Source organism: Stenella coeruleoalba, assembly GCF_951394435.1.
Source record: "Stenella coeruleoalba genome assembly, chromosome: 2".
Lineage (NCBI taxonomy): Eukaryota > Metazoa > Chordata > Mammalia > Artiodactyla > Delphinidae > Stenella > Stenella coeruleoalba.
In genome coordinates this window covers 40,315,059-40,459,237 of record NC_137147.1, presented here as the reverse complement: position 1 = coordinate 40,459,237, position 144,179 = coordinate 40,315,059, and the positions used below count along the sequence as shown (strand labels likewise).

Sequence of the window (144,179 nt, the reverse complement as noted above, 5' to 3'; positions counted from 1 at the left end):
CCTCCAAACAAAAGTTCTGGACCAAACAACTTCATTGGGGAATTCTACCAAACATACAAAGAAGGACTTATACCTATCCTTCTCAAACTATTACCAAAAATTCAAGAGGAGGGAACACTCCCAAATCCATTTTATGAAGCCACCATCACCCTGATAGCAAAACCAGATAAAGACACTACAAAAAATGAAAATTACAGGCCAGTATCTTCGATGAATATAAAAACAAAAGTCCTCAACAAAATATAAGCAACCAAATATAACAATACATTAAAGGAATCATACACCATGGTCAAGTGGGATTTATTACAGGGATGCAAGAATTTTTCAGTATTCACAAAATCAATATGACACACTACATTAACAAATTGAAGAATAAAAACTATATGATCATCTCAATAGATGTAGAAAAATCTTTTTACAAAATTCAACATCCACTTATGATAAAAACTCTCCAGAAAGTGTGCATAGAAGTAACTTACCTCAACATAATAAAGGCCACATATGACAAACCTGTGGCTTTGGACTTCCAAAACTATGTTAAATAAAAGTGGCGAGAGTGGACATCCTTGTCTTGTTCTTGATCTTAGAGGAAATGCTTTCAGCTTTTTACCTTTGAATATGATGTTAGCTGTGGGTTTGTCATATATGGCCTTTATTATGTTGAAGTAGGTTCTCTCTATGCCCAGTTTTTGGAGAGTTTTTATCATAAATTGCTGTTGAATTTTGTCAAAAGCTTTTTCTGCATCTACTGAGATGATCGTATGGTTTTTATTCTTCAGTTTGTTAATATGGTGTATCACATTGGTTGATTTGCAGATGTTGAAAATCCTTGCACTCCTGGGATAAATCCCACTTGATCATGGTGTATGATCCTTTTAATGTATTGTTGAATTTGGTCTGTTAGTATTTTGTTGAGATTTTGTGCATCTATGCTCATCATTGATATTGGTTGATGAAAAGAAAAGTGTAATTTTCTTTTTTTGTGGTACCTTTGTCTGGTTTTGTTATCAGGGTGATGGTGGCCTTGCAGAATGAGCTTGGGAGTGTTCCTTCCTCTGAAATTTTTTGGAAGCGTTTCAGAAGGAGAGGTGTTAACTCTTCTCTAAATGTTTGATAGATTTCACCTGTGAAGCCATCTGGTCCTGAACTTTTGTTTGTTGGAAGTTTTTAAATCACAGTTTCAATTTCAGTACTTGTGATCAGTCTGTTCATCTTTTTGATTTCTTCCTGGTTCAATCTTGGAAGGTTGCACCTTTGTAAGAATTTGTCCATTTCCTCCAGGTTGTCCATTTTATTGGCATATAGTTGCTTGTAGTAGTCTCTTATGATACTTTGTATTTCTGTGATGTCCACTGTAACTTCTTTTTCATTTCTAATTTTATTGATTTGAGCCCTCTCCCTCTTTTTCTTGATGAGTCTGGCTAAAGGTTAATCAATTTTATCTTCTCAAAGAACCAGCTTTTAGTTTTATTGATCTTTGCTATTGTTTTCTTTGTTTCTATTTCATTTATTTCTGCTCTGATCTTTATGATTTCCTTCCTTCTACTAAATTTGTGTTTTGTTTTTTCTGCTTTCTCTAGTTCCTTTAGGTGTAAGGTTAGTTTGTTTATTTGAGGTTTTTCTTGTTTCTTGAGGTAGGATTGCTTTTGGTATAAACTTCCCTCTTAGAACTGTTTTTGCTGCATCCCATAGGTTTTGGATCATCATGATTTTGTTGTCATCTGTCTCTAGGTATTTTTTTATTTCCTCTTTGATTTCTTCAGTGATCTCTTGCTTATTTAGTAATGTATTGTTTAGCCTTCATGTGTTTGTGTTTTTTACTTTTTTCCCTGTAACTGATTTTTAATCTCAGAGTATTGTGGTCAGAAAAGATGCTTGATAGTGATTTCAATTTTCTTAAACTTACTGAGGTTTGATTTATGACCCAAGATGTGATCTACCCTGGAGAATGTTCCATGTGCACATGAGAAGAAAGTGTAATCTGTTGCTTCAGATGGAATGTCCGATAAATAGCAATTAAATCTATCTGGTTTATTGTGTCATTTAAAGCTTTTGTTTCCTTATTAATTTTCTGTCTGGATGATCTGTCCTTTGGTGTAAGTGAGCTGTTAAAGTCCCCCACTATTATTGTGCTACCGTTGATTTCCTCTTTTATAGTTGTTAGCATTTGCCTTATGTATTGAGGTGCTCCTATGTTGGGGGCATATATATTTATAACTGTTATACCTTCTTCTTGGATTGATTCCTTGGTCATTATGTAGTGTCTTTCCTTGTCTCTTGTAACATTCTTTATTTTAAATTCTATTTTATCTGATATGACTATTGCTACTCCAGCTTTCTTTTGAATTCTTTTGATTTATTTCAGTCCGTATGTGTCCCAAGGTCTGAAGGGGGTCTCTTGTAGACAGCGTATATATGGGTCTTGTTTTTGTATCCATTCAGCAAGCCTGTGTATTTATTTATTTGCGGTACGCGGGCCTCTCACTGCTGCGGCCCCTCCCGTTGCGGAGCACAGGCTCCGGACGCACAGGCTCAGCGGCCATGGCCCACAGGCCCAGCCGCTCCACGGCATGTGGGATCCTCCCGGACCGGGGCACGAACCCGCGTACCCTGCATCAGCAGGTGGACCCCCAGCAACTGTGCCACCAGGGAAGCCCAAGCCTGTGTATTTTGGTTGGAGCGTTTAATCCATTCACATTTAAAGTAATTATCGATATGTATGTTCCTATTACCATTTTCTTAATTGTTTTGGGTTTGTTTTTGTAGGTCCTTTTCTTCTCTTGTATTTCCCACTTAAAGAAGTTCCTTTACCATTTGTTGTAGAGCTGGTCTGGTGGTGCTGAATTCTCTTAGCTTTTGCTTGTCTGTAAAGCTTTTGATTTCTCTGTCGAATTTGGATGAGATCCTTGCCAAGTAGAGTAATCTTGGTTGCAGGCTCTTCCCTTTCATCACTTTAAATATATCGTGCCACTCCCTTCTGGCTTGTAGAGTTTCTGCTGAGAAATCAGCTGTTAACCTTATGGGAGTTCTCTTGTATGTTATTTGTGGTTTTTCCCTTGCTTTTAATAATTTTTCTTTGTCTTGAAGTTTTTCAATTTGATCACTATGTGTCTTGGTGTGTTTCTCCTTGGGTTTATCCTACCTGGGACTCTCTGTGCTTCATGGACTTGGATGGCTATTTCCTTTCCCATGTTAGGGAAATTTTCGACTATAATCGCTTCAAATATTTTCTCAGGTCCTTTCTCTCTCTTTTCTCCTTCTGGGACCCCTATAATGTGAATGTTAGTGCATTTAATGTTTTCCCAGAGGTCTCTTAGGCTGTCTTCATTTCTTTTCATTCTTTTTTCTTTATTCTGTTCCACAGCAGTGATTTCCACCATTTTGTCTTCCAGGTCACTTATCCATTCTTCTGCCTCAGTTATTCTGCTATTGATTCCTTCTAGTGTATTTTTCATCTCAGTTATTGTATTGTTCATCTCTGTTTGTTCTTTAATTCTTCTAGGTCTTTGTTAAACATTTCTTGCATCTTCTTGATCTTTGCCTCCATTCTTTTTCCGAAGTCCTGGATCATTTTCACTACCATTATTCTGAATTCTTTTTCTGAAATGTTGCCTATCTCCACTTCATTTATTTGATTTTCTGGGGTTTTATCTTGTTCCTTCATCTGGTTCTTGTTCCTACATAGTCATCTGTCTTTTCATTTTGTTTATCTTTCTGCGAATGTGGTTTTCGTTCCACAGGCTGCAGGGTTGTAGTTCTTCTTGCTTCTGCTGTCTCTATGATTTCCTTCCTTCTACTAACTTTGGGTTTTGTTTGTTCTTCCTTCTCTAGTTCCTTTAAGTGTAAGGTTAGATTGTCTATTAGAGATTTTTCTTGTTTCTTGAGGGAGGATTGTATTGCTATAAACTTCCGTCTTAGAACTGCTTTTGCTGCCTCCCATAGGTTTTGGATCACCATGCTTTCATTGTCATTTGTCTCTAGGTATTTTTTAATTTCCACTGATTTCTTCAGTGATCCATCACTTGTTTAGTAGCATATTGTTAAGCCTCCACGTGTTTGTGTTTTCCACAGTTTTTTCCCTTGTAGTTGATTTCTAATCTCACAGCATTGTGGTTGGAAAAGATGCTTGATATGATTTCAATTTTCTTAAATTTACTGAGGTTTGCTTTGTGGCCCAGCATGTGATCTATCCTGGAGAATGTTCCATGTGCACTTAAGAAGAATGTGTATTCTGCTACTTTTGGATGGAATGTTCTATAAATATCAATTAAGTGCATCTGGTCTAATGTGTCATTGAAGGCCTGTGTTTCCTTATTGATTTTCTGTCTGGATGATCTGTCCATTGATGTAAGTGGGGGTGTTAAAGTCCCCCAGTATTATTGTGTTACTATCGATTTCTTCTTTTATGGTTGTTAGCATTTGCCTTACATATTGAGACACTCCTATATTGGGTGCATATATATTTATGATTCTTATAACTTCTTAGACTGATCCCTTGATCATTATGTACTGTCCTTATTTGTGTTTTGTAACAGTCTTTATTTTAAAGTCTATTTTGTCTGATATGAGTATTGCTACTCCAGCTTTCTTTTGATTTCCATTTGCATGAAATACCTTTTTCAATCCCCTCACTTTCAGTCTGTAATGTGTCTGTAGATCTGAAATGGGTCTCTTGTAGACAGCATATATATGGGTCTTCTTTTTTAATCCACTCAGCCAGTGTAGATCTTTTGGCTGGAGCATTTAATCCATTTACGTTTAAGGTAATTGTCAATATGTATGTTTAATGACTTACTGCCATTTTGTTAATTGTTTAGAATTTGTTTTTGTAGGTCTTTTTTCTTCTCTTCCTCTTTTGTTCTTTTCTCTTGTGATTTGATAACTATCTTTAGAGTTGTGTTTGGATTGCTTTTTCTTTTTTGTGTGTGTATCTATTGTAGGGTTTTGGTTTGTAGTTACCATGAAGTTTTGATACAGCCGTCTACACATAACAAGATTGTTTTAAGTTGCTGGTCTCTTAATTTCAAATGTATTTCCAATATCCTGCATTTGTAGTCTCCTCTTCTCATGATTGCTGGTTTTGATATGATACTTGTGTGCAGATGATTTCCTACCTTTGCTTTATGTTTGCCTTTACTGGTGAGTTTTTCCATTTGTAATATTTTGTTTCTAGTAGTGGCCTTTTCTTTTCTGCTTAGAGAAGTTCCTTTAGCATTTGTTGCAAAGCTGGTCTGGTGGTGCTGAATTCTCTTAACTTTTGCTCGTCTGTAAAGCTTTTGATTTCTCTGTCAAATCTGAACAAGAGCCTTGGTGGGTAGAGTATTCTTGGTTGTAGGTTTTCCGCTTTCATCACTTTGAACACATCATGCCACTCCCTTCTGGGCTGCAGAGTTTCTGCTGAAAATTCAGCTGATAACTGTATGGGGATTCCCCTGTATGTTATTTGTTGCTTTTCCCTTGTTGCTTTTAATATTTTCTCTTTGTCTTTAATTTTTGTCAACTTGATTAATATGTGTCTCGGTGTGTTCCTCCTTGGGTTTATCCTGTATGGTACTCAGTGCTTCCTGGACTTAAGTGTGTTTTTCCTTTCCCATTTTAGGGATGTTTTCAGCTATTATCTCTCCAAATGTTTTGTCAGGTCCTTTCTCTCTTCTCCTTCTGGGACCCCCTATAATGTGAATGTTGGTGCGTTTCCAGCTCACTTATTCGTTCTTCTGCCTCATTTATTCTGCTATTGATTCCTTCTGGTGTATTTTTCATCTCAGTTATTGTATTGTTCATCTGTTTGTTCTTTAATTCTTCTAGCTCTTTGTTAAACATTTCTTGTATCTTCTCGGTCTGTGCCTCCATTCTTTTTCCAAAATTTTGGATCATCTTTACTATCATTACTCTGAATTCTTCTTCAGGCAGATTGCCTATCTGCACTTCACTTAGTTGTTCTTCTGGGGTTTTATCTTGTTCCTTCATCTGGAACATATTTCTCTGCCATCTCATTTTGTCTAACTTTCTGTGTTGGTAAGGCTGCAGGTTTGTAGTTCCTCTTGCTTCTGGTGTCTGCCCCTTGTGGGTGAGTTTGGTCCAGGGGCTTGTACATGCTTCCTGGTGGCAGGGTCTGGTGCCTGCCCTCTGGTGGGTGGAGCTGGATCTTGTCCCTCTGGTGGTAGGGCCATATCAAGGGGTGTGTTTAGAGGCAACTGTGTGCTCATTATGACTTTAGGCAGCCTGTCTGCTGATGGCTGGGGCTGCGTTCCCACCCTGTTGGTTGTTGGCCTGAGGTGTCCCAGTACTGGATCCTGCAAGCTGTTGGGTGGGGTCAGGTCTTGGTGCCATAATGGCGAGTTCCAGGAGACCTCACGCCAATGAACTCTGTCACCAGTTCCTTGACCCCCACAGTGAGCCACAGTCGATCCCCGCCTTCTTCAGGAGGCCCTTCAAGAAACACAGGTAGGTCTGGCCCAGGCTCCTATGAAGTCACTGCTTTGCCCTGGGTCCTAATGAATATGAAAACTTGTGTGTGCCCTCTGAGAGTGGAGTCTCTGTTTCCCTCAGCCCTGTGGAGCTCTTGCACTGAAGCCCCTCTGGCCTTCAAAGCCAAATGCTCTTGGGGCTCCTTTTCCCAATGCAAGACCCCCAGGCTGGGGAGCCTGACGTGTGGCTCAGAACTCTCCCTCCTGTGAGAGAACCTGTGATATAATTATTTTCCAGTTTGTGGGTCACCCACCTGGCAGTTATGGGATTTGATTATATCGTGAATGTGCCCCTCCTATCATCTAGTTGTGTCTTCTTCTTTGTCTTTGGAGGTAGAATATCTTTTTTGGTAGATTCCAGTTTTTTGTTTGTTTTTTTGTCAATGGTTTTTCAGCAGTTAGTTGTGATTTTGGTGTTTTCATGAGAGGAGTTGAGCTCAAGTCCTACTCCAGCATCTTGTCTCCACCAGTCTCCACCTCCCTGTATCTCAGCTACTATATTTAGGAGCTGTTCCCTGCTCCTGCTCACCTTGGTGTGGCACAGCTGGACCATAACCTACAGGTTTCCCACTTCCACTGCAAACACCTGGGTATGTATCTCCCCACCCAGCACCCCTCCTCCAGATGATACTTTTTAAATTCCCCAAACTGAAATCACATAAAGTGTGCTACTGAATATTCAGTGCTGGGTGGTTTCTGTCCCTGACCTCCCATAGTTTCCTAACAGGTATGTGCTGCTGATTTGAACTCAGCTAGAGACTTGCAGGAACCTCTGCAGATCTCTAGAGCTCTCTTCCTCTTCAGTTTTCTCAGAGACTTTCTCCTGAGAATTCTAGTGACCTTGGTTTCCCTGGACTCCCAACTCTGTCTGCTCAACACAGCGGGGGTCACCAGGCACCATCTCGTTCCCCTTCCCTGCACCATAGTCCCTCCCCAGGCAGGAAGCTGGAGAATTCACAGGGCTCATGTTTTACATTTCCCTTCTCTCAGGGATCCCTGTGCTTTGCTGCCTGATTGTCCAATGTCCCAAACACCATCACTGCTTCATGTAGAAGGAAAACTCTGTTCCCTGATACTCCATCTTGACTGGACTCTGAAATCCCTTGCTTCTTGACAACCCCACACTTTTAAGTCCTACCCAGATGCACCAACCACTGATCAGAATTTTCAGGAACCACTGTATCTTCTGGGCAACATTTATATAAAAATATCCTAACAGAAACTCCACGACATCTTATTTCTTCTAACTGTATCCAGGTTGGATATCCTCAAATCCACAATTATTTAGGGAAAAAGATTTTGTATAACTACAAAAATCATGTTATGTTGTTAGCTGGTCATGTTACTAGCTGAACCCAAGCCTTTATTTTCTAGAATATAGTCATTGTTGGTTATCATGTCACATTTTTTGACATTGCCTATCATGTAAACATGTTTGCATTTTATATGGATATATGTAGATTTACTGATCATACTCAATTTCCAATTATCTGAAAACAAGTAAACTATAATGATACCAAAAAATGCACATTTGGAAAAAATTAAATACTTAGGAAGTGACAAAAGCATTTACACATTAGACGGCATCTATTGTTTGGCACAACAGGGAAACAGTAGACCCCATGCTGTATCTACTGCAACCTGGGAATGCTCCTCCTTGGCCAGACACACAACTTATCCAAATAGCTTGGTTTCTCAACCCACAGCCCCTCTGGCGAACAAGGTAGTGGCCTCTGGTCTAGGTGTAGCAGCCTGCATGGCCAGAGATCCCACTCCGGTCAACCACATAAGACCATGGAATTGGGTGAGGAAGGGAAGGGAGATGAAAGGTGCAGGCATTGGAGTGTTTGGCTTTGTCCCGAATTTCAAAACAATGGGCTCAGCAAAGAGACTATCTCTTTAAAGAGACTATCTGTTAGGCTGTTTTTCATTTTAGTTTATGTTCCCAAACTCTTAAGAGTATTTATATATTTGGATGATGGTTACAGAAGAGTAAACATGCTCCTAACTATAGCATGTAATTTACGGTAGACAAATAAAGCCTCAGGGTTACATCACTCAAGAAAAGAAGAGCTCTAGCCTCTTACTCACAGGCAGTCACCGCTGTTTACTTTCAAGATTCCACCACATTTGTGATTCTACTTGTTTCTACAACTTTGCTGCTACCAACTGATGAACTCCCTCCACATACCTGTAATCCAAATTCCCCAAGAGAGAGAACCTGATTGGCTGGCCATTCTCAAGAGTCTTGTTGGGCTGTGGGATAGCTGCCTTAGATTCAGGTGCCAACCTCTGACCTAGGGTGGCAAGGTCATGTGGGTAAGTCAAGATCATCTGCAAGTGTGGCAGGGACTCAGATCATATCCAGCATGTTAGTGGAGGATTTTACTTAACATTTTCAACAGTATAAGCAAGCCCCTGAGCTAATCTGTGTAGGAGATAAGGATGTGGAAAAGACTTGATTCCTGACATTCTGATGTTGCACATGGTTATGAGAGGTAGGGGAGTGAAGAGTGACAGTGTCCACCTGATGCTGAATTTTAGTTCTGCCCTCAGTCAAGCATGCAGGTCAATTGCTTAATTAGGGTCTTCTCCCTAATGAGAGCTCAGTAAGTGATAGTTGTTACTATGGAAACAGCAGATAAAGCCCTATACTGGAGCCTCCCAGGCATATTCTTATGTCCCACCCAGTTCTGCTGGACCAAGAAAGGTTGGGGAGCAGGCACAGCCAGTCTGTGGAGGTGCAGCTGCTTTTGCAAATGGAAGAGAGAAGGGCAGGGGCAGCGTCCAGAGGCTGCCACTGTCTTCAAACAGCTGCTAACTCTTCCCCCAGGGCTGCCCTGACCCCAGGTGAGTACTTTGGCTGGCCTAACGGGAGTCTCACCTGGGACTTGAGGAAGCTGTGAGTGCTCTCAGCTCTCCAATCACCTCATCATCCCTGGCTTGTTAGCAAGTCAGCTGACACCACCCTTTCATGGGCCTATCTCCAATGTCTGTCTTGGAATGTGTAGATTCAGATGAACTTCTCTTACTATGTTCTTTGTGGCACCTTCAACTTCTTCAAAGCCATAAACCACAGTGGTTAGCTGGAGGTTCCTCCTGAACAGCAAGTGGCTGTTTCCCTGGGTGTCCCCAGCCTTAACAGCCAGCCTCATGGTCCCCATGGCAGGAGGAAGGTTCACATGGGGGCTCCTACCCACTGCTATGCAGGCAGGGTGAGCCCTCAGCCTCAGGTGTATGCTTCCCAGGTCAGCGTGAGCCGAGTTGAATGGATAACAAGGAATAGTTTATGTACCATTTAAAAGCAGACACTGCTTGGAAAGTCCATTCAGGTTTTAAGTTCAAATTGGCCAAATAATATTTCCACCACAGAACCTCAAGATCACCACATAAGCAAGACTTCTGAAAAATCACCTTTGAAGTGTATTCCGTCAGGCTCTCAGCCTTTGGGAGCACAAAAGCCAGCACTGTGGTCTCACCCGGATGGAACTAGGAGCAAGGGAAGAGGGGCAAAGGCCGTCCGCAGTGACTGCCCCTCCCTGCCAGGGGAACTTTTCAAGGGCTATGAATGGGTTGTATCTGTATGACTAAATTTGGTCTAATTTCTAATTTGTAGACCGTGATTGTTGCTTTTTTAAGTGGAGGGTAGGTAGTGCTTTCATCTGTCGCCAGGGGCTTAGGTGAAGTCTCACAGGCTAGTTAGGGAAGATGGGTTGTGGCTGACCATCACCCTTTTCACCTGAGGGTAGGTGTCTGATGCTCCCTCTCATCCTCTTCTCCCAGAGGCCCACACCACCACTCCATTTTAGTCCTGAGTCCTTGACTAGCTAAATCCTTCCTAAGTCCCTCTCAGAAGAAGGAACATGGCCAGGGAACTGGCATTCCCACAAACTCCTCAAAGTCAACATAGGCCACAGAGGGGTGGGTGGGGTTGGGTGGCAGGGAGACCTGAGTTCTCAAATAGGATTATTAAGACTCACAGCCATAGAAAACAAGCTCATGGTTACCAAAGGGGAGAGAGAAGGGGGAAGAGCAAATTAGAGGCCTGGGAATAACAGATCCAAACTACTCTGTATAAAATAGATAAGCAACAAGGATATATTGTATAGCACAGGGAATTAGAGCCATTATTTTGTAATGACTTATTATTTTTTTCTTTTTTTTTTTTTTTTTGCGGTACGCGGGTCTCTCCCTGTTGTGGCCACTCCCGTTGTGGAGCACAGGCTCTGGACGCGCAGGCTCAGCGGCCATGGCTCACGGGCCCAGCAGCTCCGTGGCATGTGGGATCTTCCCGGACCGGGGCATGAACCCGTGTCCCCTGTATCGGCAGGTGGACTCTCAACCACTGCGCCACCAGGGAAGCCCTATAGTAACTTTTAATTGAGTATAAGCTGTAAAAATACTGAATCACTATGCTGTACACCTGAAACTAATATTGTAAATCAACTATTCTTCAATAAAAATAAATGAATAAAATGGGATTGTTGAATCCTCCAGAATTGACTCTTTGGAAAATGCATTGGTCTTGAAAAGACCAGAGAACCCGCCAGGGACCCTTGGGATTTGTACCTCATTATCCCAGCCCTGTGACCATGTGAAGATGTGAAAGGAGGGAGTAGTCTTTTTCAGCCACCTTCCTAAGGAAAGAGACTTGTATGGAGGCCCACAGAAACAAGAGATGCATAAAACCAGCTTCAGATGCATCATTCCCTCCTTCAAGATACAGAACAGGACAGTTTTAGAAGGATATGCCCCGGAGAACATGGCTACTCTCTCCCACAACAATTTCACAGAGGGCCAGGCAAAGCCAATCAGACCAGCACCACCTAACGGTTGACACTGTATGCCTGCCCTGAGCCAGGTAGTACCCTAAGTGCTTCCCCTGCAGCATCTCACTTAAATCCTGAAAATAATACCATCACATAAGCATGGCAATCGTCCTATTGCTCAGATGAAAAACTGAGGCTTAGAGAAGGAGCCTGCCCTGTGCAGGTGCCCTACTACTAACTGGTTAAGCCAGAGAATGAACCCAGGAAGTCTGCCTTCAAGGCTCCTAACCACTCTGTGGTCCCCACGGGCAATCTGCTGAGTGCACGAACCACAGCCTTTTCTTTCCTTGCCTTAATCTCAGTTTCGCACTGGAGCAAATGCCCCACTTGGGGCTACCAACCCCACAAACTTCTGCAACAAGACACTTCCCCCTTCTGGGCACAGCCTTTGTACCCCAAAGCCCTGCAGTCAATTCCACATGGCTATCTAGGGCTAAAGAAAAGTGAGCTGCAGACTCCTTTGTTCCCTGGGTAAATTCCATTTCCTTTTCTATTGTCCAAGGATTCTTAGTGATGTAACATTACACCCAGCGTATCCTGCTTTTAAAAGGAAGCTTCCATGGAGGTTGGCAAATTACCCCTCATAGCTCCGTGAATGATGCAGTCACAGGAGATGAGTGGAAGCCGTGCACCCGGTGTCAGTAATTACAGGCTCGGACTCGGAGGAAAGAAGGGATGAGGGCAGACGAGTACAGCTGGGTGTGGGAGGCTGATCAGGACGGGTCTGCGAGGGCCAGGGAGTGGGAAGCCAGGCAGCTGGGGAGGTTATATCACCTCCCGCCCCAACCATGTCCTTCCACCCTTTGCTCCTTACCTTGGGTTTCTTTTTTGATGTGTGTTTTTCCTCATCTCAGATCTCTTTGTTCATCTTCCTATACCAGCACCAGATGGCCTGTGAGGATCAAAATAAAAGCTCTTAGGGCACCCTCATGTCAAACAATCTGTGTTTTGCTTCTTCATTTGGGTTCTCTGATCTGTATTACGTGGGAGAATCTGCCAGGAACACTCCAGGAATTTACTCCAGAGAAAAGATGGAAGGGACTAGAAAACAGAGGTCACCATGTCCACTAACCCTCAAACTGGGCTTCTTCAGTTACTCCTTTTAATTTTAAAGTGGTATTAATACATTTGATACCTGGAAATAATTTAATCTCTTAGACCTGTACTGTGGCTATTTAAATTATAACTTTAATAAAGGTGAAATAAAATTAAAAGTTCAATTCTTCAGTTGCACAGCCATAGTTCAAGTGCATGTGGTGAGTAGCAACCACGCCTGACAGTGCAGATATAGAACATTTCCATTACAGCAGTATTGGGCTGTGCCTCACAGACCTGCAAGCCTTGTAATTGCCCAGCTGAGAGACTGAAGAAAGTGCCTGGAGATGGTGACAGAGACATCAATGGTTTATTGGATAGGGAATCTTACAAGTGTGAAGCGAAGTCCTGGAACGACACCCCACTGAGTATGGCGGACAGCATGCAGGACGTGGCATTCCTGGTGAGGGGAGAGTAGTGGAGTAGAAGCTTACCATTTATAGGGGGAATTGACATCAGGTTGGCTCATCAGTTACCAGGGAAACCAGCAGAGCACGTCCCTCACAGCAACTTGGGTTAATGATTCTCACTGGGGCAGATGTTTCCCTTTGGTAATCTAGCATGGTGGAGCCTTTCTCCTCTAACACTTAGAACAATTACTAGCTGGGGCCAGGGGCAAACACACAGGCAGTTACTGATTAGGCTCTATAATTAAGAGGGAAGGTCAGTCAGGTGAGTAGGATATAAGTGAAGCAGGGACTAGTCAAGCAGGGGATGTACTGAGAGCAAGAGAACTACCATCCTGATGCCCTGACCATACACTCCACCCATATATACCCTCCACAACCCTCACAATCTTGATCTGCCCCTCCCCCAAGATATCCCTGGGGTCATGTATGTAGAGATGTACTGCAACCAAATACCACAAGTGCAATACAGACAACAGCAGCTAAAGAGTGTCAAGAGTGAGATGAGTTAGTATTATTGCCCTGCTGATGACACTTCACTGGGTCAGAACTTCTGAAGGATGAGCTAAAAGATACTGTTAGCAATGAGGTAAATATAAACCCTCCAGACAGCCCACTCAGCACTTTTTGGAAACCACTTAGTCAAAGACTCCATTCTCTATCTCCTCTCCAGGAGTAGTTTGAGTTCCAAGGTTGAAATAGGGGCCCCCAAAATTATCCTGGCATTCAGAGTGGGGCATCCAGGACATGTGACAGCCTCTGACCTTGATGGCATTTGGATATTGGCTCTGTCTCTGCTGATGCCTTTGTCCTGCTGGGGTCTCCAACATGTATGTTCCATTTGTTGACAGCATTCCCACATCAAAGCTGAGAGGCTTCATCCAGGCTACCAGCCCTCTCAGTCACCTCCAGCCCTTTTTGGGACATGTAGGAAACTTCCAGATGCTTCTGTAGACCACTCTGTGTTGAGGCTGCCCCAAGACCCCTCATGTGGTCACCCGCAGGCAAAGGTTCCCAGATCTCCAATTTCCTCCAAGTTGATCTGTGGTTTTTCTCTCTCCCCCTTTTGGACTTGGCTTAGGATGGTGGTCTCTGTGTCCATTCTCCAGAGCTCAGAAGGCTCTAAGCTCTAGTCACCCATCCTTAAATTTCTTCCTTCCTCCTGCAAGTCAAACCCTTATCTCTTTTTGGGGGAGAAGACACCACTTCTTCTTGTGTTCTTCCTCTTTTCCATCGTTTATGCAGAGGTCAGCAAACTTTCCAAAAAGGGCCAGAGAGTGAGTATTTTAGGCTTAGCAGTCCATACAGTCTCTGTTGCAAACATTCACCTCTGCTATTCTAGTGCAAAAGTACCTATGGACAATACATAAACAAATGGGAGTGACTGTGTTCCAATAAAACTTTATTTACAAAAGCTTTACCCCTGCAGGCTGTAACTTGCTGACTCTGTTTATAAAGTCTGGACTCTAGGTCCTCTTGTCTTTGGCCCTTAGTATTGAGAAACAAGCTTTTAGAATTAAAAAAAGAAAAATTATTCAAGTGCCTGGCTCTTACATTTAAAAGTCAGATAAATCTACTATAGATTTAAAAAATCTACCATTGAACTCAAATACCAAGAATTTCCCTATTTCTTCTAGGATACTGATCCCACCCTAGGGGGAAGGCATTTAGAAAGTCCCCATGAATACCTGAATGGTAAGAGAAAGGATATGGGTAAAAGATTAGAAAATAGTTAAAATCATATTTCTCAGCTACATTACAAAATGGACTAGCAGTTCTTATCTGTGATTGTGAGGATTAATGAAAAAGGGTATTCTGCAAAATGTGCCTCACACATTGTCAGGCACATTCCATAAATGCCATCCCTTTCCATTACTAAACCTCTAGGGTCAACACTGATGTCATGGGAGCAACAGCTGGAAGGCTTGCTCTCTCCTAAAGTACCTACAGTCATCAGCTTATTGAGCTGAAATGCATCCCTTTTTCCATTCTTAAAAAGAAAATGCAGATTTCCCCCAAAGGAGAAATGTTGAAACTCTCCTTTTTCTTAAAGCCACATGGCAGAAAGCTGGGGGCCAGATCCTTGGGGAAGGAGCCGTCAGCCTGCTGGTTTTGGAATGGAAAAAAAACCCAGTATCCCCTGCAGGAAGGAACTGCTTGTCCATTTTAGAGGAGAGGACACTGAAAATGAAGAGGAGGGCTAACATCACATTTCACACACTTCCCCGGCATGAGTCAGGACTTTCTTGGTGGCAAGTGATAGAAACTTAACCAAACTAGGTTAGGCAACTATGGTTGAACAATTAAATTGTGGCTGGTTAGGAAGGTAGCTGGGCCACAGGAGCACTCTCCCCACCTCTCCCTGGCCTTTCTTATCCTCTGTGCTGGACAGACCAGATTCCTCCCTGTGGGAGGCAAAGCGGCTGCTGACAGTTCCTAAGTCTCAATCCCTCCTCGTCACTGGGAGGGCAGAGATTCCTTTCTCTGCATCCACTTTTAAAAATTCCAGGGAATGGGACTTCCCTGGTGGTGCAGTGGTTAAGAATCCGCCTGCCAAAGCAGGGGATGCAGGTTCGAGCCCTGGTCCAGGCAGATCTCACACGCCATGCAGAACAACTAAGCCCGTGCGCCACAACTACTGATCCCGTGTGCTACAACTGCTGAAGCCCGTGTGCCTAGAGCCAGTGCTCTGCAACAAGAGAAGCCACCATAACAAGAAGCCTGCGCACCACAATGAAGAGTAGCCCCCCGCTCGTCGAAACTAGAGAAAGCCCACGTGCAGCAATGAAGACCCAGTGCAGACAAAAATAAATAAATTTAAAAAAAAATTCCACGGGGGCTTCCCTGGTGGTGCAGTGGTTGAGAACCTGCCTGCCAACGCAGGGGAAAACGGGTTCGAGCCCTGGTCCGGGAGGATCCCACATGCCGCGTTGTGACTGGGCCCGTGTGCCACAACTACAGAGCCTGTGCTCTAGAGCCCACGTGCCACAGCTGCTGAGGCCTGCGCGTCTGTAGTCCTTGCTCTGCGGCGGGGGTGGGGTGGGGGGGTAGGCCGCTGCAATGAGAAGCCGGCGCACCACAATCAAGAGTGGCCCCCGCTCGCCGCAGCTAGAGGGGGCCCACGAGCAGTGGCGAAGACCCAATGCAGCCAAAAATAAATTAATTAATTAAAAAAAAATTCCAGGGAAGGATTCTGATTGGCCCAGCTGGGGCCACACATCCACTCAGCTGACCATGGTCATCGCTGTCCCCATTCCAGCCATGTGGGGGAGGTGGCAGGCCCAGGGGTGGGCCAACAGGCCCCCATCTTTGTCTTGGCCCAGGCCCAGGACAGTAATACTTTGTTGTGTTGGTCATGTATAAAGTTGTTTGCTACCATGTTGACGCAAAGCTGACAGATTTTTGTTCTCCTCAGGCAAAATCTGCATTTTAGGTTGATATCTTGGAAACTCTGACTGTCCTTAGGAAAGTGTCATCTGAACTGTGGGCCTTTACTGACTTTGTCCTTGGTGAGGCTCTGTGGTGGAGGCAGGCCAGTGAGCGTGTGACGAGCCCGCCCTTTCTGGCGATGTCACGCTCCATTTCCTCTCATGGTCATTGAGTCTGCCTAACGCAGCCCCCCAGCGGCCAGCCCGGTGTTCCCCAGGGCTGAGGATCTAATGTCAGTAGGACACGATTCGATTCACATTGAAGATGGATATTAAGTCTTTTTACTCAGGGTCTTGTCAAGAAAAACAAATCTGCCTGCTATCAAAGGCAAAGAAAACGCCCCTTCCCGTAACAGCGGTTGTCTGTGCTCACTGATATCGAAGAGCCTGTCTGTCTCCAGGCCTCTGAGGTAGTTTTTGTCAAGGTCAATTGGACTGATCTTTTTCAGCAATAACCCAGAGAGGATTAAATTAATATCTGACCTTTAAAGAGCTTTATCTTTGGGGAACCAGGCTAATTAAAAAATTAAAAGGCTGCTTTTAAAAAATATTTAGTCCACAGCCTAGGGAAAATATGAACACACTGCTTATAGTGGCAGAAATATCCAATAGAAAATTTCAAACAGCAAGCTAGATCTGTTATCGTGGATGAACTCAATGTGGAGGGTTCTGGAGTCAAGCAGAAGTGGGTTCCAATACTGTCTCTGCTGCTTTTGAGTCGTGTGGCCTCAGGCAAGTGTCTGCTCTTCTCCAAGCTCTGTTGTCTTATTTGTAAATAGGGGTTGTTGAGAGGACTAAATGAGATAGTACATGTAAAGCCCTGTCATTTAGGTTAGCTATTAATATCACTTGGACGTGTTTACATTTTTTAAATTTAAAATTTAGCTCTACTTACTGGCCCTATCATGTTGACAGTTGAATAGGATCTCTTTCTTTTTTTTTTTTTGCGGTACGCGGGCCTCTCACTGTTATGGCCTCTCCCGTTGAGGAGCACAGGCTCCGGATGCGCAGGCTCAGCGGCCATGGCTCATGGGCCTAGCCGCTCCGCGGCATGTGGGATCTTCCCGGAATGGGGCGCAAACCTGTGTCCCCTGCATCGGCAGGCAGACTCTCAACCACTGCCATTTAACAAAATGGCTGGGTATCTTATGCCCAGAACTCAGAGAAACCTCTAAGTTCTGAGATGGCTCTACTTTGGACCAGATGTTACCAGCACAGATACAGCAAAGCCAGCACCCCAGCTGCCCCTGTACTCAACCAGATACCATTATGACAACTCTGCTACTACCAAAGCCATCTTGAGGAAATCGTAACATGAGAAGAGGGATGGTGGTGCTGTCCAGGAAAGCTAGGAACATTTCCATCCTTTAAGTTCTGTCGTTAGTTTTCCATTCAAGGAGATACTGATCATTGTTAAAGATTTTCATCCAAAGCAGTGTTCTTGATACTGGTTTTCTTTTCATCAGTTTATATACTACTTGAACTTATCGCTTTTGCATGTTGACAAATATCATAAAGCCATAGGGACTCTGAGATGGCCTAAAAATAAGAGCATGGACTCTTCCTGGGAGAGAGTTTAGTCTAATTTCAAAGGCCTCTAGCCTCTTGCTACTCAAAGCCTGGCACATGGACCAAGCTTGGACATTACCTGAGCACTGGCTAGAATTGCAGAAGAGCTGGGCTGACCCCAGACCTATTGAATCAGAATCTGCAGTTTAACAAGATCCCCAGATGGTGCCAATGCACACTACAGCTGGAGGAGCACTGTTTTCATCCTCGGCTGCACATCAGAATCACCTGGGGAGCTTTAATAAATACTGATGCCTGGGTCCCGCCCAAAGGATCCCAACATAATTGGCTTTGGGATTTTTTAAACCTCCCCAGCTGATTGCAATGTGTAACCAAGGTTGAGAACTTGCGGTCCAGAGACATTCTTTTCTCTAACGCATTCCTACAATATTTATTTCTCTAAAACTGAAAAATCTCGCAAGCTGCAGTGAAGGCTCATTTCATGTTGTTTATGTCAATGGACAGATGGCCATTTTCTAGATAATGCCGCACAATTTGAAGATTCACTTTGAATTGTAAAAATAACCTTTAGGAATTTCTTCTGAAACTTTGCCAAGGTCTCCACATCCCTCTTTTATTGTGAAGTCCAGAACTAGACCTAGTCCTCTAACACAGCCCTAAACAGTGCTGAGCATCAGCATAAAGGACTTTTGTGTTCTTCTGAATGAAAGGTACTGTTATATATAAAGTCAGACCATTTGAATAGGGGGTGGGGGAAGGGAGCAGCTTTAATGGCCAAGCAAAAGATTCTCTCATGACTACACTCAGTCTGGGAGTGAATGAGCCAGTTATACTAGGAGAAAATCCACCTTCCCAGTTTTGAGCTTCCCTAATGGAGCAATAAATGTGTTGTTATTTAACCAAATAATTCATAAACCTTCTTGTATCTGTAATTCACGGACAACCAAACAGATAAACTCACCTGTATCAAACTTTTAAACAGTTTTACTGATTCAAAAATTTGGCTGATGTCACAAGCATAAAAGTCACCTGAACCTTAGGCCTTAGAGACCAGTGCCCTCCAAACCTAACTACTCAACTTATAAGAATCACCTCTGCTGCTTACTAAACACATATAGACGTTTGGGCAAAGGTATTTGTGGTTTTAAAAAAGAACAGTTCTTCTCAAACTTTAATGCGGAGGTCTTGATAAAAATTTAGATTCCCATTCCATAGGTCTGCGGTGGGGCCTGAGATTCTGCATTTCTAAGTGATCTTGAAAGTGATGCTGTGCAGTTGCTTCCCAGACCACACTTTGAGTGACAATGCCCTAGTAAATTCTAACAATCAGTCAGTTGGGGGACCGGAACTTTAGGCATCTCAGATATGCCTGAAATATGAAAAAGCTCATCTCCAATGTTTATCAGCAGCTCAGGATGTGTCAACGAGAGTGGGACATAGGCTGATATAAAGTGTCAGTGGGCAAATTCAATTTCAGTTGGTGGAAGAAACTTGGTTGAGAATGTTTAATTACATTCATGCTTTGACAACACAAGAAGAGACTGGAATCTTAGTTCCTTTATTTCTCCAGGATATATTCTTTAAGAGTTCACCAGCAAACACAAGGGCAAGAGGAACCGTTACTTTAAATTCATATTATTTTAGCTGATGTATCTGGAGCACGGTGATAAATTAATTATGACGGCTGGTCTGATTCACAATCATATTCTAACCCAATTTACACTTCGCATTTGCAGAACTGAAATGTGATGCATTAAAATGGTGCACACATCACAGATTTTTCTCTTCACTGAACCCATGGAGCGAGGAGCTCTCTCAGCTTTTTTACTGAAGCACCTGCCGATACGCCCAGGCCAGCAGTGAATCCAGCCTCCTGCTCCCAGCAGGGAGGCAGGGAGAAAGGAGGATTCGACGCTGAAGCCTCAGCCGCTGCGTAAGGGGCAAAGCCTGCTTGAGAGAGGGAGTGGGAGTCCTTCAAAAAATAACTTCCTGGCTTAATGACCGAGGCAGGCTTATTCACCGGAAGAGGGAGCGGCGCGGGGTTGTTACTAAACATAACAGATGGCAGCTGTCTGCGGCTATATAGGGCGCGATGACAAATCCCCCGGGTGGCCCCTGGCGCTCGGGGGTGCGCGAGAGAGGCGGCGAGCGTGGGCGCAGCTGCCCGCCCGGCTCGAGGACGGGGAGGAGGCTGCCCGCCCGCGAGGCCCGGGGAGTGCGGGGTTCGCCGCCTGCCCGCGCCCAGGCCCCGCGGCGAGCAGGGCTCCGGACGCCTGGCGGGCCGCGGCTGATCCAACTCCCGGCCGGGCAGGCGGGCTCTCGGTGGCTTCACCTGACCCCGCACCTGCTGGCACCCAGCCCCCCGTGACGCTCGGGGAGGACGTGGATCCCGCGCCGCCGGCTCCCAGGGGCTTGTTAACGACCGCGCAAGTACTTATCCCGGCCTGCGATGCTCCGCGCCCAGTAGGTGTGCGCTGATGAGTTAAGACGCGCTCTCCCGTCATCAACCTTAAAAAGTTCCTGTGTGGCTAGAGAAGTGGTTGGCACACACACACTAAGGATGACACCGAACTACGTCTGCGGGTTAATTTTGTGTGAAATGGGTCCCGGCCATGATTTCTATGCGGTAAACCTATTTAATAAACCCTAAATCAATCGTCCACACACTACCTTTTGATATCTGTCAAAGGACTTTTTTCCTATGATTTAGAAATTTTTTCAAATGGGGAAAATCTTACAGGGCTAGAAAAGTTAAGTCGCTCTTAGAGATACATTTTAAAAATTACTTTAATTGAAATACTAAAATGAAATTGGACAGCACTACCAGTGGGGTACTCTTCCTGAAAGACAGGGTGACGGAGTTAGGTTTCTGAGCTGTGGCTGCTCCTGGGGCAAAAGGGAGAGGATCTGGAAGTCTGAGCACTGAATAGCCAGGCATCACTATAATTTTCAAACTGCAAAGACCATTTAAGATTGAAGGCCAGACAAACTGTATACATCAGACAGTTTATCTCTAAATCAGTGGGAACTGCCGGACCAGGGGCAGAGGAACTGCGTCTGCAGTCTCGGGCTAAGGTTCTAGGTCTCTGAAACGGGCTGCAAGAATGGCCACAGGGGGTCGTGGTGCATATCATGGGGTTCACTCTGGCCTGTGTGGCAGAGTCCACGAAAAAGCCTCTTGACCCCACCCCTCATGGGCTTCTAGCCTCTCCATCAACAAATGTCAGGGACCCAGCCTTCCTTATCCTCAGTTGTCTTGCAGCACTTTTCACTGAAGCTGGGAAAGGCTAAGGTTCATTCATTCATTCAACAAATGCTTATTAAGAACCTTCTATGTGCTAAACCCTGGTGCTCAAACTCTGAGCAAAGCAGGTGAGAATCTCCGTCCCCTTGGCGCTTGCAAGAAGCAAGAGAAATCGATAAACTCTATGGACAGTGTCAACCTGAAGATGAGCTGGCACTAGTTTCCTGTAAATTGGATCCTTCCTTTTGACGTAAGGAGAATTCTGACTCACTGAGGGTCCTCCCAACATGTGAAGCTATTATTGTATTCAGTAATGAAGAAGAAGGCATAGCTGATGGAGGAACCCATATGTTTGAAAGAATAGAAGAAAGGTCTAAGTTCTTCTTATGACTTTATCTGGTGGAGGGGTCTTTGGCCACATGCGAACCTCTCCTCGGTAATGTGGGTCTGTGGATAGAATAGGAGTTTGACTGTGAGGCTTAAAGGACCTTGGACTTCATGTCTCCATTCCTGGAAACAATTAGGTCAGACAGAAAAGGCAGGGCCTCTGGTACTCACCTTCACTGGGATCACAATCTATTAACCCTGTTTAACTGTCCTCACTCCCCTCATGTCCTCACTTCTCTCCTTCCTCACCTTCAAGTCCATGGCCAAGCATTATAATTATTCCCTTGTCTCTGTCACAGGATCTGTTTCAGTGGTTTCCACAGCCTAAAAGAAATCGTATATCCACCCTAGAAAAGCCAGAATAAATAACTCACATGTCAAATTTCTTTGCTTTTGGCCATAGCAAAAGTAATTCATTGCAGTGATGCTGGCTGAGTATTTCACCACTTATTGAGAAGTATTTGGAAGTTAATACCAGAATGTCACATCAGGCCACAATGAATATTAGATGTAATTGACTGCGCACTCACAGACACACACACATACACACACACACACACACATTCATGCTTAAGTCAACTCTGTCATAAACTTATACATACCCATTTTACAAACACGGGTTTATTTATTCTCTTTTAATCCCTATGTTTTCCATATAGAATCTGGATTTTAAAAACTCCTCTTTATTATTGCTATAGGTTATGGTTATGGTTACACTTATTCAAGATGATTTAAGGTAATATATGGATGAATTTTAAAATTTTTTAATAGTTATGCATATAGTTTAAAGTATATTTGAAAAATGTAAATCAGCTATCAAACCATCATTTCACAGAAAATACTTAGGAGGCAAACAAGATTTAAAAAAGTGAGTTGATGAAAAATATTAAGATAATTATAATGCACATGGTAATCCACATGGTACCCAGATATGACAAAAATAACATAGGCAATAAGGAACACCTAACAGTTAAGTCATAGGTTCACAGATGATCCAGGAAGACCAAAAAAGGCAACTGCAGCTGGCCCTGCAGAAAGGGCCCTGAACGTAGTCTGCTGCAGTCAGAGTCTGCCAAACATTCCATCCGTCTTCACTAGCAGATAAATAAAATCAGGTACCCATGGCTTGAGAAAAAAACTTTTTCCCACAGCTCAAGAAAACTATGCCATACAGTTTTATCAGCAGAACACTTTCCGGCTCACAGGACATCTGTGTTTAATGTGATCGTGGTTTTAGATCTTTAGAGCTTGAAGGCATTAGAAACATGCCAGAAATCCTCCAGTCACAGAAAAGCTGTTTCCTTTAGAAATCACCCAGGATTTAAATTCCCCTTTGGAAAGTTCTGTATAAATCACGAGCTATTTTTCCCTTCCCTTGAACATTTTAACCTTCAACTCTAAAGAAGCTAATTTAACAGAACTTCAAAACTTAAAATGGATTTACTTACATTTTTATAAGAAGAAACAATCATATAGACTCTGAATCATGCCGTGTTCCTCAGGGGTACTAACGGCCTTAGCAGGATGTTTAGCATGGCTGGTTCCTGGTGCTAAATGCCAGTGAACTCCCTCTAAGTCTTTGTGACAATCAACCTGCCCCCTTCCCTGCACATATGCACATTCCAACTGCCCTCAGTGGGGCAGTAGCACACTGGCTTGAAAACACAACTGCCTTACTTACTGAAGAGAAACCTGAGACCCAGAAGGAAGTGATTTGCCCAAGGACCTACACCAAACTGGTCTGGTATTGTGTCGGGTTTCCAGATTGAAAAGAAGAGAGCTGGGACTTCCCTGGTGGCGCAGTGGTTAAGAATCTGCCTGCCAATGCAGTACACCCGGGTTCGAGCCCTGGTCCAGGAGGATCCCACATGCCACGGAGCAACTAAGCCCCTGCGCCACAACTACTGAGCCTGCACTCTAGAGCCCGCGAGCCACAACTACTGAGACTGCGTGCCACAACTACTGAAGCCAGCACGTCCACGCACCTAGAGCCCGTGCTCCGCAACAAAGAGAAGCCACCGCAATGAGAAGCCCGTGCACCGCAACGAAGAGTAGCCCCCGCTCACCGCAACTAGAGAAAGCCCGTGTGCACAGTGATGAAGACCCAACACAGCCAAAAATAAATAAATGAATAAATAAATAAATGTTAAAAAAAGAAAAAAGGACGAGAGCCTCAGATAACCTCGCATGCTGAGAGATGACTGAACAGGAGGTGAGGAAACCTAGGAGACGTATCAGGGGTGGCCCAGCCAGGTCTAACAGAGAAGCAGAGCACGTTGCTACAGTTGTAGATTGAGCACTCAAGGGACTAGGCCACCAGGTCATCTCTCCTAGGGGCTCACGGGCATTGGGGACACTTCTGACCGCATCACCCCCTGCCTCTTTTTTCCTGCTTTGCTTCCCCTCAAACTGTTTCCTCATTGCCTCTGCCTCTTCTACCCTATTTCTGACTGTATTACATTCACACTTTCCGCAAGAAAATACTAGTGGGATCACTGGACATCGCCAGTATAAAGCATGCCATTAAGGCTGAGTTTTTTTGCCCGCTACCGCAATGGTGCAGTCCAAAGCTGATTGCTTTGGCTTAGAACCAACAGCCTATTTCCCCAGCAGGGGGCAGCAGAGCTCGTCGGCATCTTAAGGTCCTATTGCTCAATGTGGAGTCTGAAGCCAGACTGCAGGGATTTGAGTCAGCCCCATCCCAAAGTCCTTATGTAACTTCAGCTGTTTGTGCATCAGTGTCCCATTGGTAAATGGATAAAATGACACATTGATAGTATACACCTCAAAAGATGTACGTGTGTGTGTAGAACTGGAGCTTAAAAGTATTTAGCACTTAGTAAGCATTTGATGAAACTAGCTGTTGTTTTTGTTGCTGCTACTATTCTTATTAATAAGGAGAAGATGGATGATAATGACGATTAAAGTAGAAAGTTAGAACTTGTATCTCCTGACCTCTCTTCCCTGCTCCACCAGTGCTTTTTCAGACTTTTCCACTCAAGCATCTCTATTGGCCAAAGGCAGTGAAGATGCAGACCCCAGGAGGAGGGAGGGGAGACGAAGGTTCTAAGTGTCCTAGTGTAAGTCTTATATTTGAAATCACTTGTTTTATCTTTTTTCACTTGTTTTACCTTTTTTTTATATTTAGTTTCACATATCACTTACACAGTATGAATAGATTCAGTGTGCTTTTTAATATGCTATTCCTTAATACAGTCATGCCTGTTCTAATCAAAATGTTTTAAATTACTTACCAGATCACTTCAAATGTTTAGTTTTTGTCCAAAAAATATTTAAGAGAAATTCATGCCCCAGGGAGTTTCCCTCCAAACACATGCCCAGGGGTACGCATACCTCATTCTGTGTCACCATAATTCTCATGCCTTCGTGGTTCAAGGTTTTCCTTCCAGAAAGATCAAAGAGAAAGACATGCAGTCAGTCATTAAATTGTCAAATATTTATAAAACTTAATTTTGTGGAAGACATGTAATAATTACTACAGAGGATTCAACCACACACCACCTCTAATCTCCAAGAGTTTATCATGTTTAGCTATGCTGGTGGTGGCTTCTGGATGTGACTCACATCTCCGCCTTCCCCAGCTGGTGAGGAGGGATGTAAACCCATTTGTGCCCAAATTTCAGTGGCTCCAAGACCCTTTCTCCCTACTTGGTCATAGAAAACCCTTCTTTGACATAGTCCCCTCTAAGAATCCCAGGGTCCTTACAGGTATCCACAAAGTAGTCCCATTGGTCCCTTGCTGCTGCTGGTAGTCAAATACAACTCAGTCTTAGGATCCAACAAATCCATGGAGGTTTCCCTCTAGGCTGGCATCTACCCACGGTGCCACTGCTAGCAACAGGGTGCCAGCAGGGCTGAAGACGTGCTATGCCCCTATTCCATTATTCTCATAAAGAGAGGAGAATCTACTTTTACTTTTGCCCATTTGGGGGTCTCACAGCAAGCTCTTGAGCTCCCAAATAACATGAACGGAGTGATACCATCTTCCTCTTGCCACCTGAGCCAGGACTCTGTTGCCTCCAGCCTCTAGATTTCCACAGAAGTGCTGCCTGAGTGTTACCTTATTCTCACTCCAATCACTGCTGTCACCACTGCCCTGATATGCACAGAGCAGGAAACCCTCCTTGGCCGGCAGACGAGGCTGTGGCCGCTCTGAGACTGCCAGAGGCTGCACCTAAGGCAAGAGATGCTAGTCACCACTCAGGGAGAGCGAGAAGAATGTGTCTAAGCTGCACTCAGCTGGAGGTTGCTTGAGCCCTAAAGTGTTATGGTCCTTCCTGTGCACACAGAGCCCCACCTCTCACAGAACGTGATACAAACAGAGGGGACTCCTACCACATTTCCTGCAAGCGTTTCCTGTAACTTGGTTTTGATTATGGCTGTATATTTCCAAACCCCAGCTGGACAAAGATAAAATCTTTTTCATGTAAATCAGTGAATACAGATAGCTCTGGGGACCCCTTCCAGGTCCATGGGGGTGCCGTACTCTCTCTCACCTCAGAGCCTTCCCCATGCTATTCCCTCTACCTGTCTTACCTTTCTCTCTCCTTCCTTATGCCGTTCACTCTGAGTAATTCTTATTCTTCCTTCAGGTCTCAGGTCTTTCCTCAGAGAAGACTTCGTCGACCCCTGGCCCCCACTTCTGAATTGGATGCCCTTCCTCAGGTCTCACATAAACCCTTCAACTTTCCTTTCTTATGATTACACTTTATAGTACTTGCTGGTTTGATTGTTTCTCTCCCCTGGAAGATTTAATCCTGTGAAAGTGGGGATCATAACGGTCAAAAGCCAGTCCTTGCCTAATGTTCAACAGAGATGTCATCAGCACTTGTTAACTGAATGCAGGAATGGAGGGTGGCTTAGCTCCACTCTCCAGAAACTTTTTGTGTCACATGGTAAAGAGGAGAGAAATAGCTATTGGGCAGGATATATTCTTTTGGTCTAAGCCATGTTCAGATGAACAAAATGACCAAATTGTGGTACAGCCAATCAGATGCTTTAGACCATCTTAGGAAACTATTTGACTCATCTTAAATGCAATAATACCCAGGACAGAGAAACTGATGATGCAATCTTACTCTCCAAAACAGAAGGTCTGGCAGCCGCTTAGTCATGTTGCGATGATCCTGCTGTGATAACTAATGCCTGACATAGGGGACTTGAACTTAGGAAACCCTTAGTTTGCAACTTTGACTTAATAGTAAAGCTCCCCTTCCATTAGCTTTGCCAAAACCACAGCTGTGAGAGTAGCTGCCAATAAAATCAGCACATTTGTAAAAAGCAGGGAGAAGTACGGCGTAGAGCAAAGAGTGGCCGAGAGGAAAGCAGGAGATGGAGCCCCAGCTCCTTCACTCCACCTTTCTGAGTCCCACGTGTCTAGAAAGAGTGCTCTGCCACCACTGACATTGGTTACCACTCTGGGCAAAGGTCCACTCCAGGCCAGCATTTGGCAGTAACATTGGTCACTGTACCTGAGCTTTCTGGGATGTGGGGCTGCACAGTAGTTAGCAGTTTGGGTCTCAGAGAATTGTGACCTGGAACACTTGTCTTGCATACGCCTCAGTTTCCTTGTCTGTAAAATGGAGATGATGATAATAGTACCAACTTCATCAGGTTGTTATGATTAAATGAGAGAAGTTCTTATACATGAAGTACTCAGAACAGTGCCAGGCACACGGCAAGCCCTCAATAAATATTCCCCATTGTTGTTCAGTGACTGTACATGGTTTATAACACTTCCATATTCTTGTACTCTGCGTGTGTGTTTTTAAGTTAGAGCAACAAATAGGTCTTCTATCATTAATAGAGCATTGGGAATCCTGCCTCAGTAGGAAATGTGATCAACTCCCATTATTTCCATTTCAAAGGAGCATTTGTGGAAGTCAGGTAATTGCATTGCATTTTGAACTATCTCATAAGCTGTGGCATTTGATGGTGAAAATTGAAATACCTATACATTATTTCTTTTAAAGAAAGGAAACCATGGTGATTATTTATTTATTTATTTATTTATTTTTGTAGCATCACAGTGCATTGTAAAAGAACTCTTTTTGAAAGTCATTTTTAAGAAGGGATATTTTTCTTTGTCATACCTTATATGATTGCAAACTTCCTGGCATATTCTCTAGCATTTACTGGTAGGTTACAAATATTTCTTTGTACATTCTCTGGGTAACACCCAGGAAATGGAAATAAGCAAGATCTGTACTTAGCAAAATTCAGTCTTTCAGATTTTCAAAACAAATTTACAGTTGAGCCATATAAGCAGATTTATTTTTAGTAGTCCACAGAAGTAGAATGCAAGAAAAACATTGGCTTTCTTATGGGAAGATTTACTCTCTTATGATTAATTTTTAAGTGGGTTATATCATAATGAATAATTCAATCCATTTTCTAAGTTTATTGACTTGTGAATTCAGTGAGTGAGACTTAACTATAATTTTGAGAATTCTTGGGAGCAAAAGTCAGGTATTTAGAAAAGGGGAGGAAAGGCTTCTTATTTCTTAGTTATGAAAGAGAAATCTTCCAATTTCGTTGTCTATATTCATGGCATAGAGAATCTGTCAGTCACAGAATCTGCCACCCATCTCATCTAAACTCTAGAGGACTCCGTGTTAATTGCCAGAAAAATCACAAAGAGAACAAATTTCATAATATTTATTTTATCTTATTTTTATTTTTGGCAGGGTCACAAAGAGACTCAAAGGCCCAGAGTAAAGTACATGGGATGGAAGAAGATCCTTTTTCTACTTCTTTGACTGATAAAGCTAAGAGGCTCTTTCAGGTGTTTTCTAGTCCAGCATGGGCACTGAAGTGGATTGGGTGAGCATTACAGTTTTCAAAGATGTTGCAAAGACTATGAAGCAAGTCAATGTGCCTATGTTTCTATTAGATGATAACTATAACTTGTTACATGATTACTATTTGCCATGATAATTTAAAAATAAAACCAAGAAAGCATTTCCAATTCAAAGTAGCATGGTAAGTCCTTGTTTTAAACATCCACCAGCCCCCTGCCTACCTCCCAGAATAGAGAAGAAAGTCAGGGAAATGCTAACCAGGTCTGTCACTGACAGCACTGAGTCACCCTCACAGCTTCCTAGGTGATAAAATTTTCTAATATTTGCTTATACAGTTTTGGCAATAAAAATGATTATCAACATTATTGGAAGTTTTGACTACTAATGGAATTAGTTAGATAGCAGTTAATGCTATAGAGTATAAGTCTATATCAATTTTTATTTACTTTTTTATGTTTCTATAGAAGCAAAATATAAACATAATATTATTACAATTTTCAATGATTAAGGGCATTATTATTTTTGTACTACAGCCAAAACAGTACAATTTTCAATGGTTTTAATCAGATTCCCAGCTTCTACTCTCTCTCCACAGGGCCTTCTTAGAGCCAAGCATGGTCCTGTTGGTCACCTTGCCCAATACCCTCTTCCACAGGATTAAGTACACACTTGTCAGATGCAGCCTCTTTCTCCACAGCAGATCCAGCCACTCCCCTTCCCCAATCTCCTCTTGCCTGAACTCTGTGCTCCAGCAAACTGGACTATTCAAGGGAGGCGACTTTCCCTGCCTACACCATCTCCACATGTTAAAATCCTAGCTGTCTTCACTGCTACTAAGCACAGAGTAAGCATAGGTTTGCCCCTATGCTTACTATGTGCCAGACAGTGCCCTCAGCACACGATCCTGCAGCATCTGGTGTAGTCCCCACCACAACCCACGAAGTGGGTAGTACCACCATACCTTTACAGATAGGGAATTTAAGCATAGAAAAGTAAAATGACTTGGCCCAGGTCACACCGCTGGTGTGTGGGATGGACCCAGGACTAGAAGTCAGGTCTGCGAATTCCAAACCACTTCACCACCTACTGCTTTACGTCTATTTCAAGAGCAGCCACAAAGCTTTGCCTAATTTCCCACCCGGTTTTGATAGCTTACTGTTTAGAACTGGAGGCTGGGAACTATTTCATGTTCATCTCTGCGCCTTTGCAGCACCTCCCACAGGCTCGCTCACATAAGGAGAGCTCACTATGTACCTGCTAGATGAAATTTACCTGGAGAACGATTCATTACAAAACATCACGGTCCTGACAGTAAATTCCGTGGACGTTCCGAGGAGACACGTGGGGCAGCCACAAATGGCTTCCTGTGGGGTTGGATTTCTGGCGGGGCTTGGGAGACCTTGGCTGGTTCCTTGAGTCTGAAGAGCAGCGTCTACTCCGGGAGAGGTGACGATCCCAGGGAAGTCAAGGGAAGAGGACAAATCGGTACATAGGAGCAACTATGAAAAAGGCAGTGCCTAGCAGATTCGATGACTGTGGTGTGAGGAAGGATATGAGCCTGGGTAGATTAAACAGGCCTTATGGATTATGGACCGCTATGATGAGTGCCAGGCACAGGAGTGTGTATAAAGTTTCCTGCTGCTTTATATTCCTCTGTGACATTGTGTTCCTGACACTCATCTATGTTGTTGTGTCCATTCATTTTCAATATTGTATAATATTCCGCTGTATGACTAATGTCACAATATCTTTCTCTATGGATGAACATTTGGATTATTTCCAGGTTTTTTACCATTATGGATTTTGCTGCTATGAATTTTCTTGTACATGTTTCCTGGTACATATGTACCATTTTCCTTGGTGCATATATCTAATGGCTGGGTCATATGGCATGCATGTCTTCAATTTTTTAAGATAAGGCTAAATTGTTTTCCCAAGTGGTTCTAACGATCTACACTGCCACAAGCAGTATATAGAAGTTTCTGTTCCTCCACATTCTTGCAAGCACTTGGTTTGGTCAAACTTTTAAATTTTTGCCAACTTGGGGAGTGTGAAATGTTATCTCAAATTTTCTCCTTATGGTGTTTTGACTTTTTTTGCCCATCTTTTCCTCCACAGTTTGTGCAGTTAGTGTCTTGTTTAAAAAATAGTTCCTCATGCCATAAAGATGTCCATCTTCTAAAAGCTTTATAGATTTGCCTTTCACACTGAAGTCTCTAATCCACCTGGAATTTCCATCTAGATATGTGTTTGGGAGTGTCCTCTTTTTTTTCTGTACTCCTTTCATGTTTGGTAAACTGTTAAAATTGAAGGAGTCTGGTGTATAATCTTTGTGGAACTTTTTAACTACTAAATTCAATTTCTTTAATGCTTGTAGAACCTTTCAGGTTTTCTATTTTTTCTTGAGTCAGTTTTATGATATATATGCTTTTTAAAGAATCTGTCCATTTCTCCTAGGTTTTCAAATGTATTTGTAACAGTTCATAATATCCTCATAATTAAAAAATAACTCTCTGCAGCATCATTGGTTGTACTTCCTTTTCAGTCCTGATTTTGCTTATATTGATATGTATCCTGTATCTTTTACTTGATCAGTCTTTATTGAAATTTGTAATTTACATCTTTTCAAATAGCCAGTTTGGGACTTTGTTGATTCTCTTTGTTTTCTATTTCACAAAGTTATGCTCTTTATTATTGTTTATTATTATTTTCTTTCTCAATTTATCCTGTTATTCTTTTTCTGACGTCTAATGTTCAGCCTTTCATCTGTTCTAACATAAGTATTAAAAGCTGAATTTTTCTATAACTCTCGATTTAGCTTTATCCCACAAGTTCTGATATGTAGTATTTTGTTTTCATTCCATTCTTAATATTTTCCCATTTTCATTATAATTTTTGTTTGCTCTATGAATTATTTAAGTATGTTTCTTTTCTGTCTAGTTCTTTGACTAATATTTAATTAAAATTTAAAGATCAAATTCCCCTAAAGTTTTATGCCACTTACATAGTTATTCAAATTCCCTCTGCTGCTTCAAACTACAGCTATAAATTCAGCATGTCTGATTCTCTCAAACACTTCAGACATCTAAAATGCAGACTTATACATCGAAGTCAACAAGAACTTCCTAAGCATGTGAGTTAGACTTACCAATTTTGCAGTTCACATTCTCTCAGCTAGTGCACATTCAAAAAATACAAGTCAAGCCACACAATGTTAGCAGAACACATTGGTATACAAAAGTGTAATTAATATTTTTTTAAATCCTTCCCTAAGACTTCCCTAAATTTATTCATTAAAAGTAGAAGAGAATTGTCTCCTTAAATCAGCTGAATTTACTCTATCACCTTGCTACTCAAAGTAAGATCAATAGACCAGCAGCATCAACATCACCTAAGAATTGCTTAGAAATGCAGACTCTCAGGCCCCCCTGAAACATCCTACATCAGAATCTTTAACAACATCCCCAGATGGCTTGTGTGTACTTCTGAAGTTTGAGAAGCGCTGCTATCCAATACTCAGTACTATAGATAATACAAGTGTGGGGAAAGGTAATTAGGTGACAACTCTGTCTTGTGATAAGGACTATTGATCCAAGAAACTCAAAATACCTGGATGGACCTTCCAAGACTAACCCGGGAGCTGTTGGGATGAGATTTTCTATGCTCAAATTTTGTTATGCACCAAGCTTCTACATACCTAACCTTCACCTGAGATACAACCAATCACATAACTTTCCTTTCCCTGCAACATAGGGCTTTCTCTGAAATTTCCCATTTAACCTGTATTATAACCTCCTGCTTTAAGACCTAGTGTGTCCCAAAGGAATCTTGGACACATTACCCATGCTGCAGTTGTGCACCCCTCCCTTTTCATAATTCTAAAATGGCTTATTGACCTCCATTCCAAGGTGACTTTATTGTCATAAAGGAGACTGGGAACAGGCTGCAAGGAGGGAAATGGTGGTAGAGCCAGGCCTAATGTAAGGCTGGGATCCGTCAGGAGGAAGAGGGAAGTTCCAGGCAGTTTCCAGTGGGGAATCCCCCCTTTCCTATTTCCATACCCTCACACCCTGAAAATACAGGTGAAAATGGGCAGGCAGAAAGGAAAATGGAAGCAAGAACTAAGATTCCCTTGTCTGAGGCCAGAATGTTTACTTGCCAGAGTCAGCCGGTGTTGACACCTGATTTTCTGTGTCAAGTGAGCATGTGTTAGCTGCTGCCTGATGAGAATCATCACGTCAGTAACAGATTGTATTTCCATTTCAGTGCCCTTTTCACCAATACACAAGAAGTCAGTCATATGGCAAGGTCATTAAATTGTTGGCCTAATTGATTAGTCTAATTATCCTCATCTAAGGAAGAAAAATTGGTTACTGGGGGTGAAAAGGCACTGGCTGTGAAGCAGTATTTCTGGATTGTAATCTTGCACCTGACTCTGACCCCACTGTGAAAGTTTGACCAAATCTCCCTTAATTTCTCTGGACCACAGATTACTTATTCATTGAGCAGGGGGATTAGTTCCAAAATAATTGGTTTTCCAAGTCAGAATTGCAATTAAGATTTCCTGGCTCCAGGCCTGGTACACCCTGGAGTCCTATGCTTTTCTTAGAATCTTTCCAAATCAATTTTAAAATAATATTGTGCATGACCCAGGGTTGTTCTCACAACTCAGGACTAGAAAACAGAACTCTTGGGGCTTTTTGCTCAGCACTGAAATTCTAATCCCTGTCTTATCTTTACCACCCTCAGAAATCAACAGGAAATGTTCCTGGAGAACCAACTATTCAGTGTAGGGAGACTGACTTCTAGTGAATGAATGATACGAATGGGAGTCATAGACTCTAGGCCTTGCTGCGTAAGTAGGAATCCCTACAAACCCCTGGCCTTGGATAAATTAATTAGTCTCCTTATGCTTCAGCTTCTTCACATGTAAAAGGAGGCTCACAATAGGAAATATCTCACAGGGTTGGAGTGAGGATTAAATGAGAAGATATATAAGGTACGCCTGGCATTCAATTATTACAAGTTATGTTTATGAAAACACTTAAGCTGAAAATAAAACACCACATTAAATACTCATTTTGGTACACAGGTTATCGCAACATCTTTTAAAAGCATATTTTTCCATGCACTCTGCTGAAAAGAAAATTTACTTTTTGGAATTGTGGTAGATATGTCACACAACATGAAGAATTCCAGAATCATTGATCTGGGTTTTCTTTACCTGAACTGTTGGTGTGAGAAGATAACAACTAGAACATGGCTGACAATTGACTCTGCCTTTTTCTTTTAACAACAGTAGGGCTTTTAATCCTTGCATTCAGAGTAATACCTGTCAATCACTTTTTTCCTAATTAAATTTACCTGGAGTTCATTTTAAAGAAAATAATTTGTTCAACCCAAAGTGGTTGCATATTTATGCTACAATTAGTTAAGAACTCCACAAATGAACCCCTCCCCCGAGCCTCTGTAAAGAAAGGAGAATGCAGTTGAGAGCCTACAAGATTTCAGAGCAATTAAGCCTAGAAATGCAGGTGTTTGAAACACCTGTTCCCCCTCCCACCCATGCGGACTGCCCTGGCCACCCCTCATCAGTAGGTTAAAATAATTAACTTACCCTTTTGGGAGAAAATCCCAAGAACTGCTAAGGGCAAGGAGTCTCCTTTTCTCCCCTTTCTCAGATTAAAAGAGAAAAATAAAAAGGTTCATGGGTGGTCTGCAAATAGGAGGGGAAAAAAAAACTTTCCTCTTCTAAAAAAAGGCAAAATCAATGACAAGGAAGACATTGTCTCCCCGAAGCAGACTTAGTGGCTTGCTTAGGTTCAGAATTCTATGTTTGTTTTGTGAGAGTGATTGCAGGGCTGCTCAGGAGCATGAAAAAGCCTATTTTAAGGGATATTTCTGTGAAGAAATAAAGCAATTGGGGAGGATGTGATTTTGCCTGACCTGCCTTTTGTGAATACCTGCGAATTTATATTAAATTTCAATGAGAGTCCCTCATGAGGGTGAATGGTGGAAATTTTATTGGGGTTTTTAAAAACAGAATAATAGTCCATAGAGAGGAAATCATGAAATTGTTAGAAAAAAAGAGTTCAGTGTGGCAATTTTAATCAATTCAGTTTTGGCTGTTATGCTTTGTGTATTTCCGTTTTTTCCCCCTGAGCTCCATTAAGGCTAACTTTGAATACTATTCAGCAAAAGTAGAAAAGGTCGTGAAGGTAATTTTGTTTTTATGATTACTGGTACTTTCTCTGTTCAAAGCACAAATTATGGAATGTTTCAGCATTTTTAATTGGAATAGGTATTTTTGGAAGATGGAAGGATGATACAGGTCGGGGATCTGCTGAAGTTGGAAACTGGTTCAGTATACATGCAAATATGTACATGCATTTATATTTTTCCATCTTTCTTGAGGTGACTTAAGGTGACTCCAGTTAGATTTTGGACTTTGAAAGCTTTGTGACGATGCCCACATGAAATAGATGGCAGGCAGTATGATATTAATTCAACGCCTAATTCTGACCAATATATTTGATTATATAATGCCTTACGGTTTTAAAAGCATTTACCCATTTGAGATATGTAAGGCAGGACTTACAACACCTATTCTAGGGAGGAGGAAATTAAGGGTTTGGTAGAGCCGTCCACAGTGAGGGAAGGAGAGCTACTCTGTTTATGGAAGGAGCTTGAGTAGCTGGATATAGAAGAAATGATAAAACTGCGACTTCTGCCCCAGGCTTTCTGATGCCAGATCCAGTGCTATTTCCACCACCACCCAGGCCAGGTGAATTCTTCTCCCGTACAGCGTGGCATTTGCACAAACCAGGGCTGAGGCTCGCTGTTCTAGCCGCGAGCTCCTGAGAGCAGCTGTATTTTTAAATGACCAGCAGGTGGCGGAGTAAACCCTGTTCCCAAATCTATCCCAGTGATGTTTGTTATTTGAACATTAACGGCTGGAAAAAAAAAATCAGTAGCAGCTCAAATAAACTTAGCATTCAAGGTTTCATTAAAATGTCAGCAACAACACATATATATGGAATCTAAAAAAAAAAAGTTCTGAAGAACCTAGGGACAGAACAGGAATAAAGATGCAGACGTAGAGAATGGACTTGAGGACATGAGGAGGGGGTAGGGTAAGCTGGGACGAAGTGAGAGAGTTGTATGGACATATATACACTACCAAATGTAAAATAGATAGCTAGTGGGAAGCAGCCGCATAGCACAGGGAGATCAGCTTGGTGCTTTGTGACCACCTAGAGGGGTGGGATAGGGAGGGTGGGAGGGAGACACAAGAGGGAGGAGATATGGGGATATATGTATACATATAGCTGATTCATTTTGTTATAAAGCAGAAACTAACACACCATTGTAAAGCAATTATACTCCAATAAAGATGTTAAAAAATATCAGCAACAATAATATTTAATAGAAAGACTTGAGTCCACTGTCAAGCTAAATGCTTACTATAAGGTGTGCTGGCCTTTCTTTCTTTCTTTCTTTGCATTGTAACGTAAGCAAAGCCGTTTTTAAAATTTTCAGTTCTCTCTTTTTCTCTTACTCTGCTACTGAGTCACAGAGAAGTGCTGGCTTAATACTCGTTTGAGTTTGTTTTCTCTGTAAGGAAATCTTTGTAAAACAGTACAGCTCTATCTAGGTCCAGGAATGCCTTCATTAAGTGTTCACTGTAGAGCCCTGGTCTCCCAACTGCTCCTAGCCTGGCGCTCTGGGAGGCTAGCCTACAGGAACTTCTGGAATGACATTACAGTCCTGGTTGCGTCCTGAGGTGTACCACGGAGGCGAACCATAGAAGCCCCACTCCTCACCAGAGTCTTTCTCTCCTTCACAGTGTCTTACTTCATAGTGCTATGATTTAAAAGATTTGTAAAAGGAGTTTTCCCCAAACTCCTTTGTTAAATGCTTTCTTCAGATGTTTTCATGCATTCTTGGCATGCACCAATAATAATGCACCAATAAAAGGGGTTTCTATCCAAACATTTCCAGCAATTTTTACTTTAAACACAATCATATGTAAGTATTGTACCCATCCACATTCTCAGTTCCATACATACACACGTTTGTCTTTGCATGTGTGTAGGTTTTTGCATACCTTTGTAAAAGTATCAAATTTCATTACAGTGAATTTCACTGGATTATCCAACTCCCCATACTGTCTTGGATTTTGATACCTCAAATACATTTTAACTAAATGAAAGGAACGAGGTTATAAATAATAGGAATTAAGTGATACCGTCTACTTCCTATTACTTATAACTTAGAAACCTGAAGATATTTTATCTGCAGTTTACTTTTTGATGTGAGATTTGCTATATGAACATAGGCATCCATTAGTGAATAAAGAAAAACATTGAAAATATGTTTTAATATCTATTTTTGTGTGCTTTCTCTTTTTCCAGAAAAAGATTTCAAAAAGACAGAGTTACAAGAGAGTTCGTACAGAATCACTAGGGACTTTAAACATTTTATTTTAAGGATGAAACGATCGAGGCCCAGAATGGTTATGGGCTTTGCTCAAAGGGATAAATCGAACTAGAGATTGACGAGGGACTGGAATAGGAGGTGTTCATCAAATGTTTGTGAATTAAATAAGATGGAGAATAATTCAGTGAAACTTTTAAGCTGTGTTAATGAATAGGTGAGCAGCTGTGAAAGGGATCAAGAAAGTAGAATGGTTATGGGGAAAGGTGGAAATGTATATGTTTATGTGGAGTGGCGTTCTACAGCTGGCATGCATAATTACTGAGAGTGGCGGTTGTTTCTGGATATTTTAAAGAAATCATTCTCTTTGGGAACTTGAGAGCAATGCCTTCCTCCCAAATCCAGGACATTTTGGAGAGTGGAATAGAGTTCAATGAGAGATGAGAAAAGAACCCAGGAATCCCTGCATTTCATCTCCTTTGTGTACCAAGGAGACAATTCTAGGGGAGGACTAAAGTCCAATAATAATTTCATTTATATTACAAATATTTTAACACATTTAACTTCTGAGATTTAATAAAATGTATTAATAACTGACCCTTCTAGAATTACATAATATCTTTTGTGCGTTGATATGCATTTCAGCTGACCAAAAAAGGGTAAATGTTAATAATGTGTTAGCTGTCTACTTGCTCTCTCCCTAAGTCACCCTAGTCACCAAGTAAAGAATGGGACTAATTTAGCATATCTCAAATCCTGTCATAACACTGTTCCTTTTAAAATGAATTCAAGGGAATCAAGCAGCACAAAAGAATCCACCAGGAGTGGGACAAGTGTGTTGACGGTGATTTCAGAAGTCATTTTGTCGTTCCCCGAAATTGAAAATTCCATTTCACAGCCATGTTAAACAACTCCTGTGCCCAATTCCCCCACTGACAAGTACATACATAAACACACACACACACACACACACACACAATTTTACAAGGACCCTGAACTGTCCTATCCAGGATTATTTTTTATTTTTGGAACAATGTTAAACCTACATAAAATTTGCTTTAAAAATGTGCACTTTTTGTTTGCTTTTCCAACATCATGTGTTTCTTTATTTTATAGATTGGATTGAGAGCTGGAAGATTTTTTTCCCTGCTTCATCCTAAAAGCCTAAGGATCAATGCCAATTGCATACTTATATATCAAAGCAACTTTTCCAGCTGTGCTCCAACTGTTTTCTATTGTGCTCACTACCGTGTCCTTGGTGTCATTTTTCTGATTTGAGTGAAACCTATGCAAGACATTAATTGTGTCTCATTACTGGTCCTGCTCTTCTCTTCAGTCCTGCTATGTATGAATGCTCCAAGAGAAATACAACTGATAAACAAAACAGCAGTGTATTCCTCTGTACACTGTCCACAAGGCAAAGAGTATACAAAAAATTCATATTTGCCAGTGTATTTCAGAGCATTTTGTGGGGCTCTTTTAAAAAGGGTATTGCTCTATTTCTACCACGATACACTTCAGACCTGAATATTGGGGTATTTTAACCAGAAGGGTAATAATTATGAATTCTTTCCATTAAAATATTGCAGGATTTTGTGCCACATTATCCAAAACTAACAATAAAAACTGCTGCTATTGAAAAACTGGGGAAAATGTAAAACAGAAAAATACAAATGTTGCTAGGATAGTTTCTGAATAATTTGTTAATAAAACAACATTTTGGCCTGTGTTATGTACAATTTGGATTCAAAGCAGCCAAAGGAGTGAGCAGTAGAACCTACATTTAAGTCGCATTTAAGTATTTTCTAAATCTATGGCATAAAAATGCTAATTTTGATTTAAAATTTGATAAATGTCACTTTAATATGGAGGTCATGAGAGTGATTACTAAATAACGTAAAAATCATTTCTTCAGAGAAGCCTTATAATCTCCAGAGGCAAACCAAGAATACCCCTTTGGTACCAAGGGTACCAAACCCTTCAGCCATTCATTATCTAGAGCTACTTTAAAAGTTACTTTCTCTTTCGTTCAGCCAGAGGGTATCAGAGATTATAAGAATGTGAAGTCCATCAGCTATCAATTTCAGGTCTGACTAAAATAAGAGCGAATATAATTAGAACACTTTTATCCGAGGGCAATTTCTGGAATAAGACACCATTATATAGCAGAGAAAAGTTTTAAGAATTACAGAGAACATTAAATCAAAGTGATGAAATTTTTGGATTTCAATATAATCTTTTAAAATTTACACATATGTCCACATGATCGATAATCTCACAATGTTGATTATTCAGTGGCAAAATGTAATATTTATTTGACATTTTTGTGCACCAACATGAACTTATTTTAACACTACGTTTATTGTAGGTATAAGTGTGTTTCCTGCAGTTTTGCTCGCTAAGAAAATAGAATACTTTAAGTGGAAATAAAAATCCATCCTCAAAGATTACATCGTTAAGGGAAAAAAAAAAATCTCTTGACAATTACTAATTAATTTTCGTTAACACATTTATAGTACAAGAAAAAGTGAATATTTTGGGAGGCCAATGGCCTGAAATTATACTTTCTTGTATTGAAAAAGGTTAATTAGGAATTGAGCTCAAAGTTAATTTTTTGAAGGTCAGCTGCTATGCTATTGGGTCCTGTGACCCTGTCTCAAGTAATCACAGCATTAACATACAAGTTATAGCTTTCCTTTCACTTGATGACATAATCTCTTTAATTGGTGTCGGGAAGCCTACATGTGAAAGAACCGTGGAAAACACCTAGAGACTATAATTTTACTCTCTCCATTCACAGGGCAAAAGAAACAAGCCTTAAGAATGTACTGGAGACTCATTACAACCCCTAGGCTGTCAACACAAAGCCCTCACATTTCAACCAAGAGTTTTAGGAATGATCAATTCTGTTTAGCTCTAACTTCGGCTGGTGAACTATTAACCTTTTCAGAAAAACTGGTGAATGCTAAATGTCAGATAATCTTCTATGAGAAAGCTAAGAGGGAGGATAATGTGGTTTAACTGATTAGACATAAATGTGCAAAGTTATTAAGCATACTCTCTGAAAGAAACTATTGGAGTAAGCCTTCCTAACTCTTACATTTCCACAGACCCTGACATAATTCTATTTCATAAATCCTCTGTGGCTCATCATGTGGACTTGATATGACCCATTTTCATTTGAGAGTTTAAATTCACCTTTTATAGGGAACTGATGGGCATTGCTGAGACCCTGTTTTCCCAATGGATTCTTCCTGGTAAAGAAGAAAGCTACTGTGGAGCTTTCTTCACAAATTACCCACTAGGAAATTTTTGCAAGGATATGCTTTGGGTAGAGGAAGAAGGGACTGCTGAAGTTTGCTAAGCCCATCAGCACTGGTTTAACCACTGCTCACTGCAACAAAGGGTAAAAATTAACTCTTCCCATTCAAGAAACTAGTCCTAGTTTTAATGAGTGAGTAGATATTCAAAACTACTTATTTCTACTGAAACAATGGAATATATATAGTACCAATGGGAAAACTGTTTAATCTCAGAAGGCTCTCTGCTGAAATATAATAGTGGAAGGGCCAATTAAAAAGTCTGGGTCAATTATACCACAGAATATACCAAAAATCCCCTCAAGGAAAAGTTACAACTTTGCTTATGGAAGGGCCTGGGGTCTGCTGTTAATGTGGCTCCTGTCCTTATAGCACTGAGTATTTCAATTTTGTCACCCTTCATGATCTTTTACCTCTTGAGTTCTGACGTGCCTTTTAAAAATTTAGCTAACCATCCAAGCAAGGAATGCTGTGCCTGGACTGCTTGGTGCTGGGCCTTGTACTGGGTGCCATCAGCAGTGTGGCAAATATGGGGATGTGCCACCTAGCAGAGATATGAAAGCATCATTTAGAACTGGTTCATCTTTGGTCCTGATATGGATACTGGACTCGCCCTCTTGTGCCTAGTCTATGCAGAACTGTATCCTGACAGTGTGGGAAGAGAGAATGGGAGGGTGGTAGAAAGGGCAGGCAGATGCTCATGATTACACACAGTACAGTACTGCCTTCCTATGACAACTAACTACTAGACAATTGCTGTGCTGTGTATTGACATGTTTTTAATCATGTCTCCATATAGATAATAAACTGTTCTCTTGGGATTTGTTTTGTGTTTTACATGATCTTCCACTTTTCAGCCCAGGTGCGTAGTGCACACATCCCATCAATTCAGTCCACTTACTAAGTAAGACAGCAGAAAATACCACTTGATTTTTTTACCATAGGGCATGACAGCTTTCACTTTCAAGGATAGAAAGTCAGAAAATTACCTATTTTGTTACTCTAATTTAGTCCCTGATGCAGTTGTATTAGTCAGTATAATAATGATGCACAGGGGCTTCTCTGGTGGCGCAGTGGTTAAGAATCTGCCTGCCAATGCAGGGGACACTGGTTCAAGCCCTGGTCCGGGAAGATCCTACATGCCACAGAGCAACTAAGCTCGTGCACCACAACTACTGAGCCTGTGCTCTTGAGCCCGCAAGCCACAACTACTGAGCCCGCATGCCACAAGTACTGAAGCCCGCGTGCCTACAGCCGGTGCTCCGCAACAAAAGAAGCCACCACAATGAGAAGCCTGCACACCGCAATGAAGAGTAGCCCCGTTCACCACAACTAGAGGAAGCCCGCACGTAACAACGAAGACCCAACACAGCCAAAAATAAATAAATAAATGTATAAAAAGAAAAAATAATGATGCACAAATGTCTGTTTCACTCTGTGCCAACTTGGTGCAGCCTCAGTAACATCAAGGACTCACTACCTCACTATTCCCTGAAAACTGAAGTATTATTTTTCTCTTTCAACCATTCAATAAAACCAACAATCCTCTTTTCCCATCAGAGTTTTCAGCAAAATCTGAACTCCATCATCTAACCTAAATGGTAACTTAAAATGGGGAATTTGCATTCCTTTATTATCTGAGAGCTTTCCTCAGGAAGAAGAAATAAAAATCACCTGTGTAATAACCTACACTGGAAAAGAATAAAAAAAGAATATATATATACATACACACAGACACATATATGTATACACACACGCATATATCTGAATCACTTTGCTGTACACCTAAAACTAACACAATATTGTAAATCAACTATTCTTCAAAAAAAAATTACCTGTGAATGTCACTGCAAATCTAATCACCCCTGAGTAAGATCTATCAACATTTCCTCACTCCTTTCAAGAAAAGTCCTTAGCCTGGCTCACGAGGCTACATGTGATCTTGTCCTTGAATACCTCTCCACCTCCAGCCTCCCCCATATTGAACTTCTCTCAGTTACTCAAAACACCATGCTCTTTCTCTTTTTAGGATCTTTGTACAAGGTTCTCTCTGCCAAGAACTTCTCTTTCACTTGGACAATCTCTAACCACACATCCCCCTACATTTCACTCCCCCTACATTCTGGGCCATATAACACTCTAGGTGCTCCCTTACACCCTGTGCCAAACTCTATCCCAATGCCCTTCACACCATGCTGTAGTTGTGTGATATTCCTCAGTTTCTGTTGAGTGCTGGGATTCTGTATGTTTCATCTTTGGATCCCCAGCATCTAGAACAGTGCCTGGCACAGGTAGGTGCCTTGTAAATGTTTGTTGAATGCATGTTCCAGTAAGAGAATTTTAATAATGTGTAGGAAAATCATTTGTTTTTTGTGAAAGTCATTTATTTTGTATAATAAAGTCTTTGAACCCAGACATGTAAATTAATGTTTGCTAATCATTTAAAAATAATTTCAGTATTATTTCAAAATTAATAGATTTAATGATCTAGTTTTAAAACAGTTGATTTTGCTGGATCAGTCTTCACAAAGATCCCAACATAATCTTTTTACAGGAAATCAACTTAAGCCATACACAGGTCACTTTAATGGTGTCCTCTAGATTAAGGAAATGAGCTATTCTGCCCTCTCCTTGTCTCTGTCTCTCCCTCTGAGCCAGGTTAAGAATTTAATAGGTGCTTCAACCCACATATTTGCAATGGTGACTGAGTTTTGACCAGCAATTTATGGTCTTTTCATAGAGGGCACAATCAAGAAATCAAAATTCTATCTACCATTTTTGTCTAGTTGCGCAAATGAATGAGCATGCATCGCCTCTGTGCCTTCAGCAAAGCGAGCATTTGTGACAGAAACTCTGAAAAGAAGTTTTCCTGTTTACCTTCTTATCACTTGTTTAAGTCCTAAGGAGAGAGACCTGGCCATTTCGTTATAGAATGGGTGTTTTCAATGCAAAGAAAAAAAATCACAGTTTTGAGTTTTTACAATGTTTGCCCCTTTTCCCAGCGGGGATGTGTTTTGAGTGCCAGGAGACAAAAAGTGTGGCCTCAACAAGCAGAATTTTAAAAAGAACATCATTTTCATTATGTAGTCAATCTCAATTACAAGCAAATGTTTTCTCTGTGGAGACTCTTCTCCTTTCAGGGCATTATGTGAGCCTCTTTTGTGGATTGAGAGAAAGGATCAGTGGTCAATAGGGAGCACAGTGCTGTGTACAGTGGATTTTTGTATCCCTCCGTCTCCTACATAATGCGTTTTGTCAGGAGAACAGCCTGCCATCCTGAGCAGATTTGCTGAATTAAAGAGCACAGCGGGGATAGGAAACTTGTTGCTAGGTGACTGACCGCTGCTGCTTGGCGGGTCTGGGCCGAAGGTGACTCTCTGCTTTTCTTCCACTACTTAATCTTGCCTTTTAATCTGCATCTATAATTAACTCTGTTAATGCCACACATCCATTTGTTTCTTTTTTTTTACCACACTTCAGGCAACCAATTTATCATTATTTAGTCTTTACACTTAAACAAAAAACTATTTTTTCTCCATTAGCGTCATATGAAGGGAAACAGTGCAAAGAAAGATGTAGACTCAGTAGATATTGCCTGTGATTACTCACTTCCTCTGAGGATTTTCAGATATACTTTTTGCTGATCTGAATGGAAAATACATTCTCGAAGAAACACTCCTGTTTTCCATTATCTCTACAGCTTGATTGTGCCTAATTAATGGAGATGTTCTTGGTGACTTTAAATTCCTCTCGGCGGTGACACATAATCAACCATCAAAAATTGCTTTCTTTCTCAAAGGTTTACATGATTGCTTCACCTGAAACAAATGCATTGCCTGTAATGTCTTTGCAGGATGTATTTTCTGTAATCATTATCAGCCACAAAGGCTGGACTTGGATGCAGGCTAGGGATGCAAAAAAGTAGGGACTTGGCAGAATCAATTCTGGTGAGGTGGTGGCTACATCCAGTGTCTGGGGGATGCCATAGTAGATTCAAACAGCAGCATGCATTCAGCTTGGCTGATGTTGGTAGTTCAAGTGTGATGTTCTGCCCTGAGGGAGAACAAATAGGCTTTACAGAACCAGGTCTGTGGCATGATGTTCAACGCTGTTCCTGACTGGATGGCCCCGCACCTGGCTCTCTGACCCCCATGGACATTCTGTGAGCTAAGATACAGTCTAAGAACCTTATTGGTACAATAGGCTTTGACTTGCATTTCTACCCCCATAGGGGCAGTTAGTACAGTAGTTAAAAAATATGACCTGAAGACAGACTGCCTTGGTTCAAATCCCAGGTCTACCACTTACATGTTGTATGGCCTGAGACAATTTACTCGACTTCTCTATGCTTTGGTTTCATCATCTCTAAAATAGTGATAATAATAGTATCTTCTGATTAGAGTTGTTACAGGATGAAATGAGTTAACTCAGGTAAAGCAATTAATGCTTATTAGCTATTGTTATTATTATACTGATAATATACTGAAACAACTATCTGACCATTTTTTTCCAAGTCTTAATAAGACAAAACTGCACATCCATGGTGAATAAAAATATTAAGACGTGGAAATTAATAATACCTTTTACTTAGAGTTTTCATACAGTTTAATCACATTTTCTCATTAATCTTCAAACTCCTCTAGTTTCACAAATTCTGATCTGTATACAGAGATAGGTTACCATACCAAAAACAGTTTAAACGCACATTTTCCTTAAGAATGTATATTTTGTGTGTACTATAAGCTTACGCCATAGTTCAGATTTTTAAAAGTGCTCAATCTGACCCATGAAAATTAAGGAAAGTTAAGTTATGCAGGCTTTTATGCCAGACATATTTGGAGAGCATTAGGCTGTAATTAGAATAACTGGGGCTAGTTGAAGGTTGTGATGGCTCTACTTCAGTGGTGCATAAAAGCATCTAGTGCACAGAGAATTAGGAAGCCAGAATGAGGACCATTAGGCTGTCATTTACTACATTTTCATTTGATCAATTTATACTCTTTAATGTGATGGCCTGGTTTGCATCCTTTATGCAGGTGTTAATTCTTTGCTTTTGGCTGTCTCTAATACATGTCTATGAAATATGGCTGCCTGAAAGTCTGTGCATGTGTGATAATGGAGATGTGATTCCATTGTTGGGGAAAGTGGGCTCAGATCAGTGCCCCCTATCACCACCAAACACAATGGGGCAGCTAGAAAACTTTTATTTCTGATATTCTGAGAGTGAGCTAAAAGTCCCAGTCTCTTATGAAGAACACCAGAACCTACACAACACATTGAACTTGACTTTATTTCAGGATATTGTTTCCTTATCTTTCCTACTGACCATCAATGATAAACTAATGTACAATAATGGTGTGAAATAAGTGGCTCATCTGAACATTCCTATGTTATCTCACCTATCTTAAAAGTCTTCATAGATAATTCCATTTTATAAGTGAGAAAATGTAAGCCTGATTGTCGACTTAGCTGCCAAAGGTGATTCAGTGAGTCAATAGCAGGAATGCAATGAAGCACATGTATATTTTCCTGTAGCCCATGCTCCATGCTGCCTCTCTGTTGCTTATTGTTGACTCAAGTATGGTGTAGATAGAACAATAAGTTGTTTCTCTTCTTGTTTTTCAGAAAGGCAAAGTGATGATCTTAACTGAACTTCTTTCACATTTTGACACTAAGATTTTTCCTCCAAAAACAAATAATAAAATGCTCTTTAAAACTGCAGTCAATTTGTGAGGCTCCATTGCATGTTTCTTAGTTTGCCAGATAAAGCATCCCTGGAGGCTGAAGCTCCATGAGGGCAGGGATCATATCTTCTGGTTCACCACTACATTCCCAGCATTTAGCACAGTGATCAGTACATAGTAGGTCTTCATATTGTATCTTATTGAACAATAAGTTGGTGAGCAAATGAATTAATAAATTAATATAATTAAAAGGAGAAGCTGGTGTCTACCATTAGTTCCCTAGAAGTCTTTCTTCTCTAGTAGTTTTCTTCAAGTGATTAAAATCTAACTCTTTAAAGTGAATTTGAACGATTACTTTAAACTTGACTTTTAATTTTCTCATTTTCATTCCTGTACTTCTCCTTTTAATAAATTCTTGGCTTTTCAGCGAACTGTGTTAAAGATTTGATTGGTTGTTGGTTTATAATCATGGAGTAAAGTAAGTCCAGCAATGATAACCTGTCGGTTTAATTTCCCTATATCCATAATGAGATGGAACAAAACAAAAATAATTTTAGAGTCTTTCTATCCATTGCCTTTTCCTCAAGAGAAGTGGCTAAAACTTTGAAATATTTAAAATAAAAAAATTTAGTCTTTCTAATATTTAGGTGGTTGTAACAATTAAAAATGGATAAAAAGCTCAAATTTTAAATTTAAGCTTGAAAGTATGAAAAGTATATTTTTTCCTTTTGGTTAAATGAATTTTTAAATAAATGTAACAAATAGTTATATTTATGTACGGGGAGCCATTATTATATTAGTTTGTCATGCTTATATAATTAGAGAAAATTATCATCAAATAAAGTTCATTAATAAATTTTGATATTTGGTGGCTGATTATCTTTGATTTTGCAGCAAACATAGAGAGTCTGTTTTTCATTTGGTGCTAAAAATTTACCTTTCAGTTAATAATACCAGGAGGCAGCATCCTTGTGAACTACCTGTCACAGTGCCATAGGACACCTTCATTTGGTGCTGTGGACTCTGGACTTACACTTTTCTGTCACACTGCTGGCTGGGCAGGCACAGTGGGCCACAGGAGCATATTGAAAGCCATTCCAACACCATTCTGATACCTAACAATGCCTTAGCTAGACACACAAGTAACTGCAAGCTACCTAAATATATGCCATTAAACTCAAAGGAAATGTGCCCCCAACTCACTTGTCCCTCATCTGGATCCTAAAAGTGCCACTGGCTACTCCAAACCACCTCACAAAAGTGGCCTTAACTGATTACAGTTAAAATGCCTCAATCTTACAAATTTTACAAAAGCATAACTATGTGAACACATCAGAAGCGGTCAAAGAATGCTTAAGCTTCAGTAGTTTCTCCATAAATTTACCTCTGGACTGAAGCCATCATAAATGACCAGGTTGATCCAGAAAAATGATATAAAGGAGGTAAAATTTAGAAATTATCTTTAAGACCAGGTTCCACTGCTGTATTTAAGGCCCTGAAAAATCACTGTGACTTTAACTTAAGCAAGGCAATCTCTTTCAAAAAGCTACAGAAGAGTGGAGGGAAATGTTTCTAAGATGTTTCTGTTTTTTAATACTTTAATAGATTATATATGGTTTCATATTATGTTAATAATATGATTCCTAACTGGCCAGTTTAAACATCAAACTTTGACAAAACTGAAAGAAGAAATAGACAGCAACACAATAACAGTAGGAGACTTCAATACCCCATTTTCAATAAAGGATAGAACAACCAGATTGAAGATAAATAAAGAAATATAGGCCTTGAACAATACTACAGACCAACTGGACCTAACAGACACATATAGAACACTTTGCCCAACAATAGCAGAATACATATTTTTCTCAAGTACACATGGAACATTCTCTAGCATAGACCATATTTTAGGCCACAAAACATGTCTTAACAATTCAAAAAGACTGAAATCAAACAAAGTATCTTCTGATCACAATGGAATAAAACCAGAAATTGATAGCAGAAGGAAAACAGAAAAATCCAGAAATATGTGGAAATTAAACAACATACTCTTAAAAAACCAATGAGTCAAAAAAGAAGTCACAAGAGAAATTAGAAAAAACCTTGAGACAAATGAAAACAAAAACACACAACATACAAAACTTATGAAATTCAGCAAAGGCAGTGCTAAGATGGAAATTTATAGCTGTAAATGCCTACTTTAGAAAAGAATAAAAATCCTCAAAAAGCTAAAAATAGAACTACCACAAAATCCAGCAATTCCACCTCTGGATATTCATCCAAAGAAAATGAAAACACTAATTTGGAAAGATATATGTACTCCTATGTTCATTGTAGCACTATTTACAATAGCCAAGATATGGAAGCAACCCAAGTGTCCATGAATCTATGATGAAGATGTGGTATAGATAGATAGATAGATGATGGTAGATAGATAGATAGCTACACACATACACAGGAATATTATTCAGCCATGAAAAAGAACGGAATCTTGACATTTGTGGCAACATGGATGAACCTGGAGGATATTATGCTTAGTGAAATAAGTCAGACAGAGAAAAAAAATACTGTATGATTTCACTTATATGTGGAAGCTAAAAAAAATAAACAAACAAAACAAACCAGAAACAGACTCATAGATCCAAACTGGTGGCTGTCAGAAGGGAGGGGGTAAAGGAAATGAACAAAATAGGCAAAGGGGATTAAGAAGTACAAACTTCCACCTATAAAATAAATAAGTCACAGGGATATAATGTACACATAGGAAATATAGTCAATAATACTGTAACAACTTTGTATGGTGGCAGATGGTAACTGGTCTTATTGTGGTGATCATTTCAAAATATATAAACATATCAAATAACTATGTTGTGCAACTCAAACTAATATAATATTGTATGTTAATTATAACTCAATAAAAAATAAATAATAAAAAAGAAGAAAGGTCTCAAATGAACAACCCAATATTACAAGTCAAGAAACTAGAAAAAGAACAAACTAAACCCAAGCAAGCAGAAAGAAGGAAATATTGAAGATTAGAGCAGAGAGCAATGAAACAGAGAACAGAAAAACAATAGGAAAAAAGTCAATGAAACTAATAATTGTTTTTTTGAAAAGTTAAACAAAATTGATAAGCCCTTAGTTAGATTAAGAAAAAAATTCTGCCAAGACATAGAAAATCTGAACAGACTAATAACTAGTAAGGAGATTGAATCAGTAGTCAAAAACCTCTCAACAAAGAAAATTCCAGGACCTGATGACTTCCCTGTAGAATTTTACCAAACATTTAAAGAAAAATTAACACCAATACTGAAACTCTTCCAAAAAATTGAAGAAGAGGAAATATTTTCAGACTCATTTTATAAGGCCAGCATTAACCTGGTACCTTTCCACTTCAAGAAAAGAAAACTACATACCAATTCCCTGCTGACTATTTATGCAAAAATCCTCAATAAAATACTAACAATCTGAATTTAACAGCACATTAGAAGGATTCTATACCACGACCAAGTGGAATTTATTTGTGAAATGCAAGGATGGTTCAACACCCACATTCTATTCATGTGACACAGCACATGAATAGAATGAAGGATAAAAAGCACATGATTATTTCAAGTGATGCAGAAAAAGTATTTGACAAAATTCAACACCCTTTTATGATAAAAACACTCACCAAAACTAGGAATACAGGGAAATTACTTCAACATAAGAAAAGCTGTATATGAAAAGCCCACAACTAACATCAAATGCAATGGTGAAAAACTGAAATCTTTTCCTCTAAAATCAGCAATAAGGAGAACTGCTCTTGCCACTTTTATTCAGTATAGCATTGGAAGTCCCAGCCAGAGAAATTAGGCAAGAGAAAGAAGTAAAAGACATTCAAATTGGAAAGGAAGCAGCAAAATTATCTCTGTTCATATAGGACATGAATTTACATGTAGAAAAACCTATAGAAGCCACAGAAACTTTTAGAATAAAGGAATGCAGGATAGAAAATAAATATGCAAAAGTCAGTTGTTTTGTAATCGAGAATGAATAATACAAAAGGGAAATTTAAAAAATAATTCCATTTATAATAGCATCAAAATGAATAAAATACTTAGGAATAAACCTAACCAAAGAGTCAAAAGACTTGTATACTGAAAACTACAAATTATTGATGAAAGAAATTAAAGACATAAATAAATGGAAAGATACCCCATGTTCATGGATTGGAAGACAATATTATTAAAATACCCATAATACCCAAAGCAGTCTACAGATTCAACTCACTCCCCATCAAAATCCTAATTGTTGTAGAAATAGAAAAATTCATCCTAAAACTCATATGGAATCGCAAGGGACCCTGAATAGCCAAAACAATTTTGAAAAAGAACAATATTGGAGGACTCACACTTTCAGATTTCAAAACATATTACAAAACTACAGTATTCAAAAGTGTGATACTGACATAAAGATACACAAATAGACCTATGGAATAGAATAGCCCCAATATAAACTCTCGTGAATATGGTCAAATAATCCTTGACAAGAGTGCCAAGACTACTCAATGAGTAAAGGACAGTCTCTTCAAAAAATGGTGTCAGGAAAACTGGATATTCATTGAAAAACATAAAGCTGGACCTTTATCTTATATCATATACAAATATTAACTCAAAACAAATTAAAGACCTAAATGTAAGACTCAAAACTATAAAACTCCTAGAAGAAAACCTAGCAGAAAAGATTTATGACAATGGATTTCTTGGAAATGACACCAAAAGCAGAAAACAAAAGCAAAATTAGACAAATGGGAGTACATCAAACTTAATACCTTTTATATAAAAGAACACAATCAACATTGGAGTGGGAGAAAATATTTTCAAATCACGTATCTGATAAATGGTTAATATAAAGAATTCCTACAACTCAACAACAACAAAAATCAAGTAATCTAATTTAAAAATGGGAAAAGGACTTGAATAGACATTTCTTCAAAGATGATATACAAATGGCCAACAAATACACGAAAAGATGCTCAACATCACAAATCATCAGAGAAATGCGAACCAAAACCACAATGAGATATCACCTCACATCCATCAGGATGGCTACTGTTGGAAAAGACAGTCTTGTGCATGTAGTCTTTTGACTCCCACTCAGCCATATAAGAATGAGCCATGGGCCCAGAACACTTTTTCTTATCACCATAAATATTTATTCATATTCACCGATTGATGAACTTAGAAGGTGAAAGGAGGATAAATGAGTAGCAACGTACTTAGTGAATGGAGAGACTGAAGCCTAATTTCCAGTGTGGGGTGGGAATGTAATATGAAGCAAGCTGATTCATAATGCAACACTCAGGCAAGGTCAAGGCATAGAGGTGCCGGGTACCTCTGATGGCCGGGGGGTGGGGGGTGGCTGGAAGCAGATTGACTGTAAATATGTATCAGGAGCAGTTAGTCTCCAGATCTTCTTTCCTACCCTGCACATCCAGCTGATTTTTTTCTACTACTCTTTCCCCATCCCAGCAGAAGGCAGGAGGTTTACTCTCGAGAAACACTGAATCAGAGACATCCTGTGCTCAGAAACAATAGGTATGGTTGAGAGCAGGGGGAAGAACTATACCTTAAAGATAAATCACATGAAAATTTCTATTCTGAACACTGGAATTCCTCCATTTCCTTCCCTGTGTAAAGGTTTCTAAATGCTGGCAGCCAGGATTGGACCCCCGGGGAGGAGATTGGAGGAATCCTCTTGGCGGAAACTGACTGACCCAAGCAAAACATTCATGAATGCTGACATTTGAGTGCTCCAGTGAAACCATCAGTCTCCTTCAATCACACTATGCGGAGGCCCAACAGCTGACACTTAAACCTTCTAATTAGCTTTTCAGTACCTCGCTATTAACTAGGAAAAGACAGCTAAGTGTTGCTAGACATTTGAGGGAGACTTTTTTAAATCAATTTTTATCTATTTCTGGGCTTTCTGTTATTTATTTTTAAAGACTTATTATTATTTATTTATTTTGTTTATTTTTGGCTGCATCAGGGCTTAGTTGAGGTACGTGGGATCTTCACTGAGACATGCTGGATCTTCCGTTGTGGCGCACAGGCTACTCTCTAGCTGTGGCGGCGTGCGGGTTTTTTTTTTTTCCCCTTCTCTAGTTGTGGCACACAGGCTGCAGGGCACGTGGGCTCTGTAGTTTGTGGTACGCAGGCTCTACTTGAGGCGCACGAGCTCAGTAGTTGTGGCGCGCGGGCTTAGTTGCCCTGCGGCATGTGGGATCTTAGTTCCCTGACCAGGGATTGAACCCAAATCCCTTGCATTGTAACGCGGATTCTTTACCACTGGACCACCAGGGAAGTCCCTGAGGAAGACTTCTAACATGGAAGACAAAGACCAAAGCAAACAGAAAAGAAATTCAGAAAAAATAGAGATAAGCAACCAGGAGTAGAATAAAATGTTTCTAAAAATTCATTTATGACATCAGAGAGATGGAGAGTTTCTAGACAGGTATGCAAGCAAAAGAAAATTGACAGATTACCTTACATTACTGAGAAAAATTTAAGAATCACGTCAGGAAGTTTGTGGATGAATTATGACAGGTATATAGAAAACTGAGCAAAGTTTAAAATGAGGCAATTAAATTTCAGGGAAAAATAAAGTTGAGCAAGAAAAGAAGTGAAATCACAGTACAGTGTAAGGCTCAAATGTGAGTAATATTTACATAGGGTAATAATGTGAACTCTTAATCACCAGTTGTGCTATAACTATATGGGAAGGATGGGGGAGAAGTGAGCATGTGTGTGTCGGGGGGTGTTGTAGTAAATCTAAATCCTTTCTCTCCATAGTGGAAAGTCAGTAGAAAATGTTCAGAACTGTAAACCCAAGAAATATTAGTATTAAGTTGAACCATCTGAAATTGTTGATGTTAACCACTTTTCACCTACAAAAATCTCAATTTCTTATGATTCAGCCTAATATAAGCATTATTTAGAAATATGGAAGTAAATACTAGAACTATGTGGAAGAGTTGAAGGGGATTACCTGGACCCAGAACACTTTTTAACCAAGAGATGAAGAGCCCACACAGCCTGTGCTGGGCTTATCACCTTGTGCGAGAATATCTTTCTGTGTTTCGTACTCAGTCAAGTATGCTTTTGTTTTGCTTAATTGTATGTCAAAGGCCCTCAGGCTCACCCCCAGCTTTTATATAGTATTTCAGACTTCACATGGGAAGGGTCAGGGTCCTTTCTGCCAACATGAGAGGGGTCCATGTAGGCAAACTGCCTTGTGTGGGTTGCCAGGAAAGACCTGCTGGCCATGGGGGACCAATGTCCACTACTGAAGCTGGTCTTGCTCCATCTCTCCTCTATGTAAGTAAAGTGTTGTTCCATCCATTTCTTTACTGTGTTGTTTTCTGTGGTGTCTCTGATACCTAGATGCAATAGGGAGAAGTGTTTAGAGTCCTCACCTGGGATTGGTAACCAGTACATGGTACTCTGCTGGACAGCTACTATCAAAAAAACCCAAAAAACAAAACCAACAACCCAGAAAATTAACAAGTGTTAGTGAGGATATGGAAAAATTGGAACCCTTGTGCACTATTGGTGGGAATATAGAATAGCACAACCACTATAGTACTTCAAAAAATTAAGAATAGAACTATCTTATGATTGAAAAAGCACACTTCTGGGTTTATATCCAAAAGAACTGAAAGCAGGGCTTTGAAGAGATATTTGCACACCCATGTTCATAGCACCATTCACAATAGCCAAGAGGTGGAATCAACCTCAGTGGATAAACAAAATGTGATACATATATACAATGGGATATTATTCATCTTGAAAAATGAAGGAAATCCTGTCATATGCTACAACATGCATGAACCTTGAAGACATCATGCTAAGCGAAATAAACCAGTCACAAAAAGAAATACTGTATGATTCCACTTATATATGGTGTCTAAAGAAGTCAAAATCATAGAAACAAAAAGTAGAATTATGGTTACCAGGGGCTGGGTGGGGTGGGGAAGGGTAGCTGTTGTTTAATGGGTATAGAGTTTCATATTTGCAAGATGAGAAAGTTCTGGAGACCTGTTTCACAAAAATGTGAATATACTTGACACTACTGAACTGTGCACTTAAAAATATTTAAGACATTAAATTTTGTTATATGTTTTTTATCACAATAAAAAAAAGAAATATGAAGCTGAAGAATTATTTCACTCTTCTCCATTGTAGAATTAGATTATTCAGAAATCCAAGAAACCCTTTTGGATTATAAAACAATACCTTTAGGACACAAGGAATGTAAATTGAGAGAAACTGTCTGGAAACGACTAACTAAACAACTTAGTATAACATTTTCCAGAATGTGTTTTGTAGAACACTAGCTCCTTGGGATGTTAATATGAGCTAAATTATGTAGTCTAAATTGTTTGAGAAGTGCTAGATTAAACTTATATTTTAAATTATAAGTTCCTTACTCTGGGACATCTTAAAATCTCTTATAGTCTAATATGCATTTTTAATCTCTGAGGAAAGATATACGTTTCCCAAGCTTATCTGACCACAGAAGTCTTTTTTTTTTCATGGAACATCTCTGAGGGGTAATCTTATAAAAAACACATTTTGAGAAACAATGATAGAATATAGAGAAATAAAAAAATATTTAACTGGTTTAAGCAAAATTTTAATTAGACTGGTGAGCTAAAACCGTTTCAAATAAGTGCTGAAAATAAGAGGCAATACTGCTAACAACAACAAGTTAAAAAAAATACCAGAGGAACAATCTCTAGCTGGTGTCCTTTACTGTGCATTGAATGTCCTCAGAGTGCTTAGCAGAGGACTAACCTTGCATATAGTTAGTGTAAATATTTTTAAATAACTGAGTGAACTACATAAGTTAGTAACAAACAAATTTTAACCTTCAAATATTTCACCAAGTAAATTCTTCAGAATTTGGAAACCTAAATATTTCTTTAGATGTATCTCAAAGAAGTTACGACATTGCCTTCTAAATTTCAAAATTCTCATATCTAGTTCAAATGTGAGACTTGAAAATTATATAATGGCCTGTGGTCATCAGCAAAACTGTGGCTGCACTACTGAATCTTTACAGTCATTTTGTTAATGGCAGGCAGGCTAACTTTTTCAAGACATACATCAGATCATGTCATTCTGATATTCACCATTCCAATCCTCCAATTCAAAATTCTAATGACATAGTATTGTACTCTCAATAAAATCCAAACTCCTTACCTAGGCCCCTGAGGGTCTACATGATATAGTCCTTGCTTACCTTACTGACTTCATCGCCTACCTCTCCTTCCTCACTCAGTCCTTCCTTGAAAACACCTAACTTTTTTTTTTTTTTTCTTTTCGGTACGCGGGCCTCTTACCGCTGCGGCCTCTCCCGTTGCAGAGCACAGGCTCCGGACGCGCAGGCTCAGCGGCCACGGCCCACAGGCCCAGCCACTCCGCGGCATGCGGGATCCTCCCGGACCGGGGCACGAACCCGCGTCCCCTGCATCGGCAGGCGGACTCCCAACCACTGCGCCACCAGGGAAGCCCCACCTAACTTATTTTTGATTCTAGAACTTTGCCTTCTACCTGAAGGCCTTTTCTCTTATTACCCTTCATATTGTAAACATCCTCCCTTTTATGCCCTTCATATTGTTGGATCTTTCACTTCATTTTTGTTATTACTCAAGTGTCACCTCCTCAGAGTAAGATCTTCCTAGGTCACCTTATCTAAATAGTACCTCTGTTACTCTCTAGCTTCTTACCCTACTTCCTCAGTTTTCTTCATATAATTTATTACTTCCTGACATATTATTTTTACCGACTTTCTCTCACCCACTGAATGTAAGCTCTATAGGGGAGGGACACTGTTTTGTTATCTCCAATATTCCATGTCTAGGACTCAGGAACTGGGAATGTTCAATAAATTTTTGTTGAAACAATAGAATACGATACTTTCTGATATTAATACCAAATGAGTGAAATATAAATAGCTTGTAGCTTTTTAACTTTATCCTTCATAATGCTAATGGACATTCAATGATCTACTTGGTTTTTTTGTTGGGGAGGGTGATTATTTTTGTCACTACTCAAAAGTCAGTCAACAAATATTTATTGAAAACCTACTGAGAGTCAGTCACTATTCTAGTAATCATGCTTAAGAAAAAATTATGGCTTAGGAAAAAAACAGTGACTAACCTTAGGATATCTGTTGTTAGATTGGATTAGTTTTTAGGTCTAATTCTACTCTGAGAGATTTAAGAATATACAAAGGATGACTGACAGAAGAGAATGATTAGCTTGCCATTCTTTGTTTAGAATTCTTCAAAGTATAATAGGAATCTAACAAGTAGATGATGAACTTTAAACAATCGTTCATTGTTTAAACATTTAAATGGTTATTGGTCCTGAAGTGAAAAGGAAATATTAATCAATTAATTATATTATGAAAAAAACTGGAAAATATCACCTGCTTCTCCAGTTCTATTCTGTTGTTGGTCCCTGTGGATTAAAAAAAAAAATCTGTGTTAAAATACCCAGTGAATAGCAGTGATCTTAAAGTTAATTTTATGAACTAATGAATGTATACACCCATGTAACCACCACCCTAATCTAGATATAGACCATTTCATTACTCCACAAAGTTCCATTATGCTCCTTTCTCAGTCAGTTCCCACCCACCATAGACAAACACTAATTAAACTTTTATCCCCATAGATTGAATTTGCCTGTTCTTAAGCATTATATAAACAAACTATGCAGTATGTGTTCTTTTGTGTAAGGCTTGTTTCACCCAACATAATGTTTTTAAGATTCATCATGTTGTTGATTACATCCATAGTTCATTCTTTTGCATTGCTGAGTAGTGGTCCACTATATGGCTACACTATAATTTGTTTATCCATTCACATTTGAGTTGTTTCTAGTTTGCAGCTATTATGAATAAAATTGCTGTGAACGGGGGGCTTCCCTGGTGGCACAGTGCTTGAGAGTCTGCCTGCCAATGCAGGGGACGAGGGTTCGTGCACCGGTCCGGGAAGATCCCACATGCCGCGGAGCGGCTGGGCCCGTGAGCCATGGCTGCTGAGCCTGCACGTCCGGAGACTGTGCTCCGCAACGGGAGAAGCCACAACAGTGAGAGGCCCGCATACCTCAAAAAAAAAAAAAAAATTGCTGTGAACGTTATTGCTCAAGTCTTTGTGTGGAGATGTTTTCATCTCCCTTGGACAAATAGCTATGAGTGGAATTGCTGAGTCATAGGGTAGATATATGCTTGATTAACATTATGGGAAACTGCTGAACAGTTTTCCAAAGTTATTCATCATTTTGCACTCCTACCAGCAATGTATGAGAGCTCCTGTTTCTCTACATTCTCACCAACATTTGGCGCTGTCAATCCAATAAATCTTTGCCTATCATAAGTTCTCAACGATGTCCTCATATGTTTCTTCTAGAAGTTTATAGCTTTAGTTTTTATATTTAGGTCAATGATATATCTCAAATTATTTTTTGTGAAGTGTATGAGGTGGGGATTGAGGTTCATTTTTTTCATATATTTACCCCATTGCTGTAATACCGTTAGCTGAAAAAACTTTTCCCTGTTGCATAGCCTTGGTGCCTTTGCAAAAATCAAGTGACTTACACATGAGGGTCTATTTCAGGACTTTGTGTTCTGGTCTATTAATCTATTTGTCTGTTCTTACCATACTACCACATTGTTTTGATTATTGTAACTTTATAGTTAATTTATTTTTGGCTGCGTTGGGTCTTCGTTGATTGCATGTGGGCTTTCTCTAGTTGCGGCGAGTGGGGGCTACTCTTTTTAGCAGTGCATGGGCTTCTCATTGCAGTGGCTTCTCTTGTTGCGGAGCGCAGGCCGTAGAGTGTGCGGGATTCAGTAGCTGTGGTGCGTGGGCTCTGTAGTTGTGGCTCACGGGCTCTAGAGTGCAGTCTCAGTAGTTGTGGCACACAGGCTTAGTTGCTCTGCAGCATGTGGGATCTTTCCAGACCCATGTCCCCTGCATTGGCAGGCGGATTCTTAACCACTGCATCACCAGGAAAGTCCCTATAGTAAAATTTTGAAATTAGGTAGTGTAAGTCCATCAGCTTTGTTTTATTTTTTTGCAAGATTGGGTTTTGTTTTTCCATATAAATTTTAATATCAACTTGTCAACTTCTAAAAACAGCCTGTTGAGATTTTGATTGTGGTTGAATTGAATCTATGTTTATAAACTTTGAGAGAATTGAGTTTTTAAATCTATAAACATGGTACATATCTCTCCACTTATTTTGGTCTTTTAAAATTTCCCTGTGAAATATTTCTTAGTTTTCAATGTAAAGGTCTTATAGTAAGTACTAAAGTAATGTTATTTTTTTTTTTTTTGCGGTATGTGGGCCTCTCCCGTTGTGGAGCACAGGCTCCGGATGCACAGGCTCAGCGGCCATGGCTCACGGGCCCAGCCGCTCCGCAGCACATGGTATCTTCCCGGACCAGGGCACGAACCCATGTCCCCTGCATCGGCAGGCGGACTCTCAACCACTGCGCCACCAGGGAAGCCCTAAAGTAATGTTATTGAATTAAAGTCTCTTCTTTCATTTACTACCAAAATGTGGTTTAAACCCTTTGAGCATTCCTCAGCACCTAGCCATCATCCTATAATTCCACCTCCATTACTCTGTTGAAACACATATCCATAGCCATCAGTGGTCTCATTATTTCTAAATCCTTATTTTTCCTTACCTCTCTGTAGCTGTTAAAGCCATTTACAACCTCCTCTTTGAAACTCCCTGTGCACTTGGCTTTCATTCTCCTTTAACTTCTCGTACTACCTATTCTGACTCTTCTTTCCGTGTTTACCCCCAACCATGAGTATTCCATAAGACTCAGCACTCAACTGTTTGTCTTCTGTTCTGCTTGCTGCTTCTGCCTTATAGAACCAGTGATTCATAACCTAAATATAAATTCAACCATCTTCCAAGTGCAGGATTTCAAAATTTATGTATATCCCCATCCATCTATCTTTTGTGAAATGAGTGAGAAATTTTAAAATACTCTCAGCCCTAACCCTTTCTCTAAACATAAGTCATATAACTTCAAATGCCTTCTACACTCATGAGTCATCAATTGCCATCTCAATCTTAATATACGAAAATCTAAACTTACTCTCTTCTCTCCTCCCTATTATCTTCAGCTCCTCCTCCTAACCCCTAATTTTTTCCAGTAACACTGGCTCAAAATCTAGAAATCATAATTGAGGCCTTTTTCATTTGTCATAGCCAATTAGTGAGGAAGTTTTTTCAGGGCTTTCCATTTAATAGTCTTCACCTGTCTTTTCTTTTCCATCTCCAGTCACCCCTTTGAACTTTGCATAGAAACACGTCAAAAATTACTTCAAGCATCTTTTCTCATCACAATGGCATGAAACTAGAAATCAATCACAGAAAAAGAAATGACAAAAAGCCAATTACATGAAGACTAAACAACATGCTACTTAAAAAAAACCAGTGGGTCAGTGAGTAAATCAAATGGGAAATTAAAAAATACCTTGAGCCAAATGACAATGAAAACACAACCATACAAAATCTATGGGATGTAGCAAAATTAATCCTTAAAGGAAGTTCATAGTGATACAGCCCTTCCTCAAGAAAACAAGAAAAATCTCAAATAAACAACTTGACCTACCACTTAGAAGAAACAGAAAAAGAAGAACAAACAAAACGTAAAGTCAACAGAAGGGAGGAAATAATAAAGATCAGAGAGGAAATAAATAAAAATAGAGATTAAAAAACAATAGAGGGCGAGAGGGGGAAGATGGCGGAAGAGTAAGACGCGGAGATCACCTTCCTCCCCACAGATACATCCGAAATACATCTACACGTGGAACAACTCCTACAGAACACCCACTGAATGCTGGCAGAAGACCTCAGACCTCCCAAAAGGCAAGAAACTCCCCATGTACCTGGGTAGGGCAAAAGAAAAAACAGAGACAAAAGAATAGGGACGGGACCTGCACCAGTGGGAGGGAGCTGTGAAGAAGGAAAGGTTTCCACAAACTAGGAAGTCCCTTTGCGGGCGGAGACTGCAGGTGGCAGAAGGGGGAAGCTTTGGAGCTACGGAGGAGAGTGCAGCAAAGGGGTGCAGAGAGCACAGCGGAGAGATTCCTGCACAGAGGATAGGTGCCGACCAGCACTCACCAGTCCGAGAGGCTTGTCTGCTCACCCGCCGGGGCGGGCGGGGGCTGGGAGCTGAGGCTCGGGCTTCGGAAGTCGCATCCCAGGGAGAGGAGTGGGGTTGGCGGAGTGAACACAGCCTGAAGGGGTTAGTGCGCCACGGCTGGCCGGGATGGAGTCCGGGGAAAAGTCTAGACCTGCCGAAGAAGCAAGAGAATTTTTCTTCCCTCTTTGTTTCCTGGTGCGTGAGGAGGGGGGATTAAGAGCGCTGCTTAAAGGAGCTCCAGAGACGGGCGCAAGCAGCGGCTAAAAGCAGGGACCACAGAGACGGGCATGAGACGCTAAGGCAGCTGCTGCTGCCACCAAGAAGCCTGTGTGCGAGCACAGGTCACTCTCCACACCTCCCCTCCCTGGAGCCTGTGCAGCCCAACACTGCCAGGGTCGCGTGATCCAGGGACAACTTCCCCGGGAGAACACAAGGTGCACCTCAGGCTGCTGCAACGTCATGCCAGCCTCTGCCGCCACAGGTTCGCCCCACATCCGTGCCCCTCCCTCCCCCCAGCCTGAGTGAGCCAGAGCCCCTGAATCAGCTGCCCCTTTAACCCCGTCCTGTCTGAGCGAAGAACAGACGCCCTCTGGCGACTTACACGCAGAGGCGGGGCCAAATCCAAAGCTGAGTCCCGGGAGCTGTGCTAACAAAGAACACAAAGGGAAATTTCTCCCAGCAGCCTCAGGAGCGGCGGATTAAATCTCCACAATCAACTTGATGTACCCTGCATCTGTGGAATACCTAAACAGACAAAGAATCATGTCAAATTGAGGAGGTGGACTTTGAGAGCAAAATATATTTTTTCCCCTTTTCCTCTTTTTGTGAGTGTGTATGTGTATGCATCTGTGTAAGATTTTGTCTGTATAGCTTTGCTTTCACCATTTGTCCTAGGGTTCTGTCTGTCCGTTTTTTTTATTGTTGTTTTTACTTAAAAAATTTTTTTCTTAATAATTATTTGTTATTTTAATAACTTTATTTTATTTTATCTTACTCTATTTTATTTTACCCTCTTTCTTTCTTTCTACTTTTCATCCCTTTTGTTCTGAGCTGTGTGGATGAAAGGCTCTTAGTGCTACAGCCAGGAGTCAGTGCTGTGCCTCTGAGATGGGAGAGCCAACTTCAGGACATTGGTCCACAAGAGACCTCCAGCTCCACGTAATATCAAACGGCGAAAACTTCCCAGAGATCTCCATCTCAACACCAACACCCAGCTTCACTCAACGACCAGCAAGCTACAGTGCTGGACACACTATGCCAAACAATTAACAAGACAGGAAAACAACCCCACCCATTACCAGAGAGGCTGCCTAAAATCATAATAACGCCACAGACACCCCGAAACACACGACCAGACGTGGACCTGCCCACCAGAAAGACAAGATCCAGCCTCACCCACCAGAACACAGGCAGTAGGCCCCTCCAACAGGAAGCCTATACAACCCACTGAAACAAATTTAGCCACTGGGGACAGACACCAAAAACAAGGGGAAGTACGAACCTGCAGCCTGCAAAAAGGAGACCCCAAACACAGTAAGATTATCAAAATGAGAAGACAGAAAAACACATAGCAGATAAAGGAGCAAGATAAAAACCCATCAGACCTAACAAATGAAGAGGAAATAGGCAGTCTACCTGAAAAAGAATTCAAAATAATGATAATAAAGATGATCCAAAATCTTGGAAATAGAATAGAGAAAATGCAAGAAACATTTAACAAGGACCAGGAAGAACTAAAGAGGAAACAAGCAACGAAGAACAACACAATAAATGAAATTAAAAATACTCTAGAAGGGATCAACAGCAGAATAACTGAGGCAGAAGAACGGATAAGTGACCTGGAAGATAAAATAGTGGAAATAACTATTGCAGAGAAGAATAAATAAAAAAGAATGAAAAGAACTGAGGACAGTCTCAGAGACCTCTGGGACAACATTAAACACACCAACATTCGAGTTAGAGGGGTCCCAGAAGAAGAAGAGAAAAAGAAAGGGACTGAGAAAATATTTGAAGAGATTATAGTTCAAAAATTCCTTAATATGGGAAAGGAAATAGTTAATCAAGTCCAGGAAGCAAAGAGAGTCCCATACAGAATAAATCCAAGGAGAAACATGCCAAAACACAAATTAATCAAACTGTCAAAAGTTAAATTCTAAGAAAACATATTAAAAGAAGCAAGGGAAAAACAATAAATAACGCACAAAGGAATCCCCATAACGTTAACAGCTGATCTTTCAGCAGAAACTCTGCAAGCCAGAAGGGACTGGCAGGACATATTTATTTATTTATTTATTTATTTTTTTTTATTATTTCTGTGTGAAGAAACTATGAGTGTTTTTTCCTTACTCTTTTTTTTTTTTTTTTTTTTTAACATCTTTATTGGGGTGTAATTACTTTACAATGGTGTGTTAGTTTCTGCTTTATAACAAAGTGAATCAGTTATACATATACATATGTTCCCATATCTCTTCCCTCTTGCGTCTCCCTCCCTCCCACCCTCCCTATCCCACCCCTCCAGGCTGTCACAGAGCACCGAGCCAATATCCCCGTGCCATGCGGCTGCTTCCCTCTAGCTATCTACCTTACTACGTTTGTTAGTGTGTATATGTCCATGACTCTCTCTCGCCCCGTCACAGCTCACCCTTCCCCCTCCCCATAACCTCAAGTCCGTTCTCTAGGAGGTCTGCGTCTTTATTCCTGGCAGGACATATTTAAAGTGATGAAGGAGAAAAACCTACAACCAAGATTACTCTACCCAGCAAGGATCTCATTCAGATTTGATGGAGAAATTAAAACCTTTACAGACAAGCAAAAGCTGAGAGAGTTCAGCACCACCAAACAAGCTTTACAACAAAGGCTAAAGGAACTTCTCTAGGCAAGAAACACAACAGAAGGAAAAGACCTACAATAACGAACCCAAAACAATTAAGAAAATGGGAATAGGAACGTACATATCGATAATTACCTTAAATGTAAATGGATTAAATGCTCCCACCAAAAGACACAGACTGGCTGAACAGATACAAAAACAAGACCCATATATATGCTGACTACGAGTGACCCACTTCAGACCTAGGGACACATACAGACTGAAAGTGAGGGGATGGAAAAAGATATTCCATGCAAATGGAAACCAAAAGAAAGCTGGAGTAGCAATTCTCATATCAGACAAAATAGACTTTAAAATAAAGACTATTAGAAGAGACAAAGAAGGACACTACATAATGATCAAGGGATCAATCCAAGAAGAAGATATAACAATTGTAAATATTTATGCACCCAACATAGGAGCACCTCAATACATAAGGCAAATACTAACAGCCATAAAAGGGGAAATCGATAGTAACACATTCATAGTAGGGGACTTTAACACACCACTTTCACCAATGCACAGATCATCCAAAATGAAAATAAATAAGGAAACACAAGCTTTAAATGATACATTAAACAAGACGGACTTAATTGAAATTTATAGGACATTCCATCCAAAAACAAAAGAATACACAATTTTCTCAAGTGCTCACGGAACATTCTCCAGGATAGATCATATCTTGGGTCACAAGTCAAGCCTTGGTAAATTTAAGAAAATTGAAATTGTTTCAAGTATCTTTTCCGACCACAATGCTATGAGACTAGATATCAATTACAGGAAAAGGTCTGTAAAAAATACAAAAACATGGAGGCTAAACAATACACTACTTAATAACTAAGTGACCACTGAAGAAATCAAAGAGGAAATTAAAAAATACCTAGAAACAAATGACGATGGAGACACGACGACCCAAAATCTATGGGATGCAGCAAAAGCAGTTCTAAGAGGGAAGTTTATAGCAATACAATCCTACTTTAAAAAACAGGAAACATCTCAAATAAACAAGCTAACCTTGCACCTAAAGCAATTAGAGAAAGAAGAACAAAAAAAAAAACCACAAAGTTAGCAGAAGGAAAGAAATCATAAAAATCAGATCAGAAATAAATGAAAAAGAAATGAAGGAAATGATAGCAAAGATCAATAAAACTAAAGGCTGGTTCTTTGAGAAGATAAAAAAAATTGATAAACCATTAGCCAGACTCATCAAGAAAAGAAGGGAAAAGACTCAAATCAACAGAATTTGAAATGAAAAAGGAGAAGTAACAAGTGACACTGCAGATACAAAAGATCATGAGAGATTACTACAAGCAACTCTATGCCAATAAAATAGACAACCTGGAAGAAATGGAGAAATTATTAGAAATGCACAACCTGCCATGACTAAATCAGGAAGAAACATCAAATATGAACAGACCAATCAAAAGCACTGAAATTGAAACTGTGACTAAAAATCTTCCAACAAACAAAAGCCCAGGACCAGACGGCTTCACAGGCGAATTCTATTAAACATTTAGAGAAGAGCTAACACCTATCCTTCTCAAACTCTTCCAAAATATAGCAGAGGGAGGAACACTCCAAACTCATTCTACAAGGCCACCATCACCCTGATACCAAAACCAGACAAGGATGTCACAAAGAAAGAAAACTACAGGCCAATATCACTGATGAACATAGATGCAAAAATCCTCAACAAAATACTCAGAAACAGAATCCAACAGCACATTAAAAGGATCATGCACCATGAAAAAGTGGAGTTTATTCCAGGAATGCAAGGATTCTTCAATATATGCAAATCAATCAACATAATACACCATATTAACAAATTGAAGGAGAAAAACCATATGATCATGTCAATAGATGCAGAGAAAGCTTTTGACACAATTCAACACCCATTTATAATAAAAACCCTGCAGAAAGTAGGCATAGAGGGAACTTTTCTCAACATAATAAAAGCCATATATGACAAACCCACAGCCAACATCATCCTCAATGGTGAAAATCTGAAAGCATTTCCACTAAGATCAGGAACAAGACAAGGTTGCCCACTTTCACCACTCTTATTCAACATAGTTTTGGAAGTTTTAGCTACAGCAATCAGAGAAGAAAAGGAAATAAAAGGAATCCAAATCGGAAAAGAAGAAGTAAAGCTGTCACTGTTCGCAGATGACATGATACTATACATAGAGAATCCTAAAGATGCTACCAGAAAACTACTAGAGCTAATCAATGAATTTGGTAAAGTAGCAGGATACAAAATTAATGCACAGAAATCTCTGGCATTCCTATACACGAATGATGAAAAATCTGAAAGATAAATTAAGAAAACACTCCCACTTACCATTGCAACAAAAAGAATAAAATATCCAGGAATAAACATACCTAAGGAAACAAAAGACCTGTGTGCAGAAAATTATAAGACACTGATGAAAGAAATTAAAGATGATACAAATAGATGGAGAGATATACCATGTTCTTGGATTGGAAGAATCAACATTGTGAAAATGACCCTACTACCCAAAGCAACTACAGATTCAATGCAATCCCTATCAGACTACCACTGGCATTTTTCACAGAACTAGAACAAAAAATTTCATAATTTGTATGGAAACACAAAAGACCCCGAATAGCCAAAGCAATCTTGAGAACGAAAAATGGAGCTGGAGGAAGCAGGCTCCCTGACTTCAGACTATACTACAAAGCTACAGTAATCAAGACAGTATGGTACTGGCACAAAAACAGAAAGATAGATCAATGGAACAGGATAGAAAGCCCAGAGATAAACCCACGCACATATGGTCACCTTATCTTTGATTAAGGAGGCAGGAATATATAGTGGAGAAAGGACAGCCTCTTCAATAAGTGGTTCTGGGAAAACTGGACAGCTACATGTAAAAGTATGAGATTAGATCACTCCCTAACACCATACAAAATAATAAGCTCAAAATGGATTAAAGACCTAAATATAAGGCCAGAAACTATCAAACTCTTAGAGGAAAACATAGGCCGAACACTCTATGACATAAATCACAGCAAGATCCTTTTTGACCCACCTCCTAGAGAAATGGAAATAAAAATAAACAAATGGGACCTGACGAAACTTAAAAGCTTTTGCACAGCAAAGGAAACCATAAACAAGACCAAAAGACAACCCTCTGAATGGGAGAAAATATTTGCAAATGAAGCAACTGACAAAGGATTAATCTCCAAAATTTATAAGCAGCTCATGCAGCTCAATAACAAAAAAACAAACAACCCAATCCAAAAATGGGCAGAAGACCTAAATAGACATTTCTCTAAAGAAGATATACAGATTGCCAACAAACACATGAAAGTATGGTCAACATCATTAATCATTAGAGAAATGAAAATCAATACTACAATGAGATACCATCTCACACCAGTCAGAATGGCCATCATCAAAAAATCTAGAAACAATAAATGCTGGAAAGGGTGTGGAGAAAAGGGAACACTCTTGCACTGCTGGTGGGAATGTGAATTGGTTCAGCCACTATGGAGAACAGTATGGAGGTTCCTTAAAAAACTACAAATAGAACTACCACATGACCCAGCAATCCCACTACTGGGCATACACCCTGAGAAAACCAAAATTCAAAAAGAGTCATGTACCAAAATGTTCATTGCAGCTCTATTTACAATAGCCCGGAGATGGAAATAACCTAAGTGCCCATCACCGGATGAATGGATAAAGAAGATGTGGCACATATATACAATGGAATATTACTCAGACATAAAAAGAAACGAAATTGAGTTATTTGTAATGAGGTGGATAGACCTAGAGTCTGTCATACAGAGTAAGTCAGAAAGAGAAAGACAAATACCGTATGCTAACACATATATATGGCATTGAAGAAAAAAAAATGTCATGAAGAACCTAGGGGTAAGACGGGAATAAAGACACAGACCTACTAGAGAATGGACTTGAGGATACGGGGAGTGGGAAGGGTAAGCTGTGACAAAGCGAGAGAGAGGCATGGACATTTATATACTACCAAACGTAAGGTAGATAGCTAGTGGGAAGCAGCCACATAGCACAGGGAGATCAGCTCGGTGCTTTGTGACCTCCTTGAGCGGTGGGATAGGGAGGGTGGGAGGGAGCGAGACGCAAGAGGGAAGAGATATGGGAACATATGTATATGTATAACTGATTCACTTTGTTATAAAGCAGAAACTAACACACCATTGTAAAGCAATTATACTCCAATAAAGATGTAAAAAAAAAAAAAAAAAGACCACAAAAACCAAATGTTGGCGAGGATGTGGAGAAGAGAACACTTGTACACTGTTGGTGGGAATGTAAACTGGTGCAGTCACTATGGAAAACAGTATGAAGGTCCCTAAAATAACTAAAAATAGAACTACCATATGACCCAGCAATTCCACTCCTGGGTATATATATGAAAAGAAAAACGTGAACTTGAAAAGACATATGCACCCCAATGTCCATAGCAGCATTATTTACAATATCCAAGATATGGAAGCAACCTAAGGGTCCATCAACAGATGAATGGATAAAGAAAATATGAGATATATATATATATATATATATATATATATATATATATATATATATGTAATGGAGTACAACTTAGCCATAAAAAAGAATGAATTTTTGCCAATTGCAACGACATGGATGGACTTGGAGGTTATTATGCTTAGTGAAGAAAGTCAGACAAAGACAAATACTGTGTGATATCACTTATATGTGGAATCTAAAAAATACAACAAACTAGTGAATATAACAAAAAAAAAGAAGCAAACACAGATACAGAGAACAGTAGTGGTTACCTGTGTGGAGAGGGAAGAGGGGAGAGACAAGATAGGAGTAGGGAGTTAAGAGGAACGAACTACTATATATAAAATAAATAATTTGCAAGGATATATTGTATAGCATATGGAATACAGCTAGTATTTTAGAATAGCTATAAATGGAGTATAATCTTTAAAAACGGTGAATCACTATGTTATACATCTGAAACTTATATAATATTGTAAATCAACTATACCTCAACTTAAAAAAAAAGAAAAAGAGCATTTTAGAAAAGAAAAAAAAGTAAAAAGGACAAGGTTAGAGGACTTGCACCACCCAATCTCAAGATTCATTATAAATCTACAGTAATCAAAACAATGTGGTATTGGTAAAAGGACAGACATACAAATCAATAGAAAAGAATAGAGAGTCCAGGAATAGACCCATACAAACATGGTCGATTGATTATTGCCAGGGAGCTCCCTGGTTGCCTAGTGGTTAGGATTCCAGGCTTTCACTGTCATGGCCCAGGTTCAATCTCTGGTTGGGGAACTGAGACCCTGTAAGCTGCATGGCGCAGCCAAAGGAAAAAAAATTGATTACTGCCAAAGGTACAAATGCAGTTCAATGGAGAAAGGGTAGTCTTTTCAGCAAATGATGCAAAAAAAAATGTATCTTGATACATACCTCACATCTTATATAAAAACTTAAAATGTACCACAGACATAAATATAAATACAAAACTCTAAAACTTTTAAAAGAAAACATAGGAGAAAAATTTATGACCTTGGGTTTGGCAAAGAGCTTTTAAATATGACACCAAAAGCATGTTCCAATTATAGATTGGACTTTATCAAAATTAAAAATTTTTATTCTGTGAAAGACACTCTTAAGAGAATAAAAAGATAAGCCACAGATTGGGAGAAAATATTTGCAAATAAAGGACCTGTGTCCAGAATACATAAAGAATTTGTATAATTCAACAATAAGAAAACAAACAACCCAGATTTTTAATGAAAACAGATATTCAGATGGAAAATGAATATGGAAAATGATATTTCAGATGGAAAAAGCATATGAAAAGATGTTCAACATCATTAGACTTTCGGGAAATACAAATTAAAACTACAGCAATATACCACTTTATACCTATTAGAATGGCTAAAATCTTAAAAACTGATAATACCAAGTACTGAAAAAAATGTGAAGCAACTGGAACCCTCATGCACTGCTGGTGGGAATGCAAAATAGTACAGTCGCTTTGGAAAAAGTTTGGCAGTTTCTTATAAAGTTAAACATATACTTATTGTGCAACCCAAGAATGCCACTCCCAGGTACTGACTCAGGTGAAATAAATTTATATTCACATAAAATCCCATACATAAATGTTTATAGCAGCTTTATTCATAATCACTAAAACGTACCAAAATGCCTCTCAACAGGTATATGAATAAACAAACTGTAACTACATCCATACAATGTAATACTTAGCAATAAAAAGGAACAATCTATTGACTTATGCAACTACATGGATGAAGCTTAAATACATTTTGCTAAGTGAAAGAAGCCAGACCCCAAAGGCTACAAAGAATATATTTACACTTATATGACATTTTGGAAAAGACAAAACTATAGAAGCAGAAAACAGGTCCACTGTTTCCAGGCTTTGGAAGTAGAGAGAGGGGTTGACTACAAAGGGTCAACACTAGGGAACTCTAGGGGTGATGGAACTGTTCTGTATGGTTCTGTAATGCTGGATATATGAAACTCTATTTGTTAAAACCTGCACATCACTGCACACCACAAAGAAGTTTTACTTCTTAAAAATCAATCAGGAATTCAGATAAACTCAAGATGAAATGCAGATGACCACAAATGAATCTAACTGCTTTATAAATGAGTGACATAATCACAATCAAGGGGGTAGGGAAGACAGGAGCTATTCTAAGTAACTTTGGAAAACAGTGTTTTGACTGGATACTCTAATACTATATACTATATAATAGGCTAGAAAATATCTCCCCAAAGATACGCAGGTCCTATCCCCTGGAACCTCTGAATGTTACTTTATATGACAAGAAAAAGGGGGAGGGTCTTTCAGATGTTATTAAGATTTTGAAATGAGAAGATTATCTGAATTATCCAGGTGGACTCTAATGCAACGACGTGTTCTTATAAAAGAAAGGCAGAGGGAGATTTCACACACACAGAGAAAGCCTTGTGAAGGCAGAGCAGAGAGAGATTTGAAGATGCTGGCTGTGATGGTTAATTGCATGTGTCAACTTGGCTAGGATTTAGTATCCAGTTGTTAGGTCAAACACCATTCTAGATATTGTTGTGAAGGTATTTTTTAATGTGATTAACATTTAAATCAGTAGACTTTTCAGCAAAGCAGATTACTCTGGCTATGGCTTTATCCAATCAGCTGAAGGCCTTAGGAGCAATGACAGGTTTCCCAAAGAAGTTTTGGCCTCAAGACTGTAACATCGAAACCCTGCCTGAGTTTCTAGCCAGCCAGGTCTCCCTGCAGATTTCAGACCCAAATTGCAAAATCAACCCTTACCTAAATTTCCAGCCTGCCAACTTGTCCTACAGATTTCAGAAGTGCAACCTGAATAATCATGAAAACCAGTTCCTTAAAATAAATCAAGATGATAGATGAGAGACAGAAAAGGGAGGAAGGGAGGAAGGAAGAGGGGGAGGGAGGAAAAAGGATGGTGCTATTGGTTCTGTTTCTCTGAAAACCTAACATAATGACCTTGGAAAATTGGAGTGATGTGGACACAAGCCAAGGAATATCAGTAGCCACCAGAAGCTGAAATATGCAAGGAATGGATTCTCCCATAGCCTCAGGAGAAAGCATGGTCTTGCCTCGATTGTGGCCCAGTAAAACCGATTTTGGACTTCCAACTGTAAGAGAATAAATTCCTGTTGTTTCAAATCCACCAAGTTTGTGGTAATTTGCTACAGCAGCCATAGAAAACTATTATGACCTATAATAAATTTCTCACAAGGTCTGAGTTCACAATCCTGAAACTACATGTATCCTAGGGTTGAACAGAAAATAAATAAGTTGTAGATAATAAAAGCCAGATTTCTCACTGCCAGAGAAAGGAGTTATACAAATAAGCAAAAGGGTAATACTAAAATGAGCCTCATGTTGCTGAAGTTATCCGTATAAGCTCATGTTTGTTTTGTTTTGTTCTGAGCATTTAGTCAGTTAGATAGACACATGTATGTACAGATAGATTAGTAAACATTCATCTGTTTCCTAGCTCTGTCTACTGAGAGATCCTGGCTTTGTCCACTGAGTAGTGATACCCCAGTAATTATTGTGTGCTCCTTTGAGGATAAATCAGAGTCTTGACTGATTTTGGAATATTCCTCTCATCTACTGAGAATACCTTTCATAATTGTAGAGAAAAAATTATTCTAAACATATTAAAATAGCTTTTTTCTTAAACATGATAAGATATGCAGTGTTAGTTGTTAACTAAATGAGAGAGGGTTCTGGAACTGGACCTCATATTTCTGAAATCTTGTTGAGTAGAAGTAGAGACAAATTGCTGTTCTGAAGATTACAGCAGATTTCATCTATCTTTAGGAGAATACCGCTCTTTAAAAAATTACCTTTAGGGCTTCCCTGGTGGCGCAGTGGTTGAGAGTCCGCCTGCTGTTGCAGGGGACACGGGTTCGCGCCCCGGTCCGGGAAGATCCCACATGCCACGGAGCGGCTGGGCCCGTGAGCCATGGCCGCTGAGCCTGTGCATCCGGAGCCTGTGCTCCGCAACGGGAGAGGCCACAACAGTGAGAGGCCCGCGTACCGCAAAAAAAAAAAAAAAAAAAAAAATTACCTTTAGAAGGCTATTTGATCATACAAAGTTATTTTTGTGATCTGTATTAGAAACACTGCACTTGCCTTCACCAGTTGGAGGACCTGTGACATTCAAACACAACCAAATAACTGATTCCTTCCTCTTCTTACCTTATACCTAGATGGTATTCAATCAAATGTACTTAAGGTATACTTTTCCAATTTTAGGTGTTAGGAGTATCAAACAACAAGACAATGTTATTATCACCTGGAACTTAACACTGCATAATGCCTCCTAATTGGTTTAACTCTAATTTCTCCCAACTCTAACTGTATTGTCTGTTTAATCTTTCTTAGCCATTTCTTTTTTCTTGCAACTCTGGCATTTAAGATTAAGTTCCTTATTGGCCTCAGAAATCAAGTCAAAACACTTGAAGATCCTCTACAAATCAGTACCATATCTATTAAACTCAATTTCCTACTACGTATTATTCTCCACTCCAATTAGGCCTATTCTTGAATTTCTTCCACATACATTAAATTTGTGATTGCATTTTTCTTCTGCTCATCATATTGTCTCCGTTACGTAGAAAGTGCTCCCTGCCTCCTTTACCAATTCAGTTCAACTCTATAAATTCAACAAGCATTTAATGAAATCCTACTAAACACTAGCCAGTGAAGTTAAGCAATAAAAAATGTAAACTAGAAAAGGCATCAACCTTATACGCAAGACTTTTATCATCTACATACTTTTAAAGTCCTAATTCAAGTCCTACCTCTTCAATGAATCCTTCCTAGGCTTTCCAGTCCATGATGGACTTTCTTTTCTAATTCTTAAAGCACTCAATCTCTTCTCTAGCAGAAACCAAGTTATAAGCTGTAGAATCTGATTATCAACTATTTTATTCGCATGTGCTTTTGTTTCCTAAGTTTTGTCTCCTCAACTAAATTATAAGTTCCTTGGGTATAAGACTGTATCTTTTGGCTCTTTTATATGCCCTCAAAATGTCACACACACTATAGATACTTTAAAAGCACTTATTTTATTTTACTTCTTTTATTGATACATGATAAATCTAACCATACTGGTTTGCTAGACATTTCTCTAAGGTAAAAATAAACCATGGAATCAGTGGGTTTTCCAAGGCTAAAACCAGTTTTGAACCTCTTACTAAATAATAAGCCAGTTACAACATTTTTATCCTTTCTCATATATAGTAAATGTCTTTATTACATCAAAACTACCAATTAATTAAACCATAGGAACAATAAAATTAATAGTTGGTATAAAAAGAAAAATTCCAGGTTTTTAACTGAAATTTTCATCTTTCAACCAGCTGTTGAAGGTTTTTTAAAACACAATCCAAAGTTTCCTTAAATTCTTTCTATCATTAGTTACATTGACTTCTAAAAAGTTTGGGAAGGTTTACTTTAATACAATTGTGATATGTTATGGATACCCTGAAGAAGCAAGATTGATTCTCACCCAAAATTTGGTTTGAATATTGAGACTGATGACACCACACATTCCAATAGGGTATGAAAAAGTTATTACTCATATAATAACATTTTCTGGGGAGAGCAGACCAGGCCTCACAAGCTGGTCTGAAAATGGCTTGATAGAGCAGAGAAGGGAGACTGGCTTTGGGTTTTTATGGTGGTTAGGGGTGAGCCATGGCAAAAGTTCCTATACATGGTTTGAACTTCCCACTGATGCCAAAGAAGGAAACACCTGTGCTTTCTTACCAGCTTGACCAGATGTGGGGCAGAAGGGGAAGAAAACAGGGTGAGGCTCAAAATCTTTCAGCAGTCACACATCAAGATATGGATCAGACTCTTTATTTCTTGATAACTCAATACAACTAATTTTAAAAAGCACAAATACAAAGATATTGAGCAATTATGTTTATATAATTTCATCAAATTTTAATTATCTTCATTTAAGCTATATAATTGACAAGCAAATACTACATATAAAACATAAAGGTGAATTTTTTGTTGAAGACAGGAAACAAAATTTTAAATGTTCTTCAAAAAAGTTTAAGCAAAAATATTAATGGTATCACAATTAATGCAACCAACCAATTTTCAGAAATTACTCTAGCCTTTCACATTTAATTTCCTTCTACTAAAGCTATTAGAATAAATGATAATATTTTAATTTTTGTTGTATTAGAAGAAAATAACACAATTTATTCACTATCAATAACATAAATTCTTTGAGATCATTATTAAAGTACCACTCTTTTACTGCAGCAGTGAAGCATAGGTTCTGTATGAATATAACTTGCAAAATCAAAACCAAAATAAATAATGATAGTTAATGCTGCAAATAAAAACAAAAGTAGATGACACAGTCTTAATTTCCTTCAATATTTAAATAAATATAATCAAATAATGTTACTATGGTAACCATTTCTTTAATCAACAAAAGAAAGTGGTCTTCATAGTTTAAGTAATAATGTAAATTTCTGCCCTAGATGATTACAGAGTAGTAAAATAATTCAATAAATTAGTAACTAGTTCAAAATAAAGTAAATTGTGTGGTATTTTGTGAGGAGGATGAAAACTCTTTTTCAGAAGAAGGTGTTGAGTTTTGATCCTGTTCAAATGGAAACGCAAAACTAAAATCATCTCTTCCAGCTCCCAATGTATGAGTTGAAGAGTCCAATGGAAAAGAAAAAGTAAAGGTATCTTCTCCTTCTGGTTTCCCAAATAAGTTTCCTGAGGAAGATAAATATTACAATATCATGCTATTCATGTTACATAATATGATTAATTTGGTTATAATCTACCAAATTACAGTATACTGCACACAATAAATAGGGTAACATTGAATCACATACTTAACTGTTTTTCTCTTATGTGTAAAGCATTGTCCTTTGTACTGTGGAAGGTTAAACAGGTCCAAACTTAAACCCCACTTACATGCAATTTGAATTCAAGTATATAAAGAACTAGTATATAAGGTAGAAAGAGGAGTAATAAATGTCAAAAGGAGAGAATAACACAGAGGAACAGAAATAGGTGTACATAGGAAATATAAGGGTAACAGAAGTCAATTCAGCTTATCAGAACCATTGAGAAATAACAAAGAGTTATTAAAATGGAATTAATAAAGATGAGCTTGTAAAGACTGCTGAACTTCCAGCTATAGGATCTGGACTTTATTTGATAGATAAGATGAACTCATTAAAAGTTTAAAAGCAGAAGGGCTTCCCTGGCGGCGCAGTGGTTGAGAGTCCACCTGCCGATGCAGGGGACACGGGTTCGTGCCCTGGTCCGGGAAGATCCCACATGCCGTGGAGCGGCTGGGCCCGTGAGCCATGGCCGCTGAGCCTGCGCGTCCAGAGCCTGTGCTCCGCACGGAAGAGGCCAACAGTGAAAGGCCCGCGTACCGCAAAAAAAAAAAAAAAAGTTTACAAGCAGAGATCTGACAAGATTTGAACTGCTTTATAAGGATTACTCAGGAGAGAATGTGTAGAAAGCCTGGAACAGGAAAATGTTTAGAAATGGGGCTAACAGGAAAGAGGTGATGAAAGCTTGGCATTACCTACAATCATAGAAAAGGGAATGGAGAAAGAAATGCTAGATTTGAGACATACTGTATAAGTCAAATTTATTCAACTATTACTTATTGCATAACTACAACATACTGTTTATGGCATTGTTCAAGGAAATTGACAGAACAGTGAAAAGGATTTCACAGTTTTAAAAGGAATTTTTGAAATCAACTTTACATAAAGAATTACTTGGTTAATGATCCCCAGAATTGCCTTTAAGGAAAAATATTGTTTTTCATTCATTATATTATTTAAGACTACAATTATAAAAATATATTTTCAACATCTTAATTAGAATTTTTAATTACTATTAAACAATTTCAAATGTATGGTAATCCAAAGACTTACTTGAAATAAGTCTTTTAAAGCATCTATATTTTTTCCACAGAGAACCAATTCAATTAATATGTTAAGCAAAACAATTTACTTTGTGCCACTTTGAAATTTCATATATTTTCAAATATCTCAGTTATTTTACCCTAAATAAAGCTGAGCCAACCAGCAATAGGGTGGGTGGGTAGATGGATGGCTGGAGGGATGGACAGATCAGGATGGACTGATCCTTGGGTTCTTCCTCTCTCCCTTTCTCACTTCAGTACATATCCATAAGACTTAAACAAAGGAAAACAGCTATAACATAGCTATAGATCCAGAAAGAACTAAAAATCTTGAATCTCCCTTTGAAAAATGAATTTGACATTATTTTAATTTCAGAACAAAAGAAGTTCATATGAAGTCTTCATAAAACTCCTGTGATCACCTTAAATAAAATAATAGATTACTGTACAAGATTACTGTGTAGTCTAGGTGCTGTGGAGAATTCAAAGGTAAACAAAACAAGAGTCCCTGTCCTCAAAGAACCTATGATTAGAAAAGATTTTATATATATTCATAAATAATGACAGTATAATAATGGTATAGATACAAAAAAGTATTTTAAAAAAGACATTCAGGAAAGTGAAAGAGCTTTTTTTTTCAAAATAGAAAATAAATTTTATTTCTATGATAACGATGACTAAAAATTCAGAAAAATATCTTAAAAATTTATAATTTGTGATAGTATGTGCAGAAGTCATATACCTAGAAATAACCTAATTAAATATGGCTACTTTACTTTTACCATGTTTTAAAAATGACTAATGGAAAGTCAATTCCAATTGCTGTCTGTCTGTTGTTGATCTGGGAAGTTTTCATAGACTCAGTTACTTAGTCTTCAGATAATATCCTCTTTACTTTCTGTTAGGCAACCAGAGCCCCAAGTTGTACAGCCTGGGGAATAGTCTTCATCTAGGCCCTTTTAGGGAGAGACCTTTTTGGAATGGAATGTCAAAGGGGAAAAATAAAAGGTTCTGTGGAAGAGAACTTGGTCTTGAAAAGATGGTTAGAAAGTGATAGAAGTTGAGGATTTCAGGAAGAAAAAGTGGGTAAGAAAGTGTGGGCAGATTTGGGATGCAGTGAGTTCTTCAGTATGGCTAAAGCACAGATTATTTTTATAGGAGAAAAGGTTTAGGAGCTAGGTGAGAAAACTGGGAGCATAATTTGCTACTCCAGGGGAGCCACTAAAGGTATTTATTTAACCAGGGCAATGAGATGGCCAACATTATGCATAAGGAGAGTAACTGGGGTATGATCTATAAGTAAGCTAAAAGGATGAAAAGACCAATCACAATGTTACTGCAATAGCCCAGGTGAATGGTAATAAGACTTTGAAATATAATGATTTCCATATAATGAAAATAGAAAAGAAAATAAATATTTCAGAGAGAGAACTGATAAAACTTAATGACTAGCTGAATGTAGTCACAGGCACAGAAAGAAGTTAAAATTAACCCTGATGTTCTGAGTCTTGGCAACTAGAATAATGGAGAGACCATTAGGTATATCAGAAAGAGAACAAGTTTGATTTCAGATATACTGAGTTTTTAATGTCAACAGATGCCTTAGATATAAAGAGATATCAATTATACAATTATAAATAAGGTCCTACCAGACGACTTCACTGGTGAATTTTACCAAACATTTAAAGAAGAATTAATTGTCAATCTTTCTCAAGCTCTTCAAAGAAATCAAAGAGGGAACATTTCCAAACTCATTTTATGAGGCCAGCATTACCTTCGTACCAAAGCCAGAAAAGGACACCACCAGAAAAAAAACTACAGACCAATATCTCTGATGAATATAGATGCAAAAATTCTCACTAAAATACTTGCAAACTGAATTAAGCAGCATGTTAAAAGGATCATTCATCATGCTCAAGTGGGATTTATACCTGGGATGCAAGGATGGTTTGATGTATGCAAATCAATCAACATGATACATCACATTAATAGAATGAAAGAAAAAATCATATGATCATCTCAATAGTTGCAGAGACAGCATTTGACAAATTCAACTCATTCATGATAAAACTCTTAAAAAATTACGTATAGAAGAAACTCACCTCAACATAATAAGCATAATAAAGGCTATATGCGATAAGCCCATAGCTAACATGATACACAATAATAAAAGACTGAAAGCTTTTCCTCTAAGATCAGGAGCAAGACAAGAGTGTCCACTCCCATTCAACATAGTATTGAGAGTCCATGTCAGAGCATTCAGGCAAGAAAAAGAAATAAATAGCCTCAAAACTGGAAAGTATGAGGTAAAATTATTTCTATTTGCAGATGGCATGATTTTATATATAGAAAATCCTAAAGACTCCACCAAAAACTTGTTACATCTAAACAACAAATTCACTAAAGTTGCAAGATACATAATAAACATCCAAAAATCAGCAGCATTTCTGTACGCTAAAAAGGAATAAAGGAAATGATCCCATTTACACCAAAACAATTAAATACTTAGGAATAAACTTAACCAGAGAGGTAAAAGACCTCTACTCAGAAAACTACAAGACACTGGTGAAAAAAACTGAAGACAGAAATAAATGGAAAGGTATCCCATGTTCACAGAAAAAAATTGAAGACAGAAATAAATGGAAAGGTATCCCATGTTTACAGATTGGAAGAATTAATATTGCTAAAATGCCAATACTACCAAAAGCCATCTATAGATTCAGGATGATCTCTATCAAGATTCTAATGACATTTTTTACAGAAGTAGAAAAAAATCCAAAAATTTATATGGAACCACAAAAGAAAAGCCAAAGCAATCCTGAGAAAGAACAAGGAGGGAGGCATCACACTCCTGATTTCAAGCTATAGTAATCAAAACAGAATGGTACTGATATAAAAACAGACAAATAGATCAATGGACCAGAACTGAGAGCCCAGAAATAAACCCAAGCACACACAATTAACTGATATTTGACAGGGGAGCCAAGAATACTCAATGGAGAAAAGATAGTCTCTTCAATAAATGGTGCTGGGAAAATAGGATATTCATATGTAAAAGAACGAAACTAGACCCACTACCTTACATCACTCACAAAAATTAACTCAAAACAGAGTAAAGACTTAAATGTAAGACCTGACACCATGAAACTCCTAGAAGAAACTATAGGAAAAAAGATCCTTGATATGAGAGTCTTGGCAACAATATTGGATATGACACCTAAAGCACAAGCAACAGAATGAAAAATAAATGGGATTGCATCAAACTAAGAAGCTTCTGCACAACAAAAGAAGCAATCAACAATGTGAAAAGACAACTTACAAAATGGGAAAATATATTTGTAAACCATATATCCAATAAAGGGTTAACATCCAAAATATATAAAGAACTTATACAACACAACAGCAAACAAACAAGTAATTCAATTAAAAAATGGGCAGGGCTTCCCTGGTGGCACAGTGGTTGAGAGTCCGCCTGCCGATGCAGGGGACACGGGTTCGTGCCCCGGTCCGGGAAGATCCCACATGCCACGGAGCGGCTGGGCCTGTGAGCCATGGCCGCTGAGCCTGTGTGTCTGGAGCCTGTTGCTCCGCAACGGGAGAGGCCACAACAGTGAGAGGCTCGAGTACCGCAAAAAAAAAAAAAAAAAAAAAAAAAAGGGCAAACAATCTGAATGGGCATTTTTCCAAAGAAGATATACAAATGGCCAACAGGTACATGAAAAGATGCTCAATGTCACTAGTCACTAGGAAAATGCAAATTAAAAACACAATGAGGGACTTCCCTGGTGGTCCAGTGGTTAAGAATCCGCCTGTCAATGCAGGGGACATGGGTTCGATCCCTTGTCCAGGAAGATCTCACATGCTGTGGGGCAACTAAGCCTGTTCACCACAACTACCGAAGCCCGTGCACTCTAGAGCCCACGCACCACAACTACTGAGCCCATGGGCCACAACTACTGAAGCCCGCGCACCTAGAGCCCATGTTCCACAACAAGAAAAGCCACTGCAATGAGAAGCCCGCACACCGCAACAAATAGCCCCCGCTTGCCACAACTAGAGAAAGCCTGTGTGCTTTCTCTGCGGTCTTTCTTCAACGAAGACCTAGTGCAGCCAAAAAGAAAAAAACAACAACAGAAACACAATGAGATATCTTCTCATACCTGTTAGAATGACCATCATCAAAAAGACAAGAAATAAAAAATGTTGGAGAGGATGTACAGAAAAAGGAACTCTTGGGCTTCCCTGGTGGCACAGTGGTTGCGAGTCTGCCTGCAGGTGTGGGGGACACGGGTTCAAGCCCTGGTCTGGGAAGGTCCCACATGTTGCGGAGCAACTATGCCCATGAGTCACAACTACTGAGCCTGCGCATCTGGAGCTTGTGCTCTGCAACAAGAGAGGCCGCGACAGTGAGAGGCCCACGCACTGCGATAAAGAGTGGCCCCCACTTGCCGCAACTAGAGAAAGCCCTCGCACAGAAACGAAGACCCAACACAGCCAAAAATAAATAAATAAATAAATAAAATTTAAAAAAAGAAAAAGAAAAAGGAACTCTTGTGCACTATTGGTGGGATTATAGACTGCTAAAGCCACTATGGAAAACAGTATGGAAGTTCCTCAAAAAATTAAAAATAGAACCACTATATGATCCAGCAATTCCACTTCTGGGAATATATCCAAAAGAAATGAAACACTAACTTGAAAAGATATCTGCGCCCCTATGTTCACAGCAGCATTATTTATAATAACCAAGATATGGAAATAACCTGTGTGTGAAATGATGGATGAATGGATAAAGAAGTTGTGAGATATCTAAATATGTATACATGCATATACAAATATTATTCAGCCATAAAAAAGGAGAAAATCCTGTCATTTACAACCACATGGATGGACCTTGAGGGCATTATGCTAAGTGAAATAAGTCAGACCTGTATGATCTCACTTATAAGTAGAAACTAAAAAATTAGAAAAGAAAGAAACCAAACTCCCAGAAAAAGAGATCAGATTTGTGGTTACCAGAGGTGAGGGTATGGAGAGGGGAAATTGGGAGAAGGTGGTCAAAAGGTACAAACTTCCAGTTATAAGATAAACAAGTACTAGGGATGTAATGTAAAACATGATGCCATAGTTAACATTACTGTGTTATACATATGAAAATTGTTAAGGGATTAAATCCTAAAAGTTCTCATAACAAAGAAGAAAAAAATTTTTTAATTGTATCTATATTTGATGATAGATGCTAACTAAACTTACTGCAGGAATCATTTCACAATGTAAGTACTTCAAACCATTATGTAACACACCTTAAATTTATACAGTGGTGTATGACAATTTTATCTCAGTAAAACGTGGGGGGAGACTAAGAAAAGTAAGGTCCAGGAGTTTAAGAGAGTTAGGAGAAGTCAGGGAGGGAAGATATGTATTATAATATTTGAAAATGCTGAAGTGAATGAGTGTCAAATGAGAGTGTCAAAGGGGAGAATGTAAATAGATTTAATATTTTAGATAGTGCATTTAAAGAATGTCTACAATTGCTGGATTCATTCTGGTCTTCTGGCATTTAATAACCATTTATGACAATTCCAAAATTTATGTCTCACCCCAATGAATTCCAGGTTCATATATAAAATTTCCTACTTACTTTCACTCAGATATCTAATATAGGCTTTTCAGTGATAACACTTCTAAAATTAAACTCCTGTCAATCTCAAATCAACTTCTACAGCCTTCTATATTTCAACAGATGTTAATTCCATTCTTAAAATTATTCAGGTCAAAATCTTGGCATCATCCTTCTTTCTCTTAATCCTTACATCCAGTCCATAAGCAGATCCTTACAACTCTACCTTCAGAAAACTTAATAACCAAAATCTGATCTTTCTCACCACTTCCACTGACATCATCCGCACTATTATCAGTTCTCACCTGTACTATTTCAATAGCTCCCTGATCAATCTCCCTGATCTCCCCCACGTTTCCATATGGTCTGTTCTCCGTATAGGAGCCAAACAATTCTTTTAAAACCTGTCAGATCATTTCAGTCCTTGCTGAAAACTCTCCAATAGCTTCCCATCTCAAACAGAGAAAAAAACACCCCAAAGTCCTTAAATGGTCTAAGTGTCCCCTATAGTTTGCTCTCCCTCCAACTTCTCTGATTTAATTTCTTACCAGTTTTTCCTTCCTTATTTTATTCCAATCATATCAATTAAGCTGCTGTTCAATGAACACGCTGAGCACACTCCCATCTCAAGGCCTTTGAACCCTCTGCCTAGAACAGTTATCCCAGTAGCTTGTACCTGCACCTCCTTCAGGTCTCTGCTCAAATGCTGCCTTTTAGTGATGCCTTCTCTGATTCCCTTGGAACACAGCAACTATCTTCCCAATCCAAATACTCCCTATTTCCCTTACTCTGCTTTAGTTTTCTTCATAATATTTAACCCCACAAGTGAGTAGAGTTAACATCAGGCCTGTGCTGATCCAGGCCCACCTGGAAGAATGACCTTGGAGTCTGACTCCTCACAGCACTGTTTTCTTAGAAAATAAGAATTAAGGTAAATGTATAATGATGTATTTGACTAGTCTACTGGGTGGGACTACACCTGAATTAGAGGACCTGTGACTCGGTATATAGTCCTTCCTAGCTTTCAGGTGGGAAACCAAGCCTGCAGCTTTTGTGTGACAAGGTGATTTACCTGCATCATGCCTTTTGTCCTAGCAGCTTTACATATCCCATGTAGACGAGGTAGCAAAAGAAAGCTTATTATTTGGGTTGCTGGTGGGCCTCTCAATAAGATAAAGACGCTGTACATGCTGTTATCTCCTATCCTGTATCTTTCTATAAAGTTAAGTAAATCTAAGACTAGAAATTGTGACAGTGAGTCTGACTGCCAATTCAAATCCATATCAACTGTTTTTTAGTGCATTACCTTACATATAATCATTGTCTATTTTCAGTTTATCCCACTAGAACATAAACCCTATGAGAATTTTGCATTCTTGTCCACTATTCTATCACCAGAGCCAGAAGTGGTACCTGATATAAAATATACTATATATAAATACCTTTATTTTTATATGTTGAATAAATGAACTAATCAACGGATAAATGAAGAAAGAAGGTCCAATAAAAAGTAAGCCCCAGTGAGACAAGACAAAATCCAAAAACTCCAGAAGGGACATGGGAATAGTCAACAATATCAAATGCTGCAAAGTGACCGAATATGATAATAAAAATAAAATACTCATAATGTTTGATAATTAGTAAGTCATTAGTAATATTGGAAAAAGCAAGTTTTGGTAGAGTAGTGAGAGAAGAAGCTAAATTGCTAAAAAATAATAATAATAATTAGTGAATGGTGCAGAAGTAACGGATATTTTTAAAGAATAAACTGAGTGCCTAAGAAAATCAGAGACAAACTAAACACAAATGGTGAAAGTTAACATGGTTTTATATATAGCAAACTTCAAATCACTTACCAATTTCTTGTTGTGATGAGAGAAGATTTAAATTTCCTGCAGAATAATGTTCATGAAACTGAAAAAAAATTTCCATTAAATATTACTCATGAAATCAGTAGAACAGTAGGTATAGCATTTATATTAGACTCTAAAGCCTAGTTTGTCTAATAAGCATAATTAGAGTAGACAAAATTGCAACATTCTTTATAGCGCATTATTGTAATTAAAAAGAGATCTATCTTCAAAACTATCATTGACTTATATTAAAATAAGGTTTATTGATTTGACTCTGGCAATAGATAAAATATTAATAGGCTATATATATATATATTATACCAAGGATACTTCCTACTTTGGAATATTAATATAACCTAAAATTCTAATTAACTTTGTTTTATTCTGAAGGCCTTTTACAAATCAGGTTGTTGTTACTGCTTTCCTGACTATAAAAATAATACAAAGTATTACAGCTTCATGTCAGTTCAAATAAAGTTTTGCTGCCAAAAGAGTCCATTTTCTCTGTAAAACAGTGTTTTCAAAAAATGGGATCATGAAACATAGTTTTCTGTCCTCTTTTTTTTCCTCTTAACATTGCATTATGAGCATTTTTCCACATAACTATTCTTCCAAAACCTTATTTTATGGCATTTTATTATTCCTCTAATATGGACATACAATATAGTTTCAATCATGCTTTTGTTTAAAACATTTAGGTTGTTTCTATTTTTTTCTAATATAAATCACACTTGAATATATACTATTATGCACAGATTTATACTTCTTTGACAATTAATAAGGAAAGCTGATTTTCCCAGAGATTTTATAAGGCACTTGAATTTCTTTTTCGGTGAATTATCTATTCACCAAATAGACTCTGTCCATAACTCTATTGAGGCAGTAATTTTCTTGCTGGTACATATAAGCTCTTTATACAATAAAGACCTTAACTGTTTGTGATATTATTGCAAATATTTTATAACACATTATCATTTTGCCTTTAAATTTTTTTAACATATAAAATTTTGTATGTAACCAAACCAAAACCCTCTTTATTTTCTTTTGGCTCTTCTTCCACTGTTTTCATGCTTAGAGAATACTTCCTTCTCTTAAGATCTGGTAAATATTCATGTATATTTCTTCTGAAATATTTTATGGTTAACATTTTAAAATGTAATACATCTATAGTATCTATTGGTGTACAGTGTAAGACAAATGCCTAATTTATCCCCACTAATTTGTGGTCCTATCTATATTGCATTCTAAATTCTTTTGTTTCAAGACATTTCCCATGCCATTGATCAATCAATCAATCCTTGTACCTTTACCACACTATTTTGATTGCTCTAGGCTTATAGGATATTTTAATATGTAAAAGTGAAGTTCCCCCTTATCAGTCTTCTATTTCATACTATTCTCTTATTATTAAAATCAGTAGGAGCCATAATAATATCCTCTCTTTCATTCCTAATACAGGTAAATCTTATCTTTTTATTTGTCAATCTAGTAAGTTTATAAATTTTGTCAATTTTTTTCAACCAACCAACTCTGGCTTTGCTAATTTTCTCTATTGTTTGTTTTCTATTTCATTGACTTCTTATTCTTCGTAGTTTTTCATTCTACTTACTTTGGGTTTACTTTCTTCTTTTTTTAGCTTTTCAAGGTGGAACTTTAGGTCACCGATTACAGACCTTTCTTCTTTTCTATTAATTTAATTATTTAAATGGTTAATTAAATTATTTAAAGTTATTTTGCTCTCGTTTTGGCAGCAACCTACAGTTTCTGATATGCTGAATTTTCATAACCATTCATTTCAAAATCTTTTCTAATTTCTTCTTTGATCCATGGCCTAAATATTTAGGACTTTCCTAATATCTTATTGATTTCTAATTTAATTCCATTATGATCAGATAACATACTCCGTATAATTTCTATCCTTTTAAATTTATTAGGAACCATTTAATGGCCCAGAATATGGTCTATCTTGGTGAAAGTACCATCAGTGCTTGAAAAGAATAAATATGCTGCAGTTGTTAGATGTGGTATTCTATAAATGTCTGTTAGGTCAAGGGGGTCGATGGGGTTGTTCAGATTTTATATGAGATCTTTCTTGATTGTGTTGCCTAATTCTATCAATTGCTGATAAAGGAGTATTAAAAACTTCCAACTAAGTTTGTGTTTTTGTCTATTTCTCCCTTTAATCCTGTCAATTTTTGTTTCTACATACACATGTAGTTGAAAAGACCAACTACCTACCTGAAAATTTTTTCACACTGAGAATATATGAAGTTTGTTTAGAATTACAAAGCCAAATTAATTTTTAAACTGCCTTTAACTGCAATTTAAATCATTGCTATCCTGAGATTCTGTTTTATGAACTGATGTCAATTTGAGCCACCTGAGGTTGAAAACATAAAGATAATGGGGGAACGTTGTTATGCTATCAATACTCAGAATCTTTTAAAAACTGCCTCTGCAAGTGGTATTGGGAAAGTTGGAGAACTACATGTAAATCAACGAAGTTAGAACACACCTTCATGCCATACACAAAAATAAACTCAAAATGGCTTAAAGACTTAAATATAAAACAAAACACCATAAAACTCCTAGAAGAGAACATAGGCAAAACATTCTCTGACATAAATCATACCAATGTTTTCTTAGGTCAGTCTCCCAATGTAATAGAAATAAAAGCAAAAATAAACAAATAGAACCTAATCAAACTTACAAGCTTTTGCACAGCAAAAGAAACCTTAAACAAAACGAAAAGACAACCTACAGACTGGGAGAAAATATTTGCAAATGATGTGACCAACAGGGCTTAATTTCCAAAACATACAAACAGCTCATACAACTCAACAACAACAACAAAACAAACAAGCCAATCAAAAAATGGGCAGAAGAATTAAACAGACATTTCTCCAAAGAAGACATACAGATGGCCAATAGGCACACGAAAAGATGCTTAATATCGCTAATCATTAGAGAAATGCAAATCAAAAGTACAATGAGATACCACCTCACACCAGTCAGAGTGGCCATAATTTAAAAGTTGACAAATTACAAATGCTGGAGAGGCTGTGGAGAAAAGGGAACCCTCCTACACTGTTGGTGGGAATGTAAATTGGTGCAGCCACAATGGAAAACAGTATGGAGGTTCCTCAAAAAACTAAAAATAGAGTTGTCATACGATCCAGCAATCCCGGTCCTGGACATATATCCAGACAAAATTATAATTCTAAAAAATACATACACCCCTGTGTTCACAGCAGCACTACTTATAATAGCCAAGATGTGGAAACAACCTAAATGTCTATCAACAGATGAATGGATAAAGAAGATGCGGCATATATATATATACAATGGAATACTACTCAGTCATTAAAAAGAATGAAATGATGCCATGTTGCAGCAACATGGATGAACCTAGAAATTATCATACTAAGCGAAGTAAGTCAGAAAGAGAAATACAAATACCATATGGTATCACTTACATGTGGAATCTAAAATATGACACAAGTCAACATACCCACAAAACAAAAACAGACTCACAGATATAGAGAACGGACTTGTGGTTGCCAAGGAGGCGGGAGGGGAGGGAAGGATTGGGAGTCTAGGATTAGCAAAGGCAGACTTTGTATATAGGATGGATAAACAACAAGTTCTGACTGTCCAGCACAGGGAACTATATTCAATATCCTGTGGCGAACCATAATGGAAAAGAATATGAAAAAGAATATATATATATATATACAAAAATATATATATAACTGACTCACTTTGCTGTACAGCAGAAATAAACACAACACTGTGAATCAAATATACATCAATAAAAAATTTTTTAAATAAAATAAATTGCCTCTGTTTTGTACTGTGCTCCAAGGAAGTTTAGTATTAAAGAATTAAACTTTTTGAGGTTTCAGCATACAATTTTTTTAGAAATAAAACTTTAGCTTCTCATATTACCTGATGTGATGAGATTTCTGAATCAAATACAGAAGAATCAAATAAATTCAATCCAGGAGATCTAGAAGTATAACTCATAAGAAAAGAAAATCCAGGGGATTCCTTTTGTGTTTGACATTCAGTAGCTGTATTTCTATTTCTGATACAGAGAAATAAATCATCAAAATGTTAAATACATATTATTAAATATTGCAGACTGGTAAGCACCATAGGCAATGGCATAGAGGTAAGAATTAGCATAGCAGGAAAAGGGAGGAAGTAGTTATTGAAGTGACAAACCTATGGAGAAAAAAACAAACCTATGGTTTTGGGTGGAGAATAATATTAACTAAAGTAGAATAATCAATTATGAAATGATAATAAAGAATTCCTACTAAGAATATACTGTCAGGCTCTATTCTATGTATTTTCATTATCATTAATTTACTTATTCCTCACAATAACCCTATGAGATATCTACCATTATTATCATCTCCATTTCAGAGAAGAGGATTTTGAAGCATAGGAAGATTAAATGATTTGCTCAAAAGAATGTAAGTGCCAGAGTTGGGATTTGAATGTAGCAACAAAGATTCAAAGTCTAAGCTCTTAAGCCTGATGCTACACTGTCCCCAAGATCTTGAAAGCAGTCACAAAATTTTAGTCTTAATGAGAAGCCAGCCATGACAGATTGCTTCATAAGGGAGTTAAGTTATAAAATGATTTGGGAAAAATAATTAGACAAGACAGTATATAACACGTGGTTAAAACATGAATTCTGGAGGCAGAACTGCCTCGGTTTAAATCTCAACTCTGCCACCAATGAGTTGTATCACCTGTGATTCTATTTCCTCATCTATAAAATAAGGATAATAATGTACTTGCATCTCATAAAGCCGTTGTGAATATGAAAGGAGCAATATTTATTAAATGCTTACACATAGTGTTATTAAGTGCGTGTTAAATAATAGAAGTCTGAAGATACTTCTATAACTCTCTCCATGACCATTAATGAGTCACTTTACAGATTGGTTTTCTCATCCATAAAGAGAGGTTTTAGTATACGATTGCCACATACTTTTACAGTTCTCAGATTTGATGATGAGTTCCACTTTGAACATGCTGTGTTTGAGTCAACAGCATGACATTCATATATAAAAATCTTAGTAGCAATTTAAAAAACAGAGTAGAACACAGGTGAGAGATTCCTGATGAAGTGAAATCTGTTTAACATACATTTTAGAAGAATCTCAGGGTTCAGATTTAAGAAAAGATTGAACTAAACAGAGAGCTTGAATGCAGCACTATTTTCTTGGCTGTAAACTACAAATCTGTATTTTCCAAAGTTAAATAATGATGTTACAGATATTTATGCCTACTAAGGTTACTTAAAAGAATGGTAACTCTTGTTTTAGACACTATAACATTAAGGAAAAATGACTGCTGGAACATTATTCAATGATGTACACAACCTACCAAATGTGATAGTAACTTTTTAGCTCGACGTTTAAAATTTTTCCATACATTTTTTATTCTTCCGAAAATCTTAAATCTTATACTATTGAACTTGATAAGTACTCATGATCTAGTCCACCTTCAGCTAAATGTTTCAGGGAAAATGGGGAAGAGGATCTATGAAACGAGATGGCAGAATGTTTATAACTGTTCCAACAGAGTGATAGGTACATGAGAGTTCATTATACTTACTCTCTCTCTCTCCTTTGTATATTTGAAATATTCCATAATAAAAACTTTTAAAAGTTACAGGTATTAGGCATTTTACTATTCCTATCAATTACTTACATAACTCAATATGTAGATTCTTTCATTATAATTACTAATTAAAATCTTACATTTCAAATGAGGGGGTTTTAGGTAATTTCTCCACAGAGTCAGGTGTTCTCACAGCTTCAGGAGTCCTTAAAAATAAAGGAATTTCAGGAGTTCGTGGAAAAATCTCAGCCCTTTCTTCTACTTCATCACTATTACTTTCAATTGGCTTTCCCAAATGTTTGGCATATGTAACCTGCAAATTCAAAGTAACAGAAAACTATAAAAATGAATGTTATTGCATTAATAAACTCATATATGTAAAAATATGAGGTTAAAAACATCCTATTAACATATGATGTTATCATTTCATAGACAAAATAAGTAAAATAATAATAATTGGTGAAAGTGATATCAAAATATATCTGTTCAAAAAACAGGAAAATAATTATTTTTGATTTTCCAATTTTTCTTTTCTTCCCAGCTCTATCTCACCTACCCCTACCTGAAAAAGTAACTCATAACCAGGACATACTCAGATTGATGAAGAAAAATGGTTAGGAATGATTTTTCTTTTAAAATTTCCACATCATGCTCTGGGTCAAGATTTGTATACGATATCCCCTTGAAAGAAAAGAGCAATCTTGCTCTCACTTCTTATGTTCTTTGCACTTTTTGCCCTAATAAATTCATTATACTACTTTCCCTGCAAAGATTGAGAACTTGAATACTAATTTTCCTTTATATCATTTTGTAGGCTTAGGAATATGATTTCTCAAATGTTTTGTTAACAAATCCCATTACGGAAACAGTTTGGGTCCCTCCAGCAAAAAAATGAAAATGTGCTTTTTACCTGTATTTCTTTACAGCAGAATACCACTCTTGTTTCTCCTGTCTTATCCCTTAGTAGCTACGGTACATTGCCTACACCTATCATCACTAAAGCTTTCCACTATTAAAAAATATTTTGAAGATACTTTTGTGGCAGCCTGGGCAAATAATTCAATCTTACCGAACAAAATTGTTTTCTTCAGTTATGATTTAGTTGTTGTGGTATCAATTATATATAGTCAATTATTAATGACAATTTTTTGTGTAAATTTTCATGTAAACTTTTTGTGGCTTCATTTTTAAATCTATAACTCCTCCAAGGGATAGAATCTGTAACATCACAGCAACTTGATTACCAAACTAATAAGATCTAGACCTCACATAAATAATCTTCATTATACCAAATTGAAATTAAAATGGAAACAGAATACTTTAAATTGTAATATTTTGCTTAGAAATTAGAAACCAAACATTTGACTTACTTGTGAAGTACATTTTGATTCTCTCAATTGTTTTACCGTCTCTTTATCTCCACACTCAGCATCTGTTTGTTATATGAGAACAAAATATATTTTCTGTTTGTAATTTAATTGTAAATAAAACATATTAGCCAAACCATATGAAATTGCCAATATTTAACTATTCTGGGTCTATAAAAATGGAAATTTTAGGGCTTCCCTGGTGGCGCAGTGGTTGAGACTCTGCCTGCCAATGCAGGGGACACGGGTTTGAGCCCTGGTCTGGGAAGGTCCCACATGCCGCGGAGCAACTAGGCCCGTGAGCCACAACTATTGAGCCTGCGCATCTGGAGCTTGTGCTCCGCAACAAGAGAGGCCGCGACAGTGAGAGGCCCGTGCACCGCGATGAAGAGTGGCCCCCGCTCGCCACAACTAGAGAAAGCCCTCGCACAGAAACGAAGACCCAACACAGCCAAAAATAAAATAAATAAAATTTTTTTTAAAAATGGAGATTTTAGATAGTTCAACCCAATACATAAAGAGAATAAAACCTATATGAACAGTTTAACGAACGAAATTATAAAGAGAACACCCCATGTAACCACCACCTAGGTAAAGAAATAGAACATTATGAGTTCTCCATAAGGCCCCATATTCCACATATCTTCCTCCTCATCGGTAAACACTAACCTGACTTCTGTAATAATCAATACTCTGATTTGCTTTATACAGTTTTATCACCTAAGCAATATAGTTTTTTTTCCTGTTTTAAAATGTTATATGATGAAATAATAATACATTTGTCGTGCTTTTTTGTTTAGTATACACTTATGAGATTCGTTATGTATTGTTGCATATAGACATAGTTTGCTTCCTTTTACGGATGTATTCCATTGTACAAACACAATATATCTATCTATCCATTCTATTGCAAATGGACATTTGGGGTGTTTCTGCTTTGAGGCTATTACAAACAATGTTGTTAACATTCTTCTATATATATACTTGTATATATGTACTTGTATTTCTCTAGGTATATACCTAGGAATGGAATTACAAAATATAGGGTAGTGTATCTGTCATTTTACCAGATGTCAAACTATTTTCCAAACTTTAGTTTTGAAACTATTCACCAATTTTTGTTGTGGCAGCTAGCCATCCTGAGCTATCCTAGGAAATCATTCGATTTCACCAGACAAAATTACTAGTTCCAATTATAATTTAGTTATATGACAATATATTTCATTTATAAATGACAGTCCCTACCAATAGTTATGAGAGTTCTAACTGTCCTACATTCTCATCAACATCTACTATTGTCAGACTTTCCGAATTTTGCTCATCTGATGGGTGTATAATATTTCACTGTGGGTTTATTTTTCAGTTTCCTGATTTGTTGAACATCTTTTCATGTTTATCTGCCACAAAAGTTTCTCTATTTGAAGTGCCTATTCATTTATTTTGCACATATTTCTTACTGGGTTGTCCATATTTTTATTCTTGGTTTGTAGAAGTTTTTTATACATTTTTGGAAACTAGTCCTTTGACAGTTTTATGTATTGGAAATATATTCTCTTGCCTCCCATTCTTTTCATAGTGTCTTTTGATGAACAGAAATTCTTAATTTTAATATAGCCAAATTTATCAATTTTTCTTTTATGATTTGGCTTTTTAATTCTTTTTAAGAAATTCTTTCCTATCTTGAATAAATGTTTCCCTATTTGGTCATCTGAATGTTTTATAGTTTTGTCTCTTGAGTTCAGTCACAGTACTATTTTCACAACATATTAACTTCTTCAAAAGATAGGGTTGGAGATTGTTGAAGAGTCTTTTCTTCTTGGAAGATAATTATATGCCTTCTTGGGTGTGAAGCCTCACCATACCTGCTCAATGGCAACTAGGACTATGCCAGATACATGCATTTCCCCATATATCTGTATTAGGGGTATATTGTTCCTAGAGATTATCTGTTCCTCCCTTGTCTAACACTCTGTCAGCTTAGCATATATAGAGGATTATAAACAGGTGAAATATATCACCTGGGCAGATAAGATATAATTCTTTTCTCCAGAAGAAAGCAGGAAGACTATCCATCTGCATTAAATAAGCATATTGTCTTGGTTGAATCCTATATTGAGAGTGAGAGGAATAGACTCATAGTATATTATATGACCATTCTGAATGTGCATATATTTGCAGAAAACTACACTGTCAGAATGAGCCATTTTTTAAATTTCAAAATAAGTCAGTAATCCACATGCTATAGACAAGAAGAGGTAAAGACTTTTATATAGCCTAATGAATAGAATAATTACTATGCGTTATTGGGCTACCAAAAAAATATATATATATACATATCTATGTGTCTCTATGATATATATTTTATATATACATATACATACATGTATACATATACATATACATATATACATAGAGACAGAGAATGAGTCTCTGTCTCTCAAGGGTGCATCAAAGTTCCAATAGCTAGTTGATTCTAGGATAAAAAACTCATACATATATATTCTGTGACCTTTCTATGATTTTATTCAAAGAAAATAATCCAAGATAATAAAATATTTATATAAAAGAATATAGTAGTGTTATTTATAACAGCAAAAAACCTGGAAATAACAAAATATTCACTGTGAGAGAATGGCTAAATAAATTACAGCATACCGATGCAAAGACCTATTATAAGTCATCACAAATAAAATCTATTTAATGGCATGGAAAAATATCCTTAACAGTACATCAAGTGGAAAGAAAAGGATACACAATAATATACATAGTATGCTTCAAATTTGGAGGAATAAACTAAAAGAACAAAACACAGATATGCATAGAAAAAAATATAAGAATATACAACAGTATTATGTAGTGTCAGTTATATCTGGGTGGTCATATTTTTGTTTCTTTTATATTTTTCTCCATTTTCCAAATTTTCTACAATAAAATGTATTTGTTTTATATTTAAGAAAAATGTATTTAAAAACCAGGCATGCATGGTCAGTTAACCAGAGATGCAACCAATACAAATAATTTATTTGACTAGTATAAAAACCTGATATAACTTGTTACTACCATTTCTTAGGAAAAATATAAACAGCAAATACCTGTATCTCCCTTTTCCAACCATTGATTGCAATCTGATTGTTTCGGTGGAGTTAATCTAAAATACAATAAACAAAATTTTTATATTAATTACTGAGCGATAAATTATTTCAGAAATTAAAGCATTTTCTTATTTTTAAAGGTTACCTGAACTGCATAAAATTTTGTGAACTTTTAGAAGCCGTAACATGTGAACACTTTGAATGGTTATTCACAGCAGAGTCATTCAATACCTGAACAAAAGAAATTAAGCATTAGAATTGACTACACAAAACAACAGAATGTTTTGCTTGCCATGGATACTCAGGGCTCTCCAAGAACACTGTCATCTTCCTCATCCTCACTGTTATTATCAACATCAACAACAACTACAAACAAAACATTAAATTAAATGAAACAACTACATACAAAACATTAAGTCAAACACTGGGAAACAAAAAAGGTTTAACTCTCAAGGAATTTGATGTTTTTGAAAAGTATAATAACTATGCCTGATAGTATTTCTTCATTTAAGGTAAACTTTAAAATTTTTCTTCCTTATTCATGATTAATCAAGTGAATCTTACCATTTTCTCAACTAATAACCTGATGTCTGTGTCTCTCCATCCCCTATAATCTCACAAATTGACTATAGGAAAGGAAAGCAGTAGGTTAAAAGATTAAAGCCTGAAACTTTCTTTTTAAAATATGCATGACAAAGCTAATATTTCATTTTTAACTTTATTTAATACTAACATTATTTATTTATTTTAACATCTTTACTGCAGTATAATTGCTTTACAATGGTGTGTTAGTTTCTGCTTTATAACAAAGTGAATCAGTTATACATATGTTCCCATATCTCTTCCCTCTTGTGTCTCCCTCCCTCCCACCCTTCCTATCCCACCCCTCTAGGTAGTCACAAAGCACTAATACTAATATTTAAATCACTACTTTACTAATGTTTGTATTGTCTGCTTCAAGTCTTTCATTCTCCCTGAGTCACTCATTTTGAAGAGTCACTGATTTTTCTTATTTGACCTGAAATTAAAATACCTTTAATAGGAAAGTTTATCCATTTATATTTGTTATAACAGCCACTGGTCTTAATTCTGTCATCTTATGTGCCTTTAGATCATAAGAAAAAGACCTTGTCCCTCAAAGAACACTTGGCCCTTAAAGAACAAGTGTTGTTACAGTTTTGATGTATGTTTTTTTGTTTGGTTTTTTTTTTTTTGCTGTACGCGGGCCTCTTGTGGCCTCTTCCGTTGTGGAGCACAGGCTCCGGACACGCAGGCTCAGCGGCCCTGGCTCTCGGGTCCAGCCGCTCCGCGACATGTGGGATCTTCCTGGACCGGGGCACAAACCCATGTCCCCTGCATCGGCAGGCGGACTCTCAACCACTGCGTCACCAGGGAAGCCCTTGATGTATGTTTTAAACAATATACATGTTTGTATATTCCTCCTGGTACAAGTATTTGTACAAGTATTTCAAGTAATTGTTTAGAGTAGGTGCCAAGAAGTGAAATTGCTGAGTATGTGCATTTTTATTTTTAATGAGTACTGTGAACCAGTCCTCTAAAGCAGTTGTCCCAAATTATACTCCCACTGGTGTTGACTTCACTAGACATTATCAAATGTTTTAATGTGTGCAAATCTGACAGGTGAAACCAGGTATCTCATTGGTTTAATTTGCATTTCCCTGTTCTCCTGAGGTCAGGCATCTTGTTATGTTTAGTGACCCTTAGTCTTTCCTTTTATGTAAGCTGACTTATCCTCTGACCATTTTTATAGTTTTTTAAATTAATTTTTAAGAATTATTATGTATTTCTTTGTATATTATACATTACAGATACCAATCCCCTAAGTGACAATTCTGTCGCTCTTTTAACTCTGTTAGTGTCTTTCACCATACAAAAGCTTTTTTATTTTGATATACTCCATTGATCAATTTGTCTTTTATTGTACCACACTGTTATAATAACTGCATTTTGATAATGTTTAAAAATGTTTGGGAATGATGAAAACGTTCTGAAATTACAGTGATGATGGTTACACTATCTTGTGAATATACTAAAAACCACTGAATCGTACACTTTAAAACAATCAATTTTATATGTGAATTATATCTCAGTAATGAAAGTTTAAAAATAAACATTTTAGGACTTCCCTGGTGGCGCAGTGGTTAAGAATCTGCCTGCCAATGCAGGGGACACGGGTTCAAGCCCTGGTCCGGGAACATCCCACATGCCGCGGAGCAACTAAGCCCGTGTGCCACAACTACTGAGCTTGTGCTCTAGAGCCCGCGAGCCACAACTACTGAGCCCACGTGCCACAACTACTGAAGCCTGCGTGCCTAGAGCCCGTGCTCCACAACAAGAGAAGCCACTGCAACGAGAAGCCTGCGCACCGCAACGAAGAGTAGCCCCCGCTCGCCCCAACTAGAGAAAGCCCTCGCGCAGCAACGAAGACCCAATGCAGCCAAAAATAAATAAGTTATTTAAAAATTGATTAATTAAAAAATAAAAAAAACATTTTAATATCTGGTAGTAAGAGTTTCCCTAACATTCTTTTAAAAATCTTTATTTAAAATCATTTATTAATCTATTAATATAGGAAATCATATTGTTAGATTTTTCTTAATGCTGAACAATCATTGTATTCTTTGGGAAAACCAAGGTTAGTCACAATATATTACTCTTTCAATGTTACATTGCAAAATTTGGTTTGCTAGTAACTTATTTAGGATTTTTACATCTATGTTCATTCTTGAGACTTACATACCATAATTTTTCTTTTCTTTCACTATCCTTGTCCTTGCTATCTAATGGATTATTCATTTATCATTTGTTGGATAGTTTCCGACTCTTTTTATACTCTGGAATTGTTTGTATAAAAAGATTATTTAATCCAATGGTTCTCAACTGGGGGCAATTTTGCCTCTTAGGAGACATTTGACAATGTCTGGAGATATTTTTGATTGTCATAATTTGGGGATGAGGTGCTACTGGACTCTAGTGGGTCACAAGACGACCCCACAACAAAGAATTATCTGACCCAAAATGTCAACAGTGCCACTATTGAGAAACTCTGATCTAATCCTTAACAGTTTGGTAGAATTCAGCTGAAAAATTGAGTCTGGCGTGTTCTGAAGGGCATGTGTGGTGGAGGGAAAAGGGAGGGAAATAAGGGAGAAAAGAGGGAAATAGGTATTTATATACACTTCCATTTCACTTACATCAGTTTCTTCTAAGTTATTGATCTATTCATGTTTTTCTTTTTCAGTCTATTTAGCAATTTATATTGTGCTAAAAACCTGTCCATCTTACCTAAATTTTCAAATTTATGGGTATTTGGTTTTATAGTATCCTTTTAGGACTTAGAAAAGATGTCTTACATAAGTGTAGAGATATGCACCTTTCCCCCTTTTTATTATTTTCTTTTGTTGGGGGGGTATTCTCTTTTTTCTCTACACTTGCTGAAACTTATTAGCTTTTGGCTATATTAATTAACCCAACTTTTAAATTTCATTAATTTCTACTTTCTTTGCATTTATTATTTTATTTCTGTATTTTGAGTTAAGCTTTTCATACTTTGAGTGCAACTTTTCATACTTAAAGTTCAGCTAATTTTAATCTTTCTTATTTTCTAGTATATTTGTTTTCAAATATAAATGTCTCTCTGAGGACCAATTTGGCTACTTTTCACAGGTTTGGGTTTATAGTATTCTTTTAAGTAGTTTTTAAATTCTATTTTGATTTCTTCTATAACCCAAAAGTAATTTCAAAGTATGTGAATTTCTTTATTCTCAGCCAAATAGTTTTTTGAGGAGAGGGCTATGTTTTCGTTTAACTTGTATTTTTTTATGCTGTGGTTAGTGAAGAGAGCAGCTTTTTAGAATTGGTTGAGATATCCTTTTTGTTCTAGTAAATAGTCAATTTTGGTGAATACTGCAAAGAAAATTTAACTGAATTTTGTGTATGTTGGGTAAAAAGTTTGCTAATTGTGCTACTCAGATCCTCTACATCCTTACTTATTTTTCATCTATTTGATTTGTTCTTATGACAGAAGCTGCCAGTTTTCTATCCTATCCAATATCTACATTTCCTTTGTGTTGTGATTTTAAAAGCAAACAAACAAAAAACCCATCATATTTCTCAACCTTTCTGCAGATAGAGGTAGCCATGTTACAAAGTTCTGGCCAATGAAACATTAACATAAATTGTTTAAGAAGCTTCCATAAAAGATCCCTAAAATGAGGCTGACTCAACTAGCCTTTCTTCCCTTCTTCTTTCCTGCCTAGAAGGAAGATATGATGACAAGTTGTAATGGTTAGCTTCTGACCATGAAATAACCTTGAGGTGAAAGCTTAGCATTAAGGATAGCAGGGAAAGAAAACACCAATGGAGCTTGAGAAATGATGACATTGTGGAGATGGTGCCACAATTTCCCTCTTCAATACAATTCCTTTAGAAATGTCTTACCGTTTTTGGTCTACTGGGTACAGAGATTGGTATTTTCAAGTATCTTTTATTTTTAGAAGTAAGGGAGAAGGCTACAGTATGTGCTCAGGCTGCCATATTGAAACTCTTTTAAGTCTTTTAGATCCTGAGATTGAACTAATGGCTACTTTAATATATTTATAACACACACACACACACACACACACGTCCTAAATGCAATACATTCACTATCTCATTTAATGCAAGCACTTAATTTGTACTATTAAAAAAGAAATACCTACCTGAGTATCACTTTCTTTTTGTCTGAAGTCAATACTGGCAAGTTTTGACTGCTTCACAGAACTTTCTTCTTTTTTATCTAGGTTATTAAATGGTACTATTTCAAATCAATTCCAGAAATAGAATCAAATAGCATGCCCAATATTTAACCTAATCTTGTAATTTTAAAAAATCAAGTTACATTAATATTTAATTTAAATTAAAATAAAGAATTATAAATCACTACATATTCTTAATTCCTCAATATATATAATAGCTATTACAATAACCATGAACGTAAAATGAAAAACAGCTGACAAAAATAAATAAATTAAATTTAAAAAAACAGCTGACAGGGCTTCCCTGGTTGTGCAGTGGTTGAGAGTCCGCCTGCCGATGCAGGGGACACGGGTTCGTGCCCCGGGCCGGGAAGATCCCACATGCCGCGGAGCGGCTAGGCCCGTGAGCCATGGCCGCTGAGCCTGCGCATCCGGAGCCTGTGCTCCTCAACAGGAGAGGCCACAACAGTGAGAGGCCCGCGTACCGCAAAAAAAAAAAAAAAAAAAAAAGGGAAAAAAAATAAAATAAAAAAACAGCTGACAAAACTACATCTTTATAATGGGACTACATCTTTATAATGGGGAACCAAAGAACAAAGAGTGGTGATATTAATGACTGGGGGACTAAAACAGCCAATACAGTTAACCTAACACAATGTAGTTAATCTATCCATTGAATGAAACATTCAAATATCTCAGTGACTAAGTCATAAATATCATTATCACAAGTCTGCCACTCACTTTAATCATACATACTGATAATACAACCTCTCAAATGAAAAATATATAATTATTCATCCTCCCCTGACAGCTGGAAACCAGGCTGAAACACTTTTTAAAAAAATATCGAAAAAAAAAAAAGAAAAAAAAAAATATCGTATGAGTGATTTCTTTCTCAAAGAGAAAAATGTTATGTATAGAAGGCACATCTTGTTTGGTCTCAGAAAAAATCAAAGTGGCACTTTACTGAGTCTATAGGTCTCCAGTATTGTTTGCTCTTGCTTACACCAAATGATAACTAAAGTTGCTCCTTTCTATTTCTTCTTTTAAGTGTTTTCAAAGAAAACTAAGTTTTTGAATAATAAACAGATACTGTACCTTTAACTCTTGGTTCTGAAGGATGCATCTTTATTGGTTTGACTAATTTCTGAGATTCATATGGAAGAAATAATTGACTGCTTTGAGGGGTTTTATTCAACACAAGTACATGCTGTTCATCTTTTTCAAAAATTCTAAAGAGTGAATTATAAATATTAGCTAAGTGAAAAATTAACATATTTTAAAGCTAGAAGAGATACTTAGATATTATATAGTTAAAACTCCTCAATTTGCAGATAATGAAAAGAAGTTCCAGAGAATTTAACAAACCTGCCCAATATTATTAAATTACTTACTAGTGTCACAACTAAAATACACGTTTCCTGATTAAGTCCAGTGCTCTTCTCAATGTACCACACCCTCATTTTTAAAACATAATCATTTTAAAAGACTTTCTAAACCTGTGAAAAACATTTTAAACCAAAACTGTATTTGCAAATAGCATGCTTTAGATTTTGAAGTACTACTTCAAACTTTAAAAAGATTTATTCAGAAAAAAATCAACTAGCATGAACACAGACATCATTAAAGCAATATTACAATCATAAATGGATCTCTTAAGTATTTTACTGGAAGAATAATTCCATTGAATTTTTCCTAAATTAGAGAAATAATTTATATTATTGATAGTTAAATAATAATGTAAATACTGGTATTATTTGATAATAACTATGAAAATATAAGTAAAAATAACTAAAGTTATATAAGTTTCTCTCAACAGAGAATTTTTATATTAAAAAGTTATCAATAAAGTGAAATTCTGTACATTTCTGTATTTTTCTAATCAATTTCATTATAAAATTAAAGACACATTACCATGGATGTGAGACGTGGGAGTGGGGAAATCAATAAAAATAACAGATCCAAGGAAATAAGATAAGGGAAATTAACTTGGGAGAAGAGTGTGTTGAAAAATCAGATTAAGAGCAATATAGCCTGAGAAGAGGAATTTAAGATTTTAAAAGGGTATAGGCAGAAAGAGAAAAAGTAGAAAGTTTATCAAAAACAGCAACAGTAATACATCTATTTTTCTGTCACACAATAACAGACAAAATCAATCTTTTCTTTTTAAGTGCCTCCACCACTGATGTCTATTTTATCACCATTAGGATGAAAGACAAGGAAACATATGATGCCACAGATTCAGTAACATTTTGTTTTTGATTTTGTTTTTGCAGTATGCGGGCCTCTCACTGTTGTGGCCTCTCTCGTTGCAGAGCACAGGCTCCGGACGCGCAGGCCCAGCGGCCATGGCTCACGGGCCCAGCCGCTCTGCGGCATGTGGGATCTTCCCAGACCGGGGCACGAACCCGTGTCCCCTGCATCGGCAGGCGGACTCTCAACCGCTGCGCTACCAGGGAAGCCCTCAGTAACATTTTGATTCATCTTCACTCTCTGTGGCAAAGGAGAACTGGTCAAGCTGGTGACAGGATGATAAAAAGGCAAATACATTGCTGTTCCCATCATTTTTCCTCTTGTTTTACTCCTTTTGGTGACCCATAATGGAAAACTGGATGAAATGTACAACTGACAGGTTACAGAACAGCAAATGGGCTGCTGCTACCCTATTTCTCTCTACACATTATCCTTTACCTTACTAAATAATAAGCAATTTTGAATATTAGTCCATAATATTTAAAGGTATAAATTAATATTTTTTGTAAGAAATGAATAGAAAACAGCCTGCACAATAAATGTTTATAGATACTATGTAAATATTAGTGGCTTGGGCTAGAATATGTAATCAAATTTTAAATGCAGAATAACTGTTCATATAAAATCCCATTTTAAAGTTTACTTATACCTTTCTTTCGATTCCTTTCTCTTTTCTATATTATTTTTTTCTTCCCGAGTTTCTGAAAGATTCTTCATTTCATAAAGTCTTGTAATCTGCTAAAAGGAAAAATGATAAAGCAAAACAAAATAATTACCTGCAAAGCATTAAGGATAAACATATGGTTTATCCTAACTAATGAATATGATTTTTTCTACATAATCACAAGACATATTTTTGGTAGTATTAGCAATCTTTTAGTGAAAAGAGTCAAAATTAACAATAAATCATACTCCTTTTTTCTTACAACTCCATTAGCAAACCTATTAGATTTCAATGAACTTTCATCTTTTTTAAAAAGGACAGTCAGAAGCAAAGTAGACATTGATTACCTACATAGAGATGTAGTTACCATATATTTTAAAGAAAGTAGCATCCACTTTCTTCTCATTACTAAAATGATATTAATACTACTTGGAACCTCATGCCTATGAATGATAAATATACCATCTTTACACACTTTTCAGAAAATTTAGAAAATCAGCTATTCAACTTTTTTTCAAGATTTGGAAGTGACTTTGATGGGTTCTCATATCCATCAATGAAAGCCACATTTCAATACAATACTAAAAATGTATTCATGAAGATATCATGCACCATCAATCTTAAAGGCTAAACTAGCATTATAAAGATTATAGTCATAAATTTTCTAGATTAAGTCTTTTAAATTATTTACTGCCTTGTTCTCTTTTTTGACAACACTGTTGTAAGCTCTGCTAATGCCTTTAAATACCTATTATTAAGCTCCATCTTGTTCCTTCCTATCTTCTTTCCTTAGCACCCAAAGAAAGTTAAACTATTTCCCAAAACTCAGAGCTGAATACACTCAATACCTAAAACACATTTTGGCTTCAATGGTAATCTGAGGCAAATAAATTATTATAAGCTCTTCTCCATATCGAGGCTCTTTAGAAACAGCTCTTCTTAGACATTCATCTAACACACCATTACACTTATACATTAACACATATATTAGAAACATATAACAAAATTAATACCTGGTTTAAATAATTAATTTCTATTTCCACATCATCTACTTCTTTCTTCAATTCATATGATCTTTTGGAAAATTTGTTGGCATGTTTAAGAGTATCTTGTGTCTTACATCTCAAATTAACCCTTTTATGTTAAGGAACTATGTTATACAAGTAACTTTCACACTTACATACACTATATAAAAATAATTAGTATTATGTAACATTATTTGTATATGTACCATATAAGCAATATTAATAACAATATCTGAAAATAGCTGTAAGACTAGTACAAACATTTGGCAAACTGACAAAGACAATTTATTGTTCATCTATGTTATATATTTAGCTTAAAAATAACATTTCTTCAAAAATATGTGTCAGGATTTTTTCTTTCAGTTAAATATTTCCACAGGGTGGTTTTTTTACTTTTGGTTTTTACCCAACTTTATCATGTCATTTGGCATGATGAACATAATCAATTCAGGTCCAAACTTAACATCTTGTGTTTCTATAATTTATTTGTTCCAAAGTTAACATTAAAAATCCACTCAATTTTCCTTTTCTTGCTGTTTAAGGCCCATCAGTGCACCCTGCAGAACTCAAAAGAGAGCTGCATCTTCTATCTGAACTTTCTGCTTGAACTGGATTTATACCCAATTTCAAGTAGAGAATTTCTCAGCTGTTAATAGACACCCTGCATGGTTATTAGCTACTACCATTTCCTAAGTTACTCTACAATCCATTTAGGAGAATTTAAAAATGAATAAAACAGTGTCAATGAACAAGAATTCCAGAGAAAATCTTTATCAGACCTTTCCTATTTCGCTAAAACTTATGATTTATATGCTAGCACATGAAATTTCAGATGAACATTATTTATAATGCTATGCTGTTATCAAAAGTATCAATTTAAAATTTCAGATATAGACATTTAAATCCTAATCTTCAATTCTCCCTACCTCCATCACCTCTTCATGTCATGTAATCTCATGTCTCATCCGTTTCTACATCCAACTCCCTAAACCCCTGCTGTGCCTTATGCATCTACCAACCTCTGCCTCTTCCTAAACACAGAAGGGCAGCAAATGAACAACTAAGTACAGAATAAGCTAAAACCCAAACATGGAGAGAGCCAGCAGCAAAGGAGTTAAAAGGATGATTTGGGATGAAGTAGAATGAAGCAAGGTAGAATGCAGGGATAAAGAAGACTTAGTACAAACAGTGGAGTTATAATCTGATAGGAAAGCATATGAAGGATTGTGGAGGTTGGAAGAGGATTAAAGTTCCAAGTTCATCATCAGGGAAGGTCTCCTTGACAAACAGATGAGACTTAGACCAATTAAGAATTACTTAAGCATCTAATACAATGTCACTGTATTACTTGTTTACATGTCTGTTTCCTCTACTAAACTGTGAGCTCCTTATAAGAAAGTTCTGTATCTTCTTGAGTATTGCCTGGCACAAAGTAGGTACCCAATGAATTGTGACTCACCTCCTTACCATCTTCCATCTTAACAAGTAATAATCAATTGATTTAATTGGAACTCTTTGGTAAGACAGAGCAAGATGACTTTTTCATTGGTTTGGGTGATAAGATATGCCACTTAAAGACAGATACATATACCACTTATTGGCATTAAAATTTCTTGCTTCTGATGACATGCACATGTATGAAAACTAATCCCAAATGATCTTTAAAGTAATCTCTAAATTTTTTAATTAAACAAAATACCAAATCAATGTGATTCTCACAAGGAAATGCAATAACAATTAAAATACAGAAATAATACTTATCAAATAAAAATTCTAAGTAGAAATACTACTGTGGATACATATGTAATGTCCAACTGGTAAGTGATGGAAAGGGAGCAGGCACTGAAAAACAAAGTCATATTTTAGACTAATTTATTATATTTTTATTACAAAAGTAATGTTATTAAAACAGTATGTAACAAAACCATTAATACCTAAAAATTCCATAAAAATAGTTTCATTCATTTTTAGTTGTTCAGTACATGCCAACACTCTGTTTTGAATTTCTTCATGTTCTCTTTTCTTCTCATAATATTCATGTGAAAGAGGTGTTTCTGAGTATTTTTGTTGGTATTGCTTTAAAACATCTTTATACTGACATATATAACTGTGGTACATTTTTCTGTTAAAATTAAAAGAAATGATGTCAATATAACAAAAGTATATCTAAAATCACTTGTTAAAGTCTACTAAATTAAGCATAACAGACAAGTTAAAAATCTACTTATTCTGCTTCCCTCAATACTGTCTGTCCTTCAAACTTTTTTCTTAACTCTATTACACTTTTCAATTCTCTACTCTTTTTCTCCACTACCTGAGTTACTCACTCCTTAATCATTTTCAATTAAACTTCCACTTCCACCAGTTTAATGAAACTACCCTTCCCAAGGTTATCAATGATCTAATTTGTCCACCTTAGTGATCTCTTTTCACTTTTCATCCTAAATGACACTGCAGAACCTGGTTCTTTTGATGACTTCTTGAATCTCTATCCTCCCTGAATTCTGAATCTCTATTCTTCCCAGTTCAGCTACCTCTATAACTATGCTATTAAATCTCTTCAGTTTTCTAAGCTAAAGTTATCATGTTCTAGGTGATAGAACTCTGGGGTCACAAACATTCTTGTATACTCCAGAACTATTTTATAAGAAAATTTCAGCACCGTTTGGAGGAACTCCTTCAAGTACAACTAAGGTAGAGGTGCCTGGTCATCTATTTCGGAACCAGTCTTGAATGAGATGGTCAATTCTTGCAAAAGGATATTAACTCTTCCTTCTCATTTGAATTTTGCTTGATCTACAATAGGGGTCAGTTACTATGATCAATGGGCCAAATCTAATCTGCCACCTGTTTTTGTACAGCCTATGAGCTAAGAACAATTTTTATATTTTTAAATGATTAAAAAAACAAAAGAATAATAATGTTTCATGGCATATTAAAATTATATGAAAATCAAACTGTAATGTCCATAAATAAAGTTTTATTAGAACACAGTCAATCACTTATGTACTGCCTAAAGTTGCTCTTGTACCACAGTATCAGACTTGAGTAGCTGTGACAAAGACTGTATATTCCCACAAAGCCTGGAACGTTTACTATATGGCCCTTCACAAAAAAAAGTTTGTCAGTCCTCATCTACAACACTGAACATGTTCAATCCAGGTTCATTGCAAAAAACATATTCTTGGGAGGAGAAAAAGATGGCAGAGTAGAGGGACGTGGAGCTTACCTCCTCCACAAACACATCAAAACTACATCTACAAGTGGAACAATTCTCACAGAATACCTACTGAAAACTTGCAGAAGATCTCACACAACCAAAGCTACAAGAAAAATTCCCATGTAACCACTGCTCCTGCAGAAGGGCTGAAATCTGAGCCAATTACCTGCACTTCCGCTTTGGCATGGGGGTGAGGCTCGGGCAGGTTCTTGTGCAGGCAGATTTGCGAGCACACGTGCATGCCTAAAGGACCTCTGAGCTCATTATGAGCACTTCGGCAGTGGATGTGGCCCCTCGAGGGCAGCGCTAACAACAGATTTCTTTGTGGGCGTGCACACCAAGTAGCAGGTGGCATCACAGAGTTGCATGTCCCAGTGGACAGCTCCTATGGAAGAACACGCAGTGCCTCCTTTCTCAGAGGGAGAGCTCCCAGTCCCACCTACCTCACATCACAGCTTAGAACCGGATCTGGGGGCTTCTATTCCAACAACTGGGGAGCAGACCCTGACCCTGACAGGGCTGTGACAACCACCAGAGCAAAGAGGAGGCCCCACCGAACATCCAGTGCAGGCTCTGGTCACCACAACACCAAACACATCCCCTATCAAGGGGACAAGGGCCAGCACAACCTGAGGAAAGTCTTGGCAAGCATCCATACCACAAACAGCCCTCGCACCGAAAATACTGCACTCACACAGTCTACACAAGGGTCACTCCCACATAAAAACAGACCTTCAAGACCACAGTAGGTAACTGTTTCTCCAAAATTCATAGAGTTGGAGAAATATAAGTAAAATGAAAAAAGCAGAGGAACTACTCTGAATTAAAAGAACCAGAGAAATTCCCTGAAAGAACAATGAAACAGACCTCTCCAATCTACCAGACGCTGAGTTCAAAACGGAGGTAATAAAAATGTTGAAGGAACTACGAAAGACTATCAATAGAAATGCAGATCACTGTAACAAGGAATTAGAAACTATAAAAAGAAGCCAATTGAAATTAGACAACTCAATTTCCAAAATGAAAACTGAGCAAAAGGCATAAATAGTAAACTAAATAATGCAGAATAAGAAGTGATCTGGAAGACAGAATAACTGAAATCACCCAAGCAAAACAGCAGACAGAAAGACAAATGAAAAAATGAAACAAAGCAACATACGAGATCTATGGAATAATAAGAGCAAGCCAATCTACACATAATAGGAATCCCAGGAAAAAAAGAAGAGAAAGGGGGATCAAAAATGTTTTCAAAGAAATTATGGCTGAAAACTTCCCAAACCTAAAGAAGGAAACAGCAATACAGGTACAGGAAGCACAGAGGTTCCCAAACAAGATGAACCCAAACAGTCCAAATCCAAGACATATCATAATTAAAATGGCAAAAGTGAAAGATAAAGAGAGGATTCTAAAGGCAGCAAAAGAAAAAACAAAGAGTCAGTTACAAGGGAACCCCCATAAGGCTACCAGCTAATTTCTCTAAAGAAACTTTGCAGGCCATAAAGGAGGGGCAAGATATATCCAAAGTCCTGAAGAACAACAACCTGCAACCTAGGATACTCTACCCGGCCAGACTGTCATTTAGAATAGAAGGCGAGATAAACAATTTCTCAGACAAGCAAAAACTAAAAGAAGACAGCAATACTAAAGCTATCCTAAAAGAAATATTGAGAGATCTTCTCTAAATAGAAAAGAAGCAGGAATCAATAAAAAAGGTAAACTCACAATAGTTAAGGCAAATATATAAAAGGATTGAATATCACTTAAATAAGCCAGTACATGGATTAAAAAACAATCAAAAAAATTCTGTGAAAGCAATTATAAATACAATGAAGAGCAAAAAGATAAACATGAAGATGTAAAACAGGACATTAAAATCACAAAATGTGGGGGAGGGGAGTAAGAAAATGCAAATCTTTTAGAATGTGTTTGAGCTTATATGACTATGATTCTAAAGGAAGTAGATACAGTTATGAGATAACATACTTGAAAACCAGGATAATCACAAATCAAAAACATAAAATAGATTCACAAAAAACAAAAATAAAGGAACTCAAGCATAATACAAACCACAAATGGAAAAACAGAAAGGGGAGAAAGGAACAAAGATGTGCAAAATGAACCGGAAAACAAGGTTTAAAATGGCAATAAATACATACTATCAGTAATTACTTTATATATAAATGGACTAAATGCACCAATCAAATACATAGAGTGGCAGGTTAGATAATAAAACAAGAATCTACAATATGCTGCCTACAAGAGACCCACTTCTGGGTGAAAGACACATATAGATTGAAAGTGAGGGGATGGAAAAAGATATTTCATGCAAAAGGAAATGACAAGAAAGTGGGGGTAGCAATACTCACATCAGACAAAATAGACTTTAAAACGAAGGCCACAAAGAAAGACAATGAAGGTCAACATATAATAAGATGATCAATACAAGAAGAGGATATCACACTCATTAACACATATGCACCCAATACAGGAGGACCAAAATACATAAAACAAATATCAAGAGACAAAAAGGGAGAAATTGATGGGAATACAACAATAGTAGGAGAGTTTAACACCCTACTGACATCAATTGACAGATCTTCCAGACAGAAAATCAATAAGGCAACAGAGGTCCTAAATGACACAACAGAACAGACTTAATTGATATCTACAGGACATTACATCCAAAAAAAAAACAAAATACACATTCTTTTCAAGAGCACATGGAACATTCCCTAGGATAGACCACATACCAGGACACAAAACAAGCCTCAACAAATTTAAGAGGACAGAAATTATTTCAAGCAACTTTTCTGAGTGCAACGGTATGAAACTAGATATCAACCACAGAAAGAGAAATGAGAAAAAAATGATTACATGGAGACTAAACAACATGCCACTAAAAAACCAAGGGTCAGTGATGAAATCAAAGAGGAAATTTAAAAATACCTCGAAACAAACGACAATGAAAACACAACCATACAACATCTATGGGATGCAGAAAAAGCAGTTCTAAGAGAGAAGTTCATAGTAATACAGGCCTTCTTCCAAAAACAAGAAAAATCTTTTTTTTTTTTTTTTTTTTGCGGTACACGGGCCTCTCACTGCTGTGGCCTCTCCCGTTGCGGAGCACAGGCTCCGGACGCGCAGGCTCAGCGGCCATGGCTCACGGGCCCAGCCGCTCCGCGGCATGTGGGATCCCCCCAGACCGGGTCACAAACCCGTGTCCTCTGCATCGGCAGGCAGACCCTCAACCACTGCGCCACCAGGGAAGCCCCAAGAAAAATCTTAAATAAACAACCTAACCTACCACCTAAAAGAATTAGAAAAAAAAAACAACAAATAAAACCTAAATTCAGCAGAAGGAAGGAAATAATAAAGACCAGAGAGGAAATAAATAAATGGAGATTTAAAAAAGAAAAAAATCAATAAAACCAAGAGATAGTTGAAAGGATAAATGAAATTGACAAGCCTCTAGCCAAGCTCACCAAGAAGAAAAGAGACAGGATACAAATAAATAAGAAATGGAAGAGGAGAAATAACCAATATTGTTACGGGGATGAACAAATCTGACTACATGTTGGATCTGTTTCTCTTACTTTAACCTTTGCTTCCTGCTGCTTTTGTTCACTAAAAGGTTACTGTCTATACATAATGGTCTGCTTCAGGGAACCTGCCCCTCTGCCTGAATGTTAAACCAAAGTGCCTTTGTTCAGGGAAACATCCTGACCCTGTCCACCTATTAATGGCTGCAAGAAAGAAGAAATTAACACATTCCCTTCCCAAGGCTGGCTATTCCAGGAGATATCTGCAAGACTTATGGCCTTTTTACTTTACTTCCTCACCTCTGTCCCCTCTCTGTTCTATAGAAGAAACTGGCATCCAGACCCCAATAAGATGGTTCTTCTAAGACACTAGTCTGCCATCTTCTTGGTCTGCTGGCTTTCCGAATAAAGTCACTATTCCTTGCCTCAACACCTCTTCTCCCGATTTACTGGCCTGCCATGTGGCAAGCAGAGTGAGCTTGGACTCAGTAACAACACCATAGAAATACAAAAAATTACTAAGAAAATATTGTGAACAGTTATATGCCAACAAATTTGACAACCTAGAAGAAATGGACAAGTTGCTAGAAACATACAGCCTGCCAAAACTGAATCAAGAAGATAGATAAGTTGAACAGACTGATCACTAGAAGTGAAATAGAATCTGTAATAAAAAAGGCTCCCTGCAAACAAAAGTCCAGTACTGGATGGCTTCACTGGGTTATTCTACCAAACATACAAAGAACTTATATCTATCCTTCTCAAACTCTTCCAAAAGACTGAAGAGGAGAGAACACTCCCAAAGTCATTCTATGAAGTCACCATCACCCTGATACCAAAACCAGAAAAAGACACTACCAAAAAAGAAAATTACAGGCCAATATCTTTGATGAATGTAGACGCAAAAATCCTCAACAAAATATTAGCAAACCAAGTCCAACAACACATAAAAAGGGCCATACACCATAATCAAATCGGATTCATCCCAGAGTCACAAGGATGGCTCAACAAACACAAATCAATCAATGTGATACACCACAACAACAAAAGAAAATACAAAAACCACATGATCATCTCAACAGAGGCAGAAAAAGCATTTGATAAAATTCAACATTTATTCATGATAAAAACTCTCACCAAAGTGGGTATAAAGGGAACATAACATAATAAAAGCCATTTATGACAAATCCACAGCTTACATGATACTAAATGGTGGAAAGCTGAAAGTCTTCCTGCTAAGTGCTGGAATAAGACAAGGATGCCCACTCTCATCACTTTAATTCAACATACTATTGGAAGTCCTAGGCACAGCAATCAGGCAAGAAAAAGAAATGAAAGGCATCCAGATTAGAAGGGAAGAGGTAAAATTGTCATTATATGCAGATAACATGATACTCTACAGAAAACCCTTAAGACTCCAAACAGAAACTACCAGAACTGATAAACGAATTCAGCAAGGTATCAGGATACAAGATTAACATACAGAAATCTGTTGCACTTCTTTACACTAACAATGAAGTATCAGAAAGAGAAAGTAAAAAAGCAATCCTGTTTAAAATCACATTGCATCAAAAAAAAAAAAAAAGCTAGGAATAAACCTAACCAAGGAAGTGAAAGATTTATATGCTGAGAACTATAAAACACTGATGAAGGAAACTGAAGATGATTTAAAGAAATGAAAAGATATCCCATGGTCTTGGGTTGGAAGAATTAATATAGTGAAAATTGCCATACTACCCGAACAAATCTACAGATTTAATGCAATCCCTATCAAATTACCCATGACATTTTTCACAGAACTAGAACAAATAATTCTAAAATTTATATGGAACCACAAAAGACCCAGAATTGCCAAAGCAATCCTGAGGGAAAAGAACAAAGCTGGGGGCATAACCCTTCTAGACTTCAGGCAATATTACAAAGCTACAGTAATCAAAACAGGGTGGTACTGGCACAAAAACAGACATATAGAGATGGAACAGAATAGAGGACCCAGAAATAAACTCCCACACCTATGGCCAATTAATCTTCGACCAAGGAGGCAAGAATATACAATAGAGAAAAGACAGTCTCTTCAGCAAGTGGTGTTGGGAAAGCTGGACAGACTCATGTAAATCAATGAAGTCAGAACACTCCCTCATACCACACACAAAAATAAATTCAAAATGGCTTAAAGACTTAAATATAAAACATGACACCATAAAACTCCTAGAAGAGAACATAGGTAAAACATTCTCTGACATAAATCGTACCAATGTTTCCTTGGGTCAGTCTCTCAAGGCAAAATAAAAGCAAAAATAAACAAATGGGACCTAATCAAACTTAACAGCTTTCACACAGTAAAGGAAACCATAAACAAAACAAAAAGACAACCCACGGACTGGGAGAAGATATTTGCAAAGAATGCAGCTGACAGGGGCTTAATTTCCAAAACATACAAAGAGCTCATACAACTCAATATCAGAGAAACAAACAACCCAATCAAAAAATGGGCAGAAGACTAAATAGACATTTCTCGAAAGAAGACATACAGATGGCCAACAGACACATGAAAAGATGCTCAACACTGCTAATTATTAGAGAAATGCAAAGCAAAACTACAAGGAGGTATCACCTCACAGTCTACAAATAATAAATGCTGGATAGGGGATGGAGAAAAGGGTACCCTCCTACACTGTTGGTGGGAATGTAAATTAGTGCAGCCACTATGGAAAACAATATGGAGGTTCCTTAAAAAACTAAAAATGGAGTTACCACTACTGGGCGTATATCTGTAAAAGATGAAAACTCTAATTTGAAAAGATACATGCACTCCAATGATCATAGCAGCACTGTTTACAATAGGCAAGATATAGAAGCAATCTAAGTGTCCATCAACAGATGAAGGGATAAAGAAGACGTGGCATATATATATAATAGAATATTACTCTGACATAAAAAACAATGAAATAATGCCTTTTGCGGCAATAGGGATGGACCTAGAGATTATCATGCTAAGTGAAGTAAGTCAGACAAAGAAAGACAAATACCATATGATATCACTTGTATGTGGAATCTAAAAAAAAATATAGTACAAATGAATTTATTTACAAAACAGAAACAGACTCATAGACATAGAAAGCAAACTTATGGTTACCAAAGAGGGGGAGGAATAAATAAGAAGTATGGGATTAACAGATATGCACTACCATATATAAAACAGATAAACAACAAGGCTTTACTGTATAGCACAGAGAACTGTATTCAATATCTTATAATAACCTATAATGGAAAACAATCGGAAAATGTGTATATATATATATAAATATATGTATTTATATATATAAAACTGATCACTTTGCTGTACACTGAAACTAACACAATATTGTAAATATTGTAAATCAACCATACTTCAATTTAAAAAAAGAAAATATATTCTTGGATCCTTTTCTTACCCAGTTATTAACAAATACATACTTTCAAAAAATAACATTCACAGAAAATTTTCTAAAAATATATAGTCCTTATATTCCTCAAAAGTTTATAAATTTTCTAAATCAAGCCATACTATATGGGGGAATTTCTTAAAAGATACTTCAATGATTATCTTGCCTTAGCAGATGAGAAAAGAAGTATTCATAAACTGCTTGTATAGTAAGAAGAAAAGGATAACAGCCTTCTACTGGTCAGCAGGTCTGAATCTTAAGAATGTTTTAATTTCTTAATATTACTAAACTCTGTCCCCTTATGCAAAATAAAGTAGTTTAGCCTAAAACAAGTTTCTTCCTATTCTTCTAAATGCATATTTGCTAATTAAGCCTTCACTTTTTGGGAAAATAGTCCAAAAGGAGGGAAATACCTATAAGAAAACTGAGTCTGTGACACCAGTTTCAGATGAGATTAGCACACCCCATCTACCCTGTTCAGACTGCATATTCACGGCAATTCTTCTAATATACTCCATACAAGAACCTTGCTAGCCCAAGCCATGATTCAAGAAGAGCCATTACTATCTCATCTCTTGCCAGCAATGCCAGTCTTCGTGAATGCCTGGGACAGGGATGGGAGATTAGGAGAAATAAGTAGCTGGTGCCTCTACTTCCTTCATTACCCATGATACCAACAAATGGACTCTTTTCCTCTTATAAATACATAGTATTGAGTCATCAAGTCAATCAACCTATGTGGCTGGTTTAAGAAAGAAAGAGATAGCTGTTTTCACTTCCATACCTCTGGCTAGCTAAGAGAAGTCATCCACAACAAACACTATCAGAGAGGTACTTATTGGACTGGTTTGCTTTAGCCCCTCATAGAATCATTTTAAATAATATTTTATAGCTATAGCTTGCACTGAGAGATGTTATAAAAAGCAGTAATACATATTGTGTTTATTTGAGGGAGGCCACTGAAGATACTGACTACCATATCGCACAATTTCCCCTTTATGAGAATCCAGGGAACAAATTTCTCTCAAGTCTGAGTACTAGGGAAAAAACCTCTGCTTATCCTAAGCAACTGAACTGTTTTTTTGTTTGTTTGTTTTTGCGGTACGTGGGCCTCTCACTGTTGTGGCCTCTCCCGCTGCGGAGCACAGGCTCCAGATGCGCAGGCTCAGCGGCCATGGCTCACAGGCCCAGCCGCTCCGTGGCATGTGGGATCTTCCCGGACCGGGGCACGAACCCGTGTCCCCTGCATCGGCAGGCGGACTCTCAACCACTGCGCCACCAGGGAAGCCCTGAACTGTTTTTTAAACGAATATTCTGAATTCCAAATTGATCACACTTCCACAATGCTTTGACTACTATTAGGAATTTCAAAGCCTAATTTTGCCTATATCTAACAAATGTGTAAGACCATATCGTATGAATTTCTATCCAGATCAAAGGCTTCATCTTCCTATATTACCCTAACTTCCCTATAGCCTCAATTTGTATGTCTAACTTTATTTTAACACTATGGTATTATTTATATAAATCATTTCAAATTCTTTTTGAATTGAAGTGGGGCCTATAAATAACAAAGTCAGTCTCCTTTGTTAATTCTACCCTCTGCCTATTTCTTGGATGATCATGTACTCCAGCTTTCTCTTCTTTTTGCTTTATACTTTCCCTGGGCAATCTCATCTATTTTTATGATTTCAAATGCCAATGAAGTCCAAATCTATACCTGAGTCCCTACCTTAAGACACAGTTTTTAATATGAAATGTACTGCATTCTAGATTTTGTGTGGGTGTTTTTAATTAGAATATTAGAATAGGAGTGACATCAGCAAGATGGCAGAATAAAATGCCCCTTGCGCATATCACCCCCCTCAGCAATAAAAGTTTGCCATCAAACCATGGACAAAAGTGCCTTTGTGGAAGCTTTGGAATCCAGGTAGGAGACTGTGAAATCCTGGTGCAGTCCAAGACTGAGGAAAGCCATTTTGATAAAACGGACTCACATCTTGGTGGTTTAACTTGCTGACTGTGGTCCTGGCTACAGACCCAGAAAACATCTCGGTACCCCTGAGAACTCAGCTACAGGCCTATCTAGCATTGGGTCTGTAACCAGCCCCATAAACCAAGGGACCTGGGAGAAGTCACACCTACCTGTGTGTCAGGCAATAGGCATACAGACCCTGGTCCTGGCTGTGGTCTCAGAAGTAGCAGGTGAACCAGTTCCAGCCCTTCATGGCCACAGTCTGGGAATACCAGGAGATAAACCTGCCAAGCTCAGTGAGACTGTAGATTCTGAAAGGGCCCTGTAACTAGATTCCAACCTGTCCCAGCCACAGTCACTGAAGAATCCTACTGGCACACAGACCCAGCAGGAGACACTCCTGTCTATGCCCCTAAAGATCCTAAAGCACCCTACAGTTGGTTCCAGCCCTCTCACAGCACAGTTTTTCCACAGTACTGCGGGTCCAGGGTTCAAGCAAGAGACACTCCTGTCTGCACCCCATAGATCATGAAAGGACCCATACTTGATTCTAGATCTCAAGCAGTCTAGCACTAACAGAACTTCTGGCCCAGGGACCCAAAGAGATACTGCTATATGCTCCCCTGGAGATCTTGAAAGGGCCCTATACTTGGCTCCAGCTCCTCTAGCCACAATCAGGGAGCAGTCCAGCCCACGGAGGGAGCAGGTTGGAGACATGCCTATCTGTGCCTTGAGAACCAGGACTGTAGACCTCAGTTTTGTTTGCAAAATCTGAAACAGCCCTGAGACTCAGTTCTAGCCCCTCTCAGCCACAGTCCAGGGCCAGTCCTGACCACCCATGAATCCATTCAGTGACTAGGCATGAACTCTCCCAGGGACTTGCTGGGAGACAAACTTGTCTACACACTTGGTAATATGCCTGCTGACTAAGGACCCAACTGTGGAACCTGAATCAGACCTTTGTCCCAGTACTATTCGACTGAACAAAGTACTGGAGGAAGTCTCACCCACCCAGGGACCAGACAGGATCCATACCTGCCTGAGCCCCTGGTAACAAGCACACCAACCATGGATCCCACTACAAACTCAATGACAGCTTCAAAATCAGCTCCAACCCAGCACAACTGCAGTTCTATAGGTAACCCCATCAGCCCAGGAAACCAACAAGAGAAGGTCTTTACCTCCCAAAACCAGACTGTAAAGACTGGAAGAAGTGTTTGTTCGTTCAAGTGCACGGACACCAATGCAAGGCTAAGCATATCACAAAGAATTAGGCAAACATGACACCATCAAAAGAAAAGTAATAAATCTTCAGTAACTGACCCCAAAGAAATGGAGATCTACAGTTTGCCTTGAAAAGAATTCAAAGTAATCATCTTAAAGAAACTCAATAAAATACAAGAGAACACAGACAACTAAACGAAATCAGGAAAACAATGCATGTACAAAATGAGAAGTTTAATAAAGAAATAGAAACCATAAAATAGAACCAAACAGAAACTGTGGAGCTAAAGAACACAATAGCAGGACTGAAATATTCAACAGAGAGCATCAATAATAGACTTGATCATATAAAAGAAAGAATCGGCAAACTCAAAGACTATTCATTTGAAATTAGCTACTTAGAGGAACAAAAAGAAAAAGAATGAAAAACAGTGAAGAAAATCTACATAAATTATGGAACACTGCAAAGCAAACAAATATTTGCATCACGGAAGTCCCAGAAGGAGAAAAGAGAGACAGAAAGAGGCAGAAAGCTTATTTAAAGAAATAATAGCTGATTACTCAGCTATAAAAAAGAACAAAATAATGCCATTTGCAGCAACATGGATGGACCTAGAGATTCTCATACTGAGTCAAGTAAGTCATATAGAGAAAGACAAATATCATATGATATCACTTATATGTGGAATCTTAAAAAAGGCTACAAATGAACTTATCTACAAAACAGAAATAGAGTTACAGATGTAGAAAATAAACTTATGTTACCAGAGGTTGGGGTAGGAGAGATAAAGTGGAAGATTGGAATTGACACATACACACTACTATATATAAAACAGATAACTAGGGCTTCCCTGGGGGCACGGTGGTTAAGAATCCACCTGCACGGGGACATGGGTTCGAGCCCTGGTCCGGGAAGATCTCACATGCCACAGAGCAACTAAGTCCATGCACCACAACTACTGAGAGCGCACTCTAGAGCCCACAAGCCACAACTGCTGAGCCCATGTGCCACAATTACTGAAGCCCACACGCCTAGAGTTTATGCTCCACAACAAGAGAAGCCACCACAATAAGAAGCCCGCACACCACAACGAAGAGTAGCCCCTGCTCGCTGCAACTAGAGAAAGCCTGTGCGCAGCAACGAAGACCCAACGCAGCCAAAGATAAACATATAAATAAATAAATTTATTTTAAAAAAAACAGATAACTAATAAGGACCTACTGTATAGTACAAGGAACTCTACTCAATACTCTGTAATGGCCTATATGGGAAAAGAATCTAAAAAAGAGTGGATATCTGTATTTGTATAACAGATTCACTTTGCTGTGTACCTGAAACTAACACAACATTGTAAATTGATTATACCCCAACAAGAATTTTTAAAAAAGAAAAGAAATAATAGCTGAAAACTTCCCAAATATTAGGAAAGAGATAGACATCTGGGTACAGGAAGCCCAAAAGACCCCAAGCAAGATCAACCCAAAGAAGATTACTCCAAGACACATTATAATCAAAATGTTAAAATGCAAAGACAAAAAGAATTTTGAAAGCATCAAGAGAAAAATAACTCATCACTAGGGAACCCCTGTAATGTCATCAGGAGATTTCTCTGCACAAACCTTCCAGGCCAGAAGAGAATGGGATCACATATTCAAAGTACTGAAAGAAAAAACTGCCAACCAAAAATACTACACCCAGCAAAACTGTCCTTTAGAAATGAAGGAAAAATAAGGACATTCCCAGACAGACAAAAGCTAAGAGAGTTCATTACCACTAAAGGAGTTCATTACTATGACCTTTTAGAAAATATTAAGGCGAGTTTTTCAAGCTGAAATAAAAGGATGCTAAGTAACAACATGAAAACATATAAAAGAATAAAACTTAATGGTAAAGGTGAATATATACTCAAATTCAGAATACCATAATACTGTAATGATAGTATGCAAATCACTTTAATCTCTAGTATGAAAGTTTAAAATATTATTAAAATTATAGCTACAATAATTTGTTAATGGATGCACAATATAAAGTATGACATCAATAGCATTAAATGTGGGGGGAGGAGAAGTAAAAGTGCAGTCTTTGTATGCAATTGAAGGTTACTTGTTATCAATAAGTCTGTTATATCTATAAGATGTTTTATGTAAGCGTCACAGTAACCACAGAGAAAAAATTTATAGTAGATACACAAAAAAGAAAGAGAAAGGAATTAAAGCATACCACTACAAAAAAAAAATCGCAAAGGAAGACAGCAAGAGAGGAAGAAAGGAACAAAGGGACTAAAAATACACTCAGAAAACGATTAATTAAATGGCAATAGTAAGTCCATACCTATCAATAATTACTTTAAATGTAAATAGACTAAATTCAAAAGACAAAGAGTGGCTGAGTGGATTAAAAAAAACAAGACCCAACAATATGCTGCCTGCAAGAAACTTACTTTAGCTTTAATGAAACACATGAGCTGAAAGTGAAGGGATAGAAAAAGATATTCCATACAAATGTAACCAAAGGAAATCAGAAGTGCTTATACTTATATCAGATAAGATAGACTTTCAGTCAAAATCAGTCACAAGAGACAAAGAAGGTCACTTCCCAAGGAATTAGAAAAAGAAGAATAATCTAACCATAAAGATAGCAGAAAGAAGGAAATAACAAAGGTTAGAGCAGAAATAAATGGACTAGAGACATGAAAGACAACAGGAAAACATCAATGAAACAAAAAGTTGCTTTTTTTTTTAAAAAAAGATGCTTTTTTGAAAAGATAAACAAAATTTACAAACCTTTTGCTAGACTAGCCAAGGGAAAGAGAGAGGACTCAAAGTTATAAATGAAAGAGGAGATAATATACCTGACACCAAAGAAATACAAAAGCTCTTAAGAGGCTACTATTAACAATTATAGGACAACAAATTAGATAACCTAAAAGAAATGGATAAATTTCTAGAAACATACAACCTACCAAGATTGAATTATGAAAAAAATTTAAAAATCTGAACAGGTCAATTCGTAGCAAGGAGATAGAAGCAGTAATCAAAACCCTCCCAACAGAGAAAAGCCCAGGACCAGATGGTTTCACTGGTAAACTGTACCAAACATTTAAAGAAGAATTAACATCAATCCTTCTCAAACTCTTCCCAAAAAATGGAAGAAGAGAAAACACTCTCCAATTCATTTTATGAGGCCAGCATTACCCTGATAAAAAGCCAAATAAGGACACTACAAGAAAAGAAAACTAGAAGCCAATATTCCTGATGAATATGGATGAAAAAATTCTCAAAAAAAAATACTAGCAAACAAATTCAACAGCACTCTAAAAGAATCATACACGAATACGAAATGGGATTTATCCTGGGATGCAAGGATGGTTCAATATACACAAATAATTAAACATGAAATACCACATTAATAGAGTGAAGGATAAAAATTATATGATCTCAGTAGATGCAGAAAAAGTATTTGGCAAAATCGGACACCCTTTCATAATAAAAACTTTCAATAAATTGGGTATACCTCAACATAATAAAGGCTATATATGACAAGTCCATAACTAATATCATACTCAATGGTAAATAGCTAAAAGCTTTTCCTCCAAAATCAGAAACAAGACAAAGGTGCCATTCTCACCACTCTTATTCAATATAATACTGGAAGAGCTAGTTAAAGCAATTAGGCAAGAAAAAGAAATAAAAGGCATCCAAATAGGAAAGGAAAAAGTGAAATGGTCTGTTTGTAAATAGTATATCCTTATATCAATATATAGAAAATTCTAAGACTCCACCAAAAACCTATTAGAACTAATCAACAAATTCAATAAAGTTTCAGGATACAAAATCAACAGACAAAAATCAGTTGCACTTCTATACACAAACAACGAACTACCTGAAAAAAAAATAAAGAAAACAATCCCATTTACAGTAGCATCAAACACATTTAAAAACTTAGGAATAAATTTAACCAAGAAGGTGAAAGATTTGTACACTGAGAACTGTAAGACACTATGAAAGAAACTGAAGAAGACATAAATATGGAAAGATATTCTGTGCTCACAGATCATAAGAATTAATACTGTTATAATATCCATACTACCCAAAGCTATCTAAAAATTCAATGCAATCTCATCAAAATTACAATGGCATTTTTCACAGAAATAGAAAAAAAATCCCAAAATTTGTATGGAACCACAAAAGGCCCCAAATAGTCAATTTCTGGAAATCTCAAAAAAAAACAAAGGTGGAAGCATCACACTTCCTCATTTCAAACTATGCTACAAAGATATAGTAATCAAAATAGCATCGGGCTTCCCTGGTGGCCCAGTGGTTGAGAGTCCGCCTGCCGATGCAGGGGACATGGGTTCGTGCCCCGGTCTGGGAAGATCACACATGCCGTGGAGCGGCTGGGCCCATGAGCCATGGCCGCTGAGCCTGCGCATCCGGAGCCTGTGCTCCGCAGCGGGAGAGGCCACAACAGTGAGAGGCCGGCGTACCGCCAAAACAAACAAACAAACAAACAAAAAAAGCATAGTATTGGCATAAAAACAGACAGATAAACCAATGGAACAGAATCAAGAGTCCAGAAATAAATCCATGCATATACAGTCAATCAATATTTGGAAAGGAAGCCAAAAATACTCAATGGGGAAAGGATAGTCTGCAATAAACAATGCTGGGAAAACTGGATAGCCACATGCAAAAGAATGGAACTGGACCCCTATCTTATACCACTCATAAAGATGAACTCAAAACGGATTAAAGACTTAAATTAAATGTAAGACCTGAAATCATAAAACTCCTAGGGAAAAAATCTCCTTGATGTTGGTTTTGACAATGATTTTTGGGGATATGATACCAAAAGCACAAGCAACAAAAGCAAAAATAAACAAGTGGGACTACATCAAACTATAAAAGCTTCTGCACAGCAAAAGAATCAATCAACAAAATGAAGAGGCAGACTATAGAATGGGAGAAAATGTTTGCAAACCATATATCCAATAAGGGGTTAATATCCAAAATACATAAGGAACTCACACAACTGAATAGCAAAAAGACTAATAATCCAAGTTAAAAATGGGCAAAGGGCTGAGAGACATTTTTCCAAAGAAGACAAATAGTCAACAGGTACATGAAAAGATGCTCAATACCACCAATTATCAGAGAAATGCAAATCAAAACCACAATGAGATAGTACCTCATATGTGTAGAATGGCTATTACCGAAAGACAAAAGATAGGTGTTGGCAAGGATGTAGAGAAAAGGGAACCCTTGTATACCGGTGGTGGGAATGTAAACTGATACAGCCACCATGGAAAACAGTATGGAGGCACCTCAAAAAATTAAAAATAGAAAAGCCATATGATCCAGTAATCCCACTTCTAGTTACATATTCAAAGGAAATAAAATCACTATCCCAAAGAGATATCTGCACCATGTTCATTGAAGCATTATTCACAATGGCCAAGACATGGAAACAACCTAAGTGTCCACTGACAGATGAATAGATTTTTTGAATGTGATATATATAAAAATGGAATGTTATTTAGCCACTAAAAAAGAAGGAAATCCTGCCATTTGTGACAACACAGATGGACCTTGAGAGTGTTATGCTAACTGAATAAGTCAGACAAAGACAAATACTGTTATGATCTCACTTATATGTAAAATCTTTTAAAAAAGCTGAATTCATAGAAGCAGAGAGTATAATGGTGGTTTCCAGGGGCTGACGGGTAGAGGAAATGAAAAGATGTTGGTCAGAGAGTACAAGCTTCCAGTTAAAAGCTGAATAAGTTCTGGGGATCTAATATAACGCATGGTGAATATAATAATACTGTATTATATACTTGAAAGTTGTTAAAAGAGTAAATCTTAAATATTCTCACTACAAAAAATATAATAGAGTGATAGATGTGTTACCTAACCTTATTGTGGTAATCATGTCACAATACACACATGTATTAAATCATGTTTTACACCTCAGACTTACTGCTATGTGTCAATTATACCTCAATAAAGCTAGGGGGAAAGTAGTAAGATAAATAAATAAAAATTAAATCAACAGTGCTCTTGTCCAATTATGTTAAAAATAAAAACATTTCAATTTTTTAAATTAAGCGAAATTATAATGCTATATAATGTGTTCAAAGTTCCTCACCTTGTTTCATTATATTCATTAATTACATTTACTCCCCCAAACCAGGTGATTTAACACATAATAAAATAAGCCCACACAAATATTATTGGGTTGGCCAAAAAGTTCATTCGGATTTCTCCGTAACATCTTAATTTTTGGCCAACCCAATAGTATTTCTCTGTCAGAATATAACACCCCACTAAATCAGCACTCCGAAAAACAAGTTCAATATAAATATACCCTTCAAAAGTCAACACTCCAAATTTTTCATAAGCTAATTATACAGCTAACTACTCCCCCAGATGTTTGACTATAGCAATTCAGTCATAAAAAATATTAATTGAAGCACTCTGCCTTATAACTGCTACTGATAAATAGTTTCTAAGGATATATTTAAATATATCAAAGGTTGGGTAGAGCTTTATAACAAATAGGTAGGCCAACAGTGACAACCAGAGTCCAAAACACTGAATTTGCTTTAAAAATAAATAAACTAAAAAAATTTTTCAATTAATATTTTTGCAAAGAATATTTTATTAATACTAAGTTATAGAATTGATAAGCTTAAATTAATATATGTACTGTACCTGTCTTTTTCAACAGTTTCTTGATAAATAGTAAACTGGTCCTTCATATAGTCTTCATGTTTATGAAATATATCACATGTTGGCCTCCAGCTATGGAAAAAAAATACTGTAATTAGCATCTCAGAATGATAAACTAATTTAAGAAATAATAAAAATGAATGTAACCATTTAAAGATAAACAAATCTTTCCTTTCCTGGAAAAAACAAGCTTACATCAAGAAAAACATTCCCATCTCCGATCACCACCACTATGACCATTCATGCAATCATACATATGCTCAAATATCAATATCGATTAATTTTTACATAAAGCTTGTTTTGGAACCATGACTAGGGAAGGAACAAATGTGACATGGATGGACTGTGTATTACTATGGCATTTCTGGAATATACTCTGCAACGCTCCAACATCAGGCTTTGTTCCTCATCATACTTCTAAGATCTTAGCTAAGAAATTCTTTTGGAGTAAACATTTAAAGAGCTAGGATAAGGGATAAAGAGAGGCTTTTTTCTCCTTTGAAATTTAGAAAGTCTTATAGAAAGTTTTATACCCTCCTGAACTTGAAAGAAAGAAACTAGACCATAATGAATTATAAAATCAGACAGTAAGAATAAAATGAATATTCAACTTATACATTTGTTTTCTTACATGACTCAAAAAATGTTGCCAGTGTGAAAAATCTAAAATTAAGTATACACCATGGCAGCTTACATTCTAAGTATTGTTCAAATATTTCCTCTAGCTCTTTTTTCTAATCTTTTTTATTTTTTCAGATTCAAAAAGTATGCATACCCATTTTGGAAGAACAGAAAAGTATACATAAGAAAATAATTATCATCTATATTCTCAACACTGAATAATAACTACTAATATTGATATTATTTTAATAAATTATTTCCAGATTTTACCATAAGTATATAGTTTAACATCTTTGAGATCATATTCACATATACAACATATCATCCTTTATCACTTACTTTTAAACTATCAATATATACATTTTCTTTGTCACTAAGAATTCATTGTAAAAGTTTTAATAAATACAACATATTACACAATTTATCCAACCATTCCAATATTGTTGGCCATTTTGGTTAGTCTAAATTTCTCTTAAAAACTTGTACTTAAACACTTGTCTGAGTTTGCAACCATTTCCTTAGGCAATATTCCCCAAAATAGAATTATAAGGTCAAAGGTTATATATACACACATTCTGAATATTTTTTAAATTCCATAAGAAATACATGTTCACTAAAAAGATATTCACTGTAACCATTTTGATGTACATATTTCTAAACTTTTTAAATTACACATAAATACACAATTACTAAATTGAGTTTATTCTATGAATGTTGTTTTAATGTTTTGTTCAATTTGTAATACACTGTTAACACCTTTCCATGTCAATATTCACTTATATCATAAACTAATGGGCTGCCTACTGTTCATTCATATGGATATACCAAAATTCATCTGAACAATCACCTAATGTTGAACATTTGAGTTGCTTGCAATGTTTTCCTATCGTAAAAAAGTTGAAATAAATACCTTGTTGTACATCTTTGAGAAAATGCTTAATTATTTCCTTATGAAAAATTATCAGAAATGGAACTGTTTAATCAAAAGTCATGCTTATTTTTAAAGCCTTTGAAGTATACTTATATGTCATCCAAAAGGTATATACCAGTGTACATTCCTACAGTGTATGAGAGGGGTGATTTTCTTATTTCCTGGCCAACATTGGGTATTATCCTTCTTTAAATTTCTGCAAAACTTAAAGGCAAAAGAATATATAGTATTTTATTATTGCTTTAATTTGGATGTCTTTGATTATTAGTAAGATTGAGCATTTGTTCACATTTATTAGACATACATTTCTTCATTTTGGTATTTACCTGTTTACCTTCTTTGCTTATTTTTCTAATGGGACTTTGGCTCTTTCTTATTAATTTCTACAAGCACTTTATATTTTAAAAATTAACCCTTCTTTAACATTTTCCTACCTTATCCTTTTGCTTTTTGTATCATTTTGAGGTGTTTTTCTTTTTAATTTGCATGTGTCATATTTATCCATTGTTTCCTATGTGGTTTCTACCTTTGATGACATACTTAGGAAGGTCTTGCTCTCTCAAAGATTATAGTCACCTATATTTTCTTCTAATACTTTCATGAATTCATATTTCACATTTAAACCTCTTAACCAGCATGCTGAAATCATGAACTAGAGGTATTCATGCATTAAAATCAACAGATCCTAAAATCAACAGATCCTACTAACTGCCCTCAGAACCCAGCAGAGAATAATCTTGTTTAAAGTAAAGTACATCTTGGACACAGTAGGTTCTGCGGGGAAACTACCAGTACTTTTCCAGCACCCTTTGCAGCTACTTGAGGGAAACCACTGGTAAAACTTAACTACCATAAACCTAAATCAAACTAAAAGAAAAAGTTCAACAATATGTAGTTTTTTCGTTGATCAGATTGCCAAAAAATTTAAACATTGATAATTTCAGTGTTAGCAAGGGTGTGAGGAATAGAAACTCTCATATATTGTTGGTGAAAGTATAAATTAGTATAATTATTTTGGGAGAGCAGTTTGGCATTACTTATCAAATATTTAAACATGCATACTCTTCAACCTGGCAATTTCACTTCCAGGAGGTCATTCTATAGCAACTGGTCTAGAAATATGGAAGGATACCTGTACATGTTGTTTATAATAGGAAAGAACTGGAAATAACCTAAATGTCTATTAATAGGAGAATGGTTAAATAACTTAGGATACATCAATACTATAAAATACTATGGAGCTGTTAAAAAAAAAAGAATGAAATCCATACATAATCATTACATGTATAGTACCATTTACATTACATATTGTTAAATTTAAAAAACAAGTTGAAAAATAAGTATGGTATGATCGCATTTTTTAAAAAAGGAAGGCAAATATACAGGTAGATGTATATATAAACATATGTAATAGTGATGTTGAATATATATTTTAAAAGGTCTGGAAGGGTACTCACTGTTAAGAGTGATCACCTGTAAGGAAGAGGACAGGGTGGGGATGGGGACTACAGGCAGGGAAAACCTTTTTACTCCATACATTTGTATAGTCTTTGAATTTTTATACTAGGCATGTGTTACTTTTATAAAATTTTAAAACCAATATAAAAAAAGTAATGAGGGAAAACCAAAAAGTTTATGAAATTTTTAAATAACAAAATATTTTAAAACAAATATGATTCTTAATATAGTACTTATTACAAAGACAGTGATCAACATAAAATTAAATACAGAAAACTAAACATTTTATTTTTTTAAGTACCTGTCCATACAATTAAGTTCCATTAACAAGTCTTTGTTTCAAGATGTTTGTCTTATAATAGATGTAACTACTAGAATCCAGAACCTGAAGCTATATTGAAAGAATTCTTAACTTACTAAATAGTTTTATTTTGAAAAGCTACTAATTTTAGGCTAGGTTCCCTTAGACAAAAATAACATCTTGAAAATTCGAAGATGGAAATTATTTCAAATTTATTTATCTAATCGGAATTTTCTATACTGAGCCTAGATTATTCAACATACTGTATTTAGACTAACTGGATCTGAATTAGATCTTACAGCTCTTCTATTTTTCTTTTGAAACTTCTGTGATCCCTTTTACAGTGGCATGTAACAAGGAAATTTAAGACTTGCTTCATCATTTTCCTAATATAAAATACTACTTTAAAGCAACAGTGTCTTCAACTATAAACTCAAAAACCTCGAATAAGAGAATCTAATGACAACTATTGAAAATTTCTTTAAAATACTCACTTACTACAGTTGTCTTCGATCTCCTTACTATGTTTACAGTAATGACCGATTTCCTCATCTGTTGTATTTATAGTTTCATGTATCTTACAAATGGTCGCTTTGTTTTCTTTAATATCTTCAAAGCATTCTGGAAATCATAAATTCAAAATAAATACAGTAGAAAAAAAGGTATGGCAACTGACCTAGAAAAGGAGAACCAGAGAATGGAGAGGAAGTGAAGCTTGAGATGGGAAGGGCCCTATACTAAAAAGCACAGGACCAGAGTCAGGCTTGCTCCTAGACCCAGAAGCTAAGAATTTGTGTTTTAGATTGAAGAGAAATAAACGTCCCCTGTCCCACATCTTTAATGTAAGGGGGCTGGATTAAGTAATATCTAAGATCAATGGCATCTTATGATGCTATGAGTTCATGTAAACATTTACTCATATGATACTAACATAAGAGTTTTGTTTTTGACAAATGTGTAATTTCTATTCATCAGTTCCATGTCATTATTTAATGCACCTTCAACTCACTTATTTCTTTGTTATAGTGAGTAAACACAAGCTAAAAATAAAATGTAATTTCTTAAAAAGATTAAAATAAATTCTTAATATCCAATATCCTTTTTTGCTGCAGAAAAGATAACCAAATTCTATAATACCTTTCAGAACTATTAAGAAATTATTGAGTGTAGTTTCTTTTGATAGTTTTTATGTAGGATCTTAAAATACTATATTTATGTAATCTGCTTTGTCATTCCACTCATAATATTAATTTTCATAATTAGCATTCCTGAAAATGTGGCTTCCATTAATCCTGGCCACTGACTTTTGATGATTTCTAAAAATATTTTAAAATTTTCACTCTAATGTTTAAAATAACCTGTGTTACTTGAGAAAAATAACATTTTCAATTGTATTTCATTAAGGGTGATATCTACTTAAAACAAAATTCTTAAACACAAAATAAATAAACACTGAATACAGAAAATTATTGAAAAAATAGGGTAAATAGCTCATTATTAGTCACTAGATAGAACCAGGGGAAAAGTTCTAATGCCAACTATAAATTACCCTAAACAAGGCAACAGCATAATACCTTACATTCCATAAAAAAAAAAAAATCTTTGTCATGCAAAACTACTTACTATTAATTCGTTGAATCATATCTTCTTTAGTACTTATATCTTGTTCATACTGGAAAACTAAAATAAATTACTCTTTTGTGACTTCATTTTATTGTTAAAATGTCCAATGATAATACAAATAGTTATCTACTTTTTACTTCCATTTTATACCTACCAAATTCTAGCAAAAGTCTGTCCAAACTGACAAATAGGCTGTCATTCATCTTGGATACTTTGCTAAAAAAAAATAATAATAAGGAAGGGTTTTCTAAAAACAACCTTTTGACATAGCATTATTACATAAAAATGTGGGTGGGGCACAAAGTGGGGAGGGAAGAGATACCTTCATCCCGGTACTGGGCAGAGCTCTAGCAGGTATTTAATAAATGAGTGTCGTTATATATATTAAAATAAATGTATACAGTTATCTATAATAAAATAAATTGAATGTCGTTGCATGACTGAAACTTCATAATTGTTTATACATGGTCGTGCCATAAGTTATTGGATATTCTGGAGTCCACGGACATCCAGATTTCTTAAAAGGATATGCCTTTAAAATAAATATCTCTGAATATGTCCTTTCTCGGCGTGCGTACTACTACACGCTGAAAAACTCTTAGAGAAAGTCAGTCACCAACAGCGAAGTAAAACCTACAGGAACCGTGCAATTTGACACTTGCGAATTTACCACCGAGAATCCAACAGCGGAGGTATTCACTGGACTACCAAGACGCATTAAAAAAAAAAAAAAAAATACGCGTATGACGGGGTTTGGATCACTCGCTACCCGCAGAGTCGAGGAGCTACTCTTCCCGCGCGTTTTGAAGCGAGGAGTTCGCTCGCCGACTACCTTCACAGCCTACTCGCTTCTCCTCACCCGAGTCCGCCCCCGAAACTCCGGCCACACGGCGGCCCCCGAAGCCTCGGGCGGCAGTGTGGCCAAGGGCGAGGCCACGCGCTGGGAAGCCCCCAGAACGCGACCTCCGGTCGTACATCCGGGACAGGGCCCGCCAACCCCCCAAACCCCTCAGGGCCGCCTGCCTAAGGAATAACCGCCACACGCAGTTCTTTCCCACCCACCTCAGCCGCCCCTCTGGGACCCGAACGCCCACCCTTCCTTCCCGGATCCCAGACTCTAGTCAGGGTCGCGAGCGCCGAGGACACTACAGCAGGTCGCGACACAGAACGACCCAAGCCCAACCTTGACCCCGCTCGGCCCCGCTCGGGCCCAACCAGCGCGACAAAGCCCACGGCCGGAGCTGCAGATCACGCTGAAGAGAAAGACGCAACTCCACGCGAGATCTGTGCGGCGGCGCCCCCTCCTCCCTCCCGCGGCGAAGCGAGAACCCAGCATCCCACCGCCCCAGAAGGGTGTGCTGGGGTCAGAAGCCCTAAAACCAGGCTAGGGAACCTGTCAGGGGCTGGTTCTTTTTTTTTTTTTAAGGCTATCCATTCCGCTTGTGAAATAACAGTTTAAAATATATTGTGGAGAACAGCACTAAAATTTATATTAACTTTTAACATGAAAACAAAAACCACTCCAATCGTCAAAATTCAATTTCGCATTCAGCATTCAAAACTTCTTGAAAAGCAAGTATAAGAATTCAAATACGTTTTCTTTCAACAAAATGTTTTGAGAGTGACTCATTTATTTAGTTTGAAATGAAATGCACATTAATATTTTCTGTCCAAAATGCTGTCTTTGGGTAATTTATGCTTAGACTTTGCATATACAAGGTGAAATAAAGAGTTCACTTTATTTATAATTTATAAATTATTTATGGTTTATAACTTGTTCACAATGATTAAACAAATAGTCCCCCAAACTGCCTTCATTATTGGTGTATTTCTGGTGAAAATATTCTTAATACTAAATGATGTAAATAGTTGCCTCAATTCCCAACAACCTGTTTCACAGATTATTAAAATGAAAAAGATACTTTCAGAGATTTGTTTGCTTAAGTACTTCAGATCATATATGCATAACCAATTTTATTATAATGTGATGTAATGCTGCTCATTAGTATTAATGATAGTCATCAAGGCTAATTTGATGACATAAGAGATTTAGAAGCTTTATTCTTATACTTGTTTATATTTATTAGCTATCCCTTTTTAGGAAGGTATGAGAGAATGGATATGAAGTCTCAGTTATCATTAGTCTTGCTAGCACTGCTTTGCTATGACTGTCAAGAAAATGTGACAGGTCAAAAGAGCTGATCCACTTCAACTTAATAGTAGATTCTTTTATGTAAAATTGTGGAAACCGAGAAACACCACCTTACTGAGACCTGAAAATCAATTTATTTGCATTTACATTCACATTTATGCATATCCTAATTACTCTCATAAAAATATACCTGAGTTCTACCAACTCCACTACCCCTTATTCCATTGTGAAAATTCCTTCTGGAAAAGCAATGAAGATGAAGATGTTCCATCTACTGGAGAGTTTTAAATAATAAATTTTATTCTCTCGTCTAAATCCCCTCAATGATATATAATGTTCTGTTTGAAAAATTGTAGAATGTTGACTCAGGTAAGCATTTATCCTAACAACTCATTAAAATCTCTCCCTACCTATTTTTAGCAACTTCCCCTCTTGCTCCACACATGTAAATCAGAATCTAAAGAAATTCTTAGTTTAAAACTGCTGCCCATTCTAATTGCACTGTATCACTGTTACATTTACCGCTAAATTTATGAATAGAAAGCACGTCTCCTACCTACAATTCCTTTCCACTCCTTTCTTCATTGACTTTTTCAACTCAACCACTGTACCCCATCACATTTAACTGCTTTCTCAGATAATCAATAAAATACTTTTATTCCAAATATAATGGTCTTTTCTCAGTCTTATCCTTCCCTCTTTTTTTCCTAACTCTCTTCCATACTTGGTCCCATTAAAATTCTCTGCAACCCTAACCCTGGCTTCCAAGACACTACTTTCTTAAAGTTCTCCCACTTCTCTTACCTGCCCTTCTGATTTTGGCTTCTACTTCTTTCCCTCTCACCATCACTACACAACTATAGACTCTTATCTAAGCTTTTTCTTTAACTATACTCCTTTCTATACATTCTTTGGATTATTCATTCAAAATGTGCTTAAAACTCCCAAATCTATATTCCCAGTTGTATTCTATTATCTGAGAGTTATCCAATATTTACATTTACATGCCTTTCCATCAATCTGGGTTCAATCTGATCCAAATCCAAAGTCATCTCTTCCTCTCCCTCTGACATACCTGTCTCAGTGGCAGAGTAATTTTCCACAAAATCAATACATGAAGAGTTGGTATCTTACATGACTCATTACTCCCTCTTATAAATAATTATTCACAAAATCCTGTTGATTTTTTTCTTTAATATATCCCTTGTATACATCCAATCAACTCTGTAAATAGTCTTTGTAGTTAGATATGGATTCAACTTCTGGTTCTGTTATTTGTTAAGTCAAAACTTTGGGCAAGTTTCTAACCTAAACTTCAGTTTCCTCAAATGTAAAGTGAGAATTAATAATTCTACATCTTGGCTTCTAAGACACAGTATTTACTTGATTTTTCTTCTATCTCTAATAATTTTTCTATCTCCTCTTTCAGATTCATCCTCTTCTACTCAATCATTAACTGTCATAAATTTCATAGGCTCAGTCCTAGCCCTTTTCTCTCGTTCTGTTCTCTATGTTTAAGTAATCTCATCACTGTCTATAGCTTACCGCTATACATATGACTCACAAATGTGTATCTCTAGCACAGACCTCTAGTATCAATTCAAGTCCTTAGTGGCAAATAACAGAAGTTGATTCTGGCTGATTTAAGCTAATATCAAATTTGTTAAAGAGGATATTGTGTAACACACAATCCCCAGAATAGCTTGAGATCCAAGCTCTAGCAAGGAAGCAGCAGAGCAAGGATCAGTGCCCAAACTCATACTACAGAACTGGTGGTCAAGATACCCAATCACAACCAAGAGCTACAGGCTGCAGCTCACACCACTACTACCGGCACAAGATGCTTCAGTACCACAACCGCCCTAAAAACTTATCTTATTTCAACTGCCTCCACTGCCAGAGGGGGTTCTTCCTAGGGCATACTTCTTTGTGTCATTTATTCCCAATCCAAAATTTTGGATGGATACATTTGATTAGAGAAGCCTAGGCCCATACTCCACTTCTTTGTCCTTTCAGACTGTTAAGGTATGAACTCCAAACATAAGAAGTGGATTTAAATGCTGGGAAGTCAAAAATAATAGGGACTTTCCATGATGTTTAACCTCTGAATTCTAAACCCACATATCTAACTGCCTACATGATAAGTCAAAACACAACTCGTGTGTTCCCCCCACTAATCCTGGACCTTTTTTTATCATCTCTCTTTTCATGAATGTGATCAGTATCCAGCTGTACATACCAGAAACCTAGGCATCATCCTTGACAGCCTTCCTCTCCTATCATCCCCCATATCTAATCCATCACAAATCGTACCAAATTTACCTTTTAAATATCTTTCAAATCCACCCATTTCTCTCCATCTCAATTGCCACCATCTTAGGCCAAGTTACCACCAGTCTCTCATTTAGATTATTGTAATAGCTTCCAAAATGGTTTTAATGCATATCTACTCTGGCCCTCTTGTCCATTTATCATCCATCCTTCAACAGAGCAATTCTTAATTGCAAATTTTATACTCTCTCTGACTCTCTCTCTGTCTCTGTCTCTCTCCTTCTTTCTCTCTCTCTCTCACATACACACACACACACACACATACACACACAACTTAAGACACATCAATGGCTTCCTATTCTTCTAAGAATAGGGGACAAAATTCTTATCATGGCTTACGAGGCCATTTATGATCCTGTCCCCATCTATCTCTGCTTCTTCATATTATACCAACTTTATCTTCCTCCTGAAATCCAGCATTAACATGCTTCTTTCCATCACAGGGACAATGCACTTGCTGGCTCCTCAGGCTGGAATGCTCTATCCTTCCTCATTTAATAACCTCCTACTCATTTTTCAAATCTCAACTAAAGTATCACAGCCTCAGCAATGCCCATTATCAACTCTCAAAGTTCTTGTACTTATCCTTCATAGCCTTTCACATGGTTATAATTTAAAGTATTTGTGCAGGTATTGTATAAATATCTATATCATCTACCATACTGTAGGCTCCATGAAAACAGGCCCCCCTTTTTACCCTCCCCCAACACATACAAATATCTTGGCAGCCACAAGAATAGGTTACAGCAGTGTTTTGTTATAATGGCTATAGTCCTAATTCAATTCACAAGCAATTCCAAGGGAATAAATGCCACTTCATTCTAAGAACAGTCCTTATAGGGAAAATAGTCATAAAATAGGAAGTGAAGAAATGTGAATCTGCTAACACAAATTTATTTACATGAATAGAAATCAGGTCGGTGGGAAAAACAACAGGATTAAAGTGTGCCAGGATTTTCAAATATGTATGATTAAATTTACATTTTAATATTAAAACAAAAACCTCTCCTTTGTTTTGTCAGTTGATCCCCTGTGTTGAAATTAGTTGACTTTCCCGGTCAAATTAGGTCTATACCTTCATCACCTCCTTGAACTACCAAGTCAATAAAATATAGGTAGTTGTCTGACAACTCTGCTGACCTTTCTTGACAGTAATTCTAACACTAGTAGGTTTCCAAGTGTGTGCAAACCATATTAGGCAAATAAAAAAAAAAACAGCCGTTTTTGTTCTTGTAGATGCCATTTAACATTAATCTGACTCATCCATTGCTTTACTGTTCATGTACCTTTGATTTTATTCTTAGTGCAAGGCTATTTCCCTCAAATATGTCTACTTACTTCTAAAATCCTATTAAGTGGGATTTAAAATTTTAATTTACTCTTCATTATACTATCCTTTATGTCACATAATTCTTTAATTTTATTCTTTTTTTGCTCACCATTTATCCCCAGCACCTAGCAGAGTGCCTAATACATGATAGAAACTCAACAGATACCTTAAGGAATAAATGAATGAATGGTAAATGCTCAAAAAGTGGTTACATCATTTCACATCTGGGTTACTGTAACAGGCTGGGGACAACCCTTCCCCTTTGATCTATTCTATATTCTTCCTATTCCATCCTATAACAATACTGGTTTTTCTTACATGCATTTCATCATGATTCTCATATAATTCAAAGAAATTAATGATTATATTTTCCTCTGCTTCAAATTGGAATGCCTCTGCACTATTTTAAGATATTCTATAATTTGACCTCAACTTTATTTCTCAACAAAATCTCTCTATTTTAAGCTGTTCCCTCACTGATCCATGAAGACATTATGTTTATTTAAGCCTCCATGGCTTTGTGTTCAATGTTCCTCCCAACTGGAAAGTTTCTTTCCTTGATCCAATCAAGATCTACGATTCTTCAGAGTTCAATTCCCAAGAAAGCCTTCCCTGACTATTATAGATATTCCTTTTCTCTGAAGTATATGGCACTGTGTGTACTACTTAACAAACACTGGTTTTATAAAGATGAACAAAGTCCTTGCTCTCAAAAACCTCACCATTTGACAGTGAAGACAGATATTGATAGTTATGACTACTATCATAGAAATACACATATGTGATGGGATGATAGTTTGGGGATATTAAATCAGTGACTTCAGTGACCTTTAATTCAAAGTCAGTCAGCAACTCTGTACCAGTCAGGGTTCCAGCAGGAAACAAAAATCGCCCCAGATGATTCAAGTGATAAGACTTTACTGAAGAGACTACTTATAAATGTACAGGCAGAGCACAAGGTGTATGGTGTTCCACTCAGAAAGGTAAATGTCTAGAAACCCAGATTCTAGCAACAGGTGGCTGTTCAACACTCCAAAAAGCCATATGGGGCCAATCCATACTGTAAAACCATCCATTCCAAAGCAGAGACCAGAAAGGATCCAAAGAAAACCAAATGTATCTGAAGCCCCATCTACCCCACAATGAAGTCACTTTTACTCCACTCCCCATACATTAAAATGCCATTTTAGAGAGGAAGGCAAAGGAAATCTAAAAGATTTAGCATACCTCTGAAGCAGACTGTTATCTAAAAGAAACTTTTAAACTGGCAGTATCTATCAGAAGTTTAAAGTTGTCGCCCTGACTGCCCCTGATATCCAGCAGGGTAGACGCTCGCAAGAAAGATTCAATCAGTTATAAAGAGCTAAAGTCTCAGGACATCCAAGACTCCCTTCTCAGACAACAGAACTCCTCTTTCATAACAGTAATCAGTAACACTACTATCTAGCTCCCACAGGGCTCTGATCTCAGAAATGGACATGTGACTAGGTAGGGAATGGCCTGGCCAATCACAGCACTCCACCTCTGAGGCCAGTCTTTCCTTAACTGGTACATGTAGAATAATAGAAGAAAATTGTCTCTCTGAGCTGGTGAACTCCAAAAACCTTGTAAAGATGGAGCAGATGATAACTATCTTTCTCACCACATGGAAAAATCTGCCCTATAATGAAGGCAACACAGATGAATGCATAGGCAAGATATAGAAGAGTCAGCTAGTCAGTTCTGTAAGTCAAGAGATTCTCTTTTCATACAAGATAGCCTGAGTTGGGTTTATATTGCCTGCACCCTTAAAGTCTTTTTAAAGAAAACAGAAAAGTAGAGATGATGAAATTTCGTGTCACTACACATGCCATTTGAAATTTACTTGCATCAAATTTCCAAGCATTGGGACTTCCCTGGTGGTCCAGTGGTTAAGACTTCACCTTCCATTGCAGGGGGTGCGGGTTCAATTCCTGGTCAGGGAACTAGATCCCACATGCATGCCACAACTAAGAGTTTGTGTGCCACAGCTAAGACCCAGTGCAACCAAATAAATAATAAATAACTAAATATTAAAAAATAAAATAAAATAAAACCAAAGTGTCACAAAATTTGTTTTAAAAAAATGGTCCACATCAAAAAAAATCTAAAAGTATAAAATTTCCAAGCATCAAAATCAATTAAATTTTCTTTGTTTAGTCTCCACCAATTGATTATAATCATGCCATATTTTCATTTGTTTCACATTTGATCCTTGATTTCTTATACAGATTTTGTTTTCCCCAGAGTTTCTAAGTGTACTTTTTCCCCCTGTATACAGAAGAACCATATGTCTTCTTTACCATATCACTAAATCCCTCAGGCTCCTTACTGATTTTTGAATGCACTAGCATAGTTTCTAAGCCCTGAGTAAGCATAAATTCTCCACTTTGAAAGACCTATACCTTCCCAGGCTAACCACTCAATTTCATTAAAGACTATTTCTTAGGCTTCAGTCTGGGTGCTTTCACAGGAGTAGGGGGCAGATAGGAAAGGCCAATTATCAAGATCCTGCCCTAGTCAATTCCTCAAGCTCTAACCTCATTTTCTGCTCCTCTTCCTGTTCCAATTATCTATATCTACCAACTCAGGGGGACTCAACGGAAAAACTTCCTCATTCATTTTAAACAATAGTAAATGTTAATTATTGTACCATGCTGTAATACAATGATGCCTTCAAAATCCACAGAGTTGTATAGGACTTAAGACCTTTATAATAATAACCTCAAGCCATGATGCTTTTTCAATTCTCATGTCTGTTTTTCCTACATGAGGAAAGTATAAAATTTTATTGAAGGACATTAAAGAGTGTTTGAATAAATGAGAGCCAGTCTATGTACCTGAATGGGAGCATTCAACATTGTAAAGATGCAATTTATCCCAAATTAATCTATGTAATGAAACTTGTTGCAGGAGGTCATCAAGAGGACATGACCGCCAGTTGACCCAAGAGCTGGACCCAGGCAACTGGAAGCTCCTCATCCCCTCCTCTGTCCGTGGAATGTACACTTTGCTTACCATTCCAACAGTGGGGCTCATCTTCAAGGATGAAGCCTTAAGAGAGTGAGGTGTTGTTGAGACCATCTGGACTGTATATGTGACTGAACCCAGTTAAGGCCTCTATTATAAACTTTTAAGATTTGGTGGGTTGGTTCAGAGACCTACTCAAATTGCAGTCACCGAAGACAAGTCTTGTAAGCAAGTTCCCTTGCTTATTAAACCTGCCAGCTATCAATCTGGAGTAGTCTGCCTCTTTCTTTGTTCTCTCCTTGCTGTCTGTGTTCAGGGGGCCAGTTTGCAAACCAACAACTGGTGAGCCAGCCAGGAGATGGAATAAATTGGCCTTGAGAAAGAGTAATCTGTGGGGGAAATCCTGAGTTGGCCATTGACCTCTATGTGAGGAGAGGTGGCCCATATGTCAGATGCATGTGGACCACCCCATGAGTATGAGGACACCCCAAAAATGTGGCTGTTTTAATGAGCTTGTTTGAGAAACTACACTTAAGAGAGAACTTAAGTAAAGAAGGAAAACAAATGGCTGCCACAGTGGGCTGGCCTGTACTGTGGGCAGTTTGGCTGACCATTGATGCCCAACTAGAGACTAACTCGAGTTAGAAAGTTGGAAGAAGAGCTGAAGTTAGAAAAGGACATGCAGTTATCCACTACTCTGCTAGTTTCAGGAGCGGCAGACAATTTTGGAAGACCAGAATAATAAGCTGGAGACCTTAGAATGCTATTTTGGAAAGCTAGGAGATCACAAGCTGCCATTGATTAAAGTCCGTATGCTTGTGATAAAGCCTGATTAGGACAGTAAGAGGTAGAATCTTTGGGAAAGTGAGGAGAGCAAAGAGGAGGGTATTGTGGCGATTGACAATGAAATAGGCAGAGTAGGCCCATGCCATCCGACCTTTAATACAAAGAAAAATTTTAAATAGTAATTACCCTAGACTTTGATAATAGAGAAATACACCCCAAAACTCCCAGGAGAAAACTTGCATTCATTTTCTGTCCCTTCCAGTTCTAAATTTTATCTGAAATGTAAATACCTAAGGAAATAACTAAAACAGCCCATGATTGCCTGAGACTGAATAGAAAAAAGGAAGGAAAGAGACTATTTAAAATACAGATGACTACAGAAGCTCCCTTGCTCAAAATCTAGTCCACAGCTCCATAAGATTACTGGTAAAGGGCAAATACAAATTTTAATTTTAAAAGTCTTCTCCACAAATATTAGTAAAAAGCTTTAGCCATGTGAGTGGGTAAACTTAACTTGTTCCATCTACCAGAAACACATTTGGATTCAACTGGCTTATAAATTAGTGAGTTTTATATTGTTGTACCTGATTCTTGGCTAAAGTTTTAGAATGAAAACTATGGGGTCTCTGTGTCTGTCTGTATGTTGATGTATGTCTCTGAATATATGTTACATATATGTGACATTTTTCTACCTCTGGAGGGTGTTGTCAAAATTAATCTGTAAATGAGCTCTATTTAATTGGCTTAAAGAAAAATAAGCTTTAATATCAATAGTGTACTTATGTAAAAATGAAACAATTTTTTTTGTCTGCTAAAAGGACAAAGTTGTTTTGGACTGTTGGTCTGTTCTTAGTGGGACTGTGAAAGGTTTTTCTTCACCTTTTAAGTAATCTGCCTAGAAAACAGAGATTCTGTGTTTTATCGAAATAATTTTCTGTGCTTCATGTTGTCTTTATCAGGCTTTGATTACTTAAGAAAACTGAGTCTTCTCTATTAAAAGAGGTACGTTGTGTTTTTGTTTTTACAACTACGTAACTTTATGTATTTGCCTTTGAAGTCTCTAATTATCACTTTGGTTAACTGGATAACTAGGTACTGTTTCACGGTGACCTATGGTCCTATTCAATCAAGTGTTTTAAACCTGTTGATATTTTTGACAAACTTACCCCAAATCAAATTCTTAACAAAGTCCTGTTGACCTTGAACTAACTGGGATTTTCTAGAGGGCCCCTGGAACATCTCAGAGATATGTAATCTCTCCTTATAAAAGAGAATTAAATTAATTAGGCTTATTTGATATATTAAATTACATGGGAAGCACTGTCAAATAAGAAGTGATGCTAAACTTTCTTTAGGTTATTTTGTATAAATATATGTTATTAATATAAATGTTCCTGCAAAAGTGCTTTATCTTCAAGGTGTTTTAAGGAAAAGACTCTGACAGTACAGGTCTCTGATAATTAAGATCAATTTGCTTTCATGTGGGAGGAACAACAATAGACCTTTCAAATATCTCCTTAAGGCTACCTGCACAGCCCCACAGTATCTTACGGGATGGTAGCCCAATATCTGTCCCTGTTCTCCTTCCCCACTACAGTAAAATGGGCCCATTACACTGATATTATGTTAACATGTGAAGACTTGCCTCTGCTGTAGGACACTCTGCAGACTTTGCTGGAACATCTGTGAGGGAGAGGATGGGTGGTGAACCCATAGAAAATTCAAGGCCCAGGCATGGCCATAGAGTTTGGGGGAGTTATTTGGTTGGGTAAGATGTGCATTATCCTAGTAGCTGTGATTGAAAAGGTGCAAGCCTATCCAAGCCCTAAGAACATGAAAGAGGTCCAAGCTTTTGTAGGAATTTGGGGGTTTTGGTTTTATTCCCTACCTAGTACAGTGCCTCCATCCTTTAACTGCCTGCTGAAGAAAGGGCATGTGTGGGACTGGGAATGAGAGCAACAAGCTACCTCTGAAAAGACAAAAATATTAGTGAAGCAGATTAAAGCTCTGGGCATCTCTCATGCAGGGCTACCATTTGAGTTAGATGTATCTGTGACTCTGGAAGCTTTGGGTTGGGTGCTGTGGCAGGGGCAACAGAATGAGAAAGTATCCCTAGGATTTTGGTCCCAGTCCTGGAAGGGGGCAGAAACCCAATATACCCACCCCACCCCCAACACACACATACAGCAACAGCTCCTGACAGTGTATACAGTGCTCCTCAGGGTAGATTCTCTTACTAAAGGACAGCATATCATGGGAAGAACTTCCCTTCCTATCAAAGGGTGGATGGAGAATATGTTTCATCAACCCACTTCTGTCATGGCTCAAATTCCCACTTTGACTAAGTGGCATGCCTATATGCAGCAGAAGAGCACCCTGTCTGCCAGCCCACTGTCTCTAGAAATACAGGTGCTACTAAGTCCTGTAGAATATGAAGATGCTCTGAATGCCTCCACCCCTATTCCTGTGGCAGCCCCTGCAGCCTATAGAGAGGGAGTGGAGGAAATTCCTGCTGATATCTGATAAACAAATGCCTGGAAACAGGAACAAACCACAGCAGCCAGTGGGCTGAACTCAGAGCAGTTTGGCTGGTGATCACTCATGAACCCTGGTCATTAACCCTTTGCAATGACAGTTGGGCTATTATAAAGGGATGAACCCTATGACTTGGACAATGGGAAGCTAAGGAGTGGATGATCATGAAAAAGCCTCTGTAGGGTCAGGATGTGTAGAAAGACTTTTAGGTTCACCTGGAAGAGCTTCAGACTGTCCTTACTGTCTTCCACATGCTGGTTCACAAGGCACTGGCACACCCTGGCAATCAAGAAGCTGATGCCCTAGCTCAGGTACAAGCCCTAGCAACTGACCCTTCGCTATATATGGCAGATTGGTTGCATAGAAAGACTGACCACCCACAATAGCATATGGGTGGGATGGCATATTGTCAAGGATGCTGGATTGCCCTTGAAATACAGTGACTTGGTTAATGCAGTAACGACATGTCCTTTGTGTTCTAAACAACACCTAAGGCAATTACCAAAGGAGTCTGGGGCCATATACTGGAGTTCCCAAACAGTGAGGTATTGGCAATTGATTATATTGGTCCCCTCCCTCCAAGTAAGGCTTCTAAATATGCCTTGGTTTTCGTGAACACTGCATCTGGCCTAACCCAATCTTTCCCCTGCCACGGCTCAAACCAGGCTGCCACCATTAGGGGATTAGAGAAGCTGAGTACCATGTACAGATACCTTCATCAAATAGATAGTAATTGGAGGTCACATTTCAAGGGTTATGATATGCAGGACTGGGCAAAAGAACATGACATTGAATGGAGGTTTCATTGCCCCTATAATTGGCAAGCAGCAAGGTTGATAGAAAGGAAAAATAGGATATCAAAGCAGCAGATTAAAATACTAACAGGTAAAACCGCCTTGGCTTTAATACATTTGAATGATCAACCAGTAGGGCCTGTTGCCCCATATGACAGACTAGGGACCCCTGACGAGACACTCAATACCGTAAAGGTATGGAAGTTGTAGGAAACAGCCTGACTCTCACCATGGATCAATCTGCTATGCTGCTGAGAACACCAAAGGCCCTATCATGTCTGGGAAAGGTGTCATCTACTATAATTTGCAATGGTACCTGTCACCCGGATGGCCAGATAGCTGCCAAACAAGCCACCGCCATGCTAGTGAAACCCCTTGCTGGCCGCTCAGGGCACAGTGGGAAAGAGTGGCTGTGTAAGACCATAAGAGCCAGTCACAAGGGGTGGAGTGTTGGAGGAAGTCATCAAGAGGACATGACAACCAGCTGACCCATGCGCTAGACTCAGGCAATCAGAGGCTCCTCACCTCCTCCCCATCCTTGGAATGAATGTTCTGCCCACCATTCCCACGTCGGAGCCATTTTCATGGATGTAGCCTTAAGAGAGTAAGGTTCTGGTGAGGCCATCTGGACTAAACACATGACTGAACCCAGTTAAGGTCTCTATATAAATTTTAAGATTTGGCAGGCAGATGCAGAGATCTACTCATCTTGTGGTCAACCAAGACAAGTCTCATAAATAAGTTCCCTTGGTTATTAAACCTGCCACCTACCAATCTGGAGTGGTCTGCCTCTTTCTTCAGTCTCTCCCTGCCTCCATGTATGGGACCAGTTTGCAAAACAGCACAATTCCATGAAAACTCTACTGGAATCTGGGGTTGTGAAAAAGACTTGACAAAACTTACCTTAAAGTTGATCTGGAAGAAAATATTCACAAAACAGCCAAAGAATTTTTCTTTAAAAATACTGAAGAAGAACTTGCCCTATCAAATATTAAAATGTATTTGAACGACAGTAGGGGAACCATAGGAATAAATAGACATACCAGTGAAAGAGAAAAGAAAGTCCAAAAGAATACCTATGTACACATAGAAATTTAATATGTGATAAAAGTGGAGTTTCATATCTGTGGGAAAAGAATTATCAATCAATAAATAATGGCAGGATTCAGAGGTGGTAAAACTAAACTCTGGGAAATATGCAACAGAGGCACTTTTTGGTCTAAAAAATCTCTTAGAGCGCTGGTTTTAATCTCCAGACTGTCTCCAGACCACTTCATTATCTCCAACCTGAATCTCTGCTCATCCCAACAAGTCCTTAAGGCTCAGGTCAAGAGCTTCCCTCTCCTGCATGGTGACACACTCGCTCCTGTCTTCTTCCAGCCGCGCAAGTCTTCTTGGCACCTTAGGCACCCCACCTGCTTCCACCCTCTTAACATTCCGAGAACAAGCACAGTCTATCTAGACACACCCAGGCCAAGCAAGACTGCCAGAGAAAGAAGAGAACCCAGGCTGTCAGAAGACAAACCCAGGTCTGGAATGGAAGGAGGTTTCCAGGACATTCTGAGGCCTGAGGTGAATTAGCTGAAGCAGAAGGGGGAAGAAAAGTCACAAAGAAAAGTTTACATTCTTTTGATTGAAGGAGGAAGGGGCCTAGAAAGGAAATGGGGCCAGGGATCAAAGGGGATGTGTTTCTAGTTTTTTTGGTCCAGGGAAGGAAGGAAGGAAGGGTGGGGGAGGGAGGGAGGGAGAAAAATTAGAAAATGATTTGAAGGGGGAAAAAACCCTGTTAGAGTCCAAATTTCCATGAGACCTCAAAATAAATCCAGATGGCTTAATTTTTTTTTTAATCTAGAAAGAGCAGGAGAAGAAAATACACGTTATCTATAACATGGAAGGGACACTGTACTAAGTATAACAGCCGAGACAGAAACAGATTTGATAGATCTGACTATGTGAAAATTATAAAAACTATAGGACAAACAACACCATAAAGTGAAAAAGCAGGAAGAAATATTTGCAATATATGACGGGAAAAAATGCATCCTTAATGTTGGAAGAAATACTACAAATGAATAAAAAGAATGAACATCCCAAATCAAGGGATAGAATTGGGAAATTCTCAAAAGAAGAAATACAAATGACCAGTAAATATGTAAAACTGCATAACCTTATTAATAACCAAAGAAATGGCTATTTTGAAAACATGAGAAACCATTTTTCAAATATTTGTTTATTTATGTATTTTTATTTTTGGCTGTGTAGAGTCTTAGTTGTGACACATGGGATCTTTCCATTGTGGCGCGCAGGCTCTTTGTTGTGTCGCACAGTTGTCGCGCGCAGGCTCCAGAGAGCATGGGCTCTGTAGTTGCTGCATGCGGGCTTAGTAATGGCAGCGCACGGGCTTAGTTGCCCTGCGGCATGTGGGATCTTAGTTCCCCGACCAGGGATCGAACCCGCGTTCCCTGCATTGGAAGGCAGATTCTTAACCACCGGACCACCAGGGAAGTCCCAAAGAAACCATTTTTCATCTATCAATCTGGCAAAGATTTAAAAGAAGAATAATGGCCAGGGTGTGGGGGAAAATGACACTCACACAGTGTGGGTATAAGTAAAAATTGGTAAAAATCCTTTTGGATGACAATTTGGAAATACATATCACTTTTTAAATATGTAAACCCTTTAACGCATTCATCTTACTTCCAAGAATTTGAAGGAAAAGTTGGACAATACATAAAGATGCTCATTGTTCCACTGTTTATAATGGTGAAAATTTGGAACCAATTTAAACAATCGTCAATAGGGACTGGTTAAATAAGTTATGGTATGTATGCTGTGGAATACAGTGCAGCCATTCAAAATGATAACATGTATTTATTATTAGGAAAAATGTTCATAAAATGTTATCATAAAAAAAGAAGGCTAAAAAAAAAGAAGGCTATAAACAGTATGGATAATATGACAGCATTTCTGTCAAAAGAAAAAAATCTGTATCTCTGTGTGTAGAAAAACAAAAGTGTATAAGGATATGCACTGAGCACTAATAGTGACTTATCTATGGAATAATGACATTATAAAAAAACTTTCACTTTTGACTCCATAAGTATATGGATATTTATTGCAGTGAGCATGTGTTGCTTTTATAAAGAGAAAAACACAAAAGGTATTTCCAGTAGGGGAAAAAATAACACTCCAGATGAGGAAAATACATGAGAAAAAAAAAATCTAAATATCAACAAATGAACCATAGCAGAGGGAAAGAATGGAGAGGAATATGTGTCTGTATGTGTGTGTAATAAGAATAGACTGTCTAGAAGTGTGTGACATAATTGCTAAATAAGTATTTTTAAAACCGAAGGGATACACTACAAGGAAAACTCTAGGTACTACATCATTTCAGAAAACTTTGGGATCGGGGTAACAGAGGAGGAGGAAAGTGGGGAAGTGAAAATACTATAAAAGTCTAATCCTATTTGGATGGCGAGAACAATGGGGAAAGTAATGCCATGGTAGGAAAAACAGTGCATCTTAATGGGGAAGATATTAAGTGTCCTGTTTATAGACAATGATAGAGTCATATGTAACAATTAAGAGAGCAAGGAAAGGAGAGATAACCATTGATGGACTAGAAAATACTGCAGAACTTCTAAATTATTATTTCAAGGACAAGGTTAAAAAGATGGTCAAGCAGAAAGGAGATGAGAGGGGTAGAAAGAAAATTTAACTAAATGAAAGTTAAAATTAAATATTAAAATTCCAAAAAAATCAGTTCGGCCCCAAATTTTAATCACTGTAAAGACAAATTCTCTTACATTAACTTCACAAAAACCTAGGAATAATAGGGAAAGTAACAGATAAAACACAGAACAGAAAAAAGAGAGGATTAAAATTCCATAGTGTGAAGGATCTGAGGGGGAAAATATCTACTGTTAAAGGAAACATGCACACATTTCTCTGCCTCTTAATTTTTTCTAAACCTACTGTCACTGTCTGCCTATATAATTCCGTGCCAGAGCTTTGCAGCTGGTCCCCACTGGGGCTTAAGCAGACTCCTCTCTGTGTTTCCATTTAAAAGTCTTTATTTCAATAGGTGGGCCTAGAGCATCTGCACTTCCAAAATTACCACACAACTGATCCAAAATGATTGAAACAAAATTGGTTTGAAAAATTGCCTTAGGCTGAAAAGAAGATGAAGGCTAACATTTCAGACCTAAAGAAACATTTATCACAATTCTCTGTCTGTAATAGACTTCTGTGGTTGTAATAGAAATGTTGACAGCTTGTTAATTATAGAAATGCTAGTGAGCATCACTGTTATTCTTTTGAAAGACCTGATAAAAGAGTTCGGAGGTTTTTTTACTTAAAGCAAGCCTTACAGCACCTCAAGTCCAGTCTCTCCTCCCCAATGAGCCTGAATTCAGTTCCATTTTCCTGCCAGCATACAGTGTGATGACTCAGAGAAAGGTCTTCAATAAATCCAGACTCCAACATTCCCACCCCGCAAAGAAGATAATTGAAGTCCAAGAATCACATTGGAGATTCAAGGACTTTTTAGGGTTTGCAAGGGTACACCATTTGACAAGACCCAGAATAGTTTCAACCTCTCTGAGATCCATGAACTAGTGTGCATCAAACTATGAAAGTCACAACATCAGGAAATAGCATAGGACCTTACACATGGCAGCCACCAATAAATATTCATGTGTGATTCAGA

General features: G+C 37.8%; 1 protein-coding gene and 1 long non-coding RNA gene across 3 annotated transcripts; both read right to left on the bottom strand.

The window, feature by feature from the left end:
- Positions 1–24,633: 24,633 nt before the first annotated feature.
- On the bottom strand, positions 24,634–26,982 carry LOC307182152. Its single transcript, XR_013827135.1, has 3 exons — positions 26,880–26,982; positions 25,945–26,165; positions 24,634–24,790 (listed from the first exon to the last, which is right to left on the bottom strand). It is a non-coding gene; the product is annotated as an uncharacterized lncRNA (long non-coding RNA).
- Positions 26,983–72,948: 45,966 nt separating this feature from the next.
- On the bottom strand, positions 72,949–127,749 carry LOC307182551 (protein SIX6OS1). Of its 2 annotated transcripts, none has more exons than XM_079913899.1 (18): positions 127,736–127,749; positions 126,707–126,768; positions 126,553–126,609; positions 125,424–125,550; positions 121,601–121,690; positions 103,435–103,622; positions 103,300–103,342; positions 101,489–101,609; positions 100,461–100,549; positions 98,657–98,790; positions 97,523–97,599; positions 92,947–93,032; positions 92,802–92,857; positions 89,713–89,774; positions 88,483–88,655; positions 86,651–86,789; positions 82,706–82,763; positions 72,949–74,052 (listed from the first exon to the last, which is right to left on the bottom strand). In XM_079913899.1, exons 2-18 carry the CDS (start codon positions 126,753–126,755, stop codon positions 73,853–73,855), a joined length of 1,749 nt encoding a protein of 582 aa, XP_079770025.1. In that variant the 5' UTR covers positions 126,756–126,768; positions 127,736–127,749; the 3' UTR covers positions 72,949–73,852. The 2 variants fall into 2 exon arrangements, with proteins under 2 accessions (XP_079770025.1, XP_079770026.1); XM_079913900.1 differs by having other exon boundaries at positions 100,461–100,546.
- Positions 127,750–144,179: the final 16,430 nt, after the last annotated feature.

Coding starts and splice junctions, on each gene's coding strand:
- LOC307182551 (XM_079913899.1), bottom strand. CDS start 126,755: ATGAATGACAGCCTATTTGTCAGTTTGGACAGACTTTTGCTAGAATTT. Junction 88,656..89,712: donor AATCAAAATGTACTTCACAA/GTAAGTCAAATG, acceptor TTGAATTTGCAG/GTTACATATGCCAAACATTT. Junction 82,764..86,650: donor CAGAAATCTCATCACATCAG/GTAATATGAGAA, acceptor ATTTTTTTTCAG/TTTCATGAACATTATTCTGC.